At 46.5% G+C, this 141,211-nt stretch overlaps 4 protein-coding genes across 6 annotated transcripts in view; 2 read left to right on the top strand and 2 right to left on the bottom strand.

The window, feature by feature from the left end:
- LOC122114832 (CGRP receptor component) overlaps positions 1-32,728 on the bottom strand; it is a 34,164-nt gene extending 1,436 nt beyond the window's left edge. Inside the window, exons 1-6 of the mRNA XM_042688084.1 lie at positions 32,632-32,728; positions 21,783-21,819; positions 19,283-19,381; positions 17,356-17,450; positions 4,760-4,817; positions 1-125 (exon numbers count right to left, since the gene is read on the bottom strand). The exon at positions 1-125 is cut by the window's left edge and continues 1,436 nt beyond it. Of these exons, the coding sequence (XP_042544018.1) occupies positions 1-125; positions 4,760-4,817; positions 17,356-17,450; positions 19,283-19,381; positions 21,783-21,819; positions 32,632-32,639 (422 nt within the window). The 5' untranslated portion in view covers positions 32,640-32,728. The remainder of the gene's footprint in view (positions 126-4,759; positions 4,818-17,355; positions 17,451-19,282; positions 19,382-21,782; positions 21,820-32,631) is intronic.
- An 8,345-nt stretch (positions 32,729-41,073) lies between these two features.
- On the top strand, positions 41,074-51,453 carry Asl (argininosuccinate lyase). Its single transcript, XM_042688083.1, has 17 exons — positions 41,074-41,115; positions 41,762-41,814; positions 45,046-45,240; positions 45,579-45,662; positions 45,851-45,907; positions 46,029-46,126; positions 46,642-46,719; positions 46,801-46,878; positions 47,363-47,415; positions 47,632-47,694; positions 47,872-47,986; positions 48,140-48,224; positions 48,306-48,365; positions 48,669-48,752; positions 50,873-50,953; positions 51,079-51,185; positions 51,266-51,453. Exons 2-17 carry the CDS (start codon positions 41,803-41,805, stop codon positions 51,435-51,437), a joined length of 1,422 nt encoding a protein of 473 aa, XP_042544017.1. The 5' UTR covers positions 41,074-41,115; positions 41,762-41,802; the 3' UTR covers positions 51,438-51,453.
- A 22,275-nt stretch (positions 51,454-73,728) lies between these two features.
- Gusb (glucuronidase beta) lies at positions 73,729-86,435 on the top strand. Of its 2 annotated transcripts, none has more exons than XM_042688140.1 (12): positions 73,729-73,968; positions 74,611-74,796; positions 75,044-75,225; positions 75,323-75,465; positions 75,824-76,011; positions 76,977-77,129; positions 77,317-77,495; positions 77,582-77,728; positions 78,622-78,706; positions 80,226-80,398; positions 82,023-82,162; positions 85,551-86,435. In XM_042688140.1, exons 1-12 carry the CDS (start codon positions 73,759-73,761, stop codon positions 85,718-85,720), a joined length of 1,956 nt encoding a protein of 651 aa, XP_042544074.1. In that variant the 5' UTR covers positions 73,729-73,758; the 3' UTR covers positions 85,721-86,435. The 2 variants fall into 2 exon arrangements, with proteins under 2 accessions (XP_042544074.1, XP_042544073.1); XM_042688139.1 differs by having other exon boundaries at positions 73,730-73,968; positions 80,226-80,402; positions 82,027-82,162.
- Positions 86,436-89,021: 2,586 nt separating this feature from the next.
- Vkorc1l1 (vitamin K epoxide reductase complex subunit 1 like 1) lies at positions 89,022-139,555 on the bottom strand. 2 transcript variants are annotated; one of them, XM_042688093.1, is made up of 3 exons: positions 139,321-139,555; positions 97,900-98,009; positions 89,022-92,802 (listed from the first exon to the last, which is right to left on the bottom strand). In XM_042688093.1, the coding sequence occupies exons 1-3, from the start codon at positions 139,512-139,514 to the stop codon at positions 92,576-92,578; spliced, it is 531 nt and encodes a 176-aa protein (XP_042544027.1). In that variant the 5' UTR covers positions 139,515-139,555; the 3' UTR covers positions 89,022-92,575. The 2 variants fall into 2 exon arrangements, with proteins under 2 accessions (XP_042544027.1, XP_042544028.1); XM_042688094.1 differs by lacking the exon at positions 97,900-98,009 and having other exon boundaries at positions 139,321-139,539.
- Between the last annotated feature and the right edge of the window lie 1,656 nt (positions 139,556-141,211).

Raw genomic sequence — 141,211 nt, 5'->3', positions numbered from 1 at the left:
GCCACCTCGTTACTGGGGGCTTTCTTCTCCTCAGTCTCAGGCCCTGCAGGCAGGATGCTGGTGACTGTGAGGAGAAGGGCCTCCACCTGCTCTTCTGTGAGCCGCTCTTCACTCTCTTCCACCATCTGCACAAGAACAAGACTCTCAGGGATCAGTGAGCTTCCAGCTCCAGCCTACCCTGCCCTCCCTTGCCCATACATCCCATCCCACAACTCCTGCTTTGTGGCATAGAGCACCACCCGATCCTGAGCTACCTCTGCACCCATGTCCTCCTCATCTAGGCTCCACACAGCAGGATGAAGCCAGCTCAAACCCCAGGCTAAGCCAAAGTGAATGCTCAAAGCAGGTCAGTAAAAAAAATTAAGCTGCAGGACAGTATTTCTCTTGAAAGAAAAGGATGTGCCTCATATCCCAGCTGCGTGATAGGCTGAAATTGGGTGGATTAATATTTGTGTTTAGGCAGGCACTGGTGGCTCTGGCCTATAATCCTAGTTACTCAGGAGGCTGAGATCTGAGGATCGTGGTTCAAAGCCAGCTCAGGCAGGAAAGTCCATGAAACTCCAATAAACCACCAGAAAACCGGAAGTGGTGTAGCTCAAGTGGTAGAACGCTCGCCTTGAGCTGAAGAGCTGAGGGACAGTGCCCACGTCCAGAGTTCAAGCCCCACGACCAAAAAAAAAAAAAAAAAAATTGTGTTTTGGGGCTGGAGAGGTGGCTCTAGTGGTAGAGCACTAGCTAGCCTTGAGCTGAAGAGCTCAGGGACAGCTCCCAGGCCTCACAACTGACAAAAAAAAAAAGATTTGTATTTAACCCAGTCAGGAAAACTTTGAAAGATTCTATCAACAGAAAGACATTGGACACAGTGGCAAACAGCTGCCATCTGACTACAAAAGGAAGCCTAAAATAAGCAAATCTCTGTCCAGGTTCCCCCTGAGCAAGAATTGAGACCTTACCTCAGAAATAACCAGTGTAAAGCCACATACTAGTGGCTCACATCTATAATCTTAGCTACCCAGGAAGCTGAGATCTGAGGATTAAGGCTCAAAGTCAGTCAAGGCAAGAAAGTCTGTGAGACTCTTATCTCAAATTAATCATAGAAAATGCTGGGGGTTGGGGGGAGGGTGCGGGGAAATAGTGCTGTAGCTCAAGTGGTAGAGCACTAACTTAAGGAGCTTAGGGACAGGGCTGGGAAACAGTCACCCCAAGCATAGAGAATAAAGGAACGGGGGCTGGGAAGGTGGCTCAGTTGTAGAGCGCTTGCTTTGCATGCATGAGGCCCTGGGTTTGATTCCCCAGCACCACATAAGCAAAAAGAAAAAAAGCCAAAAGTGGCGCTGTGGCTCAAGTGGTAGAGCATTAGCCTTGAGCTGAAGAGCTGAGGGACAGCGCCCAGGCCCAGAGTTCAGGCCCCACAACTGGACCCAAAAAACAAAAAGGAGCTTAGGGACAGCGCCCAGGCCCAAATTCAAGGCCCAGAAAAAAATAACCAGTTTAAAAAAAGAGCTGGAGCAGTAGAGTAGTTGCTCAGCAAGCCTGAGGCTGAGTTCAAACCCTAGTACTGCTCCACTCCAAAGTGTTAGGTACTTATGAAACCTCTATAAATTATTAATTCTGTGTTGAGTCTCGACTCCTATTCCCCAGGTACCTCACTAAGTAGACTGCAAATAGTACACTTACTTACACACACACTTTTACACACACACACACTTTTATACACAATCTTGAAAAACCAAGTATTTCTGTTCCCAAGCATCTTGGATACTGGATACTTGACCTGGATAGAGCAAGAGCAGTAACTTTCAGCTATTCGTCCTAGAACAGTCCACAAAACCTCTTTAAATGTGAACTTCCACTGGGCACCAGGCTCAAAGCCAGCCTGGGCAGGAAAGTCCGTGAGACTTTTATCTCCAATAACCCCCCCCCCCCCACCCAGAAAACCGGAAGTGGTGCTGTGGCTCAAGCGGTAGAGTGCTAACCTTGAGCAAACAAAGCTCAGGAACAGTGCCCTGGCCTTGAATTCAAGCCCTAGGAGACTGGCAAAAAAAAAAAAAAAAAGGCCCAAGGCCAGACACCAGTAGCACATGCCTATAATCAGTGGATTGCAGTTCAAAGCAAGCCTAAGCAGGAAAGTTCATGAGACTTATCTCCAATTAATGACCAAAAAGCCAACTGAGCTGTGGCTCAAGAGGTAGGGAACTACTAACCTTGAGCAAAAAAAGCTCAGGGACAGCAGCACCCAGACCCTGAGTTCAAGCCCCAGGACCAACACACACAAAATTTTCTATTATGTAGTCTGTAGAAGAAAGAACCACTGAGGAAGGCCACACAGACTTGGTTCTCAGTAGGTATCATGGTAGAGTTCAGGTGTTGAACAAACTAAAGAACACCTAGAATATTAGTAAATCACAGCTTTTAGGTGAGTCTAATCTAGAAAAGCCTGGTGTGTGAGTTGGTTTGGTTACTAGCCTGAAGGGGAAAATCTGCAGCCATGTCAGTAGCATCCAACTGGCAGGGACCAAGATGGAATTTTCTCACCCTCTGCTCTTGTCCCAGAACTAGGGCACTCTGGTCAGGGCCTTCGTCATCAGAACTCCAGGTTCTCTGGTCTCTGGACTCCAGAATGCACACAAGCAGGCCTCTGGCCACAGTATGAATCAAACCACCAGCTTTTCTGGTTCTGAGAATTTTGCTCTTGAGTTGAGCCATGCTACTGGTATCCAAGGGTATTCAGCCTACTGTGGATCCCTCTACTTCCACAAGCCTATTCTAACAAATCCCTGCTGACATACTCTGGTAGTCTTTCTGGGACCTTGGATTAACATACCATGCCAAGTTCATGGCTTAAAAGAAGTAAAGGTTCTAAATGAGACCCTAGGCAGCCACCCCATAGTCCTCTGGCTAAAATGGACAGAGTACCTGTCCTCTTCCAAATACTCTGGTGAGGGTATTTAAAGTGACACAGACAAGGCTCCTTGAACATACTGACACATACTACACACTCTTAATAGCAGGTATCAAGACACATACTACACACGCTTAATAGCAACCAAACGATGGGAGAGCTTTCTACAGGCTTGGGGATGAATTCATCTAATCCTCCCCATGCCTCCTCTGCCTGTGGCTCAGCCACAAGTAACACATGTTGCCGATTAAAGCTGGAGGAGACATGACATGTGATCTTTCACCCAAAGGGCCAGAGATTAACTTCTTGCTGTTTTGTTTGTCTTTTCTCTCCTGTAAGCCGGTCTCTAAATCTAAAGCACTACGGTAATGAGGATATACAAAAGGAAGCTCTATTTAGCCCAAAGGCCAGTTCTCCCAGAAAGATACACTGTATGGAAAGAATTTTCTAATTTAATTTGGGGAGAATTTGAAGGACAAACAATTCTGGAAGAACAATGAAGGTTTGAGTCAAAAATTAAATACAACTCTTTTCTACGTTTTTTTTTTTTAGAATATTTTCTTCTATACTTTTCTGAAGGAAATTTAATAAAGAACTGAATATTGCTTAACTCTTTTTTCTTTTCCTCTCCTTCCCCCCTCCTGCCATACTAGGGTTTAAACTCAGGACCTTGTGCTTGGTAGAGTGCTTCTAAAGTGTAGGCACTCTACAGCTGAGCCATGCCTCTGGCCCTTCTTCCCTCCTCCTTCTCCCCCTCTCCTTTCCTCTCCCTTGTACTCATGATTATATAATCTGCTTCAATAGCTGCTGATGCCCCCTGCCCAACTGAAGGAAACTGCCAGTGGCCATCATGGCAGCCTCTCATTCTGTACCACTGGCCCTCATCTTCACTCTCCTTAATCCTTCTCAGGCCTCCAGCAGGCCTTCCTGCTGCTTGCTTTCCCCAGTTCTGAAACATATGTTTGCAATATGTTTTACAAATGCTGATGCTCCACTGAAAGCCTTTAACACAGAAACACAAGAATACACTGTGGTTTAGAAAGTGATCTTCAATAGTGGTGGCCATGCTGGAGTCAGGAAGACCAGAGAGACAAATTCAAGGGATGGATTGGGAAATGGCAGAAATTAATGCCTTGCAATAGGGAAAAGGCAGGGCGCTGGTGGCTCACACCTGTAATCCTCACTAATCAGGAGGCTGAGATCTGAGGACCATGGTTCAAAGCCATCCAGGCAGGAACATCCCTGAGCCTCTTATCTCCAGTTAACCACCAGAAAACTGGAAATGGCACTATAGCTCAAGTAGCAGAGCACTAGCCTTGTGCTGAAGAACTCAGGGATAGCTCCCAGGCCCAGAGTTCAAGCCTCATGACTGAGAAAAGAAAAATAACAAAAAGTAAGAGGAGTCAGAACCAACAGGACTTAGGGATGAACTGATGTGAGATAAAAGGGGTAAAATGACTCCTGGGTCAGGCTTGGAAGACTAGGCCAGGGTAAAAGTGCACATGTGCACCATTAGCTGAGAAGGGAAGAGTAGGGCTGAAGGGTGGGAGCAGAGGACATAAATCCCACTGAAGACATGCTGAGCTGGATGTTTTCAGAACATCTGGTTGGCAACAACCTCTATGGATGCCAGGGCCAGAACAGCCGAGGACATCAGAGGAGATAAGGCCACTTTTAAAGTCCATGGGAAAAGTCCTATTCCCTCCAGTCATCTGCTTCTGCTAAGGCTACACTAAGTAGGACCACAGCAGTGATGAGGGCTCCTGGCACTTGTAAAGTGGGGAGGCTGGGCAACCTCAGCCTTTCCACATGTCAGGTCCTAAACACAGCCCCTCACGCAAAGGCTCCCCCACTCACCAGCTGGATCTCAACAGCAGTCACAGGCCTGTGATTCACCAGCTGAAGCTTTTCTGCTCTGTCAAAAGAAAAGTACAAAACATGTAAAACCCCTCCAAGACCTTGGGTCTTGACCAAGCTGTTAGGAAAATACTGTTAAAGAGTAGAACTGTTGGGGCTGGGAATGTTGCTTAGTGGTAGAGTGCGTGCCTAGGATAAATGAAGCCCTGGGTTTGATTCCTCAGTCCCACATACACAGATAAGGCTGGAAGTGACACTGTGGCTTAAGTGGTAGAATGCTGGCCTTAAGCCAAAGAAGCTCAGGGACAGTGCCCAGGCCCTGAGATCATGCTGCAGGACTAGCAAAAAAAAAAAAAAGAGTGGGAGAGCTACCACAGCACAGCCTTCAATCCTCCAACTTAAAGCAGAATAAGAATGAGATTCACCTAATGGCACAGATACACAGCAGAGTCCCAAGGGTTGTAAGGTATGATGCTCAGTAAGTCATTACTTACTAATGGGTGTGGTGGCAATGCCTATAATCTTAGAACTTAGGAGGCTAAGATAGGAAAATCACAAGTTTGATACCAGCCTGGGCTACATCAAAGCTACATAGTGAAACCGTTTCTCAAAAAAATTGAAAAAAAGGGGCTTGGGTCAGTGGTAGAGTGCTTGCCTTGCATTCATAAGGCTCTGGGTTCGATTCCTCAACACCACATAAACAAAAAAGCCAGAAGTGGTACTATGGCTCAAAATGGTAGAGCACTAGCTTTGAGAGTAAAAGCTCAGGGTCAGTGCCCAGACCCTGAGTTCAAGCCCCACCCACAACTGACAAAAAAATAAATTAAATAAATGCCTTGTAATAGGGAAAAAAGAGTAAGTCCATGAGACTCTTAACGCCAATAAACTACTCAGAAAAAGCCAGAAGTGGCACTATGGCCCGAATGGTAGAGCACTAGCACTAGCCTTAAGCCAAAGCAGCTAGGGACAGCACCCAGGCCCAGGGTTCAAGCCCCAGGAATGGCAGAAAATAAAAAAATAAAAGAAGAACGACTCCCAGGTTCTGGCTTGGAAGACTAGGCCAGGAGGGTAAGAGGAAGAGACCAGTCAGGCGCCAGTGGCTTGTGTAATCCTAACTACTAAGGAAGCTGAGATCTGAGTGAGGATCATGGTTCAAAACCAAACTAGACAGGAAAGTCCATGAGACTCTTATCTCCAATACGCCACCAGAAAACCAGAAGTGGCACTGTGGCTCAAGTGGTAGAGTGCTAGCCTTGAGCTGAAGAGCTCAAGGACAGCACCCAGGCCCAGAGTTCAAGCCCCATGACAAACCCCTCCCCCCCCCCAAAAAAGGAAGAGACCATATGAGAAAGTGCACATGTTCTCCATTAATTAAGAAAAGAAGTATATTACAGAGTAAAGTCCTTGAGAACAAATTGAGACGTGAGACTTTTATCTGCAATTAATGGCCAAAAGACCACAGACCACAAGTAGGACTGTGGTTTAAGCAGCAGAGTGCTAGCCTTGAGCAAAAAAGCTCAAGTACAGCATCCAGGCCTTGAATTCAAGCACCAGGACTCGCAAAAAAAAAACAACAAACAAACAACAACAAAACCCAGAGCTGTCATATTAATTTTTACTTGGTAATGTAAGAGCATTTTCTTGGTCTAATTCAAAGAAGATAGAGCCAGGCACTAGTGGCTCACATCTGTAATCCTATCTAAAGGAGGCTAAGATCTGAGGATTGAAGTTCAAAGTTAGGCAAAGCAGTAAAGTCCACGAGGCTCTTATCTCCAATTAACTACCGAAAAGATGGAAGTAAAGCTGTGGCTCAAGTGGCAGAGTACTAGCGTTAAACAAAAGAAGCTCAGGGACAGTGCCCAGGCCCTGAGTTCAAGCCCCAGGCATGGCAGAAAAAAAAAAAAGAAAGAAAGAAAAAAAAGAAAGATAAAAGAGCACAAATCCTTAAGAGGAAGAAGAAAACACATGCCAATTTTCCTAATAAAAGACTGAAGAAGCAATTAAAGGTGCCAATTATCACTTGTCACAAGGGAATACACAGTTCACTGTTGAAAGGGTGATTGAAAAGATGACAGGATGTCAAAGAGTGAAAATGACTTTAATTACCTCCTTGTGCAGGTGACAATTTCTAATTTCTTTCTCAATCTGACTCGATCTTCAGGTCCATCTTGTAATCCAATTTAATAGTCAAAAGGTATTTAGGAATACAAATGAATATCACAAGCCCTATAGTGATGTGTTTGAAGAACCACAAGGGCTGGGAAGGTGGCAAAATGGTAGAGTGCTTGCCTTGCATGCATGAGGCCCTGGGTTCGATTCCTCAGCACCACACAAGAAAAAAAAAAGCAGAAAGTGGCGCAGTGGCTCAAGTGGTAGAGTGCTAGCCTTGAGCTGAAATGCTGAGGGACAGCACCCAGGCCCAGAGTTCAGGCCCCACGACTGAAACCTCCCCCACCTTCCCCCCAAAAAAAGAAAGAAAAGAAAAAAGAACCACAAGCCACCCAGCCTCCCGAAGCCTAGCACCCAGAGTGCTGATTATACCTCAGGGAGTCTTTGGAGAATAATAATCATATTTTTATTTTTTGCCAGTCCTGGGACTTGAACTCAGGGCCTGGGCATTGTCCCTGAGCTTCTTTTACTCAAGGCTCTACCACCTGAGCCACAGCCCCACTTCCAGCTTTTTCTGTTTATGAGGTATTGAAGAATTGAACCTAGGCTTCATGCATGCTGGGCACTCTACAATAAGCCACATTCCCAGCCCCTAATCTTATATGTAAAGTGACCTCTGCCAGACGTAGTGGCTCAAATCTATAGCCTAACTACTTCGGAGGCAGAGATCAGATATTATGATTCAAGATCAGCCTTGGCAAAAAAAAGTTTGTGAAACTCCATCTCAACTAACTCTGGGCCCAGTGGTATACACTTGTTATTTGAGCTACAAATAAAACAAGGCATAAAACAAGACACTACCTTAAAAATAATCAGTACGGCTAGACATTGGGCTCACATCTGTAAACCTAGCTACTTAGGAGGCTGAGATCTGAATATCAGCTGTTTGAAGCCAGCTCAGGCAGGAAAGTTCATGAGACTTCTCTCAAATTAAGCAACAAAAAAGCAGAAGTGGAGCTGTGGCTTAAGTGGCAAAGCACTAGCCTTGAGCAAAAAAAAAACTCAGACAATGCCCAGGCCCTCTATTCAATCCCCAGGACTGGCACAGAAAGGTTAGGGCAAGGGCGAGGGCAGGGGAATAGAGGGGAGAAAGGAAGAAAGCAAGCAAGCAAAAAAAGGTTGGAGGTCTGGCTCTAGTGGTAAGATTACTTGTCCAACAAGTATGAGGTAACCCTAAGGTCAATCCCTAGCTCTGAAGGAAAAAAAAAAAAGACAGCTGCTAATATTTACTGCACGCTTTCTGTACAATAAACTTACTAACACTTAAGATTAATCATCACTGAGACAGAAAAGAACCTGTCCAAAGTTACAAACCTACATACTCCGCCTTCCAAGTTCCTATCTTCCCTCCCTCCCTCTCTTTGTTTTTTGGTCTATGTGGCCAAGGCTGACCTTAACTTGTGTCTCAGCTTGGAATGCTAGGATTACAAGGCATGCACCACAAATGTCACGTTTTTCTATCCTATGATCCAATGATACCACTCTTGGGTATCTATCCAGAATATTAGTAAAGGCACTTGCACATCCATGTTCATTGCTTTCACAAGAGTCAAGATAAAAGAAATAGTTCAGATGCCCTACAATGGACAAATGGAGAAAATGTGGTACATATATACAATGGAATTGTACTCAGTCATCTCATTTGCAGAGAAATGGACGGACTTGGAAAATATTATGGTAAGTGAAGTAAGTCAGGTTCAAGGAGACAAAGGATGCATGTTTTCTCTCAAATGTGGGAGTCAGACCTAAGTTATAAACATATGAAAATACATTTAAGGTTATAAGCATGTATGTGAAGAACATGAGCCTAAGCTGCAGAGAAACTGCTAAGGCAGGGAATATTTTAGCAGGGATTTTGCAGACCTAAATGCAATGGAAAATCAGAGCCCTCACTATAAATAAAATTGTTACTTTTGGGTTTTGCTTTGCTTTTTAACCACCATCACTACCACTAATATGAATGAGGAATGAGAAAAGAACAAAGATACAGTGGAATAAATGAGTAACTCCACCCCAAGTCAAGCAAAATAATGGAATTCAGTTAATCAAACTGTGATCCTTCTACCAAAGGAAATGCTCTTTTGATCACAGAAAGTCTCCTAGCAACAGACACATTTCACAAGCACTCTCTGGAAAGCCTGACTCCAAGTCAAACCAACAGTTCCCTGCTCTACATACAGAAGCTGAACAATGCTGAGCAAATCACTCACAGGAATTTCAGCCCCCAACTGGGGACTGGACACATACTCCTAGCTTCAGAACTACATTCTCTCCTTGCTTCTCAATCCATACTGCACTTTAGCTCTTGCCCTAGCTGATCACCAACACTGTCCTTGCTGAAAAGCCTATGAATGCATCTCCATCACCTCACCTAGCTGATCCATCACTCCATCCGTGATAGCCTCACCTAACTGATCATTCCATCTCTGTGGATCATCACCTCATCCAGTTAATCACCTCACTGATCACTCTATCAGTGATCGTCTCTCCCTGCCTGTGATCACCTCACCAGGAGACTTTCTGCCCCCCACCTCATGACTTCCACTGCGCTTTCCCAACTGACTCCTGTCTTCCCAACTACTGTTCCTTCACCTCTGCCCATGTTTTCTTCTTTTGCCTCCTCTAGCATTCCCATTGTGTCCTTCCCTGTTTCTGAGCCTCTTTTGGACTTCTTTATCCAAACTCACAATCTCAACAGCTACTATACGCTTTGCCCCTGAAATCTATGTTTTTAAGAAACGTAAGTTGACCTCTAGACCTGTATAGCCAAGTGCCTACTAGATATCTCAGGTAACAACAGAAGAGATGCTCTGACAAGTGATCTGACTCTCCCTTCCAACAATGTAGCTCCTCTCTGCACATCTGTATATTCTGTCTTGAAGAACCCAAGGCCGGAAATCTGAGGTCCTGCCTGACTCCCCGTCACCCACTGTTATCTTTTAAAAATATCACTGCCCTCCTCCACATTTCCATAAGCAATTCTGGCCTCTTCATTACAAGACAATGGCCTCTATCTTCAGGTCTGCTACTTTCCAATCTACCTTCACTCTTTTTATTTTTCCCCCCAATTTTTTTTCTTTTTCTTTTTCTTTTTTTTTTTTGGTCCGGTGGTGGGGCCTGAACTCTGGGCCTGGGCGCTGTCCCTCAGCTCTTCAGCTCAAGGCTAGCGCTCTACCGCTTGAGTCACAGCGCCACTTCCGGCTTTTTTCTTTTTGCTTATGTGGTGCTGAGGAATCGAACCCAGGGCCTTGAGCATGCAAGGCAAGCGCTCTACCACTGAGCCACCTTCCCAGCCCTTTTTTCTTTTTTGTCAGTCATAGGGCTTCAACTCAGGGCCTCAGCACTATCCCTGAGCTCTTCTGCTCAATGTTAGTGCTCTACCACTTTGAGCCACAGCTCCATTTCTGGTTTTTTGGGTGGTTAGTTGGAGATAAGAGTCTTTCATAAGGACTTTCCTCAGATCTCAGCCTCCTGAGTAGCTAGGATTACAGGCATGAGCCACTGGCACCCTACTATTTTTCTCTTTATTTTTTTTTTTTTTGGGGGGGGGGGGGGTTGGTCGTGGGACCTGAACTCTGGGCCTGGGTCCTGTCCCTCAGCTTTTCAGCTCATGGGTAGCACTCTACCACTTGAGCCACAACACTACTTCCAGCCTTTTCTGCTTATGTGGTGCTGAGGGATCAAACCCAGGACCTCATGCATGTAAGGCAAGCACTCTACCACTGAGCCACCTTCCTAGCCCTTTTCCAAGATTTTGTTTTTTGTTTTTTTTTTTTTTTGGGACCGGTTGTAGGGCCTGAACTCTGGGACTGGACGCTGTCTCTCAGCTCAGCTCTTCAGCTCAAGGCTAGCGTTCTACCACTTGAGCCACAGCGCCACTTCCGGCTTTTTGCTTTTGTGGTGCTGAGGAATTGAACCCAGAGCCTCATGCATGCAAGCAAGCGCTCTACCACTGAGCCACCTTCCCAGCCCCTCCAAGATTTTTTTGTTTTGTTTTGGGGTCCGGTCGTAGGGCCTGAACTCTGGGCCTGGGTGCTCTCCCTCAGCTCTTCAGCTCAAGGCTAGCACTCTACCACTTGAGCCACAGCGCCACTTCCGGCTTTTTCCTTTTTGCTTATGTGGTACTGAGGAATTGAACCCAGGGTCTCAGGCATGCAAGGCAAGCGCTCTACCACTGAGCCATCTTCCCAGCCCCCCTCCAAGATTTTTTAATGCTAGTTCTGAGACTTGAACTCAGGGCCTGGGTGCTAAGGCTGGCACTCTACCACTTGAGACACACTTCCATTTCTGGCTTTTTGGTGTTAAATGGAGGTTAAGTCTCACAGACTTTCCTATCCAGGTTGGCTTTGAATTGTGATCCTCAGGTTATCAGCTTTCTGAGTAGCTAGAATTACAGGCAAGAGCCAACTTCTGTCTTTACTCTTAAAGTACCTTTCTTTTATTTCTTTTGCCTCTAGAGGGTGTTTGAACTCTGAGCCCAGGCGCTGTCCCTGAGCTTTTGGGCTCAACTACTTGAGCCAGAGCACTACTTCCAGCTTTACTGATATGTTTATTTGATTTTCCTGCCTGAGCTGGCTTTGAACCATGATCCTCAGATCTAAGCCTCCTGAGTAGCTAGGATTACAGACATGAGCCACTAGCACCAGCTTAAAATAACTTTTAAAAGAAAGAGGGCTGGGAAGGTGGCTCAGTGGTAGAACACTTGCCTTGCATGCATGAGGCCCTGGGTTCAATTCCTCAGCACCACATAAGAAAAAAGAAAAAAAGCCGGAAGTGGCGCTGTGGCTCAAGTGGTAGAGCGCTAGCTAGCCTTGAGCTGAAGAGCTGAGGGACAGCGCCCAAGCTCAGAGTTCAGGCCCCACGACCGGACCCAAAAAAAAAAAAGGTAGAAAGAAATCTTACTATCTCTTTATAGGTCCACTCACCTCATAGGTTTGGGTATAGATTAGAATTTTGTCAGTCTACTCACCAAGACCCTTTGAGATCTGGTCTGTGTTAGTCCCTCTAGATTTATATAGCTCTACTTTCCCTAGGTGCTACTCTTCACAGGAAAGTTCTGGGAAGCTTCTTGATTCTATGCCTTACTTATGCCATGGTGCTCCCTCTGTTCAGAAAACACTTTCTTACCAGCATCTGGCTAACTGTTCCTTTACATTAAAACCACCATCTCCTATAAACAAACTCCTAGCCTCAAATCCTGACACTTCAGTATCTCTCCACTATCAAGAGCACTTATACTGTATTCTATTTTGTATCCTCAACACCTGAGACAAAACTGGCATGAAGGCCAAGTATGGTAACTCATGCCTATAATCCCAGCTCCTCCCAGAGACTGAGAGGATCAAAACTGGAGGTAATCCAGGTAAAAGTTAGTGAGACTCCATCTCAAGTAACATAAGGGCAGAGCAGAATGTCTATAATCCTAGCTACTAAGATGAAGACAGAAGGTACAAGTAGTAAAGTACCAGCCTAGAAAGGTGTAAGGCTTTGAGTTCAAATCCCAGATGACAAAAAAATCAATGTAATCTGAACTCAGAATTAAGGAAGCTCTGACTTCCAAGAGAAGGGCACAGGAGAAACAAGTTGGAGAACTGTGAGGAGACGTGAGGCAGGATTCTATGCTCTGAAAGCAGATGGGATAAGCAGGACTGTATACACTAGGGAAATCTGGTCCCAGAGGCATAAGTCTATAGTATGGCGAGAGGCCTATAATCCTAGCAACTCAGGAGGTTGAGATGTGAAGACTGCAGTTCAAAACCAGCTTAGGCAGGAAAGTCTATGAGACATAACAAAAAAAAAAAAAAAGCAAGCAAACAAGCAAGCAAGCTGTGGCTCAAATGGTAGAGTACTAGCCTTAAGCAAAATAAAAGTTCAGGAAGAGTCCAGGCCCCAAGTTAAGCCCAAGGACCACCACAAATAAATTAATTAAAATAAACAGGGCTGGGAATATGGCTTAGTGTTAAGAGTGTTTGCCTAGCATGCATGAAACCCTGGATTTGATTCCTCAGTACCACATAAACAAAAATTAAAAAGTTAAAAGTAGAGCAGGGAAGGTGGCTCAGTGGGAGAGTGCTTGCCTTGCATACATGAGGCCCTGGGTTCAATTCCTCACCACCACATAAGCAGAAAAAGCCGGAAGTGGTGCTATGGCTCAAGTGGTAGAGCGCTAGCCTTGACCTGAAGAGCTGAGGGACAACGACCAGGCCCAGAGTTCAGGCCCTACAACTGACCATATTAATTAATTAATTAAAATAAAATATAGTACCAAATCCTAGGAGTAACTTGTGCACAGGAGAGTTCTTTTAGGGACTCAAAGTCATTTACAAACCTAAGCTGGCCTATAGGGCAAGACTTCTCTTGATTCCTGGAAGACATGATATGTGTCATGATGATACCAGGCCCTCAGAACTTAAAGCCTCAAACAACAACTAAAATTATTAAAGGGAAAAAAGAAAAAAAAAAACTTTGGGTGGCAGGAGAATAATATACTAAATAAGAAGTTATATAGGCCAGTGCCAGAGTTAAGCTACAACCTGATATTTTGATGAGTAAGGCCAGTAAGTCAAACAAAATGTGGTTCCTAGTCTACACTAAAGAGAGGGGCTGGGAAGGTGGCTCAGTGGTAGAGCGCTTGCCTTGCATGCCTGAGGCCCTGGGTTCGATTCCTCCACACCACATAAGCAAAAAGAAAAAAGCCAGAAGTGGTGCTGTGGCTCAAGTGGTAGAGTGCTAGCCTTGAGCTGAAGAGCTGAGGGACAGCGCCCAGACCCAGAGTTCAGGCCCCACAACCAGATCCCTCCCCAAAAAAAGACTGAGAGAGCCAGAGAAGGTGTGACACTGTCTAAGAAAAAAAAAAGTACTCCTTATCTGACTTATGTAACTGTACCCCCACTGTGTACCACCTTTGTAATAACATTAAAAAAAAAACAAAAAACCACTCTGGTAGTATACACAATTAAGCAAATGAACAGAGCCCCAGAATTTGCCTAACAGAACTAGACCAGTTATACTATTATCTTGTCTTAGGGCTTGAATTCAGGGCCTGGGCTTTGTCCTTTAGCTTCTTTTGCTCAAGACTAGTACTCTACCTCTTGAGCCACAGCAACACTTCGGGCTTTTCTGTTTATGTGGTACTGAGGAATCGAACCCAGGGCTTCATTCATGCTAGGCAAGCACTCTACCACTGAGCCACATTCCCAGCCCTATACTATGATCTTGGATCATCTCCCTGACAGCATGATAGTAAAAGCTACTGAGGATAATCAGATAAAGCAGTTTCCTGTGTTAAACTGCTCTAGCCAGCACAAGCAGGGCCTTGGTGACTGTAGCTGGCAAGTAGCCAAGGGGTCCACTCAGCAGGCCAGGCAACAGGACATAGCCCTTATGAAAGAAGCCTACCAGCGCCCTCTACTGGCTGCTGTTTTGAAGCCTGTGGCTTCTTGAACAGTCATAGAACCAACTACTTAAAGCTATACTTTTTTTTTGAACTCTGGGCCTGGGCACTGTCCCTCAGCTCTTCAGCTCAAGGAGAGCACTCTACCACTTGAGCTACAACGCCACTTCCGGTTTTCTGGTGGTTTATTGGAGATAGGAGTCTCATGGTCTCTCCTGCTCGGTCTCTCCTGCCCGGGCTGGCTTTGAACCGCAATCCTCAGCCTCCTGAGTAGCTAGGATTACAGGCATGAGCCACCAGCGCCCGGCTTAAAGGTATACTTTAAAAGGTCACAAAGGGCTAGGTACCAGTGACTCATACCTGTAATCCTAGCTACCCAGGAGGCTGAAATCTGAGGATTGTGGTCAAAGACAAGCCCTGGCAGGAAAGTCCATGAGACTCTCATCTCCAATTAATCACTAAAAAGCCAGAAGTGGAGCTGTGGTTCAAGGGGTAGAGTACTACCCTTAAGCAAAAGAAGCTCAGGGACAGTGCCCAGGTCCTGAGTTCAAGCCCCAAAACCAATACACACATATAGGTCACAAAGGACTTCATGAATCCTCAGCTGTGGAATCACATATTTAAAAAAGGAACTTAAAAATTAATCCTTGAGGGCGGAGTGTTTGGTGGTTCACTCTTGTAATCCTAGCTACTCAGGAGGTTGAGATCTGGGGATCATAGTTCAAAACTAGCCCAGGCAGAAAAGTCCCAATTAACCACCAAAAAAGCCAGAAGTGGAGTTGTAACTCAAAGTGGTAGAACACTATAGTGCCTTCAGCAAAAGAATCTCAGACAGCACCAAGGCCCTGAATTCGAACCACAGGCATCAAATTAACTATCATCAATCATCATCATCCTTGAACACCACAGTCTGCTTTAAATTTATGTAGATTACAACCAATTATGAATCAGCTTGCAAGGCATTTCTATTTGTGGGTTTCTTGGATGGTAGCCATGTCCCTATTTGTAATAGAAAAGATGTAGAAATTAGGAAGTAAAACACCAGTCCAGACAATTCAATGAGAAGAAAGTTAAACATCAATTACTGCAACTTCTGATGCAGACAAGATGAAGCACGTCCACTAAAGTTTATCTCCACAACAAAAATCTCAAAAAATTACAAAAGCAATAATCAAAGGATTCTGAAAAGAAAAAACAGGTAGATTGGAGGAAGTGTTCCCAGCCAGAGAGATACGAATTCTTGCTGCTGTTTCCCTTGCTGAGAAAGGGGGAGCCCTTAGAATCTGGAATCCAAGTGAAGCTCACAATGCAAGGCCTGCTCACAGATGAAACAACAGTAGCAGGTGAGGTCAGCAAGGGAACCCACTCTGCCCTGCATCCAGCACAGTAAATACCCTGTGAGTGAGCCTGTTAAACCAACCCTCCAGTCTCATACTAAAAAAAAAAGACCCAACGTGCAAGGCAAAGGTTCTAAAGTCTAAAATAACAGTCAAATGCTTCCTATGGAAAGGAGGACCTGAGTTCTGAACATAACTAGGCTGATCATATGATTATATTCTACATGAAAAAAAAACCCGAAACCAACTCAGCGTTGCCCAGACTTTCACCAAAACACAAGTATTTAAACTATTTGAGTATAATACTCAAAATGCTCAGGATACAATTTAAAGCTACTTCAATCTGGAAAACACAACTCAATTCTCAAGGGAAAAGGAAAATCACATCCAGATCTTGGAATTATCAAAGGTATTATTAGCTATAATAACAGTATGGGGTAAAAGTAAACATTCTTGAAATGAACAGAACAACAGCAGTTCTAGGAAAGAGACAAAGTTATGAACATATTTAAACTTTAGAACTGAAAAGTATATGTGGGCTTAATAGAAAACCAAGATGTGACCCAACAGAGACAGAGATTACCTCAATGGTGAGGGTAAGTGAGGGTGAATGTAGTCTTAAGTACTACATATGCATGTGTGAAAATAGGACAAACCTGTTCAGATTGTTTTAATGAAGAGCAGAGGATGAGGGAAAAAAATAAATGGGGCAAGTTTCATCAGGGTATATTGTATATATGTTTAGAAATATCAAAATGAAATACACTTGTACAACTAATATATGCTAATTTTTTTATAAACATATTTTTATTGTGAAAATACTGTACAAAGGAGTTACAATTACATGGGCAAAGTAATGAGTACATTTCTTTCAAGCATTGTTGCTTCCTCCTTTGTTTCCCCTTCCCATCTCTTCGTATCCTCCCCCCCACCCCCGCCCTCGTCCCCCCCACCAAAGTTGTAAAGTTTGTTTTTCGACATAACGACTTGTACATCTCATTGTTGCAATGGGTCCTCCTGTATCCCTGTTTTAACGATTTGTTTTTTCTCTTCCCCTCCACATATACCAACATCAATATATGTTAATTTTAAAAAAGAAAGAAAAATTATCCCAAAGTCTATAATCCTAGCTACTAAAAAGTTGAGATCTGGAGGATTATAAAGTACTTTAACTTATGAACACTACTCTTTATCCAAATTAGCCTAATGCTGGGAGGAGGTGAAGGGGTCATATGAACTGGGACCTAGAGATAAAATCATTAAGTTCTGCTCCTGGCTCTGGATGGGACTATATGTCTAACTTGCAGCTGTCAAAATATCATAATTCTAGGGCTAGAAGGTAGCTCTGTGGTAGAGTGCTTGCCTTGCATTCATGAGGCCCTGGATTCCATTCTTCAACACATAAAAAAAAGCCAGAAGTGGTGCTATGGCTCAAGTGGTAGAGTGCTAGCCTTGAGGTGAAGAGCTGAGGGACAGTGCCCAGGCCCAGAGTTCAGGCCCCACAACTGACCAAAAAAAAAAAAAAAAATCATGATCCTATCTTTAAAACAGCATTTACTGTATGCTAGTTAAAAACCCAAAGCTCAAAAAAAAAAAAAAAAAAAAAAAACCCAAAGTTCAACTAAATATAAATACAGTGGCTAAGGATGGCTTTTCATTATGTGTTAATCTTCCCATTTATGATAATATTTACTTACTTGGTCAATTTGTGGCTTTTCATGGCTGTGAGAAATTCTCTGACAATCTCAGGACTCTGGTGTCTGCATGGTGTTTTTGATATGTATTTTAATGTCTACAAAAAAAATGAAAAAAAGAAGCATAAGATGAAGAAATCTAAATAAAAATGGAAAACAGTGGTTACACTTTAGTTTTAGGAAATTTCAAGTATCTTCCAAGCCACTGGCACATGCCTATATTCCTAGCTACTTAGGAGGCTGAGACCTGGAGGACTGTTGTGTTTAAAGCCAGCATTGCCAGAAAATTCCACAAGACTCATTCCTTTCCTACTAACCAACAAAAACCCAACCTGAAGAGATTAATTTAAGAGTTAATGCCAGCTGTGGCTCAAGTGGTAGAGTGCTAGGCTTGAGCTGAAGAGCTGAGGACAGCGCCCAGGCCCAGAGTTCTGGCCCCACAACTAGGCCCAAAAACAAAAAGAGTTAATGTCAGCTATGAGCAAAAAAGCTGAATCAGAGCTTTAGGTCATAAATTCAAGCTCTGGTACCAGCACTAAAGAGGAAAGTGGGGAGAAGCCAGATACAAATAGTTCATCCCTATAATCCTACTCAGGAAGCTGAGATCTAAAGATCACAGTACAAAGGAAGACTCAGCAAGTCAGAAGCAGAAGCGTAACTTTAGTGGTAGAGCACTGTGAACAAAAAATAAAAAGCAAACAAACAAAAAGCCAAATGAGAGCTCCAGGCCCTGAGTTCAAGCCCTAGCAAAAAGGAATTAAATTAAGTTTCCTTTGCTTGGCACCAATGGCTCACACCTGTAATCCTAGGTACTTGGAAGGCTAAGATCTGAGGACCGTGGTTCAAAGAGAGCCCAGGCAGGAAAATCTATGAGACTCTTATCTCCAATTAACCACTACAAAACTGAAAGTGGAATTGTGGCTCAAAGTGGTACAGCAAAAAAGCTCAGGGAAGTACCTAGGCCCTGAATTCAAGGCCCAAGACTGGCACCAAAAAAAAAACAAAAAAAAAAAACAACTGGGCTGGTAAGGTAACTCAGTGGTACAGTGCTTGCCTGGGTTTGATTCCTCAGCACCACATAAGCAGAAAAGGCCCGAAGTGGTTCTGTGGCTCAAGAGGTAGAGTGCTAGCCTTGAACTGAAGAGCTGAGAAACAGAGCTCAGGCCCAGAGTTCAGGCCCCATGACCGACAAAAAAAAAAAAAGAACCTGGCTTTGCCCTAGGCTTCTAGGGATGATCTCTGGGCCCTTGGAATGCTTTCTCTAATCAGGCATATAGTTGCTTGGGCCCCCATTACACTAGACAGGTTTACTATCTGACATACATTCGAGGCTGGTCTTATCTGTAGTTTTAGAGCAGGAAGTCTAAACACAGAGCCCAGCTGAGCTTCCCTGATTGACAACTCTGTGGATGGACACACACTTATATCCTGACTGGGAGGGAGGAGGATGATCCTGCAATGTTCCCTGGACTATTTCTACTTCTCTTGGCCATTTCCCTGTAATAAACTATAGCTGTCAACATAACAGGTTTGGTGAGTTCTGTGATCCTTCTTGGGAATTACAAAAGCTGATCATGGTTCTAAGTAGGAATTCCCAAACCTGACGTGTTCACAGTGAGGGAAGTTTTACAAGCTACTCCTAGCTTTGAAGCTTACTGATCCTGGTGGCCGGTCAAACACCTTTCTTTCTTTTTTTAAAAAAAATTTTGTTTATTTTTTTGGTACTAGGGTTTGAACCCTGGACCTCATGCTTACTCAGCTGGTACTCTACCACTTGAGCTATACCAATAGCCCCACCTTTCATTTTTATAAACAGAATAAAACCTGGATCTAGGTAAAACTACTTCAATCAGGTGAGAGGTAGCTAGTTATCAGCAGAACAAACCAATGTCCCTTAGGATAGGGCAGGCCTCCAGCAGCCCAGGCTTACTTCATAGGTGATGGTATTCAAGTTCTGTTGCCCAGAACTGTGCTTATTCTTTCCACTCTCTTTACGCTGCTCTTTCAGATCCGTTAGTAACTGGAACACCTGAGAAGAGATATACAAGACTTCTGTGAGTAAGTTTGAGAAATGTATTCCAAGATCTATGATTTCGAAGAAAAATCAGAAAATACCTCTTTCTTCTAACACACCCACCTCCCAACTTTTGGTTTAGAGCAAATAAGAGCTTTTAAATAAGTCAAATATCCAAAATTCACAAGTTTCCTTAAAATACTTAAAATGTAGGCTGGGAATGTGGCTTAGTGATAGACTGCTTGCCTAGCATGCATGAAAGCGCTGGGGTTCAATTCCTCACTACGACATAAATACAAAAAGCCAGAAGTAGTGCTATGACTCAAGTAGTAGAGTGCTAACCTTGAACAAAAGAAGCTCAGGGACAGTTCCCAGGTCCTGAGTTCAAGCCCTAAGACTAGCAAAAATAAATAGATGTTTCATATCAATACAAAATTACTAATCTCCTCTGATCTGAAAGGCACATTAGTATATGAAAGTTAATTTTCCTCAAACATAAAGGAGTTCTAGCCAGGTGCTAGTGGCTAATGCCTATAATCCTAGCTACCACTCAGAGGCTGAGATCTGAGGATAGCAGTTGGAAGCCAGGCTTAGCAGGAAAGTCTGTGAGAGTCTTTTTTTTTTTTTTGGTCATGAGGCCTGAACTCTAGGCCTGGATGCTGTCCCTGAGCTCTTCAGCTCAAGGCTAGCACTCTACCACTTGAGCCACAGTGCCACTGGGGCTTTTTCTGCTTATGTGGTGCTGAGGAATCAAACCTAGGGCCTCATGAATGCAAGGCAAACACTCTACCACTGAGCCACCTTCCCAGCCCCTGTGAGAGTCTTATCTCCAATTAATCACCAGAAAACCAGAACTAGTGCTATGGCTCAAAACGGTAGAGCACTAGCCTAAAGCAAAAAAATGCCCAGGGACAGTGCCCAAACCCTGAGTTCAAGTCCCAGGACTGACAAAAAATAAAAATTTAAAATTAGCTGGACACCAGCTCACGCCTGTAATCCTGGCTAATCAGGAGGCTGAGATCTGAGGATCGTGGTTCAAAGCCAGCCCGGGGAAGGAAAGTCCGTGAGACTCTTATCTCCAATAAAAAAAAAAAAAAAAAACCACTAGAAAACCAGAAGTGGCGCTGTGGCTCAAGCCATAGAGGGCTCGCCTTGAACTGAAGAGCACAGGGATAGCACCCAAGCCCAGAGCTCAAGCCCCACGACCAACCCCCCCCAAAAAAAATTAAAAATAAAAATAACTTAAGGGCTGGGACGGTAGCTCAGTGGTAGAGCGCTTGCCTTGCATGCATGAGGCCCTGGGTTCGATTCCTCAGCACCACATAAGCAGAAAAGGCCGGAAGTGGCACTGTGGTTCAAGTGGTAGAACACTAACCTTGAGCTGAAGAGCTGAGGGATGGCACCCAGGCCCAGAGTTCAAGCCCCATGACTGACCAAAAAAAAATTAAAAAAAAAAAAAAAAGAACCTGGCCATCTGTTACTCTATACACACAATTCACACAATAGAGATCCAGACTGCCTCTCTTTCTGAGTTTATACTTAAGACATGGGGAATACTGACAGTGAATATATGAGAGGTTGCAAAATGGTTTAGTAAAACCAAAGTGGACCCAGGCAAAATAAGATAGGTAAAAAGACTTGTATTTTCCTCTCACCAACCTACTTCTTTCCTTCTTTTCACCAGCAAAAATTCAAGCCTTTAAGTCAGCAAAAATTATAAACGTGTTATTCTTACTATAACAGTGTTAAGTCAACTATATTTGTTTCTTTTTCCTTTGATGCCAATACTGAGGCTTAAACTCAGGATCCAAGGTCTGGCTTGGCGTTCTTTCTTCTTGCTCATGACTGGGGCTCTACCACTTGAACCTGCTGTCTAGCAGTTTTTTGCTGGTTAACTGGAGTCAAGAATCTGGCAGAGGGGCTGGGAAGGTAGCTCAGTGGTAGAGCACTTGCCTTGCATGCATGAGGCCCTGGGTTAGCTTCCTCAGCAACACATAAGCAAAAAGAAAAAAGCCAGAAGTGGCACTGTGGCTCAAGTGGTAGAGCGCTAGCCTTGAGCTGAAGAGCTGAGGGACAGCGCCCAGGCCCAGAGTTCAGACCCCACGACCGGACCCAAAAATAAATAAATAAATAAATAAAATGGCTCTAATTACTCCATTACATGATACTCCATTACATGAAGGCATCGCAAATGATGATCTAGAGCCTTTGGGACTTAGGGAAGGATACCTTCTGAAAATGAAAGTCTTCCAGCTTCCTAAAGTATCATAATTTACTTGGAATATTATTCCAAGTTCCTTCAGATAACAAAATTTGTCCAAATTGAGTTTAGTAATTTCTAACCAAAATAATTCTATAATCATCACAAAAGACAAACTGAGAGGAAAATACAACAGTACACTTCAAAGCTATTTACCTCATAGTTACAGAGCAGCGCAGAATTTGCATCTTTCCTGCAAAAGAAAAGCAAGTGAATATCAGTCTTGGCTCACACCCTTTTTTTGAGTATTAAATGTCTATAAAATAATTCCTTTACCAAGATCAAGTAGTCTAGTTCAGGAGTGTGGGAATACAACCTAATACTGAGAAATGGCCTAAGGTCTTCACGGAGTTAGCTAGCTGTGGACAACTTCAGGGCAAACTTTATTTATTTATTTATTTATTTTTGTCGGTCGTGGGGCTTGAACTCTGGGCCTGGGTGCTGTCCCTCAGTTCTTCAGCTCAAGGCCAGCGCTCTACCACTTGAGCTACAGCACCACTTCCGGTTTTCTGGTGGTTTATTGGAGATAGGAGTCTCACGGTCTCTCCTGCCCGGGCTGGCTTTGAACCGCGATCCTCAGATCTCAGCCTCCTGAGTAGCTAGGATTACAGGCATGAGCCACCAGCGCCTGGCTCAAACTTTATTTTTTATGAGCATAACACACATCTATCACCAGGTAGGTGACATTCATTCCAATTTATGTAGGCAAAAATAAGAGATATCAGACACCTGGCAGGAGTTGGTTTCGGGCGGAGGGGGAAGGACAAAAGCCAAAGAGGAGAAAGGGACTCAAAAAGAAGTTTGCGTATTTCTCCATCTTGAGCCTATGTTTCTCCTCAATATTACCACCTATCTCCAATCAGCCACCAACATCTTGGGCAGCCAAGTCCTCCTGCATAATCAGCAGAAATGGTCTATGTTATAGTAACATTACCACTGGGAAATTCAATGATCAAGGATTCTGTTAACCCCAGGACCCCTCCCTCCTCCCATACACAAAGAACCCTGTTAAAAAGCAACAAAAGCTGGGCACCATGGGTTCAAGCCTGTAATCCTAGCTACTCAGGAACCTGAAATCTGAGGATCGTGGTTCAAAGACAGTCTGGGCGGGAAAGCCAGTGAGACTCTTTTTTTTTTTTTTTTTTTTTTGGGGGGGGGGGGGGGGAGGGTCCGGTCATGGGCCTGAACTCTGGGCCTGTGTGCTGTCCCTCAGCTCTTCACCTCAAGGCTAGCACTCGACCACTTGAGCCACAAGGCTACTTCTGGCTTTTTTTTTTCTGCTTATGTGGTGCTGAGGAATAGAACCCAGGGCCTCATGCATGCAAGGCAAGCACTCTACCGCTGAGCCACCTTCCCAGCACAGCCTGTGAGATTCTTTTTTTTTTGGGTCCGGTCGTGGGGCCTGAACTCTGGGCCTGGGCGCTGTCCCTCAGCTCTTCAGCTCAAGGCTAGCACTCTACCACTTGAGCCACAGCGCCACTTCCAGCTTTCTTCTTTTTGCTTATGTGGTGGTGCTCAGGAATCGAACCCAGGGCCTCATGCATGCAAGGCAAGCACTCTACCACTGAGCCACCTTCCCAACTCCCAGCCTGTGAGATTCTATCCCCAATAAACCACTCAGAAAACTGGTAGTGGCAGTGTGGCTCAAGTGGTAGAGTGTTCACCTTGAGCTAAAGAACTTAGGGACAGCACCCAGGCCCAGAGTTCAAGCCTCACAAATGACCAAAAAAATAAATAAAAATTAATAAAAAGCTACAAAACCTCAAAGGTGTTCATCTTCTTTTGCTTTTTTGTCAGTCATGGGGCTTGAACTCAGGGTCTGGGTACTGTCTCTAAGCTTCTGCACTCAAGGCTTACACTCTACCAGTTTGAGCCTAGGCCACTTCTGGTTTTCTGGTGGTTAAAGATAAGAATCTCATGGGTGGGCGGGGCACTGGGAAGGTGGATTAGGGGTGGAGCACTTGCCTTGCATGCTTGAGGCCATGGGTTCAATTCCATAGCACCACATAAGCAAAAAAAGCTACAAGTGGCACTGTGGCTCAAGTGGTAGAATGCTAGCCTTGAGCTGAAGAGCTGAGGGACAACACCCAAGCCCAGAGTTCAGGCCCCACAACTGACCAAAGAAAGAAAGAAAGAAAAAAAAGAATATGAACAACCTTATTAAAAAATAGAGGGCTGGGAAGGTGGCTCAGTGGTGTAGAGTGCTTGCCTTGCATGCATGAGGCCTTGAGTTCAATTCCTCAGCACCACATAAGCAGAAAAAGCTGGAAATTGAGCTGTGGCTAAAGTGGTAGACTGCTAGCCAGGAGTGAAAAAAATGAATGAGTTCGGGTCCCAGTACTGGCACAAAAATAAAACAAAACAAGCTGGGTGCTAGTGGCTCATGCCTATAAATCTAGCTGTAAATCTCAGGAGGCTGAGATCTGAGGATTGTAGTTCAAAACTAACCCAGGCAGGAAACTCTGTGAGCCTCATCTCCAATTAACTACCAAAAAAGCCAAAAGTAGAGCTATGGCTCAAGTGATAGCGCTCTTAAGCAAAACAGTTCAAGGATAGCACCCATACCCTGAATAAATGAATAATAATAAATGAATAGGAAAAAATAAAATTCATAAATGGAGGCTATTATTTTAAGAGATTCTCACTGCTTTTTTTTTTTTTTTTTTTTGAACTCTGGGCCTGGGCGCTGTCCCTGCACTCTTCAGCTCAAGGCGAGCGCTCTAGCGCCACTTCCAGGTTCTTTTTTCTAGTGGTTTATTGGAGGTAAGAGTCTCAGAGACTTTCCTGCTCCGCTGGCTTTGAAACGCGATTCTCAGATCTCAGCCTCCCGAGCAGCTAGGATCACAGGCGTGAGCCACTGGTGCCTGGTTCACCTAATTCTTACTGAATAAAATATGTGATGCAGAAGTTATCAGTGATATGAATCCTGCTTTATAAATAATGAAACTAAAGCTCAGAGACTAAGTAACTTGCTCCAGATCAACATAGCAAGAAGCCCAAGAGAAAAGGAATATAAACATCAAATTGTGAAAAAAGAGACTAAATGAAAATCAGTAATCAAAATCCTAAAAATTCACGTGGAGCTGACATAACATATAACAGGAACTACCACATGTTATTACACTAGAGGTGGAGTTTGATAAAGAAAACTATTAACATAAAATTTGAAAACCATGGACCAAACTATGGGCAATTTCCCCAATCAACAAATACAGTAGAACTAGGTTAACCTAGGGACTCAATCTAGACCTTAGGTAATATCAGCACCATGATCAAGCCAGCGTATAAGGCTGGACCAAACACTAAGAGTAACTCAACAAACAGCTACAATTTCATAAGTACTGCTTTGCCTAACTGAGCACACTGTACTTTGGTCACAAAGTAGTTTTAAAAAACAAAAACAAAGAAAACTAACACACGGACTGGGAAGGTGGCTCAGTGGTAGAGTACTTGCCTTGCATGCATGAGGCCCTGAGTTCAAATTCCTCAGCATCACATAAGCAGAAAAAGCAGAAGTGGTGCTGTGGCTCAAGTGGTAGAGTGCTAGCCTTGAGCTGAAGAGCTGAGGAGCAGTGCCCAGGACAAGAGTTCAGGCCCCACAATCGACATACACACACACACACACACACACACACACACACACACAAACATATAACACAGGAAGACAATGCAAAATTAGTGTTATCTGGTATACTTCAGTTAATATTAAAAATGACAAATCACATCACTTGTCCTCTGAATCAGGAAATTAGCTTACAAGGCTTCCTCCTTTTGTTGCTTGAAATTGAGTTACAATTCTCTGTACATTCAAAGCAGCTCTGTGCCTATGATATCAAGACACAAAAGCATGATCCAGGAGAAAAGACAAATGCTAATTCTCCTCAGGGCCAGCAGATAAATGTCATCCATACAACTTCATTTCCAAATCATACCCACCCTGAACATTTCATGCCCTGAGAAATCAGTCCTTGTCCCTTCAAATTACTGACCTACTACTGAAGTTAGTATTGATAATGCAAGAATCCAAAGAACCTGTATACATCCTTTCCTATAGAACACAAGAGGTGGGAAGTTCTCTTTCACACATTCTTTTTTTTTGGCGCTTGAGCCACAGTGCCACTTCCTGTTTTCTGTTGGTTAATTGGAGATAAGAGTCTCACAGTTTCCTGCCGGGCTGGCTTTAACTGTGATCCTCAGATCTCAGCCTCCTGAGCAGCTAGGATTACAGGCATGAGCTACCAGGGCCGGGCTTCACACATTCTATTTGCTTATTTACACTGTGGATCAAGCAAGTATAAGCAAGGGTTCTAAAACCAGGCTACAGGGGCTGAGAAGGTGGCTCAGTGGTAGAGCATGCCTTGCATGCATGAGGCCCTGAGTTCGATTCCTCAGCACCACATAAACAAAAATAAAAAAAGCCAGAAGTGGCACTGTGGCTCAAGTGGTAGAGCGCTAGCCTTGAGCTGAAGAGCTGAGGGACAGCGCCCAGGCCCAGAGTTCAGGCCCCACGATCGGACTCAAAAAACAAAAAAGCTACAGCTGGGCGCCAGTGGCTCACGCCTACAATCCTAGCTACTCAAGAGGCTGAGATCTGAGAATCGTGGTTCAAAGCCAGCCTGGGCAGGAAAGTCCGTAAGACTCTTATCTCCAATAAACCACTCGAAAACCAGAAGTGGCACTGTAGCTCAAGTGGTAGAGCGCTCCCCTTGAGCTAAAGAGCACAGGGACAACGCCCAAGCCCAGAGTTCAAGCCCCACAGCCGACAAAAAAATCAAAAAAAAATAAAACCAGGCTACATCCTTGCTCCTCATATACTTCTTTTTTTGTAGGTCATGGGGCTTGAACTCTGGGCCTGTGCGTTGTCCCTCAGCTCTTCAGCTCAAGGCAAGCACTCTACCACCTGAACCACAGCACCACTTATAGTTTTCTAGTGGCTAACTAGAAATAAGAGTCTCATGGACTCAGCCTCCTGAGTAGCTAAGGTTACAGGCATGAGCCACTGGCACTCGGCCTTATGTATCTATTTGGGAGCCAGTATAATAACGGATCTGAGGATCAGAGTTCAAAGCCAACCCTGTCCTTAAGACTCATCTCCAATTAGCCACCAAAAAGTCAGAGTGGTAGAGCTCCAGTGGCAGAGCACTAGACTTGAGTAAAAAAGCTGAGGGACAGTGCCCACACTCTTGAATTCAAGCCCTAATATTAGCATGCACGTGTATGCACACACAAAGTTAACAAATGGTAGATAACTCTGTGTAAAGAATATACAGGTGCTTACATTGCTATTTTTGTAAGTATTCCGTAAGTATGAAATGTTTCAAGCTAAAAAGTTAAGGAAAATGGAAATATAAAACTAAAAGAGGGCTGCTGGGAAGGTGGCTCAGTGGTAGAGTGCCTGCTTCCCATCCATGAGCCCCTGAGTTCGATTCCTCAGCACCACATAAACAGAAAAAAGCCAGAAGTGGCACTGTGGCTCAAGTGATAGAGTGCTATCCTTGAGCTGAAGAGCTGAGGGACAACTCACAGACCCAGAGTTCAAGCCCCATGACCGACAAAAAAAAAAAAAAAGCTAAAAGAGGGCTGAGAATGTGACTTACTGGTAGAGTATCAGACTAGTATTCATGAAGCCCTGGGTACAATTCCTCAGTACCACTGAAACAATGCCAGAGTGGCACTGTGGCTCAAGTTGTAGAGTACTAGCCTTGAGCAAAAGAAGTTCAGGGACAGTGTCCAGGCCCTGAGTTCAAGACCCAAGACTGGCCAAAAAAAAAAAAGTGTACCTGGGCTGGGAAGGTGGCTCAGTGGTAGAGTGCTGGCCTTGCATGCATGAGGCCATGGGTTCAATTGCTCAGCATCACATAAACAGAAAAACCTAGAAGTGGCTCTGTGACTCAAAGTGGAAGAGCGCTAGCCTTGAGCTGAAGAGCTGAGGGACAGTGCCTAGGCCCAGAGTTCAGGCCCCACAAATGACCAAAAACAAAAAAAAGTGTACCTATGATTTATAATTGAGGGGTAATATGCATTCTCCCAATGCATTTTAGAGCTACTAGAATCAGTCCCTGACACACCTGTCAATTATGCACTCAGGAACTGCTGATCTATATTGCTAACTAAGTATTATGTAATATAGTCATATGCAATCAGACTGCAAGAAACTGCCTACCTCCACAAAACTTGATATTCTCATGCAGGACTTAGAATAAATAGCATTGCTGTTACCTATAGGTGTTTATGTATTGCCTTTCAATCATAAAATCATGCTACTACAAGCTCACCTCATTCATTAATTTATTTTATGCCAGTACTGGGACTTGAACAAACTCTTGGGTTTGCTTTCTCCTGTCTTTTTTGCTCAAGACTAGTATTCTATCACTGAAGCCACACTTCCACTTCCTACAGGGGTTTAAAGCAAATATTCCAAGTAAATTTCAAAGACTGAATCTATGTCACAGGGAAATAGCTACTGATTTTCCTTAAGTAATGAGTTAGTTGACTGAAACAATTTGAAATTTAACCTACAAAATCTGCTAAATTTGCTGAGCCAATTTATTTTCCACTTTGAAAAACCAAATTCTGAATGAACAGAACAAAATGAACTAATGACACGTTCCTTAAAGCACACACAGACACAAAAACCCAGACAAACACTATTACTTGCCTCACAGTTATCTTACGAATACAATGACGAACAGTATTGCTCAATTTCCCTATCTCCAACCTATGCTATCAATTCATGTTCTGAAAGACTAAACTTTGGTTCTACAAGAAATTGCAAGCTTTGAAGTCAATGAGCAATTTAACCTGTAGCATCCTTTCAGAGCTAGCAAACAAATATCATCTTCAGTCCTGTTACTAAATTGCTGTTACTATTCACTTTTTCTAAATCTCAATCAGTATTTTCTAGCTATAAACATGGAAGAAATTCTGAAATAACTTCTACAAAACAGTGTGTATAATTTCCCTGACATGTTGAAATTCAAGAACTGTGAGTAGGTATTGACACAGAGGTAGATGTATGTAATCCTAGAACTAGGGAGGCTGAGGTAGGAGAGTGAGTTTGAGGCCAGCCTGGGTGATGGAGGCATAGCTCAAGGAATAAAGCAGTAGGTTCTTGGGAGAGGAGAAGACATAAGCTCTCCAGGCATTAAATAATCTTGAAGCCCAGGGCTGGGAAGGTGGCTCAATGGTAGAGTGCTTGCCTTGCATGCATGAGGCCCTGGGTTCGATTCCTCAGCACCACATAAAGAGAAAAAGATGGAAGTGGAACTGTGGTTCAAGTGGTAGAGAGCTCACCTTGAGCTGAAAAGCTCAGGGACAGTGCACAGGTCCAGAGTTCATGCCCCATGACCAACAAAAAAATAATTAAATAAAATAATAATCCTGAAGCACTATATAACATTCAGAAGACATGTCCAGAATAATTTAATTTTGCTGTTTTATGTCCTTTTACTTCAAAAAAAAAAAAATTTCCAAATGATGCTCAAGAAGTTTTTCTGAGGGCTGGGAACATGGTTCAAGTGGTAGAATACCAGCCTAGCTAACACCAGAGTTCAAACTCAGTTACACCTCACCTCCTCCCCACCCCCCACTCCCACCCTATCCCCCCACCTCAGCACCAAAAACACACAAAGTTTTTCTGGGTCAAGCTCCCATGTCTGCAATCTCAGTACTCATATCTCTCAGGCCAGCTTGGGCTACATAATGAGTTCAAAGTCAGTCTAGGATACACAGTAAAACCCTGTCCCTCTCCCCCGACATGCACACACCAAGTTTTTTTGGTTTCTTTTGCAAAAGTAGGCTTTGAATCCAGTGCCTCACACATACTCAATAAATATTTCCTGGATGCTCTGTGCGTGAGCTAAGCACTAGGTAAACAGACACTGCCCCTTGTTCTCATGGCCCTGAACAAGTAAGCATATCTATAACGATTTGTACTTTTTTTTTGGCTGGTACTGGGGCGTGAACTCCGGGTCTTGCACTTTTGCTCACCTTTCTGGCTTATGGATAGTGTTCTATTACTTGAGCCATGCCTCCACTTCTAGCTTTCTGATAATTAACTGGAGATTAGTCCAGGCTAGCTCCAAACTTAGACCTTAGTCTCCTGAGTAGCTAGGATTATAGGTGTAAGGCACCAGCATTTGATTCAACTTGTAATTATTTAAAGGAAAGATTTCATTAAATCAAAGTGTACAAGAAACAAAAATAGGGGCTAGGAATGTGGTCAGTTGCAGGTGGCTCATGCTTGAAATCCTATTAAATCAGGAGGCTGAGATCTGAGAATCCCATTTCCCAACTGGCCTTAAGCAAGAGAAAGCCAAGACTCTACCTACAATTAACCACAAAAGCCAGAAGTGGAGCTGTGGTTCAAGTGGTAGAGCGCCAGCCCTGAGCAAAAGAGCTTAGGAGCCGGGCACCGGTGGCTCACACCTGTAATCCTAGCTACTCAGGAGGCTGAGATCTGAGGATCACAGTTCAAAGCCAACTGGGCATGAAAGCCTGTGAGACTCTTATCTCCAATAAACCACTAGAAAACCAGAAGTGGCACTGTGGCTCAAGTGGTAGAGCACTCGCCTTGAGCTGAAGAGCTGAGGGATAGGGCCCAAGCCCAGAGTTCAGGCATCACGACCAACAACAACAAAAAAGAGCTTAGGAGTGGCACCCCAAGCCCTGAGTTCAAGCCCCAGTATTGGCACACATAAAAAACGAACTTCACTGTACAAAAAGGGTAACCTGGTCCAACCAATATTTAGGACAATTCTGGGGCTGAGAATGTGGCTTAGTGGTAGAGTGCTTGCCTTGCATGCATGAAGCCCTGGGTTCAATTCCTTAGCATTACATAAGCAGAAAAAGCCAGAAGTGGCGCTGTGGCTCAAGAGGTAGAGTGAAAGCCTTGAGCAAAAGAAGTTCAGAGACAGTGCCCAGGCCCTGAATTCAAGCTCTGGAACTGGCAAAAAAAAAAAAAAAAAAGTCAGACAACTCTGAGTCCAGCAGGATGGTGAGTGCTTGGGATTACAGCACTCTAGAGGCAGGAGGATCATAGGTTTAAGTTTAAGCCCAACCTGTACTACACAGAAAAACCTTGTCTTAAAAAATAATAATAGTGGGGTTGGGAAGGTGGCTCAGTGGCAGAGCGCTTGCCTTGCATGCCTGAGGCCCTGGGTTCGATTCCTCAGCACCACATAAGCAAAAAGAAAAAAGCCAGAAGTGGTGTTATGGCTCAAGTGGTAGAGCACTAGCCTTGAGCTGAAGAGCTGAGGGACAGCGCCCAGGCCCAGAGTTCAGGCCCCACGAAAAAAAAAAAATAATAATAATAATAATAATAGTAAAATTGCTGGTTGCTGTGGAGAATAAAATGAGGGTAGGAGTGAACAGAATCCAAAAATATATTGCTTAATTTAGACCAGAGATAACAGAGTGCATAATCAGCAGCAGAGATTGTGGGAAATAATTACATCAAAATATATTCTAGCAGGGCGCTGGTGGTTCACGCCTGTAATCCTAGCTACCCAGGAGGCTACCCAGGAGGCTGAGATCTGAGGATTAAAGTTCAAAGCCAGCCCAGGCAGGAAAGTCCCTGAGACTCTTGTCTCCAATTAACCACCATAAAATAGGAAGTGGTGCTGTGGCTCAAGTGGTAGAGTGCTAGCCTTGAGCTGAAGAGTTCAGGGACAGCACCCAGGCCCAGAGTTCAAGATCCAGGACCGACAAAAAAAAAAAAAAATTAATGATGAGGGCTGGGAATGTGGCTTAGTGGTAGAGTGCTTGCCTAGCATACATGAAACCCTGGGTTCGAATTCTCAGTACCACATAAACAGAAAAAGCTGGAAGTGACACGATAGCTCAAGTGTTAAGAGTGCCAGCCTTTAGCAAAAGCAGCTCAAGGACAGTGCCCAGGCCCTGAGTTCAAGCCCCAGGACTAGCTAAATAAATAAAAATTAATAATGATGGTTCAGATTGAGTAACACAATAAGTTGACCCTTAACTGCAAAGTTCAGCATTCTTGGGATCAATTAAGTGCTATTCAAAAATATGAGGAAAAATATGTATTTGTACTGCGCATGTAGTGGGGCCTGAACTCTGGGCCTGGGCGCTGTCCCTCAGCTCTTCAGCTCAATGCTAGCGCTCTACCACTTGAGCCACAGCACCACTTCGGCTTTTTTCTTTTTGCTTATGTGGTGCTGAGGAATCGAACCCAGGGCCTCAGGCATGCAAGGCAAGCGCTCTACCACCGAGCCAACTTCCCAGCCTTCTTTTTTTTTTTTTTAATTTTTATTTTTTTTATTGTGAAAATACTGTACAGAGGGGTTACAATTACATGGGCAAGATAATGAGTCCATTTCTTATCAAGCATTGCTGCCTCCTCCTTTGTTTCCCCTTCCCATAGACTCTTGTTCTTATTCCCATGCAGCACAGCATAGAAGCTGTACACACAACTTGATACATTAGGTATTACAAGAAATCTACAGGAGGTAGATTTGGTTATTACATACAAATGTTAAGCTATTTTATTTGAGAGATTTGGATTTTGCTATCTGTAAGGTCTTGGAACCTTAGAGGGATGACTATGAGTGTTTGTCAAGTTGTGGATTAAAACTCCACCGACAGGTTTGCAAAATTAATTTAGTGGATCATCATTCTGTTCGTTTATATACATATATATATTTTTTTTTTTTTTTTTTTTTTTTGTCGGTCGTGGGGCTTGAACTCTGGGCCTGGGCGCTGTCCCTCAGCTCTTCAGCTCCAGGCGAGCGCTCTACCACTGGAGCCACAGCGCCACTTCCTCATTCTGTTCATTAAAAAGGATGTCAGAACACACTGCTTATTTCGAGAACTTTTCATCTGTTACACGTGTGCATTTGGTCAACGCGCCCTCTGACCGTCCCACGACCGCTCCTTGGGCCCCTCACCCGGGCCGCGCCGGCTCCCCGGCCCCCTCAGACTCGGCCCGCGGTCTAAGCCCCGCAGGCGGGCCCCGCGGCACTGGGGAACGCTCGGGGGAGCTTACACTTCCATGTCGTCCGCGTCTGGTCGCCAGGAGACAACACCCCTCACCCCACGCGCAGCACGCCACCACCGCGGCCTCCGCCGCTCCGCTGCAGCACTTCCGGGTCACGGTTCCGCGCCCCGCGCGCGGGGCACGCCGGGAGCTCGGTGGGCCAGGCACTTCCGCCCCCGGCTTCAGGGCCTCATCCTCGCGGGCTGGGCTTCTGTTGTCTGCGTCTGGTTTTCCTCTAATGGTTTGGGTTTCGCCACGTATCAGTAATGCTCTGCTTCATCATCGCGTGCTGCTGCGGCCGGCAGGCTTTGGAAGAGTCGAGGAAGTGTACCCTTGGGTGAATTTTGCTGTGCGAATGCGTTGACAAACACAACAAAGCAAACACCACGTTACTACTCAGGAGACTGAGACCTGAGGATCACGGTTCGAAGCCAGGGGAGAGAGACTTATGTCCAATAGCAAGCAAAACAAAAAAAGGGGTAGTGGAGCCGTTGCTAGAGCACCAGCCTAGAGTGAAAAAGCTCAGACACAGTGCCCAAACCCTGGACCGGCGAAAGAAAGAGAAGCGGGGGGGAGAGAGAGATTTTGGTACGTATACCTATAGTCCTACCTACTACTTACTCAGGGAGACATAGTGGGCAAAAGTGGAAGGCCTATCTGCTGTAAGGTCTGCCCCTGGTCCTGTGCAGACACCTCCCTACCTCTCCGCTAAGTTTCTGCCCAGTATCTGTTACCTAGGTAACTGGCATACCTAAAAGCCGTCACCTCCTCCTCCTGCTAGGCTGCCCCTGATCACACCTCCCATCTGACCCTAAGAGGGTCTCAGGCCCTGAGGTCACATCCAGATCCAGTGTGGCCATACCTTTCTCCCACCTTGCCACACTTCTTCCCATCCTTGGGCCTAGATAAGTCCTGGCTCGGAAGTGGGTTCCCCCTTTCGACCATCTCTCTCCACCATGCACTTAGGGGCAGTTCGGTAAATAAACTTTTCCTGCCTGAATATCGCATGTTGTTCTCTTCATTGGCTACCTAATGACACCTACCTACTTAATATATCTTACATCTGCAAAGTAACAAAAAAAAAGGGATGGAGATGTGGCTCAAGTGGTAGAGAACCTGCCTGCCTAACAAGCTTGAGACCCTGAGTTCAAACCCCAATAAGTTCCTGAAGTAAGCATGGCAGCACACACCTGTGACTGAAGCACAGGAAGATTAGAGAAAACTATGGTGAGTTCTAGGGCAGAATAGGCCATAGGTTGAGACCCTGTCAAAAACACTATAGAGATTGGGAATTTAGTTCAGTGGAAGAGCATTTGCCTAGTAAGTATTCCAACTTCCTTAGGCCTGTGGGACTCTAACCAACAATCAGCTAAAGGAGTCACCAATGCTCAGTCAATAAGGCTAAGAACCTTTATTTATTTTTTTTTGGGGGGGGTCCAGTCATGGGGCCTGAACTCTGGGCCTGGGCGCTGTCCCTCAGCTCTTCAGCTCAAGGTTAGCGCTCTACCACTTGAGCCACAACACCACTTCTGGCTTTTATTCTTTTTGCTTATGTGGTGCTGAGGAATCGAACCCAGGGCCTCATGCATGCAAGGCAAGCGCTCTACCACTGAGCCACCTTCCCAGCCCAAGGCTAAGAACCTTTACTAGCTGCAGCATCTGACCTTCACTACACTAAGACAGTGAAGACCAGCAACCAAGCTCCCTCTTGTGGCAGGGTTTTAAAGGGGCAGGAAGGTCACTCACAGGTGGTGGGGTGTGTGATAAAAAGCAGACTTACAGAAGCAGAGCTAGGGGGCTGGGAAGGTGGCTCAGTGGTAAGGTGCTTGCCTTGCATATATGAGTCCCTGGGTTCGATTCCTCAGCACCACATAAGCAGAAAAAGCCGGAAGTGATGCTGTGGCTCAAGTTGTAAGGGACAGCACCCAGGCCCAGAGTTCAGGCCTCACCACTGACAAAAAAAAAGTAGAGATAGCAGTTAGAAATTATAAATAACAATTTCAATAACAAGGCAATAAGTCATTTCTAGACTTCCCCTTTGTTTCCTTCCTGATAAGGGTCTAGCTGACCTTTATCACAATACATTCCAAACTTCTTATCATCTTCTAGATCACACTACCCTCCAGGTTTCCTGGCTCTTTCTGAGTTTCACTGTTATTTACCACACTTAACCAGTCTAATGCCTTAATTTTCTCTGAGTCCTTACTTTTGAGAAGTTTCTTTAATAATTAACCTGGGGTTTCTATCTACAAGTCTATTTTTAATGCTTGCCTAATCCATTCAGTAAGTGTTGGCAGTTCAAAGGGGAAATGATGGATACATTATTTGGGGTATGCTTGGGAGCTCCTCTCCCAAGGGAGGAGGGCTCAGGGAAGACAATAAGTTCTCTGCAGCAAGAGGGAGTGTGGCTAGACAGCAGGAGGAAGGACTTTCTGCAGCTGAACAGTAGCTTGAATGCCCTACTTCTGATGGGGGTAGGGGGGATCACCTTAGTTCCATCCTCAGCTCTGGGGGGAAAAAATAAAATAAAACTATAACTGGGTGCCATGGCTTACACCTGTAGTCCTGGCTGCTCAGAAGTTTGAGATCTGAGGATTGCAGTTAAAAGCCTGGGCCTGGGTGCTGTCCCTCAGCTCTTCAGCTCAAGACAAGAGCTCTACCACTTGAGCCACAGCGCCACTTCCGGTTTTCTGGCGGTTAATTGGAGATAAAGGTTTCATGGACTTTCCTGCCCGAGTTGGCTTTGAACCATGATCCTCAAATCTCAGCCTTCTGAGTAGCTAGGATTACAGGAGTGAGCCACCCTGGTGCCCTGCTCATGAAACTCTTATTACATACTTTTTTTGGGGGGGTCGATTGTGGGGCTTGAACTGTGGGGCTGGGTGCTGTCCCTCAGCTCTTTAGCTCAAGGCTAGTGCTCTACCACTTGAGCCACAGTGCCAGTTCCAGCTTTTTGTGCTTATTTGGTGCTGAGGAATCGAACCCAGGGCCTCATGTATGCAAGGCAAGCACTCTACTACTGAACCACCTTCTCAGCCCCCTCATGAAACTTTTTGAATTCTGGGCTTGAATTCTGGGCTTGGGCGATATCCTTGCGCTCTTCAGCTCAAGGCGAGAGTTCTACTGCTTGAGGTTTTCTAGTGGGTTTTTTTGTTTTTGTTTTTTTTTTTAATTGGAGATAAGAGTCTCACGGACTTTCCTGCCCAGGCTGGCTTTGAACTGCCATCCTCAGCTCTCAGCCTCCTGAGTAGCTAGGATTACAGGCGTGAGCCACTGGCACCTGGCTTCATGAAACTGTTATTGCCAATGCATTTCTAAAAAGTTGGAAGTTGTATCTCAAAGATGGAGTGCTAGCCATGAGCAAATAAGCTCAGCGCCCATGCCCTCAGTTCAAACTCCAGGACTGGCACAAAAACAAGGAACAAAAAAAAATAAACAAACAGCTTTCTGTCTCTCTCTGTCTCTTTCTCTCCATATGTATGTATGTATATGTGTACATATATTTCAATCAAGTAAATGAAATGTTACCGCAGGTGCACCTGGTTTGATCCTGTGTGTGAAGGGTCCATCTGTTCAGGAGCAAGGGCCCTACAAAAACCCTAAAGATGTTCATTGTGTTATTGTTTCAAGAAACAGGTAGAAATGACCTGTGGGATACTGATGATACAAACCCATGCTCTGCCCTTGCTGGCAGACAGCCTGGCTGGGAACCAGCTCTGGGTAGAAATAACTACAGTGTATTCACTGCTTGCAGGAGTAGAGGAGGGAATGACTAATGGGGTGGAGAGGCGTCCCAAAGCTGGAGGGTGTTTGCGGTGAGGAGGGGAGGAGTACAAGGCTAAAAGTTCTGGGAGTGACTTCTGAGGAAGAGAAGGAAATGCTTCTGAGACCCCACCATAAAACAGCTCAGGTGAGACTTTCGGTAGGGAATTCCTAGGGCCCCACCCACAAACAGCAGCCTGGCCACCTGCTGATAGGTCTTTTCTCTTCAATGAACTAATGTAAAATGGCTCCTTGACCTTGATGTAGATGCTTCTCCATTAAACAGGAAGCTCTCAGAACCAAGTTTCTAAAGACCTGGGAATGTAGCAGTGAGCAAATCCATTTAAAGTAAGCAATCTGGGACTGGGAAGGTGGCTCAAGTGGTAGAGTGCTAGCCTTGAGCTGAAGAGCTGAGGGACAGCACCCAGGCCTAGAGTTCAGGCCCCACTACGGACAAAAATAAAATAAGCAATAAATAAAATAGCTCAGTGTTACAATGAGATGTGTTCTCAAATGATACCAGATAGATGGGAAATGTGAGGTAAGAGAAGGAAGAGAGAAAACGTGGACAGTTTCAGGGGACAAAGACTTCCACCTGGGAAGCTGAAGCAGTCAGAGGTATTTGTTCTGCGGGTCCTGGGTCTTGAACTTAGGGTTTGGGCACTGTTCTTTTTTTGGGGGGGGTCTGGTTGTGGGGCCTGAACTCTGGGCCTGGGCACTGTCCCCCAGCTCTTCAGCTCAAGGCTAGCGCTCTACCACTTGAGCCACATGGCCACTTCCAGTTTTTTTCTTTTTTGCTTATGTGGTGCTGAGGAATCAAACCCAGGGCCTCATGCATGCAAAGCAAGCGCTCTACCACTGAGCCACCTTCCCAGCCCCATGGACACTGTTCTTGAACTTCTCTGTGCTCAAGGCAAGTGTTCTACCACTTGAGCCACAGCACCCCTTCTGGCTTTTTCTGTTTATATACTGAAGAATCAAACCCAGGGTTTTCATGCATGCTAGGCAAGCACTCTACCACTAAGCTACAGTCTCAGCCCCAAGGAGTCAGAGCTGTTGTCTGGGCTGAACTTGAAGCATGGTTAGATTCTGCCTGTGGAGGGGAAGAGCACAAGGACCTGGTAAAGAAAACAGGGAGGCACAGAACATGGTGAACTTGAACTATGCTGTTCTTGGTGATGCTGAGAGCCCCTGCCAGATGAACAACCTTGAGAATCAAATGCAGAATCTCATAGTTGTCCACAGAAGGAAACCAGCTGGTTGTTAAAAAAATCACTGGGCACTGGTGGCTCACACCTGTCATCCTAACTACTCAGGAGACTGAGATCTGAGAACTGCAGTTTGAAGCCAGCCCAGGCAGGAAAGTCCATGAGCCTCTCATCTTCAGTTAACCACCAAAAAAAGCCAAAAGTGGAGCTATGGCTCCAGTGGTATAGCACTAGCTTTAAGCAAAAAAGCTAGGGATAGTGCCCAGGCCCCGAGTTTAAGCCACAGGACTGGTACCAAAAACAAAAAAATCCAGAAATAAGCAATCATACGTTTTTAACTAATTTGGAGGGCTTTGGAGTGTTCTGCTGAGCTAAGCCCCACTCCCTTCGGTCAAGGGCCTGTGTTTTCACAAAGACCAGAAAGGCAGTGGTCACATGAGATTCAGAAATGATTCTTTTAGCCAGCTGTTCATTAATTTGATCCCTTAGGGAATTAACTTAGGACAAACCAACTCCTGGTTCACTTCAGGAGCAATCCCCCCCCACGCAGCTCTGGCTAACTTCTGGGCTTGGATTTCAGCTCAGCCACTTCCTGCCCAGGGATCTTTGGGCAGATGATTTAGTTGTTCCAGGTCGTTTCTCATCAGTAGAATGGGAGTGATTATTAGTGGTGACATGGAGAAATGGTTATGTGTTTTAAGTTAAGGAGATAGTATAAGAAGTTAAACACAGAGCCAATATGGTTAGAAGTCCAGAAATATTAGCAATTATTCTTTTGTTTATGGATTCATTCATATATGATGATACCTCGCTGCAGATTCACCCACCTCAGCTTCCAGTGCTGGGAGTAAGGCATGTGTTTAAGAGAAATGAGAGGGAGATTTGGATATAGAGACAAAGGAAGCAGGGAAGGAAGCCAAGTGAAGGAAACAGGCCTGGGGTACAGCAACATGACCAAGGATGGCAAAGACAGCTAGTTGTACTAGGAGCTTTGGGAGAGGCAGGAAGCCATGCTTTCCTATAGGCTTCAGAAAGAATAAGGACACCTTGACTTTACCATCTGTTAACTATGACAGAATACATTTCTGTTGCCTTAACACATCAACATAAATCTGTGTTTGCAGAAGTTTATTAAAGCAACCCTTGGAAACTGATAGAGATATGAACGATCTGTACTTTTAATTCAAAAAAAATTGCTTGGAGAAATTGAAGATCTCAATAAAAGAGTATTACAATGTAGCTTTCATGCAGAGTCCTCCTGCCTTAGCCTCCCCAGTTCTGGGATTACAGGTACATGCCAACTATGCCCTGCTTCAATAGTCTTAAAATGTCAGTTCTCGGGGCTGGGAAGGTGGCTCAGTGGTAGAGCGCTTGCCTTGCATGCCTGAGGCCCTGGGTTCGATTCCTCAGCACCACATAAGCGAAAAGAAAAAAAAAAAAAGCCGGAAGTGGCGCTGTGGCTCAAGTGGTTGAGCACTAGCCTTGAGCTGAGGAGCTGAGGGACAGTGCCCAGGCCCAGAATTCAGGCCCCATGATCGGACCCAAAAAAAAAAAAAAAAATGTCAGTTCTCTCTTACTTGAGCTATAAATGTAATGCAAACCTAGTTAATTCCTTGCAGAGGGGCTGGAAAGGTGGCTCAGTGGTACAGTGCTTGCCTTGCATACATGAAGCCCTGGGTTTGATTCCTCAGCACCACATAAGCAGAAAAAAAGCTGGAAGTGGCCCTGTGGCTCAAGTGGCAGAGTGCTAACCTTGAGCTGAAGAGCTGAGAGACAGCGCCTAGGCCTAGAGTTCAGGCCCATGACTGACAAAAAAATTCTTAACAGATTTATTTTCATAGTATCTGACAGCTGATTCTAATATTCACATGTAAATACAAATAATGCTAAAACAACCCTGAAAAAGAAGTTGAAAAGATAACACAAGAATTATTATAGGGGCTGGGAAGGTGGCTCAGTGGTAGAGCACTTGCCTTGCATGCCTGAGGCCCTGGGTTCGATTCCTCAGCACCACATAAGAAAAAAAGCCGGAAGTGGTAGAGCGCTAGCCTTGAGCTGAAGAGCTCAAGGGACAGCACCCAGGCCCAGAGTTCAGGCCCCACGACCAGACCCCCCCCAAAAAAATTATTATAAATGACAATATTCAAAACAGCATGAGATTGACATAAAATTAGATAATTGCTTTGATCATATAAAATGATATTTATGGAAATGAACTCCAGGAAATGAAGCAAGAGGGTTTTTCTTTGTTGTTGTCATTGCTTTATTCCACAATGTGCACTCCTGTTTGCAGACTGCTAACCTCATTCTCATTCAGTTTCTTAAGAAGGGTGTCGCACCTCAGACACCAGCTAAAGACTCCAGAGACTTACTTCTCATTCTTCAGGACCTCACAGCTTACATCTGCTCAAGTGGCCTACTGAAGCCCAGTTCTGAGGCTTCTTTGGAAGATAGGAGAGGAATGGAATCAGGTCACATAGCCAATGTGGGTGAGCTCATAGCAGCTGATGGAGAAGACTGGGAAGCACTTACCTTTACTACAGTGTTCCTTAATCCCAGGAAAGACTGTTAGAAGTTCCTGTTCCCAGGATCCCATGAGAACTGGGGATTCAGATACCTGAATCAGCCTGGAGTCAACCTGATGCTGAAGTTCAGCTAGACTCCTGAGGGCCAACTGGAAGGTTGAGAATGATATAGTGGAGAGGTGGGAGCTTCTCAGACCCACAGGGCATGTCCCTGGCCCCATCCCTCCAACATTGTTGCCAAATGTAACTTTTCACCCTCAAATCAGCTGGCGTTTTGTGACTTTAAGTTCAACAAATAATTGCTTGATATTTAGATCCTCTCGCCCTTTCCCTCTCCCTCCCCACCCTCCGTCTTTAGTCCCTCCCCCAGCTCAGGAGGCGAAGGGGGGAGCTGTGGGGAGGTGGACTTGGGCTGGAATTTGAACTCAACTCCTCCAACTTGCTCGGTTCTGCGCTGAGCTGTGCCCTCAGGAAGGTCTTTCACCTTATATTCAAGCCACAGTCTAGGCCCACCTCCGTGTGAGTGTGCATGTGTGTATGAGACGTGGATTTGCTATGTACCCCAGGCTGAGATCCTCACGCCTGAGCCTCCTGGGTACGCACCACCACGCCGGTGACATTTCTCACACTCATTTCTTTTTCCTAGATGTTTCTGTAAGCTACAGAGGTGCCTGGAATGAGTTTGTTGAATGAACAAAAGAGCGGGCGTACCATTTATTGCACCTTGTGGTTCGTGTGACTTCACCCATGGCCTAGGTCTTCGGTGCCACCAGAGCTGACTTAGCGCCTCAGGCTGGTAGCCTGGGCCTGGGGCTCGGCCAGAGGCGGCCCCGCCCACGGCCGGGGTTGGAGGTCTGGGGAAACACCCACCTTCCTTGCCGCTTGGATTGGTTCAGGTGCCACAAGGAGGCGGATCTAGGACCACGTGGCAGTGACGTCACTCCGGCCAGAAAAGCCCGGCGCGCTCCGGGCTGGAAACTGCGTGCACCGCGAGCCTGGTGAGTGCGTGGTGTCCGCGCGGGCCGCACCGGGTGGAGCGCCAGGGACGCGGCGGGATAACTGGGATTACTGGGGGGGCTGGACGTGCACGGGCTGGGCGAGACCCTCAGGAGCGCCCGGGACAGATCCTGGCGGGACCGGAGGAACGGGGACGGGGCCGGGAGGACCGAGATTATCGGGAGGCTGGACGTGCACGGGCTGGACGGGACTGGGACAGGACCGGGGGACCGGGGGGAGCGCCAGGAACGGAGCTGGGCGGGACCGAGAGGACCGGGAGGAGGAACAGGGACACGGCCGAGAGGACCGGGAGGAGCGCCAGGAACGGAGCTGGGCGGGACCGAGAGGACCGGGAGGAGGAACAGGGACACGGCCGAGAGGACCGGGAGGAGGGGCAGGGACAGGACCGGGTGGGGGGACGAGGACAGGACCGGGGGAGGGACGGGAACAGGACCGGAAGGACGGGGAGGAGGAACAAGGGCAAGGCCGAGAGGACCGGGAGGAGGGACGGGGACAGGACTGGGAGAACCTGGAGGAGCGCCGGGGACCGGGCCCGTGGCGGCGCTCGGTCGGGCTCGGAGCTCCGAGCTGCCCCTCGAGCCCCGGGATCTCGCGGGCCGAGGTCATCATTCGGGCTTTGTCCTCCAGACCCGGCAGACCGAGGCTCCGGACGAGAAGAACCGCCCGACATGGCCTCGGAGGTGAGTGGGAGCGCCGGGGCTCCGTCCTGTCCTTGCCCGCCCCGGCGGCCGGGGCTCACGTGCGCCCGCGCTGCCGGCGCCCCTGGGAGGCCGGGGCTGAAAACGCACCCGCCACGGCGCGGCTGACCCGCGGGACCCGACAGGGCGCGGCGGGGAAAGATGCCGCCCCCTCCTCCAGACCCTCCAACAATTGCCCCCACGCAGAAAAAGTGACAGGAGTACCAGGCGCTGGGCCTCCGCGGGCCTCCGTGGATCTCGTTAGCAATGGGGCACTGCCTGCCTCTATCTGCAAGGCCCTAGGTCGTGAGCTCACCGCCCTTTGCTTGGTGCTGGCGAGGTGAACCAGGGGCCTGCGAGCGGTTTCCGCGTTCCAGGCCTTTCTGGCCCCTATTAGCTCTCCAGGCACTTGCTCTCCTTCCGTTCAGCAGAATAAATGAATTAAGAACGCATTTTCATGATGAAGAGCTTTGAGCCCAGTCTGGACTTTGGAGCCAAACAGACGAGCTCTTTGGACATCTTTTGCTCATTTGTAAATCAAGGAAGGGGTCGCAGCACCCAGCTCACAGGAGGGCGTATTTCATATGCTGAATCCTACAAGCCAAGCCACAGCAAGCCAGCTAAACTGTGCCTGCTAAACTAACTGTTCTGTTAACTCAGTGGGGTTTGCCTCCCTGTCCTGAAGCCATTCTGGATCAGACACCTCTTGTCTGAGAGATGCATTCACTCTCCCCAAGTAGGCTTTTTCCCTTCTTCAGTGCCCTGTTGGAGGTGCCTTTTAAATACTGGAGGGGTCAGAGGGAGCTTGGTCCTAGAGTATGGAGGAAGCACAGTGGTCTGGTTGCAGCAGTACTTGTTTATCAGTTGTTACTAACAAGCCAGGTCCAACAGCTTACTAAGAGAGACAGTGCCTAGCTCTTTCCTGGGCACCCCCTCCAGGCTGGCTTCCAATTCTGACTAGCTGGAGTTGGTCCCCAAGCTGGTATCAAACCCACAGCTCCACCTGGTGCTCTGTAGAGATGAATCTGGGTGAGGGAGCTGAGGGGTTGAGGCACCCCACCACTACACAGAGAGAGGTGGAGGCTTCCTCTGCTGGTTGGAGTCCTTTGGCAGCCAGAGCTGATGAGCACTGAGGAGTCAGAGGTCATCTCAGGCTGGTGCTTGAGCATGGTAGAGGTCTTTGGAGTCCCCATAGGGATCAGAAGAGGAAGTAAAGCCCACCTTAGCTTCTCCCTTCATTACAGCTGTATCTTCCAAGCCCTCACACCACGTGAAAGTACTGTGCATTCACTTTGCAAACACCATCTCACTGAGTACTCTATCAGGCCTGTCAGATGACATTTTCATTCCTGCTTTACACAAAGACAGAGACAGACTGCTGTTTGGAGAAGTCATATGATAACATGCTATATAATGCCAGACATCACCGTGTTTGTATCTATGATGGCGCAAGGCTCAGGTGTTCACAGATATCCAGGGCGTTGTAGGGCAGTGGAGGACATGCATACCATGTGGCCTTTCTAGAACTCCCTCTACATAAAGGAAGCCATGCTTTCCTCCCCTGGCTTACTATCCTGGCCCTTGGCACTCCATGCCTTCAGCCTGCTCCACACGTGCTGTACCCCACCCCCTTCTGCCCTATACCCTGGCCTATGCCCTCTTTCAAAACACAGCTGTCTCTGTCCTTTGTTCTGCCCCTTTCCTCTGCCCTTGCCTCTGTCCTATCCCTCTGTCCTCGGCTCCTGGGGGTGACTTCCTAGAAGGGCAGTGATTACTGGGGTGAGTGCTTTCCAGAGGCAGAGTGGTGGGAGGTGACATGTTAGCCTCCCCACCAAGCTGTGGGGAGAAATACAGCTACCTGAAGGTGACCCTCACCTGCCTCTTTATTCCCATGGTGGATGGTCAGGACACCAAAGGCAGGCAGAGAGGTCATGATAGAAAATAGGTTCTGATCTGGCTGTCAATCATTTGCTCCAGCTCAACCCATTGCTCCATCCCTGGTCACATGGAGATTACTCTGCACCAGAGGACTTTTGGCTGGGAGCTATGAGGCTAAGCTGCATAACTCTTTGTGCCTTGGGTCCCCTGACTCGGTAGCAGGATGGTATTGGCACCTACCTCAGAGGGTTGCTGCCAGTGCCTAGCACACAGTGAGAAAGGAATAGATGCTAACTAATACATTTATAGGTATTATTCTCATTGGACACGGGTTTTTCTTGTTTTTTTTTTTTTGGGGGGGGGGAGGGTCTGGTCATGGGGCCTGAATTCTGGGCCTGGGCACTGTCCCTCAGCTCTTCAATTCAAGGCTAGTGCTCTACCACTTGAGCCACAGCGCCACTTCCGGCTTTTTTCTTTTTGCTTATGTGGTGCTGAGGAATCGAACCCAGGGCCTCAGGCATGCAAGGCAAGCGCTCTACCACTGAGACACCTTCCCAGCCTGGACACGGGGTTTTCTTAAACCCCTGGTTGTGATGCCAGCTATTCAGGAGGACATGGTAAGATGAAGGTTGGAAGCCAGCCCAGCCAAGAAAAAGAAACCTGGTTCTCAACAAATAAGACAATTGTAGTAGTGCAAGCTTATAATCCTGGCTCTTCATGTGACTAAGGGAGAAGGATTGTGATCCAAGTCTAGCCATAGCAAAAAGTGAGAGTCCTATCTGAGAACAAATGAAAAAGGACTGGAAGTATGGCTCAAATGGCAGAGTTTGCTTAGCAAGCATGAGGCTCTGAGTTCAAACTCAGGAGCTTCAAAACAGAAACAAAACAAAACAAAACAAAAAAGCTCTCAGGGGGCTGGGAAGGTGGCTCAGTGGTAGAGGGCTTCCCTTGCATGCCTGAGGCCCTGGGTTCGATTCCTCAGCACCACATAAGCAAAAAGAAAAAAGCCGGAAGTGGTGCTGTGGCTCAAGTGGTAGAGTGCTAGCCTTGAGCTGAAGAGCTGAGGGACAGCGCCCAGGCTCAGAGTTCAGGCCCCACGATCGGACCCAAAAAATAAAAAATAAAAAAAGCTCTCAGGTTCCAGGATCACTTCTCCCTTTGGTCAGTGACAAGAAAGGTCCACAGATTTCTGTTATAGTCCCGGGCATGCCAGCATCTCCCCCAGGTCATGCTCTGCAGCGGGAAAGAATGCTGCCCAGAAACCTGCCCATGACCCCATCCACTGCTTCCTGGTGCCCTTTTTGAGAGGCTGTGTTCTGTAGGGTGTGGAGGTGACTGTGCCTGCTCTCTCTGCAGAGCGGGAAGCTGTGGGGTGGCCGGTTTGTGGGTGTAGTGGACCCCATCATGGAGAAATTCAACTCATCTATCACCTATGACCGGCACCTGTGGGAGGTGGATGTGCAAGGCAGCAAGGCCTACAGCAGGGGCCTGGAGAAGGCCGGGCTCCTCACCAAGGCAGAGATGGACCAGATCCTGAGTGGCCTGGACAAGGTATTTTCCAAGACCAGAGTCCCTCTCTAGAGCCCCTTCCTGTGGCGCCAGGCCCCCACCCAATCCCTGTGCACAGGACCCTGAGCTGGCATCTCACTGTATGGTAATTACACAGTCCGAGAGGAGAGGTTCTCTGTAGTCATTACACAGCCACGGGTGGTCTTACCATGTGATGTGGTATCATCTTTCCCCATCAGGTGGGCAAGGGACTGAGGGACAGGATTCAGCTCTGCACAAGGACCACTGGCCATCTAGAAGAGAGGAGGAAGCAAGCAGGGTCCTCTCAGTTTAATAATTCCTGTCCACTTGGCCCCCTGGGTTGTTGCTCCTTGCTATAGGTGGCTGAAGAGTGGGCCCAGGGCATCTTCAGACTGAACCCCAATGATGAGGACATCCACACGGCCAATGAGCGGCGCCTAAAGGTAGGGTGCCCCTTCTGCCCTCAGCCACCTTGGTTCCCTTCCTCATTGTCAGAGAGTGGGCAGAGCAGAAACAAGAGACCTTGGCAGGACCAGGGATTAAGCAGTGAGGGAGGGCAGCCAGCCTGGGACGATGCTCTGTGCTGTGAGCTCCAGCCACTCCCTAAGCCTTTGCCTCCCTTCACTCCCAGGAGCTCATTGGAGAAACCGCTGGGAAGTTGCACACAGGACGAAGCCGGAATGACCAGGTGCCACCAGCCCCTCTGAGCCCCACCAAGTGGCTTCCAGTCATGGAGCCGGATGGTGCAGGGCCCCCAGAGCCCAGGAAAGCAACTCTGCCTCCCTGAGTGCCATGCCTTTTCTCGACAGGTGGTCACGGACCTCAGGCTGTGGATGAGGCAGACCTGCTCCAAGCTCTCTGCTCTCCTCTGGGCACTCATCAGAACCATGGTGGATCGTGCAGAGGCGTGAGTCCTGAGATGGGCAGGTGGCAGGGAGGGCTGAACTGCTAGGACTTGTGAGTCTTGAACTTTTCTGCATGGGCTGGCCTCAAACTACAATCCTACTTTCAATCTCCCAAGCAGCTAGGGCTATAGGCATGAGCACCACACTTTATTCTATCTTGGGGTCCTGAGGAGCTCCATAAATACAGCCTTATTCACAAATATAGCCTTACTACCAGGTGGTGCCCACACAAGCCTCCTCCTCTGTTTGGGTCCCACTTAGAGCAACCAACAGGCTCTACCCAGGCTAAGGAAAACTTCCTCTCTCCACGGTCCATCCCCAGACCTCAATGTCCCACTGCTGGCCTCTTCCTGTTTGTCCACAGGAGAGCACTCAGTCCCTTGTGCAAGCAGTCTGACAGCACTGCCTTGCTGTTCCCTGGGAAGGCCCAGGCAAACACAGTTAGGACTCACCTAAGCCTCTACTTGAGGCCCAGCTGGACCCAGCCCCATGTGTCCTATTCCTTCTTGCCCTATAGAGAGCGTGACATCCTCTTTCCCGGCTACACACACCTGCAGAGGGCTCAGCCCATCCGCTGGAGCCATTGGATCCTGAGGTGAGCAGGTGTAGTTCAGGGCCACGGCAGCAGGAGGCCAGGCCCTGGGCAGCCCTCACCTTCAGCCCTGGCTTTTTCCAGCCATGCTGTGGCACTCACCCGAGACTCTGAGCGGCTGCTGGAGATGCAGAAGCGGATCAACGTCCTGCCCCTGGGAAGGTAAGCAGGGCCTCAAGGTGGGGGTGCACTCTCACGGTGCACATGGCCTTGAGAGAGGAGAGCAAGGGAGATGCTGAAAGAAGGAAAGCTAGTGATTAGCCAGGACACGCTGTATGGGCCTCTAGGTCTCATTAGCCAAGCTAATGAATGTGTCTGAGCAGAACAAAAGCTCATTGGAGACATGGCTCAAGTGGTAAAGCAGCAGACCTGAGTGGAAAAAGCTGAGCAAAAGCATGAGGCCCTGCACTCAATCCCCAGTACTATTTCAGAAAACAAAGGCTCTCCAAGGAGGCTCCCAGAGAGCCCAGCCAGGGCCCACAGCCACCCTGTTCTCTACATGTGGAAGGTTCTGGTGCCCAAGATGGTGGGGCCAGGGAGAGCACCATAGCCCTGGCAAGTAAGGCTGGGTTCTGGGTATGCACGTGAAGTATGCCAAGCCTGCCTGCCAAGACGTCTGGTCACCGTGAGTCTTCTGTCTTGACAGTGGGGCCATTGCTGGCAACCCCCTGGGTGTGGACCGGGAGCTGCTCCGAGCAGGTGAGGTAACCTTCCATCCTCCCTAAGGAGGACTTCCAGGTCCCACAGACTCACACAGCACAAGAAAGGGTGGGTCATTGGTTCACTAGCTGTGATCCCAGGCTTGTCCATGGCCAGGGAAACTGAGGGCTTATGTTACCCTCTTGGGACCTGTGCAGAGATTCCTTGCCCACCTCCTTGCCCTCCAAGCCAGACCTCTTCTCTCCTCACTTCCAGAACTAAACTTTGGGGCCATCACGCTCAACAGCATGGACGCCACCAGTGAGCGAGACTTTGTGGGTGAGTTTTGGAAGCCAGCTCACTGTCTCCAAGATGGCCTCTGCTTTGTCCCTGGCCCCAGCTTCTCTCCAGCCTCCTCCTGCCACCACAGGGTCTACCCTGTTTCTCCAGGCTGGTTGTAGAACCAGTGAAGACCTGATGGCCCCAGAGCTTTGTGTCTCTCCCCTTTCTTTCAAGCTGAGTTCCTGTTCTGGGCCTCCCTGTGCATGACGCACCTCAGCAGGGTGGCGGAGGACCTCATTCTCTATGGCACCAAGGAATTCAGCTTTGTGCAGCTTTCAGATGCCTACAGGTAAGGCCCGGGCTGCCACATGGCCTGCTCACCACCGCACCTGTTGTGTGACTCTTTTCCTCCCCACTCCACCCTTGCCCAGACCCGAACCTGCCCTTCCAGCGGACCAGCTGAGGGCCAGCAAGCCTTCATTCCCAGCCTCTCTGTCCCCAGCACAGGAAGCAGCCTGATGCCCCAGAAGAAAAACCCAGACAGCCTAGAGCTGATCAGGAGCAAGGCAGGGCGAGTGTTTGGGCGGGTAAGTGGGCTGACCCAGCAGGCCCTGAATGGACTAGAACAGCTCTTGGGTCCCAGCTCCTGAGCCTCATTCTTCCTGCAGTGTGCTGGGCTCCTGATGACCCTCAAGGGACTACCTAGTACCTACAACAAGGACCTACAGGTATAAGTCTGCGGGGCAGGGAAGGACCTCCTGTCTCCCTGCCAAACAGCACTCAGTGCTTAGGAGTCTAGCTCACCTTGGCAGGGACTCAGGCATTCTCCTATCTTTGTATCAAACCCTGGTCTCCCTAGGGGCTTGCTACTATTCCTTGATGTGGGTGTATGAGGCACTTAATGTACCCTGGGAGGCAGTGAGGCATCCCCACAGAGACGTGAGGAGGCAGTGGGGAGTCCCGGGAGGCAATGGGGCAGTCCCCACAGAGACAGGGTTACTGGGCCTCACTCTCTGACATGTGCCTCACAGGAGGACAAGGAAGCTGTGTTTGAAGTGTCAGATACCATGAGTGCAGTCCTGCAGGTGGCCACTGGCGTCATCTCTACACTGCAGGTATGATCCACCTCACCCGGCTCTTCTCCCCAGATCTCTAGATCCAGGACGGGTTTACTGGGAGAAGGTCCTGAGAGGAGGCCAGGGAGGCTGGAAAGCATTTGGTGCCAAAAGTTGCTGCAATAGAATAGATGTGTGGATGGACATCAATACAGTAGATGTGGATCGATGTCAATATGGTAGATGTAGATGGGCAGATTTAGAGCTCCAGGTCCATCAATCCATTGCAAAGTAGTTCAGGAGACATCTCTAAAGTACAAATTCTCCAAGTATGGTCTCCGACTCACAGCTTCAGCCTCACCTCAGAACTGACAGATACATAACCCCAAGTCCCACTCCAGGGCAGTGATCAGATACTGCAGGGCTGGGGCTCAGCAATGTTCTGTTTTGTTTGTGCCAGTACAGATGTTTGAACTCAGGGCCTTGCCTTCTCGCCAGCTTTTTTGCTCTCATCTGGTATTCTACCACTTGGCCTATGACTCCATTCCAGAATTTTGCTGGTTACATGGAGGTGAATCTTGAGGGCTTTCCTGCCTGGGTTGGCTTTGAACCTTTATCCTCCAAATCTCAGCCTCCTGAGTAGCTATGATTACAGACATGAGCCACAGACTTTGCTGCTGTGTTTTGAGATAGGGTCTCATTTCCTGCCCAAGTACTTGAACCACAGTCTGCCTAGGTTAGGCTTCCTGTCATAGCTTCATGACAGATGTATGCCACCATACCTCGCTCCTTTCTGTTGAAATGAGAGATCTCACAGACTTTCTGCCCAGGCTGGCCGGAACCTCTGTCCTCCTGATCTCACCCTGCCTTGCAGCTAGACACAAACCACTAGTGCCCAGCTACCAATCTGTTGTTGTTGCTCTTACCAGAAAATAAACACCAACTTTATGAAAACAATAGCAACAGAAAGGATTTCTTTTTTTTTTTTTTTTTCTTTTTTTTTTTTTTGGGTCCGGTCGTGGGGCCTGAACTCTGGGCCTGGGCGCTGTCCCTCAGCTCTTCAGCTCAAAGCTAGCGCTCTACCACTTGAGCCACAGCGCCACTTCCGGCTTTTTTATTTTTGTTTATGTGGTGCTGAGGAATCGAACCCAGGGCCTCAGGCATGCAAGGCAAGCGCTCTACCACTGAGCCACCTTCCCAGCCCCAACAGAAAGGATTTCTAATTACCCAGCAGAAAAAATTAACCTGAAACCAGCACCACCTGGTGAGCATTACAAGATCAAAAGCTCTGGGCTGGGAAAGTGGCTCAGTGGTAGAGTGCTTGCCTTGCATGTCTGAGGTCCTGGGTTCGATTCCTCAGCACCACATAAGCAGCAAAAGCCAGAAGTGGCGCTGTGGCTCAAGTGGTAGAGTGCTAACCTTGAGCTGAAGAGCTGAGGGACAGCGCCCAGGCCCAGAGTTCAGGCCTCATGACTGACAGAAAAAAAAAAAAAAAAAGATCAAAAGCACACCAAGGGCTGTCAGGAGAGTTGCACAGACGTGCTTTTCACATCATTCCTCAGAGAGAAGGCTGAAAGCGCCTGATTCATGCTTAGGTCTTGGGAGTACAGAGAATAAGAGACTATAACAGTGCAGAGAACAGAGCTTGGTTCTGGAATTCAAGAAAAGCCTATTGCTGGGCACCAGTGGCTCCTGCCTGCAATCCTAGGTACTCAGGGGACTGAGATCTGAGGATCACGGTTCAAAGCCAGCCTGAGCAGGAAAGTCTGTGAGAAGGCTGGGAATTTGGCTTAGTGTTAGAGTACTTGCCTTGCATATAGGAAGCCCTGGGTTTGATTCCTCAGTACCACATACAGAGAAAAAGCCAGAAGTGGCGCTGTGGCTCAAGTGGTAGAGTGCTAGCCTTGAGCATAAGAAGTTCAGGGACAGTGCTGAGGCCCTGAGTTCAAGCTTCAGGACTGGAAAAAAAAAAAAAAAATTGAAGACAAAGGCAATACCAGTAGCAAGCCTGAAAATTAGCAGTAATTATGACAAGTTTCAAGTAGGGAGGCCGGTGGTTAGGAGACCATCCACCCAGGTAAGGGACATACAGGCTAGGGGGGGGGAGCAGGCCCAGAACTTGGCAGCAGCTTCAGTGCTCAGGGTCCCCAGAGCTCATGATTTGCGGGTTGGATCCCCAGATTCATCGTGAGAACATGGCCCAGGCTCTTAGCCCTGACATGCTGGCAACGGACCTTGCCTACTACCTGGTGCGCAAAGGGGTGAGTTTGAGCCTTCCCCCCGGTGGAAGGGTGCCAAGGTGGGGGCATCCCCCTGCCATATGGGGGTTTCCAGGGCAGAACTGAGCAGAGGAAGCCCACGTCAGCCCCCACCCCTCGCTCCCCAGATGCCATTCCGCCAGGCTCATGAGGCCTCCGGGAGAGCTGTGTTCATGGCAGAGACCAAGGGAGTGGCCCTCAACCAGCTGTCACTGAAGGACCTACAGACTATCAGGTGCGGATGCTGCCTTCCCTCTGCCCAGCCTGGAAGGGTGTGGGGTCCGGGGCTAGCCTCATCTTCTTCTCTATTCCCAGTCCCCTCTTCTCAGGCGACGTGAGCCTTGTATGGGACTACGGGCACAGTGTGGAGCAGTACAGTGCTCTGGGCGGCACAGCACGCTCCAGTGTTGACTGGCAGATCGGCCAGGTGCGGGCGCTGTTGCAAGCACAGCAATCCTCCATAACCCACAAGCCCATTCCCAAATAAAATGGACCCTACAGGAGATGCGCATTCTTCGTGGTCCAGCCCATCTCCCCACTAGTGAGCTTGGGAGGGGTCTGGCAAGCCAGCCTGTGGAGCCACCACAGGTTGAAAGCGGGCACTCCTGGAAAGGGGGGGCTTCTATTAGAGCCTGCGTCTCCAGTCTCACCCATGTACCACGGGGCATCATAGGGACTCCCTGCCTGGGGTGTCCTTGGAGTCCTAGGGGAACCAGGCAGTCTTGGTTGACAAGTCAGTGACTAGCCATCCTTCCTTCCTGGCATTCTCTCACTGCTTAACGCAGCCTTCCCCTGACCACTCATGCACTAGTATCCCAGGGTATCCTATGGGCAAGGCCCATACTAGGGCTGTACACTCCAGAGACACATGGTGTATTTTGTTGTGGCATTAGTTATTCAGCCAGGATGCCATGCTCAGGTCACATAAGAAGACATAGAGCCTGGTGCTTGGGGCTCACACCTGTAATCCTAGCTACTCAGGAGGCTGAGATCTGAGGATCATGGTTTGAAGCCAGCAGGGGCAGGAAAGTTCATAAGACTAATCACCAGTTAAACTGGTTAACAGGAAAAGCTGGAAGTGGCACTGTGGCTCAAGTGGTGGAGCACTGACCTTGAGCATAAAGAAGTTCAGGGACAGTGCTCAGGCCCTGAGTTCAAGCTCCCTACACAAAAAAACTGCTTTTCCACCTAAAGAGTGCCATGCTGATCTCGCTTTATATCTACCCATGATATGAGAGACAGGTGTAATGTCTGAGTGCCCAGTCCCAGCAGCAACAAGGGAGGGATGGGGCTGGGAAGTTGGCTCAGTGGTAGAGTGCTTGCCTTGCATGCTTGAGGCCCTGGGTTCCATTCCTCAGCACCACATAAGCAAAAAAAAAAAAAAAAAAAGAAAAGAAAACAAGGGAGGGATGGTCACAACTCTGCAGTGGGCCAGAGTCCAGGCCCTTTGCATGGTAAGTGTTCTGAAGATGCCACAGAGATGCCAGATATCTATACAAGCTCACAGGCTTGCAGAGCAGCGAAGCTCACAGTGTGGTTCCTCCTGTCCTCAACAAGAAACTTCCTAGAAACACCCATTTCAAACCAGACCTCCCTGACCTGTGGGGCAGGGCCTGGGCCTCCTCTACAAGCCTGGCTGAGTCAGGCGAGCTCTTGATGTTGGGCCTTCTGGGCCTGTAGGGTCTTGTGCTTAGCTAAAGGAGGACCGCAACATTATCACCTCCCAAGGACACTGCAAACTACTTCATTTTAACTTGAATCCCCTGGTGCCTCCTGGGGGCACTAGGACAGAAATTCTGATCCTGAGACCATGCTGAAAATTGTGTCTCAGAAATGAAAGATGGCTGAGCGCTGGTGACTCACGACTGTAATCCTAGCTACTCAGGAGGCTGAGAGATCTGAAGATCATGGTTCAAAGCCAGCCGGGATAAGAAAGTCCATGAAGCTGGGCGCTGGTGGCTCACGCCTGTAATCCTAGCTACTCAGGAGGCTGAGATCTGAGGATCTCGGTTCAAAGCCAACCCGGGCAGGAGAGACCATGAGACTCCTATCTCCAATAAACCACCAGAAAACCGGAAGTGGCGCTGTAGCTCAAGTGATAACCGGAAGTGGCGCTGTAGCTCAAGTGATAGAGTGCTCGCCTTGAGCTGAAGAGCTGAGGGACAGCGCCCAGGCCCAGAGTTCAAGCCCCACGACCGGAAAAAAAAAAAAAAAAAAAAGTCCATGAGACTCTGATCTCCAATAAACCACTCAGAAAACTGGAAGTGGTACTGTGGCTCAAGTGAAGAAAAGAGGGGCTTTCCTCTGCCAACAGCAACGGTGTTATGATAATTGCATAGAATGGAGTGGGCAAGTGGCTGCCATTCCTGCTCTACCTCCACTGATGGGCACACTGCTGCAATGCCTGCCCTAGCTCCACAAATGGGCACACCAAGCTGTATGTGGGAAGTCATTTTCACTCCTGCTACAAGTTCCACCTTTGTCAAGCAGTGATGGCTTACATCCTTAACTCAGGCCATCACAACACCAAGTCCAAATCTCAGCTGTCCTCAGCTCCAAAGTGAACATCTAACTTAGGTGTTATCAGTGGAGGTGGATGGCAGGCTTTTGATCACAATGAGGAGGGAATTCTGAGTAGACACTGAGAGCAAGAGCTAGTAATGCAAAAAGTAGATTTATGGAAGGGGAAGTGAGAGTACATGGGGGTGCGGGATAGAGTCCTGCCCCGGGGTCTGTGGGTGCGAAGTCAAAAGCACACCTTGTGGGAGTGGAGAGGGCAGCCCGACTGAGCAGTTGAGTGATACAAGCTCTCCAATCTTAGATACTCTGTGGGTTTAATGAAGATGTGAACATAATTGCAATGTTTCTTATGTTTCCAAGAATTAAGAGATGGGGGCAGATGCAATGTCCAATGGAATAAGATGTATCCAACTGCAGCTGTGAGCCAGGTACCTGCAATCCTAGCTGCTCAGGGGGATGAGATCTGAGGATCACAGTTTGAAGCTAGCCTGGGCAGGAAAGTTTGTAAGACTCTTCTCGTCAATTATGCACATACATACGAAAAAAGCCGGAAGTGGAGCTGTGGCTCAAGTGGTAGAGCAATAGACTTGAGCAAAAAACCAGGGAGACAGCGCCCAGGCCCTGAGTTCAAGCCCCAGGACAGGCACAAAGAACAAAACAAAGCTGCAGCTGTGATGAGATGGAGACGAGGCCTGGTGCTAGGGCAGGGAAGGTCGCTGTCAGGGGACGGCTGGCCACTATCCCAGAAGCAGCCTTGACCATGATCACCTGTTACATCAGGACAACGGTGGATAGGGTACTGGACAAAATGTCTCGAGATGTGGTCTGTTTGCTTTCTAGCTTCTGCATTTATTACTGCCACCTTTCTGCCTACAGCCCCGTCAGTCCCAATAGCCTAGGCTCAGCCATCTATCCCAATATGCCAATTACCTAACAGCGCCGTCAGGAAGAACACAAAGGTGTTCAGTGACACCCCCCAACTTGTCCACCTTCATGGGTCTTACTAGAACTCAGGAGACTATAGAAAAAAACATAAGGGGACTAGGAAGGTGGCTTAGTGGTAGAGTGCTTGCCTCACATGCATGAGGCTCTGGGTTCGATTCCTCAGCACCACATAAGCAGAAAAAGCCGGAAGTGGTGCTGTGGCTAAAGTGGTAGAGCTGAAGGACAGCTCCCAGGCTCAGAGTTCAAGCCCCATGGCTGACCAATGAGGTTGAGCACCAGCGTCTCACCCTGTAATCCTACCTACTCAGGAGGCTGAGATCTGAGGATCATGGTTTGAAGCGAGCCCAGGCAGAAAACTCCCCATGAGACTCTTATCTCCAATCTCAAAAACTGGAAGTAGTGCTGGGGTTCAAGTGGTAGAGCACTCACTTTGAGCACAAAGGTGTGTCCTCACTGGTGAGGGGGTGAGAGAAAACTCTGACCCAGTTCCCAGCCCTCAAGAGACTGCTTCTCTCACACCTGTAATCCTACCTACTCAGGAGGCTGAGATCTGAGGATTGCGATTCAAAGCCAGCCTGGGCTAGGAAAGTCCGTGAAACTCTTTTTTTTTTCTTCACCATTTTTCTCCATTAAATCATCAGAAAATAGGAAGTGGCCTGTGGCTCAAGTGGTAGAGTGCTCACCTTGAACTGAAGACCTGAGGGACAGCTCCCAGGCCCAGAGTTCAAGGCCCACAACCAACAAAATAGAAAAAGAAAGAGAGAGAAATTGCTGCTCTGTGGTGGGCTCAAACCCAAGTAGGCAGGCCCTGGAGATCAGAGAACTTGACTATGAGAAATTAAATAAAAAATTAAAGCTTTGTATTTTTAGGGTGCTATATTTCCTCCTTTTCATTTCGTTTCCTTTGAAGGGACCTCAAAGAAAAGAGCCCCCGCCTTGTTTTCTTCAAGGAAAGGAACAGAAAAATGTAACTTTTAGATTTGATGTCATGTCCTGCTTGTTTTGGCCAAAATGTATTAGCTGCAAAAAGCTTTTTTTTTTTTTTGGGTCCGGTCATGGGGCCTGCACTCTGGGCCTGGGCGCTGTCCCTCAGCTCTTCAGCTCAAGGCTAGCACTCTACCACTTGAGCCACAGCGCTACTTCCAGCTTTTTTTTTTTTCTTTTTTGCTTATGTGGTGCTGAGGAATCGAACCCAGGGCCTCATGCATGCAAGGCAAGCGCTCTACCACTGAGCCACCTTCCCAGCCTGCAAAAAAGCTTTCTTTTGGGCCAGGTGCTGGCGGCTCAAGCCTGTAGTCCTAGCTACTCAGGAGGCTGAGATCTGAGGATCATGATTTAAAGCCAGCTAGGACAGGAAAGCCCTTGAGACTCATTTCCAGTTAAGTACCAAAAAAAGGTAGAGCTGCAACTCCAGTAGTAGAGCACTAATCCTGGACAAAAAAAAACAGCTCAGGGCCAGTGCCTAGGTTCTGAGTTCAAGCCCCAGGACCTACACAGAAAAACAAAAAATGGAGTGTGGTTCAGTGATGGCACACTGGTCTAGGATTTATGAGGACCTGGGTTCCATGCCTAGCATTACAAAATAATTATAACAAATACATCAATACTTAATTTCAAAACATTAAGAAGCAAACAGAGCCAGGCGCCAGTGGCTCACGCCTGTAATCCTAGGTACTCAGGAGGCTGAGATCTGAGGATCATGGTTCAAAGCCAGCCCCAGCAAGAAAGTCTGTGAGACTTTTTTTTTTTAGGGGGGGTCCGGTTGTGGGGCCTGAACTCTGGGCCTGGGCGCTGTCCCTCAGCTTTTCAGCTCAAGGCTAGCGCTCTACCACTTGAGCCACAGCACCACTTCTGGCTTTTTTCTTTTTGCTTATGTGGTGCTGAGGAATCGAACCCAGGGCCTCAGGCATGCAAGGCAAGTGCTCTACCATTGAGCCACCTTCCCAAACCCTGTGAGACTCTTATCTCCAATAAACCACTCAGAAAACCTGAGGTGGTGCTGTGGCTCAAGTGGTAGAGTTCTAGCTTTGAGCTGAAGAGCTGAGGAACAGCACCCAGGCCGAGTTCAAGCCCCACAACCAACAACAAAAAAAAAGAAGCAAATATCCGCATATAATATTTGTTCCATTTATTTGAGGATGCAATAATTAAAGTGGGGTAAATTAGGGACCGTGGACATTGGAACTGAAAGCCAGTGGCTGGGCATGGTAGCACATGTGTGTAATCCTAACTACTTGGGATGTGAGAGGTCAGGAGGATCATGGTATGAGGCCAGCCTAAACAAAAAGTCAAGATTTTATCTCAACCAACAAGCCTGACTAGGTAGTTCACGTCTATCCTCACAGTCACATGGTAGAAAGGCTATAGTCTGAGTCTAGCCTCAGGCAAAAATGCAAGACCCTATCCAGAAAGGCCTGAGTGTTTTAGCTCAAGTGGAAGAGCACTTGCTTAGCAGGTGTAGGATCCAGAGTCCATATTCCAGTACTGCCTGAAAATTCATAAAGGAAAAGAAACATCGTAAGAATAATTTGACATGGAGTGCGCATGTGGTTTGGTTTGGTTTTTTAGGTTCCCACCTCTCTGTTAGGCATTATCAGCAATGGCTTTAACCTTGCACAAATTATTTGTCTTAAGTTCTGGATAAGCACCCCCTGAACATGTATCTTAAAGAACACATCTGGTGGGAGGCATCCTTTGCTCAACAGGACTTCTTGTGAAAGGAGAGCAGATCTCTATCTCTGGGCCTAGCTGAGAACATGGAACATTGTAACAATAGGAAGGCTTGAGTAAGTCAGATGTTCAGAATGAAGGATAGCCTTCCCATAGGAACATTTAAATTCAGCCCCCATTCCTTCCCTACCTTACCTTATTGCAGGAGAACACACACACACACACACACACCCCTGATGTAAAAGTACACACACACACACACACACACACACACCCCTGATGTAAAAGTACACACACACACACACACACACCCCTGATGTAAAAGTTGTGTGCATTCATAACTCCTGCACTTGGCACACACACACACACACACCCCTGATGTAAAAGTTGTGTGCATTCATAACTCCTGCACTTGGCACACACACACACACACACCCCTGATGTAAAAGTTGTGTGCATTCATAACTCCTGCACTTGGCTTTCTGCTTTCTTTAATTCAGACCTAGTCTTGTGTCCCAGCCTGAGTTCTTTTCCATATCAGAAACTCAGGGACTTTAAAGGAGCAAATTCAGTTCTGGCTCTCAGGGAATGTGTTGGTGCCTCACAAATCCCTAGTCACTTAATAAAAGCAAAGTATTAGCTCTCTTCCCAGATTCTTTACACTCAGCCCCCAATCCCCTTGGAATCTCCATAGTGATGTGTTTGTTAGTATCCAGTGATACCTCTGAGCCTGGGGCTGCACAGCCTCCAGTGCGGGCCGCTGCGGGAGAAGGAGGGGAGTGGTGGGGGCAGACAGCTGTGATAAGTAGGTTTGAGAGGCTGGCACGTTCCACCTCCACCAGACTAAGGAGGAAGGATGAAATCAATCACCAGCACTAATGATTGAACCTGCACTGCCTAAGCAATGTAGCCTCTACACAAACCCAAAAGGGTACACTTGGAGAGCTTCCAGGTTAGTGATCATGCCAGGGCGCTAGAGGGGGCTGTGAGGAGGTGAGACAGTTCCTTCCCCGGTACTTTACCCTGAGCACTTTCCCCTGTAATTTGCCCTGAGCTCCTTCCTCTGTGCTTTGCCCTCAGCACTTTGTCCTGTGCACCTTCCCCTGAACATTGCCCAGACCTCCTTCCCCTATACTTGGCCCTCAGCACCTCTCCTACCAGGCCAATCCTGATCTGTATCCTAAAAGACAAATATAAAGGCTCTCACCTCTTACTTAAACAGCAAAAAACCAGAAATGGAGCTGTCACTCAATTGGTAGAGCACCAGCCTTGAGAAAAAAAACCTGAGATGGAGACCCTAAGTTCAAACCTCACTGCCTATATGAAAAGAAAGAAGAGAGATGGGCTAGGAATGTGGCTTTGTAAAAGAATCCACTACAGAGAACAAAATCAGGAGCAGGAAGCTTTATTAGAGTGTGTGAACTGACCAGCCAGGGACACAGCACAGACTCGGGAGCTGTAACTGTGACCCTGAACCAGCGATAAAGCTTAGCTTATAAAGGCACAAACTGCAAAGCAAGTGGGGGTTGTACATTCTGCAAACATGATAATATGTGCACCTGCATTTTGAAACAGTTGTTACAAAGACAGTTACACGATGTGCACATCAGGGTGTTGGCACCTTTGAAGCAGGGGGGCAGTTAATCACAGAAAGATGCACAACATCACACAGCAGGTCTGGGCACAAGTTTAATTTAGGCAGGATATGAGATAAGGCCAAAGTGTGTGTGAAATACGTTTTATGGTTTCCCGTTACTGCATCTCTTTGTTCTAAGGAAAGGGTCAATTTCCTGGCTCAGTTTTCTCGCACACCTCGGGCCTTGACAGTCTAGGAGACCCTTCCTCCCCATAGCTTATGGTAGAGTGCTTGCCTAGCATGCTTGAAGCCCTGGGGTGGATTCCTCAGGACCACATACACAAAAAAAGTGGCGCAGTGGCTCAAGTGGTAGAGTGCTAGCCTTGAGCAAAAGAAGCTCAGGGACACTGCCTAGGCCCAGAGTTCAAGCCCCAGGACTGGCAAAAGGCCAAAAAAAAAAAGGAGAAAGACACAGAGAGAGAGGCCTCTTGTTACATTAGGCCCCTGGACTTTGGACTTTCTGTTTTCCAGAACTATAAATATTATGGGCCAGGGGCTGGGAAGTTGGCTTAGAGATACAGTAATTGCCTCGCATGCATGAGGCCCTGTGTTCAATTCGTAAGCACCATAATAAAGAGAAAAAAGCCGGAAGTGAGCTGAAGGACAGCGCTCAGACCCAAAGTTTACCTCCCATGGCCGACCCAAAAAAAAAAAAAAATTACAGGCTGGGAAGGTGGCTCAATGATAGAGCGCTTGCCTTCATACATGAGACCCTGGGTTTGATTTCTCAGCACCACATAAACAGAAAAAGCTGAGGTAGCACTGTGGCTCAAGTGGTAAGGCGTGCTAGCCTTGAGCTGAAGATCTCAGGGATAGTGCCCAAGCCCTGACTTCAAGCCCTACGACCAGCAAAAAGAAAAAACCCAAACCCAAAATTACAACTATTCTTTCCCTATATGTTGTTGGGTTGTTTTTTTTGTTTGTTTGTTTTGTTTTATTTTGCTCATTTGATTGCTGTTGTTGTTTTGGTTGGTTGCGGGGCTTGAACTCTGGGCCTGGGTGCTGTCCCTCAGCTCTTCAGCTCAAGGCTAGGGCTCTACCACTTGAGCCACAGCGCCACTTCCAGTTTCCTGGTGGTTAATTGGAGATAAGAGTCTCACAAGACTTTCCTGCCAGGCTGTCTTTGAACCATGATCCTCAAATATCAGCCTCCTGTAGCTAGGACTACAGGCGGTAAGCCATCAGTGCCCGTTTTTCTTTCTTTCTTTCTTTTTTTAATATAGAGGTTTGAACACATCTGTTAAGCAGGTAATCTCCTTAAAGCACACTCGTTTTTAGAAAATGATAAGGATGGGCTGGGAAGGTAGCTCAGCGGTAGAGTGCATGCCTTGCAAGCATGAGGCCCTGGGTTCGATTCCTCAGTACCACATAAACAGAAAAAGCCGGAAGTGGCGCTGTGGATCCAGTGGTAGAGCGCTAGCCTTGAGCTGAAGAGCTGAGGGACAGCGCCCAGATCGAGAGTTCAGGCCCCATGACCGGCAAAAAAAAAAAAAAAAAAAAGAAAATGATAAGGATACGAAGTAATGGATATGTTTTTTACTAACACAATCATTTCACAATATATACATACTCAAACTTTTCACTATGTTCCATAAATATCTACAAGTATTACATGTCAATCAAAGATGAAAATTTAAATAATACCTTAGACAAAAAACATTAGTGGGACATCCTAGCTCTGATCAGCCAACTGGCCTGAGACTTGTTCTGTCAATGCTGATTCACCTCTTTGTGAGGAATTTTGTGTTGTACACCCCTACCCTGTTTTCTCAGGTGCATACAGATACCAGGCAACCCACCAAAGTACAGCCTGCCTGACATAATGGCTTTTTCATTAGCCTCTGCTTCCTTACTTAGACCTCATAAAATCCCAGCTCCTGTACCAGCTCTACACAGTCTCCAAGCCCCCAGGAAGGCTGTGTCCCTCGATGCTCTATCTCAATAAACAGTTCTTGCCTGTGGAAGATAAAAGTGGGGCCTGTTTCCTTCCTTTCTTCACCATTTTCCTAACACACCCTACCACCAGAGGGCCAGGGGGGCATTAGGTGCTGGTTTATTGTTTTCTGTCCCACACATCAGAAAGTGTGTACATAGATGGCAGTAACCTGGGGGGGGGGGGGTGGACCTTTCACAGGGGAAGGAGCTGAGCAAGTGTACAAACAACCATTGACCATTGATGGAATCTGCATTGCCCTCATAACCCAACACTGCCCTGAGATTCACAAACCCCCCTCCACAAAGCCATTCCTGGAAATCCCCACCCACGAGTGCTTCCTGGAAAAAAGCCTCCCCCTCCCCCTGGCCCTACCTAGTGTAAAGTAAATTAATTAGGTAGGTTTCATTAGGTAGCCGATGAAGAGAACACCCACAGTATTCAGGCAAGAACATAAGTTTACCAAACTGCCTCCCTGTGTGCATGGTAGAGAAGCCTATGGCTGAAGGGGCAACCTAGCAACCGCCCAACCCACCTCCCAACCCCCGGGGCCAGGACTTATCTAGGCAAGGCCCAGGAAGAGGTGGGGGACAGGTGTGGCCACACTAGAGCAGGACTTGACTTCAGAGTCTGAGACTCTCCTAAGATAAGATGGGAGACAGGACCAGGAGGGCCCCAGGTTGTGACCTAGCAGGAGGGGGAGGTGACTGCTTCCAGGTGTGCCAGGTACTGGGCAGAAAGCTAGCCAAAGGGTAGGAAAACTTAGCCAAGAAGTAGGGAAGAGTCTGCACAGGGCCTGCATGGTCTGGGGTGGACCTTACATTCTAGCCTTTTGATAATTATGAAAAAGGGTGCAGATCCTCTCTATTTCCTGCTGGCAAAGGGCATTGATATCAGGGGTAAAAGGCAGAGATGTGGTGCCTTCCTGGAGAAAGTAGCAGCTTCCCTTGGTAGATGCAAGTCTTTGAGTGAAGTCTGCAAGAAGTCTCCTGAGGCAGGGACTGGGCAAAAGAGATATTAGAGAGCACACAAATGGCAAAAGGAAGGGTTTGGGGCAGAAAAAAAAAAAAAAAAAGGATGATTTGGCTAGAACAGCTAGTTCTTATCTCCTGCATTCCAGGCTGTCTTGGAATTGGTGGAAAATGTCCCTAGCTACTTCTCCCCAGAGCACTCTAGAGAGAAAGGGCCTCGACACCAATGAAAGGTGGAGGAGGAGGAGGAGGAGAAGGAGGAGGAGGAGGGGGAGGAGGAGGAGGAGGAAGAAAAAGGGAAGGGGAGGGGAGAGAGGAGGGGGAAGAAAAGGAAGAAGGGAGGAGAAGGGGAAGGAGAGGAAGAGAAGGGGGAAGGGAGGGGGAAGAGGAAAAATTGGAGGAAGGGGAAGAGGATAAAAAGAGGAAGAAGAGAAGGGGAGGGCAGGGGGTGGAGGGGCTGACTCACAAGACTGCTGTCATTACTGTCCTGGAGCTGTTGTGTCTGGTGTGCTGTAGCTGTAGCCTGTAGCTACAAGTCATATTCGCTTGGTTTTACTCTATGCTCATGTCGCTTGGGTATGGGGTAGACAACTGAAGTGAGCAGGCTGAGTGTAAGTAACTTCTCACAGCCGTCCTGGTGGCTTTTTACCCAGTGTGGAAAAGCCTATAGGTAAGAGAGGCTATTCATTGAATACAGATGCCTAGTTCAAGGTAAACTAGGAGAATTCTGTTTCAGGGAAATGCTTTGCTTCGAAGAATGCTGGCCTTTAGTTTCCGAATGGCTTGATTCACTCCCCCCTGAGTAGCCTCTAAGATTTCCCTACATAAAAAAATCTGGCCGGGCGCTGGTGGCTCACGCCTGTAATCCTAGCTACTCAGGAGGCTGAGATCTGAGGATCGCGGTTCAAAGCCAGCCCGGGCAGGAGAGACCGTGAGACTCCTATCTCCAATAAACCACCAGAAAACCGGAAGTGGCGCTGTAGCTCAAGTGGTAGAGCGCTCGCCTTGAGCTGAAGAGCTGAGGGACAGCGCCCAGGCCCAGAGTTCAAGCCCCATGACCGACAAAAAAAAAAAAAAAAAAATCTGCCAGGCGGGGCTGGGAAGGTGGCTCAGTGGTAGAGCACTTGCCTTGCATGCATAAGGCTCTGGGTTCAATTCCTCAGCACCACATAAGCAAAAAGAAAAAAAGCCAGAAGTGGCGCTGTGGCTCAAGTGGTACAGCGCTAGCCTTAAGCTGAAGAGCTGAGGGACAGCGCCCAAGCCCAGAGTTCAGGCCCCATGACCGGACCCCACACCAAAAAAAAAAAAAAATCTGCCAGCCAGTGGCTCACACTTGTAATCCTAGCTACTCAGGAGTGGAGATCTGAGGATTGCAGTTCAAAGCCTGGAAAGTCCGTGAGACTCTTATCTCCAATAAACCACTAGCAAATCAGAAGTGGCGCTGTGACTAAGCAGTGTAGCACTGGCCTTGAGCTGAAGAGCACAGGGACAGCACCCAAGCCCAGAGTTCAAGCCCTAGGGCCGACATAAATAAATAAATAAATAAATAAATAAATAAATAAATAAAATAAAATCTGACCCATATTCCCTAGAGAGAGGGTTTAAGCTGGTCCTGATAAGGTCTGCTTTTGCTGATCTTGGAATCTCCGCCCAAGTATGTGGTTTTTGTCTTTAAGAGCTTTGTGCAAGCTCTGTTCTGGGCTGAAGGTCTTTGTGACAGTCCACTTGAAGACCCCAGCTTTCCAATAAAGACTCCCAATTTGACTCTCAAAATGAGGCTTCTAAGCTGGGTGCCGGTGGCTCACTCCTCTAATCACAGCTACTCAGGAGGCTGAGATCTGAGGATCACGTTTCAAAGCCAGCCTGGGCAGGAAAGTCTGTGAAACTCTTTATTTCCAATTAACCACCAGAAATCTGGAAGTGATGCTGTGGCTCAAGTGGTAGAGTGCTAGCCTTGAGCTGAATAGCTCAGGATCAGTGCCCAGGCCTAGAGTTCAAGCCCCACGACTGACAGAAAACAAAACAAAACAAAACAACAACAAAAAACCTTGTGCTGGTGGCTCACACCTACAATCCTAGCTACTCAGGAGGCTGAGATCTGAGGATCACGGTTCAAAGCCAGCCTGGGCAGGAAAGTCTGTGAGACTCTTATCTCCAAATAACCACTAGAAAACCGGAAGTGGCACTGTGGTAGGGCGCTCGCCTTGAACTGAAGAGCTGAGAGACATCGCTCAGGCCCAGAGTTCAAGCCCCACGACCACCACCACCACCAACAATAACAACAACAACAAAACAAAAAACAAAAAAAAACGTCGCTTCTCTGTTTTCTCACAACTGGATTTGCAACTGAGATTTACCTGACAATACAATCAGTTACCAGAATGTTGTGGTTTGCCTAAATCTAGCCAGGACTCTGCTTTTGGACCTCAACTGCCCTGGAGGAAGACAGACAGATCTGGCCTGCCCTTCCCTTTGATTCCTGGGCTGTGCAATCTGGCTACCGGCTTATCTGGAAGCAAGCCCAGTCTTCAAAAAGTGCCTGCAAGCCAGTGCTGACACTGAGACTCCTAAACCCATGCCGCCTTCCCATGAGACCATGTGGAGGCGGGGGACATGGACACATGGTCCTGTAGACATAGCTTGTCTCTGATTGCAAAGCATCCTTCAATCGGAGATGATGCAGTGCCAGATCTTTTTTTCAGTTCAGCAGGCTCAGCAAAACCTTGGTCATGCTGGCTGAAGCACTGAGGGTCTTCCTTAGTACAGGACATGCAAAGGTCAATGCCCTGTAGGCTACCAATGGCACAGCTAGGAGCTTGTCACAAACCCAGAGCTACAGGGGGAGCCACTGCTGTCTTGTTTACAGACAATGACTGAAATGAACACATTTGTTGTGTCAGTAGCTACCCATTGGGTATCAGTGGCTGAGTTGATCTTCCCTAGTGAAGATTCAGCTTCTAAGTAGAGCATGTTGGTACAAGCCTGTAATCCTAGTACTTGGGAGGCCAAGAGAAGAGGCAGTAAGTTGGAGTCTCCATTTCAAAGAAATCTAAAGCTTCTGTGCTTCTCCTCCCCGCTGGGAGTTTATGTTAGTGAATAGCATGAGTATGAAATATTCTGAGGTGGGCTGGGAAGGTGGCTCAGTGGTAGAGTGCTTGCCTTGCATGCATGAGGCCTTGGGTTCAATTCCTCAGCACCACATAAGCAGAAAAAGCCAGAAGTGGTGCTGTGGCTCAAGTGGTAGAGTGCTAGTCTTAAGCTGAAGAGTTGAAGGCCAGTGCCCAGGCCCAGAGTTCAGGTCCCATGATCAACAAAAAAAGAAAAGAAAAATATTCGGAGGTTCCAGAATCTTCAGAAGATGGGAAGAGGTAGGTCACTGGGGGTGTGTCCTTGGGGATACCTTTTCCCTGTTGTCTGTCTGACTTCCTGTCTACTGTGAGGTGAATAAGATCCCCTCCACACAGCTCTGATGCCATGATGTGCTACCCAAGTGAGCAAGCCAGGCACACGTGGACCAAATGTTCTGACACTGTGAGTGAGCACTTGCTGGCAGGCACAGTGAGGACAGCAGTAAGGAATCCAGCACACACCTTTATGGTCCAGTCAGTGTACTGAGGGAGCAGGGCTGGGTGGGGATGGGAGGGATGTGGTGGGAACCACCACCCTTGCCCACTGTGTCTCTGGGTAGGTCACCATCTCTACCCCATTGGCAGTTAGTTGCCATGGTGTCTAAGCACGAAGCACCTACCCAGAGGACATAATAAAGTTGATTCCACAAAGTCTGTCCCAAATCACAGGAAAAGGGCCCTCTCCCGGAAGCCCTCTCCTCCACACCTCTGTGTGTGAGACCTGGCCTGCAGGTTCAACCTTGGGCCATAGGTCATCCTTTCTTCTATTAGCCAGGCCCTTTAGTTCTGTTAGGAAGGAACAGTTTCTTGGAGAAGGACCTGCATTTCCTTGTTCATACCATGCTAGCCCGTCCTGCTTTGGCAGCAAGCTGGAGAGGAAGCCTTTGGCCTGGTAGAGGACACTATGAGGCATTGTTCTTTTCTGTCCCTTGGAGTCTGCTCCACAAGCAGGGAAGGCTTTTGTGACTGGCCCATAGCTCAGGGAGATCTCAGGCCCCGATGCACAAATGTCCAGACTCCAAAGTGGTAGGTTTGGGATGTCCCAGTGGCCTCTCTGGGCACTACTGAGGGAGGGTGGAACCTTTAGAGAAAAGTCTTCTGGTCACTGGGGGACACTGGAGCCCAGCCCCCTCCTCTTACCCACTTTTGTTCCCTGGCCATAAAGTTAGCCATCTTTCTCTGTCACAAGCTCTCGGCGTGTGGTGCTGCCTCTCCACAGGTTCAAATGCAACAGGGCCAACAGATGACAGACTGGAGCTTCCAAAACAGTTGGAAGAAACTCTTCCTCTGTGTAAATTGGTAATCTCCATGCTTTTCATGGTAGTGAAAAACTGAGGATCACACTGGGCCTCACCCCTTCCCTCAAGCAGCCCTGACACTTTATGATTAAGTATTGGGCTCAGATTTCAACACAGTCTTCCTTTCAGTTGCAGGAAGATGAAGATCTCTTTAATTAGTACCAAGGGAGTCTGCTAGATTTCCCCTCCATGCCCTATTGTGTTAGCTCATTCTCTTTCTTACAGACATCCTGGGAACCTTTGCAAAAGCACTGTATTCTCTAATTCTTGTAATTATCCTTGCTCACATTTCATTGCTGCTCATATTCCTCCAACATTGCCCCTCCTGCCTGTAGGTCCTCTCAGTTCACTCAAGGCACCAGTCACAGTGACTATACTGTATCCCAGGAGTTATCCCTCGGAGGACAGGAGCAATAGTGGGGTTTTGGTGGCTGCAGGTTCCATCCAGTTGGGTAGTAGCTAAGCTAGGCATGTCTGTAATCCTAGCACTCAGGAGGCTGAGGCAGAAGGGTAGCAAGTTTGAGACCAGCTTGTGCCCCACAGTACATTGCAAATTTGAGGTCAGTATGGGCTATACAATGAGATCTCTTTCAAAAAGAAAAGAGAGAAAGAAAAGAAAAAAAGAGGAAGTGGTGCTGTGGCTCAAGTGGTAGAGTGATCACCTGGGACAGCGCCCAGGCCCAGAGTTCAAGCCCCACAACTGACAAAAAAAAAAAAAAAAGTGGTATTTTGAGGCTGGGAATATGGCTCAATGGTAGAACGCTTGCCTAGCAAGCATGAAGCCCTGGGTTAGATTCCTCAGTACCACATACACAGAAAAAGCCGGAAGCAGTGTTGTGGCTCAAGTGTAGAGTGCTAGCCTTGAGCAAAAGAAGCTCAGGAACAGTGCCCCAGGACTGAAAAAAAAAAAAAAGAAAGAAAGAAAAGAAAAAAGAAAGGAGAAAAAGCCCAAAACGAAGATATACTAGTTAATAATACTGTGAATTTTGTGAAATTTATGTAATCACAATCTCAATTTAAAAAAAAGATCTACTAGTTACAGATGTTTATCTTGGAAGAAGTGATTCCAGAAATTAGGAAAATTGAAAAAGAGGCCATGTCTCATTCGTATTGAGGGGACATAGTGAAGAGTGGTCTGATTGTAACCTCCCGCCCCCATCACTACCAGAGTATCTAAGTGTGTCTTTTTCCTGTTTTCCTGCACCAGGCTATAAAGATATGTTACATGTACTACCCTCACTTTTTTTTCTCCAATGATGTAAGATACACTGAGAAAGTGTTCACAGTAAATGATGAAGTACACTAGTGGCTATAACAAAATGGTACAGTAAACAGCTTGCAACAAGGACTCCTAGCTCCACTAAGGAATGCAGGTATCCCTGGTACGTGCTCACTCTGAAGCATCGCTGCAACTTCCCCTCAATAAATACTGCCTCTCTCTCTCTCTCTCTGTCCATTCAGTTTCTTCCTTTCAGCTTCTGCAGAGGATTGGCAGGTGAATCCTTGGAGTGGGAAGGGCTGTGCACCTGCATGGGAGGCCTCTGTGAGTGAGGAAGAGGAAAGCAGGGACAAAGGTGGGAATGCTCCAGAAGGAAAGCTATGCACTGGTGGCCTCAGGGAGGGGAGAAGGCCAGGAGCAGGCGGCTAGAAGAAGTGGGCTGTTTATTTGGTACAGGAGCAAGTTTGGGATAATGGGACTGTGAAATTGAGAGGCAGTTATGGGCTAAGAGCGGAGAGGCCAGAAGGTGAAAAGACAGAATGACAGCCTGGGAAGGGTGTGGCCTGGCCACTTCAGAATTCCTGCAGCCCTCCCTTGCTTTCAGTTGACTTAAAAAATCACTAGTTTTGTAACAGGACTTAAGAAACAAAGAACTCTGGTTGAACCACTACTAAATATCCTCATGCTGCTGATCACAAATATGGTATATAACATGTGAACACTGTTATATATTACAGACTGTGGTAGACAATTTGCTCCAGGGAAGTTAGAATGAACTTGTGACTTTGAAATTATGTAATCATTTAATCACAATCAAAAAAAAAAAAAAAAGAACCTCGGGGAAGGGAGGGAGGGAGGGGATGGTAGGGGGAAAACAATGGAGGGGGTAACAATGTTCAAGAGGAAGTGTACTCATAACCTCACTCATGTAACTGTAACCCTATGTATAGTAGCTTTACAATAAAAAAAAAAAAATCACTAGTTTTGGAAGTCATGCCGCTGAACAAAGTACTATTAGTTTCCCATGGGTTTTGCTGTAGTGACACCTCTGGCACATAGGTTATGTGAGGAGGGGCTGCACCTGACCCACAGTGAGGGAAAGAATTCACCGAGAGTCAGAGCAAGCAAGGAGGCAAAGCTTCTCTATTTCCTGAGAGAGCGAAGGGGCCAGAAAGCACAGTGTTGACCATGAGTGGATTCAGCATGTTGGAGGTAGAAGAAATGCACTGTGGGGACTGGGAAGGTGGCTCAGTGGTAGAGTGCTTGCCTTGCATGCATGAGGTCCTGGGTTCAATTCCTCAGCACCACATAAGCAGAAAAAGCTGGAAGTGGTGCTGTGGCTCAAGTGGTAGAGCACTAGCCTTGAGCTGAAGAGCTGAGGGACAGCGCCCAGGCCCAGAGTTCAGGCACCATGACAGGCAAAAAAAAGAAAAAGAAAAGAGAAATGCACTGTGTGTGTGTGTGTGTGTGTGTGTGTGGTGTGTGTGTGTGTGTGTGTGTGTGGTGTGTGTGTGTGTGTGTGTGTGTGTGTGTGTGTGTGTGTGTGTGTGTGTGTGTGCGCGCACGCGCGCGCGCGCGTATGGCTGGTCCTGGGGTTTGGACTCAGGGCATGGTTGCTTATGCTTAGGGTGGGTGCTTTACCACCTCTTCTGGCTTTTTGGTGATTAACTGGAGATATGAGTCTCACACTTTCTTTCCTGGGCTGGCTTTGAACTGCAATCCTCAAATCTCAGCCTCCTGAATAGCTAGGATTACAGACATGAGTCACCAGCACCCAACTCACTACTTTTCCTTTTTTTTTTTTTTTGGGAGGGGGTCCAGTCGTGGGGCCTGAACTCTGGGCCTGGGCACTGTCCCTCAGCTCTTCAGCTCAAGGCTAGCACTCTACCACTTGAGCCACAGCGCCACTTCCAGCTTTTTTCTTTTTGCTTATGTGGTGCTGAGGAATCGAATCCAGGGCCTCAGGCATGCAAAGCAAATGCTCTATCACTGAGCCAACTTCCCAGCCCCTAATTTTCCTTTTTTTGTGTCAGTTGAGGGGCTTGAACTTCGTGCCTGGTCGCTGTCCCTGAGCTCTTAAGCTCAAGGCTAGTGCTCTACCACTTGAGCCACAGCACCACTTCCGGTTTTCTGGTGGTTAATTGGAGATAAGAGTCTCATGGACTTTCCTGCTCAGGCTTCTTTGAACCGTGATCCTCAAATCTCAACTTCCTGAGTAGCTAGGATTACAGGGGTGAACCACCAGCACTTGGCCAACTCACTACTTTTTTTTGGGGGGGGGGAGGGGTCCGGTTGTGGAGCCTGAACTCTGGGCCTGGGCGCTGTCCCTCAGCTCTTCAACTCAAGGCTAGCGCTCTACCACTTGAGCCACAGCACCACTTCCAGCTTTTTTTTCTTTTTGCTTATGTGGTGCTGAGGAATCGAACCCAGGGCCTCATGCATGCAAGGCAAGCGCTCTACCACTGAGCCACCTTCCCAGCCCCAACTCACTACTTTTTGTAGTCATAGTTCAACTAGTTGTGCCAGGAAAGTGCTGGGGGTGGTCAGTTTCTCAGTGTTTTTGCCCAGGTTGTTTGTGCACTTGTAGTCATTTCCAGTCCAAACAGGATGCAGGTGGGGCTGTGTCTGAATGCAGAAGTTTCTGTGGAGCAGAGTAAAACATCATTCTTCCCAGACCATGAGGAGCAGGTCAGGCCTTACAGGTCACACTGGTGTACATCACTCTTCAACTGGGCCATTGCCATGAGCTATGCTCTTTTTATAGCCACAATTTCTGAATTCATGTAGGAAAAATAAACTCACAGAAACGATGTCAGTTTTGTCAGCTTTAAGCCATCAAATATTCCTGATCATACCTGGCCTTCATGACCACTGGCAATTACAAGTTCTATCCTACCCTAATGTCAGTTTCTAAGGTTACTTTCAGCTCACAGGTAACACTTCACAAGATGAAAGGCAAAGAAAGGGCTAAAGTGATGCAGGCTTCAACGGTGCCTTACTGATGGCAGAAGCATCAAGCGATGTGGTTCAACGAGATGCTAACAAAGGAACCCAGGGATAGAGTTGTTCAGACAATGCGTCATAAGACTCAGAGCCAAGGCTCTAGCCAAGGCTGGGAGCTTAGACAGGGTATCGCCAAGATGCAGACATGGCTCAAAATGCAGAGATGGCTTCAGGCTACCCTTCTGGCCCAACAATTGGAAAGGACAAGCAACTGTATTGTTCTGAGCTGAAGCTCTGGGACTGAGTTAATTCTGGGACAGACACACTGAATGGCCTGATGACAAGTCTGTGGGTGCTGCTGCACCCTAGTATTAGGTGTCCTACTTTTTGTTAAGATCCAGGTGGAGGAGTTATAGTCATTCACTGATGGGCCTGGTAAGATGGATAAGCTTCATGACTGCTTTCTCTGACATATTTTTGATTTAATCTGATTAGTTCATAAGTGGTAATTTATTACTTGCTTTTGAAGGATATATTTTAATTTCTGGATCAAGTGATACAACATTTTAAGAATCTGGTTTGTGGGCTGGGAATGTGGCTTAGTGATAGAGTACTTGCCTAGCATGCATGAAGCCCTGGGTTCGATTCTTCAGTACCATATAAACAGAAAAAGCCAGAAGTGGTGTTGTGGCTCAAGTGGTAGAGAGATAGCCTTGAGCACAGAGAGGCTCAAGGACAGTGCCCAGGCTCTGAGTTCAAGCTCCAGGACCAGTCAAAAAAAAAAAAAAATCTGGTTTGTCCCAGGACAAAATTCAAGGCTTCCCCATTCAAGGCTGGTATGACTATACCCCAATTCAAAGTGTCAGCTGGAGACATGTCTCAGATCTGTTGACAATCACCTTCTGATTTTTTTTTTTTTTTTGGTCTGTCGTGGGGCTTGAACTCTGGGCCTGGGCATTGTCCTTGATCTCTTCATTCAAGGCAAGCACTCTACCACAGTGCCACTTCTGGTTTTCTAGTGGTTAATTAGAGATAAGAGTCTCAAAGACTTTACTGCCCAGGATGGCTTTAAACTGTGATCCTCAGAGCTCAGCCTCCTGGCTAGCTGAGATTATACGTGTGAGCCACTGGCACCCGGCTCTGTTGTGGTTTTAAGAACTCCAAACAAAGCCAGTGCTGGTGGCTCATGCTGTCTGAAGGCTGAGATCTGAAGTTCATGGTTAAAAGCCTGGGCAGAAAAGCCCATGAGATTTTTTTTTTTAATTTTAATTTTTTTATTGTGAAAATACTTGTACAGAGGGGTTACAATTACATGGGCAAGATAATGAGTACATTTCTTATCAAGCATTGTAGCCTCCTCCTTTGTTTCCCCTTCCCTTCCCTTCCCATCCAGCCCATGAGATTCTTACTTCAATTACCCACCAAAAAGCCAGAAGTAGAACTGTGGATCAAGTGGTGGAACACCAGCTTTGAACAAAGAAGTTCAGGAACAGTGGCCAGGCCCTGAGCTTAAGCCCAGAACTGGCATGAAACACAACGTTACTGTTGTAACCACCTGAGCCATGCCACCCAGACCCTTGTGTTTGGCTTTGCTGTGGAGTGTTATTGTTAGTGTTTCTCCTAAACATAAACCAGGGCACAAAGGCCTGTGCTGCACCTCATATTCAGGAATCTGGAATTGGGAAAGGATGGGAAGTGGTCATGAAATATGTTCAGGTGTTTGCAGTTACCTCAGTGAGCCTAGAACCTGCCTGCTCCTCAGGTTCATGTCCTGTTCTCAGCCTTCCGAGGCATTGCAGGGATTGGTTTTGTGTATTTCTCTGCCTCCATTCTCAGGGCTGGCAACACCCCAGTCTCCATGGTCAGATCCATGTATTTGTGTGAGGCTGGATGGGCTTCACTCTGCAGGCTTCATAAATTCAGAAGTGAAGTCTACTAGTTCTGTGGCACTCTCTCCTCCAGGAGGTAGAAGATGAATACTCTAATATATAAAGGCTGCCCAATAAGTGGGCAAAAAACCATATTAATTTATAGAGGCTGGTAGACCTTTATTCTTTGCTTTTTATAATTTGTTAATTTGATTCTGATTATGAAATAATGCATATTCTTATAATTTGGGAACTCAGAGAAGTATGATGAACAGAAAGGAACTCTACATTACCAAAGCCTACTTATTACAGATCCACTTGTGAGCACAATTTAGTATGGGGTCTTGCTGTGTACACTTTGGCATTCGTGTATTCTCTCTCTGTTGGTCATGGATGGGGCTTAACCTCTGGGCCTGGGCACTGTCCCCTCAGCTCTTCAGCTCAAGGCTAGCGCTCTACCAATTCAGCCACTTCTGGTTTTCTAAGTGGTTTATTGGTGATGAGTCTAAGGGACTTTACTACCCTGGCTGGCTTTGAACTGCAATCCTCGTATCTCAGCCTCCTGAGTAGCTAGGATTACAGGCGTGAGCCACCAGAGCCCGGCTTTTTCTTTTTTCTTTTTCCTCAAGGCAGCACTCTACCACTTGAGCCATAGTGCCACTTTTTCTGTTTATGTAGTACTGAGGAATTAAACCCAGGGCTTCATGCATGCTAGGCAAGCACTCTGCCACTAAGCCACATTCCCAGCCCTCTTGCATTCTCTTTTACTTTTATATAGAGAAGAGGAAAATGTGCTTTCTCAGTCCCTCTATCTCTTCCATCCTTGGGAACCTCATGTCCAGTACCCAGTCCATTATCAAAGGGATGCTTTGGTGAACATCAAACCTGCACAAGACAAAACATATGAAACCCTGCCAACGCTTGTGGCAGGCAAGGTTATTCCTACCCTGGGCGTCCTCTTCTCGCTTGGGCGCTGCACCATCTGAGCCATGCCACGCAGACCCTTGCGTTTGGCTTCGCTGTGGAGCCCGGGTCTTGCGCAGAGCGCGGGCTGGCTCTGCATCTCCACCGCCCGCCACAGCTTCCCAGAGCAGCGACCACAGGCCGGCGCGGCCGCGGTTGGCTTCCCGAGGCATCTTTAGCTTTAGGAGCGTGCAAGGCCGGGGCGTGGAGTGGGGGCTCCGCCCGGCCGGTAGCCCCGGCGGTTCCGGGGTGCAGAGGACCGGGCTTAACTCGACCCAGCGACCTCCTCCTCAGGACTCAGGGGCCGAGGCGAGGACACCCACTCCCCAACGACCAAGCCTCCGGCTGGGACGGTCCTGCACGGCCCATCCCCGCCCTCAACAAAAATGGCGCGAGCGGACTCCAGGGGGTCAGCAGGCAGGCCCCGCCCCTCTCCTTGGGTAGCTGAGAGGCCGCAGGTCGGGGGGTGGGCTCGAGCGCGATCAGCGGCCACGGGGTCACGTGACGAGAACAGCTCTCTCTCTCTCTCTCTCTCTCTCTCTCTCTCTCTCTCTCTCTCTCTCTCTCTCTCGCGCGCGCGCGCGCGCGCGCGCGCGCGCTCTCCCCCCCCACCGGTGGGCGGAGGCGACGAGGTCACGTGACACAGACAGGCCGCGCCCCTCCCGCGGGCAGCTGAAAGGCGGCGGCGGCCCGGAGCGGCGGGAGCGCGGGAACATGCGGCTGGCGTCTCTCGAGCTCTGGGCCGCGCTGGCGCCGCTGCTGTGTGGCTGCGCGCTGGCGCTGCCCGGGGGCCTGCTGTACCCCCGGGAGAGCCCCTCTCGGGAGCGCAAGGACCTCGGTGGCCTCTGGAGCTTCCGCGCCGACCTCTCCGACGGCCGGCGCCGGGGCTTCGAGGAGCAGTGGTACCGGCGGCCGCTGCGGGAGGTGCGGGGTCCGCGGGGAGGGCGAAGACCAGCGGTGCGGCGGGGGCGGCGCCGAGGTGTGCGCTGCCCGAGGCCGGCTGTGCGGGGAAGCCACTCGGCCACGGCCTCGGAGCCCGCTGCTCCCCCAGAAAGGAGCCGGGGAAGGGCTCCGGAGCCGCGCGCACCCGAGGGGCCCTGGGTCCCCACATGCGGGAGGACGGGGCTGGGCACCCAGGCGCGGACCCATTCCAAGCGTCCCCTCCTGGGAAAGGCTGGCCCTGGGCTGGGACGTGGGCATGGTGGACACGCGAGCCTGCCCACCCCAGGTCCTGCTGCGTGTGGGGAGTTTACTTAACTACCCAGTAGTCAGCAGAAGAGGAAGTGAGTGATCCGGTTTCACCAGAGGAACCTGCCCCTTTGGCCTTCCTCGTGGTGGCACTTGGGTCATCTGCCTCTTAGTCAGTGCCTAAGGCCTCTGGCTGCGAGGCCTTCCTGTGTGCATCCCTCTGCATGGAGGTCTTGTCCCCTGCTGGTTTGCTGCCCTCAGCGAGCTCTCCATTCACAACATGTGCCGAAGCCTCGGCTGGGCACTAGATGTAGCTTGAAGGACAGTGGCCCTGGATTCCTAGGACGTCTGGCTCTGACCTGGCTGTTCCCTCTGCAGTCAGGTCCCACCTTGGACATGCCAGTCCCCTCCAGCTTCAATGATGTGAGCCAGGATGGGCAGCTGCGCCACTTCATCGGCTGGGTATGGTACGAACGGGAGGTGACCCTACCCCAGCGGTGGACACAAGATCCAAGCACAAGAGTGGTGCTGAGGATTGGCAGCGCTCACTACTATGCCATCGTGGTCAGTATGGGAGCTGCAGCCCACGGGGTGGGCAAGCTTGGCTGTCCTTCATGCCCAGGCCGGCCTGGCAGTGGGGACCCTCAGGCACTGTCCGGGACTCCGTGCTCTGTGTGTTGTGAAGTGTTGTCTAGTTTGCTCCATTGGAGGTGCATCTTCCCCTGTGCTAGTGAGGCGGGTGGAAGCCGGCAGGGCCCCCTCTTACTGCCCTGTCCTGTTGCCTTCTCCCCACATCTCCATGTGTCTGCAGTGGGTGAATGGGGTCCACGTGGCAGAGCATGAAGGAGGCCACCTTCCCTTCGAGGCTGACATCAGCAAGCTGGTGCAGAGTGGGCCCCTGGACTCCTGTCGAATTACTATCGCCATCAACAACACACTCACCCCCCACACCCTGCCACCAGGGGCCATCCGCTACCAGAACGATGCCTCCAAGTGAGCAGCCAGCCCAGGGACAGGGTGCCTTCTAGGGACATGATGGCTTTAGTCCAGGCCCTGGACTGGGACAGCTCACCCTTGTCCTCCCCCCCAGGTATCCCAAGGGTTACTTTGTCCAGGACATAAACTTCGATTTCTTCAACTATGCGGGGCTGCACCGGCCAGTGCTCCTTTACACCACGCCCACCGCCTACATCGATGACATCACCGTCAACACCGATGTGGATCGGGATACTGGTGAGGGTTCTTGTTAGGGTCTGCGTTTGGCTGAGCCCCACTGAGTTCCCTGCTTGGAAAGAACCCTCTGGAAGAATGCCCTGCATCTCTCAGCCCACACAGCTCCCTGGAAGCTCAACTCCAGACCATCTGAGCTGGCAGTGGTTTTGGGGATCACTAGTGAAGAAATGAGGCCTAGGGAGAAACAGCCTTCTTCCCCGGTGACACAGCCCAAGGGGAGAGTCCAGTTTTCCCAGTGGCTTCTCCTTCCTCTCTTTGCTGGGTCTCATGGGGCTCTGGGAGCAGTAACCGCAGCTGGCGGCTATCCACATGACAGTCCACTTCCCTTCCTCAGTGCTGGTCCCCACCTTTCCCATAGGGCTGGTGAGTTACCAGATTTCTGTCCAGGGAAGCGAACACTTTGAGTTGGAAGTACGACTTATGGACGAAGACGGCAAAGTTGTGGTCCAGGGGTCAGGGGCCCAGGGCCTGCTGCTGGTGCCTGCTGCCCACCTCTGGTGGCCATACCTGATGCATGAGCACCCTGCCTACCTCTACTCACTAGAGGTAATGGTGGTTTGGAACTGGAGTTAAGGAGATCTTTGTATGCATGTGTGCCAGTCCTGGGGTTTGAACTCAGAGCCTGGTCACTACCCCTTGATCCACAGCTCCACTTCCAGCATTTTGGTGATTAATTGGACATAAGAATCACACAGCAGGGCTGGGAAGGTGGCTCAGTGGTAGAGCACTTGCCTTGCATGCTCGAGGCCCTGGGTTCGATTCCTCAGCACCACATAAGAAAAAAGCCGGAAGTGGCGCTGTGGCTCAAGTGGTAGAGCGCTAGCCTTGAGCTGAAGAGCTGAGGGACAGCGCCCAGGCCCAGAGTTCAGGCCCCACGACCGGACCAAAAAAAAAAAAAGAATCATACAGCGTTTACTGTCTGGGCTGGTTTTGAACTTCAGTCCTCAGATCTCAGCTTCTTGAATAGCTAGGATTGCAGGTGTGAGCTACCGGTGCCTGTCAAGTTTGTATATGTAGGGCATTGGCTTTTGGCAGGAGCTCAGGATGGGGTAGGCATAGTTTTCTGAGCTTTGTGACTTTTTTTTCAACCCCTGGGAGGTCTAGCTTTGAAGAGCAGGCCCCAGGGGAGGGCTGGGCGTGTTTTTCCTGGTTCAAGGCAGATCTTCTAATTTCTGCACCTCTGTTTGTAGGCACACAGCGTACTCTTGTAGATACACATGGCACTCTCTGCTTGTAGGCACATAGTATACTCTGCTTGTAGGCACACAGCATACTCTGCTTGTAGACATACGGCATACTCTGCTTGTAGGTGCACAGGCACACTCTGCTGGGAGGCAAGCAGGTGGGTTTGTGATACACAAGCCTTTCCTAGCTGGGCAGGGGAGGCTGGGGTCAGGAACACAAGGCCAGCCAAGCTAGCACATCAAGATCCTGCTTTGGTGGGTTCTGCTGAAGGGTGGCATGGGGCGGCTCGGCTCACGTCTGCAGCACTGGCTCTCTGGCCCTGGCAGGTGAGGATGACCACGCAGGCTGCAGGCAGGCCCGTGTCTGACTTCTACGTGCTCCCCGTGGGCATCCGCACCATCCGAGTCACACACAACCAGTTCCTCATCAACGAGCAGCCTTTCTACTTCCACGGGGTCAACAAACACGAGGATTCAGATGTGAGTGGTGGTTCCATGCCTATTTGTTGCTGTTTCTGGTCCTCTGTCCTTCCTGGTGTCCCGTGGCCCCGAGGGTGGCACATTTAAGCAAGCTGCTCAGCAGTGGTGGGACAGCATTGATGGGACTTGGCAGGGCCCCGGGCTGGAGGCAGCAAGGGGAGCAGGCTTACTCTGCTACTGTCCCTAGATCCGAGGGAAGGGCTTTGATTGGCCACTGCTGGTAAAAGACTTCAACCTGCTCCGCTGGCTGGGGGCCAACTCATTCCGAACCAGCCACTACCCGTATGCAGAGGAGGTGATGCAGCTGTGTGACCGCTACGGGATCGTGGTCATCGATGAGTGCCCTGGCGTGGGCATTGTGCTGTCGTAAGTGCCCACTTCCATGCCTACCTTGCTGCCAGTGTTCCTGCCCGGCTGGCAGGCAGTGACAGCACCTTCCCTCCGGGCTGCAGCCAGAGCTTCGGGAATGAGTCCCTGCAGCACCACCTGGAGGTGATGGAGGAGCTGGTGCGCCGGGACAAGAACCACCCGGCTGTGGTGATGTGGTCTGTGGCCAATGAGCCCGCTTCCAACCTGGAGCCCGCTGGCTACTACTTCAAGTGAGTTCCCTGCCCTACTGGCTCCCCAAATTTCCCCCAAGAGCCAGACTTGCCCTGAACACACAGCCCCGGAAGCAGACAGGCTGGGCACAAGTGCTGTTTCCTCAGCTGCTATCCAGTGTAGTGTGGTCATTGTCCCCAGGACTTGGCATGCCTTCTGGGCTCTTCCTACCACCTGCCATTTTGCTCTCTGCCCCTACTACTCTATGCAGCAATAACTTAGCTTTGAGCATCCAGCACCCCTACCACATGTTGCTAATTACTCATTAGACTAACATCATCCCACCCTGGCCCCCACATACTCCAAGTCCTGTATTCAAGAGCTTTGTCAGAGGTTCAGAACAGGCTCTGGGCAGTGTTCAGCTAGGACCTCAGCATCTTTCAGTCCCCCAATGAGGGAGGCCTTGCTCCTGGAGGCGTGGCAGTGGGGGTGCTAGGGAATACAACTCTGGAAGGACACCTTAGCTTCCCTGAGCACACCTGATGGCTTCGTGTGTAATCCCAGCTATTTGAGAGGCAGAGGTCAGAAGGATTGCTATTTGAGAACAGACTGGGCAAAAAAGCGAATTAAACCCGTTCAGTCAACAAGCCAGGCATGGTGGCATATGCCTGTCATCCCAGCTCCACAGGACTCAAATAGGATTGCAGTCTAGGCTGGCCTGGGAAAAATCTCTGGACTGTATCTCTAATATAACTAAAGTGGAAAAGGGCTGGGAGCATGGTGCAAGTGTTAGAAATGTAAGTACAGGCTCTTGAATTCAAACTTCAATGTTACCAATAAAACAACAACAAAAAAGCCACTGGGAGGGCAGTGACCTTGTTGAGGGAAAGGAAGAGAGATGCCAAGAGCACTTTCCAGACTGACGGCCATGTCTTCTGCCTTCTATGGACAGGACACTGATCACGCACACCAAAGCCTTGGATCCCTCTCGGCCAGTGACCTTCGTGACCAACTCCAACTATGCAACAGATCGTGGGGTGAGTCGGGTCTCCACACCACCTCTCCTCTCCCACATTGTCCTTCAGTGTTGTCCTGATACTTGTTGTTTACCTAAATCCAAGGAATCTGGGCAGAGGGAGGTGTACTTTCTGTGTTGTGCATCTCTAGTTTTTATCAATTTGATAAATTCATAAAATATGAAAGGTTGAAGAGAGCTGGGGTTTCTGCTGACAGTATTACTGAGGATGTGTTTGAAAGCCCAGGTCTCTGGGTTCTGATGTCCTAAGTCTAGGGCTGGAACCTGATGGGACTCTTGGTACCCATTGCCGGTGCTTGCAGTCCATGGGGTGGGAATAAAGGGAGGGCAGCCGCAGCCCACCTTCTTCTGAAGACCATGGACCACTCCTGGCCGGCCCAGAGCCTCCTGGGGACTGCAGTGGGCCTCACTGGCCAGAGCTATAAACACAGGAGGAAGAGTACGCTCAGCCTTGGGGAATGAGAAAAGAGAAATCTCAAGCAAACAGTGGAACAGCCATCAGTTAAGGAGCCATAGTTTTAGCATGGGTGGAGAAGCCTGGCCTCTGCTTAGTCTTTTCATGTCTATAGACCACTCCCCCTCCTAAGAAGCGAGGGCTGGGTAGCACAGGTGGGCTGGGACCTACTCGGTGTCCAGTGGCAATATGTCTCATTCTGGGCTCCTATGTGGCCTGGGACCCCGCTGGGCACCCAGGATGGGTCTCAGCGTTGCCACGACTAACCTGGTTGGGTTGGCCATCTGCAGTATGTCTGCCTGAGCCTCCTGCCAAAAAGAGGCTGGGATCAGCTGGGGAAGGCCAGTGCTGGGGCAGCTCTGGGACGAGTACTTTTACCAGAATAAGGTGCATCCACAGGATAGGTAGACTAGGTAGTTGGACACAAGTCCTTGCCATCTAGTCCTGACAGCTTTGCTGGGGCTTGAGATGTCTCTGCCCTGCCTCACCCCTCCTGCTGTCTCCTGGGAGAATCTTCAGCTGGTCTGTGCCCCCAGCACTGCTTCGTGTGCCATGGTCAATCAAGATTCCTCGTGAGCGGTAGAGGTGTGCTTATGGGCTGGGAATGTGGCTTAGTGGTAGAGTGCTTGCCTGGCCTGCCTGAAGCTCTGGGTTCGATTCCTCAGTAGACAAACAGAAAAGGCCAGAAGTGGCGCTGTGGCCCAAGTGGTAGAGTGCTAGCCTTGAGCACAGAGAGGCTCAGGGACAGTGTCCAGGCCCTGAGTTCAAGCCCAAGGACTGGCAAAAATAAGTAAATAGAGGTGTGCTTAAACTTGCAAAGCCTAGTTCTACCCCAGTGCTAAAAGGAAGACAGAAAACATTGTGAGGAGCGCTGCAGCCAGCCTTCTGGTGCCAGGAGACCAGAGACCAGGAGCTCCTGTTAGAGAGGAACAGGCTGCAGTTGCACTGGGGGCACGAGGTCCCACGTGCCTGCAGCCAGGGCCCTCCTGGCTCTGGGAGCGCCACCCGTTCCCTCTGGGGGACTGGTGGTTCTTCCTGAGAGCCCTGGGCTGTGTGCCGTCCCCAGGTTCTGTACGTGGATGTGATCTGTGTGAACAGCTACTTCTCGTGGTATCATGACTTCGGGCACCTGGAGGTCATCCAGCCACAGCTGCAGACCCAGTTTGAGAGCTGGTACAAGACCTACCAGAAGCCGATCATCCAGAGCGAGTATGGAGCGGAAACCATCCCAGGCTTCCATGAGGTACGCGCATAGCCTTCACTATTGGGACAATGAGGGACAGTGACGTCACCTCTTCAGGCCTTCCCCTTGTCTGCTTGGCCCTCTGGGGCCCTGCCTTAAATGCAGTTTTAGAACTGGAAGACAAGGCCTGATTGTACAATTCTATCATTGTCATGCACTTCGTGTACTGTTTAGACTTCCTCATGGGAGGTGGGGGTCAAAACTGGTAAGTTTTGTTGTCTCCTGATTGAAACACTAAGACCTGAGCTTCCAGAAAGTTCTCAGGTGGAAACTCAGACTGTGTCCCATGAACACCTTTTCCACCACCAGTCACATAGGTCCCCAGATATGGCCTCTGGCTGTCACCTGTCACTTGGGTGCCTGTGGCCCTGTCCCAGACCCCTGCTGGCCCTGGGCTCCTCCTCAAGCTCCTCCCTCATCTCACTTGCAGCTTGTACCATAGGGTGTAAGTCTTTGAGCCAGTGATGCCTTGCTTCCTTGCAACTTCATCGCCAGTGCTGCCACAAACAGGTATGAGGTTAGTTAGTTGGTGAGCAGCTAAGTAGCAGCCCCAGACCCACATTGGCTACATGCTACGTAGCTAGATGCACTAGCAGGTGAGTTAAGTCTGAATCACTCTAGCTCTCAAGTTATGCCCCAGCAGCTGCCTAAAACTTGAAGCCCAGTGTAGTTCAATGTAGAGCCCTGCCTCAAATGCCTGGGGTGCTGGGTTCAATCCTCTCCCCATGAAATAAGAAGGCAAGCTGGCACAGTAGCACATCCTTGTAATTAGGAGGTGGGACCAGGACTGAGCAGTTGAGCTGGGGGGAAAGGTTCATGAGGCCTCTGACAAACAATGACTGTGGTGCATGGCATACACCTGTTGTCGCGGCCGTGCTAGAGGTATAAATGCCAGGATTGTGATCCAGCTGGTGTAGGCATAAATGCAAGACATACCTGGAAAGAAACCAGGAAGGGTTAGGGGCATAGCTCAAGTGCTAGAATGCTTGCCTAGCAAGTAAAGAAAGGGCCAAGTTCAAATCCCAGTACTGCTCCCCAAAACAAAACCTTAAGGCAAAGCCTGCATCGTGGCTCATGCTTATAGTCCCAGCTAAGACAGGAGTTTGAAGTGACCTTGGGGTGATACACAGCTACATTCTCACTGGAAAACAACCTGGGTGCTGGTGGCTCCTATCTGTCACCAGCTGATCAGGAAGCCAGGATCTGAGGATCACCGTTTGAAGCCAGCTTGGACAAGAAAGTGTGAGACTCAGCCACCAAAAAGCTGGAAATGGAGCTGTGGCTTAAGTGGTAGGGCACTAGCTTTGATTGAAAAAGTTCAGTGATAGTGCCCAAGTCCAGAATTCAAGCTCTATTTGTGCTGACAAATAGAAAAAAAAATATCAAAAAACAAAAAAAGTATAATTTAAGACTAGCTAGGATTAGGAAAGATAAATACCAAGTTATAGTAAAAAATAAAGCAGGGCTGGGAAGGTGGCTCAGTGGTAGAGTACTCTGGGCCTGGGCGTTGTCCCTCAGCTCTTCAACTCAAGGCGAGCGCTCTACCACTTGAGCTACAGCGCCACTTCCTGGATCTTTATTTTTATCTAATGTTTACCATGATCCTCTCTGCCTTGGACCCCAGGACCCCCCTCTGATGTTCAGTGAGGAGTACCAGAAGGGCCTGCTGCAGCAGTACCATTTGGTTCTGGACCAGAAACGCAAAGAGTACGTGGTTGGAGAGCTCATCTGGAATTTCGCTGATTTCATGACTAACCAGTGTAAGTGGCTGCTTGGCTCAGGAATAAACTATTTCTGAGTTTTTTCAGTTCTGGGCACTTGGAGTACTGGAAACAAAAGGAGCACTGGGTTAATCATTGTAGGCTATAGAGTATTTCCTGGGAAAAGTAAGTTGTTTTTAGCAACAGGAAAGCCCTTTTGTGCTAGCCATTTTTTGGTTAAAAAACAATTGGAGGGCTGGGAATGTGGCTTAGTGGTAGAGTGCTTGCCTAGCATGCATGAAGCCCTGGGTTCAATAACTCAATACCACATAAGCAGAAAATGTCAGAAGTAGTGCTGTGGCTCAAGTGGTAGAGTCTTAGTCTTGAGCAAAAGGAGCTCAAGGATAGTGCCCAGGCCCTGAGTTCAAGCCCCAGAACTGGCAAAAAAAAAAAAGAAAAAAGCAATTGGAACTTGGTGCTGGTACCTCATGCCTGTAAACCTAGTTACTCAAGAGGCTGAGATCTTAGGTTTGTGGTTCAAAGCCAGCCAGTGCAGGAAAGTCCATGAGACTTTTGTTGTTGTTGTTGGTTGTGAGGATTGAACTCTGGGCCTGAGTACTGTCTCTGAGCTCTTCAGTTCAAGGTGAACACTCTACTATTTGAGCCACAGTGTCACTTCTGGTTTTCTGGTGGTTAATTGGAGAGAAGAATCTCAGACTTTCCTGCCCAGGCTGGCTTTGAACTGTGATCCTCAGATCTCAGCCTCCTCAGTAGCTAGGAGTACAGGCGTGAGCCACTGGTACCTGGCTCCATGAGACTTATCTCCAATAATTACCTAAAAGTCAGAAGTGGAGCTGTGGTTCAAGTGGTATAGCATTGAGCAAAAAATCTCAGGGACTGCACCAAAGCCATCCCAGGCAGAAAATCTTATCTCTGGTTAAAAAGCAAAAAGCTGGAAGTAGAGATGTGGCCCGAGTGGTAGAGCACCAGTTTCCAAGGAAAAAGCCAAATGACAGTGTGAGACCTGAGTTCCAGCCCCAGTACCAGCACAGACAAAAAAAGGCAGTTGGAGCTGGGTATTGTTGGGCATGCCTGTAATCCCAGCTGTTCAGGAGGTGGAGGTAGAAGATCACAAATTCAAAATTAACCTAGGCAAAACCCAAACTTGGGAGGTATAGTTCAAGAGGTAGAGCAATTGCCCAATAAGGCCCCTATTTAACCAGTGAACCAAACAAATCCAGAAAATCTTTTTGGTCTTTGAGGCAGGGTCTCGGTATGCAGCCTAGGCTAATCTAGAACTCCTCATGTATCTCAGCATGAGATATCCCAGCATGGGATACATGACTGTCAATTCTGCTTCTGCTTTCTGAGCGTCCAGCCTTCCATGCCAGGGAAGCGGTGAGCTGGCTTTGATGTTGCACAACAGCCAGGGAAACCTGGTTTTGTCACACAGCCATTATCTCAGAGAAGGGCCCTGGGCTTGGGAAGAGGGAGGGAATTACTGACTTATAAGCAGCGGGTAAGTTTTGAAGCCCTCTGGGGGTGAGTGTTGAAAAGGCTTCTGAGGACGCAGTAGTGGTGAAGCTGGGCCACCTCCTCCATGCGCCCATGTGTTTCCCGCTCTTCGCAGCTCTAGACAGCCTGGGGAAAGGACGGGAGCGGTGGAGACGGTGCTGCCTTGTTTGGGGACAGACGCTAACTAGAGAATAGAAAGGAGGGAGATAACTGAGCAGACGAGGCGGGCTGAGAAGAGCTGGGGAGTGGGCAGGGACACTGTGCTGTTCATGGCGGCTGTGACCTTGGCTTTTCACCTCTCCACTCTAAGGCTTGGCTTTCATTTCTGTTTGGTGAAGTACCTGGCAGTGTTAGGTATTCACTTGTTGTTTTTATTTGGGAGGGGGGGTGTAGCCCTGTTTTCTTTGTTTTTTTGTCTGTTGTGGGGCCTGAACTCTGGGCTTGGGCGTTGTCCCTCAGCTCTTCAGCCCAAGGCTAGTGCTCTACCATTTGAGCCACAGTGCCACTTCTGGCTTTTTCTGCTTATGTGGTGCTGAGGAATCGAACCCAGGGCCTCATGCATGCAAGACAAGCGCTCTACCACTGAGCCACCTTCCCAGCCCCAGTCCTGGAGTTTGAACTTTGGGCCAGATGCTGTCACTGAGCTCCTTTTGTTCAAGGCTAGTACTCTACCACTTGAGCCACAGTGCCACTTCCAGTTTTTCCTGAGTAGTTTACTGGAGATAAAAATCTCAGACTGGGGCTGGGAAGGTGGCTCAGTGGTAGAGTGCTTGCCTTGCATGCCTGAGGCCCTGGGTTCGATTCCTCAGCACCACATAAGCAAAAAGAAAAAAGCCAGAAGTGGCGCTGTGGCTCAAGTGGTAGAGCGCTAGCCTTGAGCTGAAGAGCTGAGGGACAGCGCCCAGGCCCAGAGTTTAGGCCCCACAACCGGAACCAAAAAAAAAAAAAAAATCTCACAGACTTCCCTGCCTGGGATGGCTCTGAACCTCGATCCTCAGATCTCAGCCTCCTGAGTGGCTAGGATTATTAGGTGTGAGCCACCAGTGCCTAGCTTTTTGTTTTTTGAAGTGGGGTCTTGCTATATTGCCAGGCCAGCTCAAACTCGGGCGCAAACAATCCTGCCTCTTTCTCCAAAGTAGCTGGGTCTACAGGCATGCACCACCATAGCTGTCCAAATATTATTGAAGCTTGGTGTCAGTGAATCATCCATGTAATCCTAGCTGAACTCAGGAGGTTGAGATTTGATGGTCGCGGTCCAAAGCCAGCTTGGACAAAAAAGTCTGTGAGACTTATCTCCAATTAACCACCAGGAAAAAAAGAAAAAAGTGGCGCTGTGGTTCAAAGTGGTAGAGCACTAGCCTTGAGCAGAAAAAGCTCAAGGACAGTGACTAGGCCCTGAGTTCAAGCTCCATGACTGAAAAAATAAAAATAAAAATTATTGTTGAACCTTCTGGTAAGAAAGTCTTCTTGCCCTCTCATCAGAGGGCAGAGAGAAATTCTGTCAGGAGTGCAGCTCTGATAGGCTGTTTGCCAGGCCTGCTGGCTTCCCAGCACTGGCTGGGCACACTGGCGAACTGCAGAGGCAGCCAAGTGGGAGGTCAGGTCTGAAGGGCATGAAGTCCTCCAGAGCCCACTCGGACACCTCTGATTGGCCGCACGCATGTGCTCACAGGAGCTCACAGCAGTTCCTGAGCCAATGGGAGATAATGCTGTGTTGTTACAGTATGAATTGTGCTTATTATAAATCTTTAAAGGAAAAAAAAAGAAACTATTTTGAATCCTTTTTGCTCCTAGGAGACTAGGAATGAGTGAGTACTCTGACTGGGAGGTTTCTCTGCACACACCTTAAATCCTGAGAGAGCCCTAGTAGCTCCATTGTGCTTCCAGGCTTGCCCATAGAAGCCATCTAAAATGCTTTTGTCCTGTTTTTCAGCACCCACAAGAGCAATAGGAAACAGAAAGGGGATCTTCACTCGCCAGAGGCAGCCCAAAAGCGCAGCCTTCCTTTTGCGAGACAGATACTGGAAACTCGCCAATGAAACTGGGTCCCACCACTCAGTGCCGGAGTTACAGTCTTTTGGAACCAGACCATTTACTTTTTAAAGCCAGAACTGCCTCTCTGCTGAGGACACCGCCCCCCACCCCTGAAGGGGAGAGGCAGCGTCCACGCGAAACCCAGCACTGCCTCTGAGACTGTTCTGGGATGTAGAAGCCCCCGATCCGGACTTGTGATACTAGAGGGACACAAGGCTTTTCTAGTATGGCAATAAAGAGTTCGTATGCCCTCAGCGGAGTGCCTTGCCCTGCTGAAAAGCTCATGAAATCCTTTTTTGCATGTCAGCTTCTTTTCAGGGCCTTGAGAAGCTGCTGCTCCCCGCCCACCCCCAGCCTAGAGCTGCCCAAGTCTTTAAACTGGGCCAGCCCCCACCCAGTGAGAAGACTCAGAGCCTCTAAGTGCCATAGAGCCAACGTTCCATATGCACGGAGAACTATAGAAACACTATTGCGATGCAAGGGTGGACACTAAAAAAGGTTTAGGCATGGATGAGTGTCTGAACTGGGAGCTCAGGCCTCGGGTTGTCCTGAAGGGTCGTCCTGAGATGGCAGTTGTAAGTAGTCCTAGCAGATGGATGAGGTGAGTTAAATCTCTTTTGCTGTGTCACAGCTGATGTCACCAGCTGAAATGCACCCTGTACCAGTGTCTGTCCTGTTCTTCCACAAGCTTCACTCAGGCAAGCACAGCATCTTTACAATTTGAGTGTTCACCAGGCTGTGTGTAAAGCAACATGCTATGAATAAACATTTTTTTGGTAGCTAACTACATGGAAGACATGGGCCGACTTATGGACACAGAACTTGATTCATTTCTCTTGTCGTTTATTCCTTGTACTCTCACTCAGCTTAAAGATCTCACAGCTCTACTACTTGAGCCATGCTGGTGTTTTGCTGAATAGATGAAGATGGAATCTTTAGGACTTTTCTCCCTGGGCTGGCTTCAGACCTTTTTTTTTTGTCGGTTGTGGGGGTTGAACTCGAGCCACAGCACCACTTCCAGTTTTCTAGTGGTTTATTGGAGATAAAAGTCTTAGGGACTATGCCGGGCGCTGGTGGCTCACGTCTGTAATCCTAGCTACTCAGGAGGCTGAGATCTGAGGATCGCGGTTCAAAGCCAGCCCGGGCAGGAGAGACTGTGAGACTCCTATCTCCAATAAACCACCAGAAAACCGGAAGTGGGGCTGTAGCTCAAGTGGTAGAGCGCTCGCCTTGAGCTGCAGAGCTGAAGGACAGCGCCCAGGCCCAGAGTTCAAGCCCCACGACCGACAAAAAAAAAGTCTCAGGGACTTTCCTGCCTGGGCTGGCTTTGAACCACGATCCTCAGATCTCAGCCTCCTGAGTAGCTAGGATTACAGGCTTGAGCCACCAGCACCCAGCTTTTTTTTTTTTTTTTTATAATTTTAAAAATTGAGATTGATTTTAAGTGATTACATAAATTTCACAGTATTGTGAGATAGTGATACTTAAAGTCACAAACACATTTTAACCACGAGGCAAATTGTCATTATCATGGTCGATAAAGTTTGTGAATTCTATGAGCTTTGACAATTATTTCTTCTACGTCGGGTGATATGTACTTCTTTCTTTTTGCTTAGTGTAAGCTGTTTTCTCTTTCCCTCTCATTCCCTTAGCTTCAAATCTTGATCTTCCAGTTTTCATGCTCCTGAGTAGCTATAATTACAGACATGAGCTACAGGTACATTATTTCTTCAAACCATTTTTTATTATTTATTGGTTGTGGGGCCTGAACTCTAGGACTGGGTGCTGTCCCTCATCTTTTCAGCTCAAGGCTAGCACTCTACCACTTGAGCACCTTCTGCTTATGTGGTATGGAGGAACTGAACCCAGGGCCTCATGCATGGGGGCAAGCTCTACCACTGAGCCACCTTCCCAGCCCCTCCTCAAACCATTTTTAAAAAAACAATGTATATGCCTGTAATCCTAGCTAATCAGGAGGCTGAGATCTGAGGATCGTGATTAAAAGTCAGCCCTGGCAGGAAAGACCATGAGACTCTTATCTCCAATAAACCACCAGAAAACAGGAAGTGATGTTGTAGCTCTTGTGGTAGAGTGCTCGCCTTAAGCTGAAGAGCATAGGGACAGGGCCCAGGCCTAGTTTCAAGCCCCACAACCAACAACAACTACAAAAATAACGTAGTCAGCAAATAGAACTTCCAGTGTTTTTGTTTTAGTTTTGGGTCCGGTCATGGAGCCTGAACTCTGGGCCTGGGCGCTGTCACTCAGTTCTTCAGCTCAAGGCTACTGCTTTACCACTTGAGCCACAGTGTTACTTCCGGCTTTTCATTTTTTGCTTATGCGGTGCTCAGGTATCAAGCTCAGGGCCTCATGCATGCAAGGCAAGTGCTCTACCACTGAGTTACCTTCCCAGCCATTTTTTTGTTTTTTTTTTTAAGCAAGCTTTCTGTTTTAGTTTAATGTCAAAAACTGCATAATGCTCTTGAGCAAAAAAACAAAATGAAATGTGGCAGACATTTATAAGTTGGCTACATCCTGGAGGCTCTGAAGTTCTTATGGGACACCATTGTTCTATCCAGCGAGGCATGGCAAAGCTATTTCAAATGGCTTTGTCATCTTTGTTCCTGTTCCCTTTTGGAAGACCCCCCCTAGGAATGGAGCATGGCTATGGAAAAACATCTACTGTTCTTTTTTTTGCCAGTCTTGGGCCTTGAACTCAGGTCCTGGGCACTGTCTCTGAGCTGCTTTTTGCTCAAGGCTAGCGTTTACCCCTTGAGCCTCAGTGCCACTTATGGCTTTTTGTGTCTGTGGTACTGAGCAATTGAACCCAGGGCTTCACGCATGCTAGGCAAGCACTCTACCACTGAGCCACATTCCCAGCCATGTCCTTAATTTTTTTTTTGGTTGGTCATGGGGCTTGAACTTTGGGCTTGAGTGCTGTCCCTGCGCTCTTCAGCTCAAGGTGTCCTTAATTCTTAATACTCTTATCTGCCACAAACCAACAGGGAGTCTAGGAACTAGAACCCTTAAAACAACAACATAAAACCCTATGCCAGGTGCCAGTAGCTCATGCCTGTAATCCTAGTTACTCAGGAGGATGAGATCTGAGTATGGTCAAGCAGGAGAGTGGACTCTTCAATTGACTATCAAGTCCAGGGATGGAGCTGTGGCTAAGGTGGCAGAACATTATCAGCCTTGAGAAAAAGAAGCCCCAGGACCAGCATACATACAAACTTCTCTGAAAGGCACATGATTTGTAAGAAAGAACAACTCAGAGATGAGGTTACAGCATTGACTCTATCTCCTGAAGCTTCCTAGGGGAGCTTCTTCTTAAAAAACTTTAACCCTTAGTGTAAGAAGGACAGCAGCAGACTTCCACAGGAAACGTCTACGTTTATTTTATAGCAAAAAAGTTATGTGCAACAAATAAACATTCTTACATATTTACAATGGTTTTTATTTACCAGTTAGCAAAATGGTATTCTAAATCTCTGATAAAGAAACTTTCTATCTCTATTAAAGGGGAAATCTTCCCAGTGAACTGGATTTTAAATGAATGTTTACTCAGGAGCTTAAATGCACTAGTAATAAATACTTTTGATGGAACATTACAGATTGTACACCTCATATTTAGGCCATGCTCAATAGTGTTTTGTGTGTGTGTGTTGTTTTGTTTTTTAAAAGAGCATTTCAAGTTTTCTGGGCTAATTTGTTGAAAAAAGTGTAGCCAAGTAGCTTGGACTCCCACCCTGCTGCCCCTTTCGTTTTATCCAAGGGGGGTTCTCACAAGCTAGGGCTCCTCGGTGCGCCTGAAGCGTGGATGTGGAAATGCTTTGTGGATGCTGTGTGCTGGAGGGAAACACAGAGGACGGAGTGGAGGACTCCGTGTGCCCTCACAGGTCACCGAAACGGCGTAGTGGGACTTTGTTGGCATTTGTCTCACCTGATTTTTAAGATGAGATCGCCTGTCAGTATTCACTGGCATCTTAAAGTGGTGCCAATCTAACTTAGAAAGTAATTCCTGGAGATTTCTTTGTACTTTTGTAAAAGATAAGATTTTGAAAAACAAGAAGCAAACAAAAGCCAACAAATAGTTTTTAATTTTATTGTAGTCTTGGTCCTATATCTTATCCAGTAAATCCAAAGATCCTTTGTACCAAATGAAAAATCTTCATCTCTTTGTATGAAAATAGTCAATGCTTTTTAACATTCTTTAAAAATAATGAATTTAGGAGAATCTATATATATATGTATATATATATATCAAGTAAAAGTAATTCCTGGCACACAGCTAATTAAACCTGAGTTATTCCAGAAGTTTACTCCCACTGACAGCAACTAGCTGCAAAAGACCTTATGGAACCCTCCAGACCACCGGACCCCCCTGGTCACAGCTTCTCCTGTTCTTCCAATATTTATGACTTAAAAATAGGAGGCTTTGTTATAGACCACTTGAAAGCCACAAAGCATGGAGTTACTGTAGAAACCAACCACTTGTTTTCTAATCTGTCCTTGACCATGGGTGGCTAGTAATGCCTCAGTGTTTTAAGTATCCAGTTTAAAAGTCCGTTTAACAGCCTTCAGATTTTACACGGGGAGTTCCCTGTCTCCTGGGTGGACAGAAGGTACAGAATGGAGCCTAAATTCTCCCAGGGCAGAAAGTACCAAATAACGTGCAACAGGGTTTTCTGTTGTTCATTGAGAAATGAGCTTTTCAGCAAATCACCTGCTCACCTCTCAGTAAGAAAAGGGATCAAAGGAATGTGGCAAAAACTTTATACACAACCCAAAACGCTGGCTTCTCCAAGGCTAAGGAAAGCAAAAGAAAAACTTGAAGAGACAGTCTGGTGCAACACTTTCACAGTTTCTAAGAGTTGAAGACATTTATGAGAATACAACATCATGACAAGCTTTAACAATCCTCTGCTGATCCATACAAAATGTGGTGGAAAGGGTCTGAATTCGGAACACAGAACCTGATCAGCACAACTGCCATGCATACCACACAAGTCTTTTGCCATAGAGCCATTTCCACATGAGCTTACGAAGAACCAGCCACCAACGTGGTGGACCTGGGCCCACTGTTCAAACCCTCAAACACAGGCACTTGTTCCTGTCATCACCAGTCATTCAACCAATGCTTTCTATGGTTCTTTGACTATTTCGGAATACAGGAACCACACATAAAAAAGACAGGACAGGCACTGGAATATTCACATTCATGGGGACAAGCCTTGAAGAAATCTGAATTAAGCTATCCTTTCTTTAAGCAACTGGTTAAAACCCACTAAAAGTTTATTATGATTCAGACTTTATATCTGCCTTCAGCCAGAAGACCTACGTTGCCAGTATGACCAGTGTTAACTGCTGAACCATTGTGGACTCCACATTTCAGCTTATGCTGCAAAGCCTGCCTGCCCTTTCCTTCAGAAAGAAAGCAATAAAGCTCTCAAAAGTTACCAATCTAATGGACTGTTTTTGTTGTTTTTAACATAATGATCTATCGAATTGAAAGCAAAACCATTGCCACCACTTCTCAGTCTAAGGAATGAATGGCCATACAGAACCTTTCTGCAAAATGCAAAGTTTCTACTTCATGGCAAGAAAGAAAAGACTTCTGCCCAAGTTCAATGCACAAAATATTTGGTTTGAGGTTTAAGACAGAAGGCACTTTTAACATTGAGATGCTAACTGTGGAAGCGTACAGCCACAATTTCATGTTTGTTCAAATCACCTCCAAATGTCTTCTTACTATATTTATGTAGTTATTAGAAACATTACTGTATTTCACCTCCAGATACATCTACCTATAGTACCTTCACGGATATGCAAACGGAGTGCTCAAGTCTATAGGTTCAGTATCTGATTGTGAAAGTTACCAGCAATCCTTAAGTGCAAAACGAAATAGGGAAAACACTATAGAAAGAGCAAGTCCACTCGGGTGAGTGGGCTCACCCTTGTCATCTCACAGTCAGAACACTGTTTGGTTGACTGGCACCAATATTAAGGAAAAATATCTGAACTGAAAACTCAGCTATTGTAAGAGGCTTTATATAAAAATGCCATATTGGTATTTCCAGTTTTTTTTTGTCAAAGAAAGTCCCATTTTCTCACCACGAGTGTCTGGAAGGCCTTGGACTGAAGATCTGATCACATCTTGTGAGGTTATAATCGATCCAGTTCTATGACTACACAAACGTTGCCTGAACCTTCAAATTTAGTTTCTTCCTTTCTGAGCAGGGATATGAGAAAGGGACCAACCACGCTACCATTTCTGCAGTCAGAGCTGCACCCATGCTGTCAGGACTCGTCACAGATGCTTTGCAGGGCCTATAGCTTCCCCTGTGTCGTCCGTCAATGCTGGGCTGCTACACTTTAACTGAACTGTACAGTGAGTTCTGCAGGGATGGATCCAATATTTCTACCTTTATTTACAAATATCACATGAATGGACTCTAGTTCAATCTACATGTTTAAATCCATCAGCTAAAAACATAGTACATATTGTAAACATAGCAATATTTAATACAGTATCTATTCTAAAATATTTTCATGTCATGATCACATTTGTTATACCTGAAATAGAATTTATACACATTAAAGAATTACTAGCAATGGTTGCTCACCTTACAATTGAGGAAAGGGGTATAGGGCTACATTTTATTATCTCAGAAACATCTTCAAAGTAAAGTTAAAGCTTGTCTTTGATTGGCTCGGTGTATCCTTTTTTGTATCCATATTTAAAATGAAGATTGACACAGAAAATAGCTAGGGCCCCTTCTAATTTACAGTATTTTAAAAAATCAGTTTGAGATTCTTAGGGAAAGTGTCTGTTGTGAATAATAATAATTAAAAAAAAAAACGGCTGTAAAATAAACTTAATGGAAAGGGACTTCAGACTGTCAGTCGGTGAGAGTTCTCAGGCCGTCAGTCCTGCTTGGGCTGCAGCTGCCGTTTCCAGGCCTCATTCAAGTAAACTAGTCGTTTGTAGTTGATGATAAGAAGGATGAAGTTCAGCACATATGTGGTGACGCAGATGATGCAAAACTCCTTCAGCACAAAGTACAGAATGTAGGCCAGGTACAAAGAACCCACGACAGACACAATGGAGGATGTCATGAGGATCAGAGCTGCAACGGCGCTGGCTGTCATTCCTGGGGGAAGAGAGACACGGCTTGTCAGGCTCTGCTCCGCAGGAAGCATCGGTTCGAAGGGGCAGTGGAGGAATACTAATCTCACTGCAAACTGACATTTGAGAAAAAAACTACCTATTTTGTTATTATTAATCAGGCTGACTTTGTAGATAGAATGCCCATTTCACAGTGGTTTTTGATTTATCAGTATTTCCACAGAAAATATTTCAGAAACTTAGCTAAATATATGCACACACAAGGAAACTTTATGTAATCTCACAGTCATATGAAGCAATGAAGCTGATCTGTAAAGTCAGTATTCATACACTGCTGGTGAGCGAGGTAACATGAGGACTGCACTCTTTCCTTCCAAAGGGTACATACACCCTGGCTTTTCACCAGGGGCTTCCCGTCTGAGGAAGGGACAATTTGGTTTTCATCTTTACATCAAACTGATAAAACAAAAAGCATACTGGGATGTGACTACAACTACACATTGCCAAAAAAAGGAAGGAAAAAAACAAACTTAGAAGCATTTCAAAGTGGTTGACTCAGTGAATATGGGAAACCACACCGGTCCAGTTGTCCACATTTGGGTTAAACTTAATCAAGAAAAAAGGCAATTAGAGTTCTCAAAGAGAAAAACATCCCTGAATTCTTGACTCAGCTTCACAAGTAGTTATTTGTTACTTTCTATACACCACAATATATAAAGAATATATGCACTAATTGTCAAGGACAGAGAAGGGAGAACGCTCAATGGCTAGTGAAGAGCAGTAAGAGGAAAAATAATAGGTGATGGCAGGCTTAAAGGCATCAACTAAGGAGTATCTTGATGCTTCCTGGCAAAAAGGCACAGAGAAGTACTGGGAAAGAGATGGTGTTTTGGCTTGCCTGAGATTCTAGTCAGAACCTCACAGCTATGCTCAGCAAGACTGAGGTGTACCAGACAACAGCAAATCTGCTTGTCAGTAAAGTTTTATTGAAACTCAGTCATTCTCACCTATTTACAACTCTGTGGCTATTTTCATACTACAAAAGCAGAGTTGAGCTGGTGTGGTGAGGCCTATAAAGCCTGAACTATTATTCTATTTTTGTGTGGATTGTGTAAGTTTGTGGGTGTCCACAGGTGCACATGTGTGCATGCCAGTACTAGGGCTTGAACTTAGCTTTTCCATTCAAGACTGGTGCTCTGCTACTTAAGCCACAGCTCTACTGCTGGATTTTTGTTGGCTAATTCGGAGATAAAAATCTCATAGAGCTGGGAAGGTGGCTCAGTGGTAGAGCGCTTGCCTTGCATGCCTGAGGCCCTGGGTTCGATTCCTCAGCAACACATAAGCAAAAAGAAAAAAGCTGGAAGTGGCGCTGTGGCTCAAGTGGTAGAGCGCTAGCCTTGAGCTGAAGAGCTGAGGGACAGCGCCCAGGCCTAGAGTTAGGCCCCACGACCAGACCCAAAAAAAAAAAAATCTCATAGACTTTCCTGCCAGAGCTGGCTTTGAACTGTGATCCTCAGATTTCAGCCTCCTGAGTAGCTAGGATTACAGGCGTGAGCCTCCAGTGCCTAACACTATTTTCTTTTTGGTCTTTTATTGAAAACATTTTTAGACTTCAGCTATGTTAAATATCTAAAACTTCAAAAAATTAATATTGCCATCTTTAGCCAAGATAGGGTTGTTTTGGAAGTGGTGGAGATTGAACTCAGGGCCCTACCACCTCAACCAACAGCAAGGAGAACTGGTGTGTCCCCGTTACCTGGCTCTGTCAGGAAACATAAAAGAGAGTCCAGGATGGCATGGGGGGGAGAGGGGGTTTGGCGGAGGAAAAAGGAGACTCTCAAAAATAATCAGGCTGGGTGCCGGTGGCTCACGCCTGTAATCCTAGCTACTCAGGAGGCTGAGATCTGAGGATTGCGGTTCAAAGCCAGCCCGGGCAGGAAAGTCCGTGAAACTCTTATCTCCAATAAACCACCAGAAAACCGGAAGTGGCGCTGTAGCTCAAGTGGTAAAGCACTTGCCTTGAACTGAAGAGCTGAGGGACAGCGCCCAGGCCCAGAGTTAAGCCCCACGACCGACAAAAAAAAAAAAAAGAAAGAAAGAAAGAAAAAAAAAAGCAGAAATGTAGGGACAAAGGGTGAACAAATGCAGCAGTGGTACTCAGTACACGTGATGTAGAAAATGTGGCGATGGGAGGGAAAAACTGGAAGAGGGTGAGGGAAGGGGTTTCATTGTCCAAAAAGAAATATACTCCTTAACTAATTAACTGTAACCCCCTCTGTATATTGCCTTTAGAAGAACAATAAATTTAAAAAAATCAATCAGAGCAAAGAAGCTAGAGGCACGGCTCCAGCTGTAGAGCCACTGCCTAGCAAGACAAAGCCCTTGAATCTTGATATCTCCAGAGGGGCTAGGGGGAAGTAATATGCTGATATAAAAAGAAAATCAAGATAGGATAAACAAAAAAAGGGGGAAAAAAACCTGGCAAGCTGTAGAACAGTGTGAACAGCACCTGCCCTTCATATTTAGAGGAAGAAATCAAGATAACTTATTGGAATTTCCTTTTATATTCATAAACTCCACAACCAGAAGGTAACAGTGGAGCCAGGGTGCAGGGGACTGGGCAACATGGAGCTGAGGTGGGGCAGAACTCTCACACAGCAGTTATGGAGCATGAATGTAAATGCTGTGTCAAGAATGGAAGGGAGTCGGGCTGGGAAGGTGGCTCAGTGGTAGAGCGCTTGCCTTGCATGCTCAAGGCCCTGGGTTCGATTCCTCAGCACCACATTAGCAAAAAGAAAAAAGCCGGAAGTGGCGCTGTGACTCAAGTGGTAGAGTGCTAGCCTTGAGCTGAAGAGCTGAGGGACAGCGCCCAGGCCCAGAGTTCAGGCCCCACGACCAGACCCCCCCAAAAAATAAAAAGAATGGAAGGGAGTGGACGCAGAGTCTCTGGATATGCTCAGATGCGCTTCCACTGACATCACATGAGCATGTGTGGAGTCTAAAATGTCCCAGGAAGCATGAATGGAAGGAATACGTATAACAAGTTAATCTTATTAAGAAAAACCTGACTGTTTCTATCTGCTAAATTAATCATCAGATTTTCCTTAGGCTTTTTCCTATGAAAATACTTTTAATGCATTTTTACTTTATGTTCATATTTTTATGTGGTTCTTTGGAATTCCAAGAGAACAAATGTACATAATTGAGAAGTGAATTTCTTCTCTCCACTAACCACCAGCTCCTGCTCTACGGTTACATGCATGCATGCAAGCATACATGTGCCTTATGCCTACTGAACTATCATTTGCTTTTCACTCAGTGCTGTTTCAATCCTCTGTTTTCACTCAATACCTAAGTAGTCCCTTCTAATATGGATGTGGCCCAATTCATTCAGTCATTACCTACTATGGACTACTTCTAATTTTTTGCTATTTTAAGTGCCACTGCTATGAGTACCCTTATGTACACATCTTTATATCTGCGATCAATAAACATATGCAGAACTGGGCAGACTTGATAGGATTATTCAGAAAAATCCACACAATTTGCCTCATGACAAATCCAACTTCAGACAGAAGAGTTAAGTGTATTATTATTATTATTTTATTTGTCAATTGTAAGTCTTGAACTCTGGGCCTGGGCATGACCCTGAGCTCTTTAGCTCAAGACTAGAGCTCTGCCACTTGAGCCACAGCACCATTTCCAGTTTTCTGGTGGTTAATTGTAGGTAAGAGTCTCAGGGAGGGCTGGGAAGGTGGCTCAGTGGTAGAGCGCTTGCCTTGCATGCATGAGGCCCTGGGTTCGATTCCTCAGCACCACATAAGCAAAAAGAAAAAAGCCGGAAGTGGCGCTGTGGCTCAAGTGGTAGAGCACTAGCCTTGAGCTGAAGAGCTGAGGGACAGCGCCCAGGCCCAGAGTTCAGGCCCCACGACCGGACCCCAGAAAAAAAAAAGAGTCTCAGGGACTTTCCTTGCCCGGGCTGGCTCTGAATTGTGATCCTCAAATCTTAGCCTCCTGAATAGCTAGGATTACAGGCATGAGCCACCAGCGCCCGGCGATAAATGTATTTTTAATGAAGCGAATCACAGAAACACTTGTAAACCATGGGATAAAATATTAACAGGTGCAATGCAAAGGGCAGAAGTGAAGGTGTTTAAATATAAAATACAAAAAAATTCACAAAACAGAAAGGATAAAGAATGGGTTAAAGTGTTTGTAAAAATATGAAAAAATAAACGATCTCAATAATCTGGCAAAAAAGGGAAATTAAAATATGGTAAAGTTAAAAAAACAGCTACTAATATCTTAGAAATTGGACAGACACTTGTAAAATATGAAGCCTGGACGAAGACAGACAACTATTAGAATCCACTAAAATTCCTATATGTTCTGATTCATTAATTCTACACCTAGAAATGAGTTTTGTGGGGATAGTTCAGAGGGTTGGGGAAGAGGGAACTTTAAACAAAGTTGATTACTGTAGCATTATTAAGAACAAAGAAAATGTGAAACTTGGAGGTCAACAAAAACAAAACAGAAAATAGGCAGCACTACATTGAAGGTAAGCAATCCCACAAAACCATTTTGAAGGTTTTGAAATGCAGAAGACAGAGCTGAGGATGTAGCTCAGTTGTAGAGTACTTTCCTAGCTTATGGGAGGCCTGGGTTTGATCCCTAGTACTGCAAAAGAAAAGAAAAACAAAACAAAACAAAAAACACCAGCAGGCAGTGGAAGCAGTAGTGGTGGATTAAGGAACATCATCTTCAGTTAATGTTTTCTCAATACATAATACTTTTAAATGGCTACACAGCCTGCAAGACAGTAGAAGCCAAGTGTACAATGAAGCCCGGAGCACAATCTCCACAATAGAACTGCAATGAAATGCTGCTGTTCATGATTTAACACCAACTGATACCAAGTTCAATGTTGACATCATTAAAACAAACAAAGTAAACAACCTTACTTGAACCATGTTTTCATAACACAGAAATAGGCTACAATCTTAGTGCTTCTATCATTGACATATGCTTTTATTTAATATAAAGACACTTCAGAGCAAAGACACAAAACACTAAATGGAATATAGCAAATTCATTTTTGTAATGCTGTATAGATACTTACCAAGTAATAACTGCAGTATATAAAATATAAGTCCAAAGACACTGTTTGGCTGGTTTAATACACCATCTTTTCCAAAAATGGAACCCAAAAGACCAAATCCTCGACCCCATCTGTAAAATAAGGAAAACCAGTAACCCTATATTTGACATTCCCTACGTTTAAAATGTAAAATTAGTTGAGAAAGCTATCCAGTTCTAAAATAAGCTAAGTTGCCAAACTTCTTAAGTATCTTTTGTTCAGTGTGATTACCCACACAGCGCTGCCAGTCACTGTATTTCTAATACAACGTACCTAAACATGTCAATGTGCCCATCAGAATCTCTAAGCAGCCTGATTCTCTATCCTCTCTTTTCCAAAAGGTAACACTATCGGTGTTGGCTGATGAGCCATTCTGAATTGAAGCCAGGGTCTCTTAGTAGTGGCACACTGGCCTTTTGGACTACATTATTCTTTTGTGGGGGGGTGGCTCTGTATGTTGCCAAGTGTTTAGCACTCTCCCTGGCCTCCACCTACTAGGTCCTTGCACTATTTCCCATCTCCAGCTGTGACTACCAGAATGTCTTCAGTCTTTGCCAAATATCCCTTGAGGTCAGTTGAAAGCTACATCAGTAGTTGATCCATTCCTTCATTCCAAGTACATAAACTGAAACCTTTCACTAAGCTATGTGTGAGAACACATGTCCTACATATGTCCTGATAACATAGGTTAAGACTTCCTCAGAACTTATCTCCAAAGAAAAAAATTTACACACTGGGTGCCGGTGGCTCACACCTATATTCCTAGCTACTCAGGAAGCTTGGACCTGAGTATCATGGTTCAAAGCCAGCCCAGGCAAGGAAGTCCGTGAGATTCTTATCTCCAATAAACTACCAGAAAACTGGAAGTAGCACTGTGAATTAAGCAGTAGAACACTCTCTAAGAGCTGAGGGACAGTGCCCAGGCAGAGTTCAAGCCCCACAACCTACCAAACAACAACAACAACAATAACAACCACCACCACCACCACCACACAACCCCCCTCCCCCAAAATTGACACTTTATATGACCCCAATAGTATTGAAAGTAGGTCTTCTAATTTTGCATTTAAGGTTTTTAGAATCTTATTTTGTTACTCTTAAGAAGGGATTATCGGGCTGGGAATGTGGCTTAGTGGTAGAATGCTTGCCCAGCATGCATGAAGCCCTGGGTTTGATTCCTTAGCGCCACATAAACACAAAAGCCAGAAGGGGCATTGAGGCTCAAGTGGTAGAGTGCTAGCCTTGAGCAAAAAGAGCTCAGGGACAGTGCCCAGGCCCTGAGATCAAGCCCCAGGACTGGCAAAAAAAAAAAAAGATTATTAAATTCTGATTTTAATAAAACTTGATACAAATATCAAAACAACATTTCCTTTGGATAAAAACTATTAAGAGTTTAACTCTGAATTAGAGTGCTTTTTAAATAACAAAAAACCAGAAGAAATGCACTCTAGAAAAATCTAGACTTTGGTTCTGAAGACAAATTGCCTAAATACAAGGAAAATAAATTATTTTTATTAGTTACACTGGTTTAATAATTCTCAGGTTCAGAGCTGGGAATGTGGCTCAGGGATAGAGTGCTTGCCTTGCATGCATGAGGCCCTGGGTTCGATTCCTCAGCACCACATAAGCAGAAAAGGCAGGAAGTGGCGCTGTGGCTCAAGTGGTAGAGCGCTAGCCTTGAGCTAAAGAGCTGAGGGACAGCACCCAGGCCCAGAGTTCAGGCCATATGACTGACAGGGAAAAAAAAAAAGAAAAAGAATACTTCTCAAGCTCATGAGAGAACAAAAGACTTTCTTGAGCCAGGTGCCACATACACCTACAATCCCAGCTACTCAGGAGACTGAAATCTGAGGATTACAGTTTGAAACTAACCCAGACAGGAAAGCCTGTAAGACTCTTATCTGCAATTAACCATCAAAAGCCTATGAAGGTGTGGTTCAAGTGGTAGAGCACCAGTCTTATGTGAAAAAGTTAAGCACAGCACCTAAGCCATGAGTTCAAGCCCTAGTACCAGCATACATACAAAAAGAAACCCCCTCACGATGATGATGTTGGAGTAAGAATAGCATATTACAACTAAGAAGAAGTATGAAGGTTTCCAGCTACATTTCGAAGTGTGCAGATACTAGTGCGGACACCTGAGGTCTGGTATGACCCAAATCAGAGGAGGCACTCCCTGCTCATGCGTCTAGTTAGGGAAGCAAAAAGCAGACAAACATAACCGAATTGCCTTTAGAGCTGAAGAAGCCTCATGGATACACAGGAAAAATGGGGTTCTGAAACCTTTAGTCTGCATTCCTCTACCAGCCCTTGCCCACAAAATCCTGGTGACGCTGGTACTTGTGGTCTTCAGGCCTCACCGTGAGGCCTGCTGACCCATGTAGAGCAGAGATGGGCAGAGCTCCTGTAACCAGGTGACCAGAGAAGGACTTTCTCAGGAATTAAACTATAAAACCAAATATTGAATGGTGAAGTGAAGTTGATCTCATGAGAAATGGCAAATACAAAGATCTTCAGTAGGAATGAGGCACAGTGAACAAGACAACACTGGGGCTGACACACCATGATCAGAATGACAGAAGAGGCACATGTCCAACCATCCAAACCACCTAGGGCCTGCTTGAATTTTAATTGAATAGCAATGAGTGATATTTAGGAGTGAGCTTATCTATGTCACCCTGGGTGCTGGTTTAAAGACAACCTACAGCAGAGCAAAGTGAAGAAGGGAGAGACTACAGGCAATCAAACTTCCTGACTTATTCAAATTTAGTCACTGCCTTTGCAATGGAAATAATTGGACATATTGCCAAAATTATCCTGGGTAAATAGCCTAGTTCATTCACATGGATATTTTCCTTAAAAACAATGTGATAATTCCCAAAATGAAGAATTATTTTATCAAGTACACATTTGCTTGGGCTGATGGCTCATGCTTGAAATCTTAGCTACATAGGAAACAGAGATTTGAGGATTCAGGTTCAAAGCCAGCCTAGGCAGCAAAGTCCACTCTTCTCTCCAATTAACCATCAAAAAGCCAGAAGGGGAAGTGGAGCTGTGGCTCAAGTGGCAGAGCACTAGCCTTGAGCAAAAGCTCATTGACAGACCCTGAGTTCAAGCACCACGCCAGGTGTGTGTATGGACACGCACAAGTGTGCATGGACACACACACATACCCTCCACACCTATACTCATTAAGTTTTTAAAATAACACCAAAGTTTTTGGAGCCAACCAGACTTCCCTATTCCGCCTTCCCTGTGATTGACTCTGACCCCTGGAGACCATCACTTTGCTATTTTTTCACAACTTTTCACTCCATTTACCTCCATGTTTGTAAGTAGTATGTTCCTATTGTCTATTTTTTGGATCAAAATGTTATATTCTGAATTTTTAATATGGTAGGCCAGTGCTACTTTAAAAAATTCCAGAAAGGGGGCTGGGAAGGTGGCTCAGTGTAGAGTGCTTGCCTTGCATGCATGAAGCCCTGGGTTCGATTCCTCAGCACCACATAAGCAAAAAGCTGGAAGTGGCGCTGTGGCTCAAGTGGTAGAGTGCTAGCCTTGAGCTGAAGAGCTGAGGGACAGTGCCCAGGCCCAAAGTTCAGGCCCCACGACCGGACCCCCCCAGAAAAAAAAAAATTCCAGAAAGCCTCCCATGCCTATGAACAGACCTCTGTAACGAATCTCCCATGCCATGGTCACCCAGTCCAGTAACCACGCTTGTCTGTTTCACTCACCATTACTTGTATGCCACTCAATGGTGACTTTTAGTTCCTTTTTTTTGCGGGGGAAGAAGATAGAGACAGTGCCATGAAGTACCCCAAGCTGGAACACACAATCTTTCTGCGTAGTCTCACAAGGAAACAACATATACCTGTTTTTATGTTTGTTTTTGCGGTATCAGGGTTTATTATTTTTTAGGTTTTAGTTTTTTTCTCAGTCGTGGGGCTTGAACTATGGGTTTGGGCGCTGTTCCTGAGCTCTTCAGCTATGAGTTGAGTGCTTTACTAGTTGAGCCACAACGCCACTTCTGGTTTTCTAGTGGTTTATTGGAGATAAGATTCTCATGGACTACCCTGCCCCAGCTGGCTTTTGAACTGCGATCCTCATATCTCAGCCTCCTGAGTAGCTAGGATTACAGGCGTGAGCCACCAGTGCCCGGCAGTATCAGAGTTTAAACTCTTGGTTTTGCACTTACTAGACAAGCTCTCTATTTCAATCTCTCTTTTTGTTGTTGTTGTTTTTAAGTGAAATTTACATACATTCAACACACAAATCTATTTTTTTTTTTTTTTTTGCCCATCCTGGGGCTTGAACTCAAGGCCTAGGCACTGTCTCCGAGCTTCTTTTGCTCAAGGCTAGCACTCTACCACTTGAGCCACAGCATCACTTCTGGCTTTTTTTGTTTATGTGATACTAAGGAATCAAACTCAGGCCTTCATTCATGCTAGGCATGCACTCCACCACCAAGGCACATAAATTTTTTTTCAATTTATGTCAAGAACTCAAAAGCATCACAACAAACAAAAGGAAAGAAGAACTCCTGGATGTGAAAAAAAGGTGCAGTAATCAAATACATTATCGTCTGGGTACTGGTGGCTCACTAGAATTCTAATTAGGAGACTGAGATCTTGAGGATCACAGTTCAAAGCCAGCCCAAGCAGAAAAGTCTATGAGGCTCTTATCACCAATAAGCTAAAGACTGGGAAGGTGGCTCAGTGGTAGAGTCCTTGCCTTCATGTAAGCATGAAGCCCTGGGTTCAATTCCTCAGCACCACATAAACGGTAAAAGCTGGAAGTGGCACTGTGGCTCAAGTGGTAGAGCGCTAGCCTTGATCTAAAGAGGTGAGGGACAGCGCAGCGCCTAGGCCCAGAGTTCAGGCCTGATGACTGACAAAAAAAAAAAAAAAAAGGCATACTAATAAGCTAGCAAAAAGCCAGAACCTGAGGTGTGGCTCAAGTGGCAGGATTTCTTGAACCCAAGAGTTTAAGTCCAGTCTGGGCAACACAGTGAGACCTTTTTGCTTTTGTTAGTGTTTTCTTTTAAAAAGGAAGATGGGAAAGGTAAAAACAAAAAGCTCATAATTCAATGATATAAACATACCAATCAGAAGCCAAAACAAGAGCTAGAGGTGAGGCTGGATGGTGGAACACTAGCAAGTGCAAGACCCTGACTTTCATTCCTAGAACCACCAAGAAAAACATTACTGTACCGTACACTGCTACGTATGATAATGGTTCTTTTTAAAAAATAAGTCTCAGCCAGGCACCCGTGGCTCACACCTGTGTAATCCTAGCTACCAGGAAGCTGAGATCTGAGGATCACAGTTCAAAGCCAGCCCAGGCAAGGAAAGTTCCTGAGACTCTTATCTTCAATAAGCCACTCAGAAAACTGGAAATGGCGCTGTGGCTCAAGTGGTAGAGTGCTAGCCTTGAGCTGAAGAGCTGAGGGACAGCGCCCAGGCCCAGAGTTCAAGCCCCACGACCAACAAAAAACAAAACAAAACAAAACAAAAAGTTCCTGGTTCATCCTAGCAGGTACTGGTAAACGACTCCCCTTGGTCAAAGCTAACCCACCGCCTCTTTTTTACGTAAAGTTTAATCGGCACGCAGCCACTCTCATTTATTTACTTAGTGGCTGCTTTTGCACTAACAGAATGGCAAGTAGAGGGGACACATATCATATGGTTCACAAAGTCTATCATATTTCCTATCTAGTCCTTTATTAAAAAACTGCCAGTCTTTTATTTGAGCAGTATGATGCCACTACTGATGACACAGTTACAGTATGCAAAGTTAGTGCCCAAATTAACAAAAAGCAGATGAATTGGCTACTAAGCGCCATTTTGCCACCAGAGGCTTCACAGTGGAATTTAACTTGGTGTATTCATCCTGATTCTATTTTGGGTTCTAGTTCTGGGTTCTAAAATCTCAAAACCCAGAAAAACTTTGAGCAATTGCTTATCTAGCCTTGGTGAAGCATGGATTAAGATGTTAGGTCAGACTGAACCCCCCCTGGCCAGGCGACCCTGGGTTGCAGGGCACAAGAACCAAACACACTACCCACTCTTGTACCCAAATGGAAGCCCCACCAATTGGAAGAGAATCAACCTGATTGCCCATCTTTACTACAGATAAAATCAGCCACCCATCATCTTGTAACTATCATACTGCCATATAGCACCCCAACCCTTCCTTTCCCAAAACTCTTAGCAATGTCTTCTGAAATTTAGTCACCTCTCAACTTAGAAAAAAGAAAAAATTTTCTGTCTGCTATAGGTAGATTCCAACAGGAATCCCATCAGATTATTCTCCCTCCTTTTTATTTTTGCTATCATAACTTTGCTTCTTTTGACGTCTTGCGAATCTCCTGCTTCTTGGAGTTGTGCTTCAGGGTCACGAGGCATGCCCTAGCATGACTCTTTTTATTGCTGCCTTCCAACTTATCATCACCTTTAAGTCCCACCCTCTCATCCAACTTCAGGCTTTCCTCTTCAAGTCCTGTCATCTTTTTGAGACCTTAACATTACAGAGATTAACAGCCACATGAAAAGCCTCACTAATAACAGCCCTCATGAGTAAATGTTCTAGTTGTTCAATTGAGGAGTTCAACTGAATGACGGTTAATATTTTCCAAAATTCAAGACACCAAGTCACTGACTAAGAAGGGTTGAACCCCAAAAAGCACCAGAATAAAGGAAACAGCAAGACAACAAACAGCCAGCCAACAACACTAGCAAGTCTACATGTTATGCCACAAAGTTTTCTTTTCCAGATGAATAAAAGCTGAATAGATCCACTAGCAGAGCCAAGCTAGAAGATGTTCTCCAGACAAAAGAAGGGAAGATTAGACAGCAGAACCACCAAGACAGAGGGAATGAAGAAAGCAGGCAGAGACATGAAGGCTAGATGAGTGTTAACTATGTTAAGACAGTATCATGTCTTGTGAGATAACAAGTATGTCATTAAAAATCAAAACAGGGGGGCTGGGAAGTTGGCTCAGTGGTAGAGTGCTTGCCTTGCATGCCTGAGGCCCTGGGTTCGATTCCTCAGCACCACATAAGCAAAAAGAAAAAAGCCGGAAGTGGCGCTGTGGCTCAAGTGGTAGAGCGCTAGCCTTGAGCTGAAGAGCTGAGGGTCAGCGCCCAGGCCCAGAGTTCAGACCCCACAACCGGACCAAAAAAAAAAAAAAAAAAATCAAAACAGGTGCTGGGCGCTGGTGGCTTATGCCTGTAATCCTATCTACTGGGGAGATTGAGATCTGAGGATCACAGTTCAAAGCCAAGTGGTAAAGCAGTCCAGCATCAACAGAAATGCTTAACAAGTGACCCGAACTCAATCCTTTATACCAGTACACACAGACCCACAAAAAAAAAAAAAATCAAAACAGAGTTGTAGGATATAGTTCTGTGGTAGAATGCTTGCTTGGTTCTTGCAAGATACACTGCTACCTATCTCCCAACACTTAAAAGAAAGAAGAAGTTACAGGGCTGGAAGGTGGCTCAGTGGTGGATTGCTTACCTTGCATGCATGAGGCCCTGGGTTCGATTCCTCAGCACCACATAAACTTTGAAAAAGCTGGAAGTGGAGCTGTGGTTCAAGTGGTAGAGCGCTAGTCTTTAGCTGAAGAACTGAGGGACAGCACCCAGGCCCAGAGTTCAGAGCCCACGACCTTCTCGCCCCCACCCCCAAAAGAAGTGACAAAATAACCTCAAAAGTATGAGAATAATAAGTAATACATAGATATTCCAGGGTCCATGTACTGGTGGAAAAGTAGTATTTATTAAAATCAGACTTCAATAAGCCAAGGATGCACAGTTTAATCTATAAAATGAATAAAAGAAAAGTAAATGTAAGTCTATACTTAAATAAGTAAATGGATATAGTAAATAGTGTGGGGAAAATAAGTAAAAGATGTTGAGTAATCCAAGAGAAGGTAAGGAGAGGAAAACAACACAGAGACATGTGGAGGAGTAATGGAAGGGATGTATGAATGAACAAGGGCACAGGAACAAATGCTGCCAGAACACTCTGTGCATGCATGTGACCAAGGAACTGGAAAATGAGCCTTGGGGAGGAAATGGATGGGATGGAGAAGAATGACAGAAGGGATGACTCTGATCACATTAATTTGTAACCCCTTGTACAACTTTTTGAAGTTCAGAAACTATATACATGGTATTACATTTGTTTGTTTTGGTTTTGAGACAATGTCTCACTATGTAGCCCAGGCTGGCTTTGAGCCTTCTGCCTCAGCTCCTGAGTGCTGGGATCACACATGTGTGCCATTGCAGTTGGCTAGATGTTAGGGGTTTTGTTTTATGGTATTGGGGTTTGAACTCAGGGCTTGCTACACAGGTACTCTACCATTTGAGCTGTGTCCTCAGTCAAGTCCACATATATCAGTCACTAAACTGACCACATATATAAAGGCTACAAAAAATATCTATGCCAACTATGTGACATGGCTCATACTGTAGTTAAGAGATTATATCCAAAGCCTATGCTGGTGGCTCATGCCAGTAATCCTAGCTAATACTGTATTTGAGATTATATCCAAAGCTCATGCCAGTAATTCTAGCTACTTAGGAGGCTGAGATCTGAAGATCATGGTTCAAATCTAGACTGGGCAGGAAAGTTTTTAAGACTGTTATCTCCATTAAAGTACCCCCAAACAGATGGAAGTGCAGCTGTGGCTCAAGTGGTAGAATGCTAGCCTTGAGCAAAAAAAGCTCTCAGGTAGTAGCACCCAGGCCATGAGTTCAAGCACCAGGCCTGGCACATCAAAATAACGAAAAGACAAGAAAAGAAAGGAAAGAATAAAAATAGACTTATATCCATAAATGCATGCACTAGTGATCCAAGTATCAATTTTTTTTTAAGTTAGAGGGAAAGACCCCTGTAAACTAAATCCTCCCAAAGCACAAAAAACTAGTAAGTATAAGAGAAATAGGGATGTGGGAAATATAAGTATGGCTGCATAAATAAAGGTTAATAATAGTGACTTCGTCTTTTACTGCCCAATGTCTCTCACAGGGTCTAGCATGGAAAAGGGACCCAGTCACAAACACTTTCCAAGTACCTACCATTCATGGTCTGGTACTGATACTGTGTTATGCTGAGAATACAATGATAGATAAAATTCTACAGCTTCATGCAGCTTATAGTCTCATGAGAGAAGGTCAAGAAATAAAGTGGGGAAAGGTAAATACAAGGTGAAAGAACTGCACTTTAAGTTTACATTTTGCTGGATGCTGGTGGCTAGGATCACATGCCTGTGATCCTAGCTTACTCAGGAGGCTGAGATCTGAGGATAGTGGCTTTCAGAAGCCAAGCTGGGGTAGGAAAGTCCATGAAACTTTTTTTTTTTTTGGGGTCCGGTCATAGGGCCTGAACTCTGGGCCTGGGCACTGTCCCTCAGCTCTTCAGCTCAAGGTTAGAGCTCTACCACTTGAGCCACAGCACCACTTCTGGCTTTTTTTCTTTTTGCTTAAGTAGTGTTGGGGAATCAAACCCAGGGCCTCATGCATGCAAGGCAAGCACTCTACCACTGAGCCACCTTCCCAGCCCCAAGTCCATGAAACTCTTATCTGCATTTAACCACTTGTGGCTCAAGTAATAGCCTTGAGCCAAAAGTTCAAGAACTGTACCTAGGTCCTGTGTTTAAGCCCCTGCGCGCGCGTGCGCGCGCGCGCACACACACACACACACACACACACACACACACGCACACACACTGAGTGGTCAAGGAAGGTCCCACTGAGGACAGGAAGCAAATAATGCATATGTGAACAACAGCCAGGAAGCCAGTTTGGAAGTGGCAAAAATCAAAGAGAAAAGTAATAGATTAACTAAACAACACTGGGTGAAGGGTAGTGATGGGTCACTTGGGTCTTTAGGCTATGATCTGACTTTCACTGTTATTCTGAAATGAGACAGCAATGGGAGATTCTGGCACGGTTTTTATATATGTGTGTGTACATAATTATACACACATGTATATATACATACATTTACATACATACATTCATATATACCTTGGGAATGGTGACACAAAAATTTGAAGAGTTATGGGCTTGCTAGTTACTTCCAGCCCTGGGCATGTTTTTTTTTTTTTTTGTCACTTGTGGGGCTTGGTGCCTGGGCGCTGTCCTTTAGCTCTTCAGCTCAAGGTTAGTGCTCTACCACTTGGACCCACAGTGCCACTTTCAGTTTTCTGGTGGTTAATTGGAGATAAGAGACTCATGGACTTTCCTGCCCAGGCTGGCTCTAAACCGAGTTCCTTAGATCTCAGCCTCCTGAATAGCTAGGATAACAGGCATGAGCCACCAGTACCCAGCTATGTTTGGGTTTTTTAAAGCTCATTCTGGCTGCAGTGCTGAAAATACACCATGAGAGAAAAGGATGGAAACAAAGGGTACTGTAACAATACTATGAAATAATCCTGGCAGAGACTATGGTGACTGGGATGGTGATGGTGAAGTGGTCAATGGTTAGGGCCCAGGATATATGAAGGTAGAGCCAGTCAGTCTTGCTCAGGAATTGAATGTACAGTATGAGATAAAAAAAAAAAAAGGTAAGTTTCTATTCATTATAAATCATTAATTCTGTCTGGGAATGTGGCTTAGTGGTAGAGTGCTTGCCTAGCGTACATGAAGCCCTGGTTTGATTCCTTAGTACCACATAAACAGAAAAAAAAAAAAAAAAAAGTCAGAACTGGTGCTGTGGCTCAAGTGGTAGTGTTAGCTTTGAGCAAAAGAAGCTCAGGGACAGTGCTTAGGCCCTAAGGTTCAAGCCCCAGGACTGGCACTAAAAACAACAACAAAAACAAAACATTAATTCTCAAAAAAATTTTAATAAACAAAAGATATTAAGACGATGTTTAAGTTGGAAGTAGAAATAAGCATCAGAGGGGCTGGGAAGGTGATTCAGTGGTAGAGTGCTTGCCTTGCATGCAAGAGGCCCTGGGTTCAATTCCTCAGCACCACATAAACTGAAAAAGCCGGAAGTGGCCCTGTGGCTCAAGTTGTAGAGCGCTAGACTTGAGCTGAAGAGCTGAGGGATAGTGCCCAGGCCCAGAGTTCAGGCCCCACAACTGCCAAAAAGAAAAAGAAAAAGAAAAAGAAATAAGTATCAGAGGGAACTTTCTGTATGATAGGAACTTTCTGTATGGTAGCAATGGGGAAGAAAGAGAATGGGAGTGGGAACCATCCTTTTGGATTGAGAGTAATCACATTTAAAGTCTGTATTTTAAGAGGTGGGTCTCACTGAAATAAGACTGAAAGGAGAAAGACAGAGAGTGAGAAATGCAGGACAGTTCATTTATAGTGAGAAATGCAGGACAGTTCATTTATAGTGGACATGGCAGGGTTAGGAGAGAGATCCGACAGGTACTTCAAAACTGCTTTTGCTAAAAAGCACCCAACTCCTAACTTGAGCCTGCAAATTAAAAGCAGGATAAAAGATTGTTTGTCATCCCTACCTCCATTTTGTTCATCTTTGTTATTTATTTGGATCATTCTATTTTCTTTAAAGTCATCTTGCAGCTCCCTTGGAATCTAGGAAGGATAGGGCTAACTGCTAACATCTTTATGACAAAGCAATAAGACTATCCCTAAGGAAAGGGTCAGCATCAGCAGAGCCTTGAAGAGGAGACCAGTCTGGAAATGAGGACCTTTAAGCATAATGTTGAGCCTGTACCCTAGAGTGATAGTAATCACCTCACAGGAACCAGCCCCCTCCCCCCCAACCAAGGTAGACCGCATTAACAGTATCTGTTGAACCCCTTGCAAAACCAGACCATAACCATCAGTCAGGCCACACCTTGCCAGTACTGTTAATAATTATGCACATCTCTGACCCCCTCCTACTAAAGTCTATACCCGGAAGATGGGCTGAAGTGCTTTCTTTGCTTCTTTCTGTGGCACATCCATGATTCTTAACACATCTCCTTCCTCTGACTTTCACCACCACTCATCTTTCTCTGTGGTGAAGGGCCAGACAAGACATGTGGAACCTCTGGAGTTATAAGCGCAGCAAGGAAGAAGTGTCTGAGGAAGAAACAGAAAAGCACACTCGAAGCTAGGTTTGCTGCTTATAATCTCTCTTCTTAACAGAGGCTACCTATTTATTTATTATTTGATTTTTTTGGTCGGTCATGGGCTTGAACTCTAGGCTTGGGCGCTGTCCCTGTGCTCTTCAGCTCAAGGTGGAGCGCTCTACCACTTGTGCCACAGTGCCACTTTCCGTTTTTTTTTTCTCTAGTGGTTTATTGGAGAAAAGGCTCACAGACTTTCCTGCCTGGGCTGGCTTTGAACTGCGATCCTCGGATCTCAGCCTCCTGAGTAGCTCAGATTATAGGCGTGAGCCACCAGCGCCCAGCTAGACACTACCTATTTTTAACTTTTCTTTTTTCTCTTTATTGTTAGTCCTGGGGCTTGAACTTAGGGCCTGGGAGCTTTTGTTGTACCCAAGACTAGAACTCTACCTCTTATGCCACAGTTCCGCTTATGGCTGCTTTGGTGCTTAACTGGAAATAAGTCTCAGGACTTTCCTGCCTAGGCTGTCTCTGAACTGTGATGTCAGTGATGTCTCTGAACTTCAGATGTCAGTCTCCTGAGTAGCGAGGATGCTGTACAGACACAAGCCACCAGTGCCCAGCTATTTTTAATTTTTTTTTTTCCGGTTGTGGGGCTTGAACTCTGGGCCTGGGTGCTGTCTCTGACCTCTTCAGCTCAAGGCAAGCGCTCTACCACTTAAGCTACAGCGCCACTCCAGTTTTCTGGTAGTTAAATGGAGATAAGAATCTCCCGGACTTTCCAGCCCGGGCTGGCTCTGAACCATGATCCTCAGACCTCAATCTACTGAGTTGCTAGGATTACAGGTGTAAGCCACCAGTGCCTGACTTATTTTTTTAAATAGGAAATAGTATATTTTGTAATTTATTTTATTACTTATTGTAAATTTGACGAACAGGGGGTTTACAGTTACATAAGTAAGGTAATGAATACATTTCTTCAGCTCAAGGCTAGTGCTCCACCACTTGAGCCACAGCGCCACTTCTGGCTTTTTCTGCTTATGTGGTGCTGAGGAATCGAACCCAGGGCTTCATGTATGCAAGGCAAGCACTCTACCAATGAGCTACCTTCCCAGCCCTGCCCGGCTTATTTTTAACTTTTTTTTTTAATGATAACTCTTAACTCAAAATATAAAGGACTAGGACCCAAGATGAATCAGGGACCTTTGAACTGCACTTGTACTCCCTCAAGCTCTGTGAGGTGGCAGCTGTAGAAACTTCCATACAGCCAGTTAGGGGGAAAGCCTTAAAAGTTTACTTTGGCACCAAAAGCCAATACAAAAAAGAACCATAGGGAAAATTCCCTTAAGATTTCATTCATGTCTCAACTAGATTTTTTTTTTTTTTTTGTCAGTCGTGGGGCTTGAACTCTGGGTTTGGGCGCTGTCCCTGTGCTCTTCAGCTCAAGGTGAGCGCTCTACTGCTTGAGCCACAGCACCACTTCCGGTTTTCTAGTGGTTTATTGGAGATAAGAATCTCACAGACTTTCCTGCCTAGGCTGGCTTTGAACCAAGATCTTCAGATCTCAGCCTCCTGAGTAGCTAGGATTACAGACCTGAGCCACTGGCTCCCAGCTTCAACTTCTTGTTTTTTTTGTTGTTTTTTTCCCCCATTAATTGTGTGGCAGCCTTATTTTGTTCTCTGATTATTTCTAGTAAGGTAAGTGCTTTTACTCTGGTATTACCTTATTACAAAATATGTCAATATTGGGGCTGGGAAAGTGGCTCAGTGGCAGAGTGCTTGCCTTGCACGCATAAGGCCCTGGGTTCAATTCCTCAGTACCACATAAGCAGAAAAAATCAGAAGTGGCGCTGTGGCTCAAGTGGTAGAGCACTAGCCTTGAGCTGAAGAGCTGAGGGACAGCGCCCAGGCCAGAGTTCAGGCCCATGACTGACCAAAAAAAAAGTCAATATTATGTAATGTACCTTGTATGATAGAATAGGTATCAATAAAGTCTCCGTGTGTGTGTGTGTGTGTGTGTGTGTGTGTGTGTGTGTGTGTGTGTGTGTGTGTGTGTATGCGTGAGTGCTCCTAAGGTGCAAACTCAGGGCCTTGTGATCTTGCTTGGCTTTTTTTGCTTAATGCTGGCACTTGAACCACATGTCCACTTCTTGCATTTTACTGTTTAACTGGAGATAAGAGTCTTTAACTAAGATTACAGGGTAAGCCATCAGTTCCCAGCTCAAATAAATTTTTTTTTCTTTTGCCAGTCCTGGGGCTTGAACTCAGGGCCTTGGCATGTCCCTGAGCTTCTTTTGCTCAAGGCTAGCACTCCACCACTTGAGCTACAGTACCACTTCCAGCTTTTTCTGTTTATGTGGTACTGAGGAATTGAACCCAGGGCTTCTTGCATGCTAGGTAAGCACTCTACCACTGATCCACATTCCCAGTCCCTCAAATAAATTTCAACAGATTCAGTGAAATGATTTTATATAGTCCTAAAGTATTAATGTATCCAGAGCCCCTAACTTTGCTGAGGATAATAGTTACTCCATTTCCATTCAAACCACAGACTACAAGCCAGTGCTGGTCTACATAGTGTGTGTTATGAATTCATGGTAAGAACTATCTGGAAAGCACAGGACGCTTTTACTCCAGTTTGACATGTCATGATGTCGAAGGATATGGTCAGTGGATATGTCCTGGGGCAAAAATGTCCTAACTGATTCAAGTCTTGTTAAACTCATGTGCTGAGCTGCATATATCATTACCTGTACTAGTCAGGCACAGGAGAATCAGGCTACTTATGGAATTTTATGTCAACTGTCATGTATGTAAGACCTGAGAAAATGTGTAGGGTTTTGTGTGTATGTATGTGTGAATGTGTGTGCCAGTCCTGGAGCTTGAACTCAGGGCATGGGCATTGCCCATAAGCCTTTGCTCAAAGTGTTCTATCATTTGAGCCACAGTTCCACTTCTGTCATACTGGAGATTAATTGGAGATAAACTCACAGACTCAGGTTGGCTTTGAATCACAATGTTCTGATCTCAGCCTCCTGAGTAGTCAGAATTATAAACTCGAGCCACCAGCAACCAGCAGTTTATTCACTACCACTCCCACACCTTCCTGGGGCTTGAACTTAGGGCCTTGGTGCTGTTCCTGAACTTAAGGTTAGCATTCTACCACTTGAGCCATAACACCACTTCTGGCTTTTTCTAAGTAGTTTATTGGAGATAAAAGTCTCACTGACTTTCCTGCCCGGTTAATTTCGAACCACCATCCTCAGATTCCAGCCTCCTGAGTAGCTAGGATTATAGGCATGAGTCACTGGTGCCCCGAAGTTTATTATTTTTTTATAATCATTTTACAAATAAACCTTAATCTATTTTTTAACTTTACAATTTAATACCAAACTGGAAACATCAAATTCACATATGGACAAACAAGTGTTAGATTTTCAGCATTGTTCTAGTGAAAAGGACAATTTCTTGATGCACAGCTATCAGTAACCATGTGCAGAGGGAAGATGTGACCCTAAGAGATGAAGATTAAAGGAGCAAGAGCCTCCCATAGGGCGTTGTTGAGCATGATAGCCTAGACTAATGATGGAGGAGCAAAATCATGCTGTGTTAACTACGGAGATATACTGGGTAACAGAGCACAAAAATCATCAAAATCTTAAGAGTATTTGCAGACAGATACAATCTAAAAAGAGATTTTTTTTTTGGGTTGGTTATAGTGCTTGGGCCTGGGCACTGTCCCTCAGCTCTTCAGCTCAAGGCTAGCACTCTACCACTTGAGCCACACAGCACCACTTCCGGTTTTCTAGTGTTGTTGTAGTTGTTTTTTTTTCTTGTTTTTTTTTATTTTTATTTTTTTTAGGGGGGGCCAGTCGTGGGGCCTGAACTCTGGGCCTGGGCACTATCCCTCAGCTCTTCAGCTCAAGGCTAGCGCTCTACCACTTGAGCCACAGCGCCACTTCCGGCTTTTTTCTTTTTTCTTGTGTGTGGTGCTGAGGAATTGAACCCAGGGCCTCAGGCATGCAAGGCAAGCGCTCTACCATTGAGCCACCTTCCCAGCCCTGTTGTTGTTTTTTTATTGAATAGTCTCACAGACTTTCCTGCCCACGCTGGCTTTGAACCCCGATCCTCATATCTCAGCCTCCTGTTTATGTGGTGCAGGGCCTCATGCATGCAAGGAAAGCACTCTACCACTGCGCCACCTTCCCAGCCCAGTTTCATGATTTTCACAATGACATTAAACACATTTGTTGAGTTCAACTGACTTTTTTTTTTCCCTGACCAGTCCTGGGGCTTGACTTTAGGGCCTGGGCACTTACCCTTAGCTTCTTTTACTCAAGGCTTGCATTCTACCTCTTGAGCCACAGGTGCCACTTCCGGCTTTTTCTGTTTATGTGGTACTGAGGACTAGAACCCAGGGCTTCATGCACGCAAGGCAAAAACTCTACCACCAAGCCACATTCCTAGCCTCAACTGACTTTTTTTGTATCAAAATCTTGTCAGTTAAAGAAGTAATGTGTGATTTTCTTTCTGGTACAGATTCCTTAGAGTGGGGAATAATAATAGTATTTTCTCATCATTGCAGCTAAATATCAGAACATTCTTTATTATAAAGCACTAGACTACTTTTGTTGCCAATGTAATTCTTTATAGTTTAGACGCTGTCTAATAAAAAAACTAAAGCAGCTGGGAGCCAGTGGCTCACGCCTGTAATCCTAGCTACTCAGGAGGCTGAGATCTGAGGATTGCGGTTCAAAGCCAGCCCAGGCAGGAAAGTCTGTGAGACTCTTATCTCCAATAAACCACTAGAAAACCAGAAGTGGCGCTGTGGCTCAAGCGGTAGAGCGCTCGCCTTGAGCTGAAGAGCACAGGGACAGCGCCCAAACCCAGAGTTCAAGCCCCACGACTGACAAAAAAAAAAAAACTAAAGCAAAGAAAGATTTAAAGAATACTGCTGAAAACAATGAGTTTCAATTCACAAGAAACATTATAGAGGGTTCTACAATGTTGACCTCAAAGCAGCAACAAAAAGTTAGAAGAATGAAAGCTACTTTTTTCTAAGTCAGAGATGCAAGAGATAACTGTGAAGTGGAAGCAATGCCTTTGGCATAGAACCAGATTGTGCATGGAGTTAAGGAGGTAGCTACTGAGGATAGGGATAAAGCTGGATAAGCCTAGGGGAAAAACTGCTGGGCAGGGTCAAAAGGCTAGGAACAGAAGCCTGCATATTTTAGCTAGTACCTCTTGACAACAAATGGAGAAACATAGAAAACTAGACTTCTGGGGCTGGGAAGGTGGCTCAGTGGTAGAGTGCTTGCCTTGCATGCATGAGGCCCTGGGTTCGATTCCTCAGCACCACATAAGCAAAAAGAAAAAAGCTGTAAGTGATGCTGTGGCTCAAGTGGTAGAGTGCTAGCCTTGAGCTGAAGAGCTGAGGGACAGCGCCCAGGCCCAGAATTCAGGCCCCACGACCGGACCCCCAGAAAAAAACAAAAACAAAAAAAAGTAGACTTCCAATGATACCTTGACATAAGTCGTTTTGCCATCTAAACTGCCATTCAATATTGGTTGAACTAGCTGGTCACCAGTGGCTCACGCCTGTAATCCTAGTGAGTCAGGAGGCTGAGATATGAGGATCTCAGTTCAAAGCCAGCCCAGGTAGGAAAGTCTGTGAGACTTTTTTTTTTGGTCAGCTGTGGGGCTTGAACTCTGGTCCTGAGCACTGTCTCTGAGGTCTTCGGCTCAAGGAGAGCACTCTACCATTTGAGCCACAGTGTCACTTCTGGTTTTCTGGTGGTTTATTGGAGATAAGAGTCTCACTGTCTTTCCTGCCCAGACTGGCTTTGAACCATGATCCTCAGATCTCAGCCTCCTGAGTAGCTAAGATTACAGGCATGAGCCACCATCGCCTGATTGAAAAATTGGTTGAACTAAACAATGCACATCAGCTATTGACTTTTTACCATGTAACTGACCACCTCTGAATACTCTAAGGTCTTGTCTTATTTTAATGTTATTTTAAAAGAGGCAATGTAATCAAAGAAATCAAAAGTATGGATAACCCTGAAGACCCTGTATGAAGGAAAATAAGCCATTCAGAAAGACAATTACTATGTAATTCTCCCTATGTGAAAGTTGTCAGAGTCACAGGCACAGAAGCAGAATGGAGACTGCTATTCAATGAATACAAACATATGATACAACCATAATATCACCATTTTAGTTAATATTACTCAACTGTACACTTATGCAGACAATAGTAAATTTTATACTATATGTACTTTACCAAAACTTAACTTTTTTTGCAAGTTTCAGTCATAAAATACTACACAGAAGCACAGTGAAGCCAAAGATACTCTTAAGGGAAGAACAAAAAGGCATAATGCCCATGTGCTTACAATCATATAAAATAGTATTTATTGAAATGGACTCCAGGAAATGGCAAAAAAATATTACACAAATTTTCTCCTAATTCTGCCTTTTGTCCACTTATTTCCACTTACAGAGTCAGTGTTAATATATTGTCCTATCCTTTTAGAGATATTATAATTATGTATGCTGTGCATTTATGTCTTTTAAATAAAAAAGTACACAAAGGTAGTAGCTTACTATTTATCCATAGCAGCACACTACTTTCATCTTTTCATTTAATGTACCATAGACTTTTTACATTATTTCATATAAAATTATCTTGCTGATTTTAAAAGCTGCTTATTTATGTTTGATTATTTTACTTGTTTTTACTGATGAGTAATTAAGGATTTAGCCAAACCAGTATGATTATTAACTTTTTTTTAGCCTTTTTATTTTTTTGAGATAAGATCACACTATGTAGCCTGGTTTGGTCACAGACACATCATTTTCCTGCTTTGGCCTCTCAAGTACTGAGATTACAGGCATGTACCATTTAGCCTGGCTCATCAAACTTTTTGACTTTGACCACTCTGATATATTGTAATTGCTTTCAGTTGGTTTCAATTTGCTTTCCTCATGACTGAAACTGAAGATCATTTTATGTTTAAGAGCTACATGAGAGGATGGGAAGAGTGCTTGCCTAGCATGCATGAAACCCTAGATTCAACTCCTCAGTAACACATAAACAGAAAAAGCCAGAAGTGGCACGGTCGCTCAAGTGGTAGAGTAATACCTTGAGCAAAAGCAGCTCAGAAAGGGCTGGGAATGTGTAGTGATAGAGTGCTTGCTTAGCATGCATGAAGTCCTGGGTTTGATTCCTCAGCACCACATAAACATAAAAAGCCAGAAGTGGGGCTGTGGCTCAAGTGGTAGAGTGCTAACCTTGAGCAAAAGGAGCTTAGGGACAATGCCTTGGCCCTGAATTCAAGGCCCAGGACTGGCAAAAAAAGAGAACCCCTGGTTTAGAACCACTGGTATCCTATAATCCTAGCTACTCCAGGAGGCTGAGATCTAAGAATCATGGTTCAAAGCCAGCCCAGAAAAGTCCCTGTGAGACTCTTACCTCCAATTAGCCACTCAAAACCCAGAAGTAGAGCTATGGCTCAAAGTGATAGAGTGCGAAGCCTTGAGCGGAAGAGCTCAGGGACAGCGCCCAGGCCTGAATTCAAGCCCCACAGCTGCAAAAAGAAAAAGAAAAGGAAAAGAACCCTTGGTTTATTTTTCTTTTAAGGCTATTACTCATTGAACATGGCATCATGGCAAATATTTTTCCCAGTTTATCATTACAGTTCTGACTTTGTTTATACTAGTTTTTGACATGTAAAGATTGTCTATTTTACGTAAATTAATCAACTCATTTATTTATGGTCTCTGAGATTTTGTGAAAAACTTAGGAGACCAAGGGGACCTCTGGAACTCACACATTGCTGGTAGGAGTGTAAGCTGATACAATCGCACTCAGGAAAAGTGTTTGGCAATAACAAAGTAAGGCTAAACCTGTGTGTAACCCATGATCCAGAAGTTATACTCAATGTCAACAACAATAAAATGATTGTTGCTGGGGACCTGTGGCTCTCACCTATAACCCTAGCTACTGAGGAGGCTGAGAGCTGAAGACTGTGGCTGGAATCAGCCCAGGCAGCAGAGTCTCTCAGGCTCTCATCTCCAATAACTACCAAAAAGTCAGATGTGGAGCTGTGGCTCAAGTGGTAGAGCACTCTCATTGAGCAAAAAAGCTCAGGGATAGTGGCCAAGCCCTGAGTTCAAGGCCCAGAACTGGCACCAAAAAAAAAAAAAAAAACGGCTGGAAATGTGTATCAGTGGTAGAGTGCTTGTCTAGCATGCATGAAGCCCTAGTTTCGACTGCTCAGTACCAGAAAAAGCAGTACAGAAAAAGCCAGTAAAGCTGTGGTTCAAGTGGTAGAGCACTAGCCTTGAGTAAAAGAAGCTTAGGGACAGTGCCCAGGCCCTGAGTTCAAGCCCCAGGACTGGCAAAAAAAGAAAAAAGAAAAAAACTGTTTATCTTCCCCAACAATGTACAAGAATGTTCTTAGCAGTTTTAATCATTTTAGCTAAAAATGGAAATAATCCATCAATACAGATAATCACAGCATATTAACAAGATATAAAACTCTAACATCAAATCATTTCATAGACATAGTGTTAAACATAAGGCATTACACATTAAGAAAGCCTTACTAGGGGCTGGGAAGGTGGCTCAGTGGTAGAGTGTTTGCCTTGCATGCATGAGGCCCTGGGTTCAATTCCTCAGTACCACATAAGCAAAAAGAAAAAAGCCAGAAGTGGCACTGTGGCTCAAGTGGTAGAGCACTAGCCTTGAGCTGAAGAGCTGAGGGACAGTGCCCAGGCCCAGAGTTCAGGCCCCACGACCAGATCCCCTCCGCCCCCCCCCCCAAAAAAAAGCCCTACTATATGATTCAATTTATCTGGAGATCAAAGCAGGCAAAGTAATGGGAGGGTCTAGGAAAGTGGCTCAGTGGTAGAGCGCTTCCCTTGCACACATGAGGCCCTGGGTTCGGTTCCTCAGCACCACATAAGCAGAAAAAGCTGGAAGTGGCACTGAGACTCAAGTGATAGAGCACTAGCCCTGAGCTGAAGAACTGAGGGAAACACCCAGGTCCAGAGTGCAGGCCCCAGGACTGCCAAATAAATAAATAAATAAAGTAATGGGAAACCAGGACTTCCAGGAGATAAGGCAAAGCATGTGGGACAGTCCCTGCCTTAAGCTTGTGGCTACTTTGTATAAAAACATACAGTGTTGCTGGTTGCCTGTAATCCTAGCTACTCAGGATGCTGAGATCTGAGGCTGAGATCTGAGGATCGTGGTTCAAAGCCAGCCCAGGCAGAAAAGTCTATGAAACCCTTATCTCCAATAAACCACTAGAAAATCGGAAGTAGCACTATGGCTCAAGCGGTAGAGCACTCGCCTTGAGCTGAAGAATGCAGGGACAGCACCTAAGCCCAGAGTTCAAGCCCCATGATTGACAAAATAAATTTTTTTTTTAAAAGCACAATTATTTTGTCAATTGAAATTCTATTAGACTTAAACGTCATTTTGTTTTCAGATCAAATATACTGATGCTTAAAATGACAAGAAAAGTAAGTAAAAGACATTGGTTAAGCCGGGTGCTAATGGCTCTTGCCTGTAATCCTAGCAACTCAGGAGGCTGAGATCTGAGGATCAAGGTTCAAAGCCAGCCCCAGCAGGAAATTTCATGAGACTCTTATCTCCAATTAACCACCAGTAAACCGGAAGTGGTGCTGTGGCTCAAGTAGTAGAGTGCTCGCCTTGAGCTGAAGAGCTGAGGGAACAGCGCCCAGAGTTCAAGCTCCACGACTGACAAAAAAAAAAAAAAAAAAGACATTGGCTAAGATGTTCCCAAAAAGCTAGGTGCCAGTGGCTCACGCCTGTAACCCTAGCTACTCAAGAGGCTGAGATGTGAGGATCGCAGTTCAAAGTGAGCCTGAGCAGGAAAGTCCATGAGACTCTTATCTCCAATTAACAACCAGAAAACCAGAAGTGGCACTGTGGTTCAAGTGGTAGAGCACTCGCCTTGAGCTGAAGATCTCAGGGACAGCGCCCAGGCCCAGAGTTCAAATCCCATGATGGACCAAAAAAAAAAAAAAGATCTTCCCAAAAATAAGGGCCTACAGTATGGCTTAGCAGTAAAATGCCTGCCTAGCAAATACCTGGATCTGAAATCAAAACCTAGTATTGCCAAAAAGAAAAATCAGGAATATAGTTTTTTGTTGTTGTTGTTGGTTGTGGGGCCTGAACTTTGGGCCTGAGCACTGTCCCTCAGCTGTTCAGCTCAAGGCTAGTGTTCTACCAGTTGAGCCACAGTGTCACTTCCGGCTTTTGATTCTTAGGTGATGCTGAGGAATCGAACTCAGGGCCTCATGCATGCAAGGCAAGCCCTCTACCACTGAGCTACCTTCCCAGCCCCAGGAAGACATTCTTAAAACATGTTCTTTTAGGAACACCTTCATCAGTACTGCATGGAAAACATCTAAGCACAGTAATAAATCACCTGTAATCACAACATTCAGGAGGCTAAGGCACGAGAACAGCAAAAAGTCAAAAACAGAAAGAAAAGCCAAAAGTGGAGGCACAGCACAAGTGGAGTGCCAGCCATGATGAAAATGCTGAGCAAGAGGCCCTGAGTTCAAGACTACCTATAAAAAAGAAGATACACAAAAATGTATATAGGAGCAGCATTCATTATTGCTGAATGCTCAGAACAACTTCAATGTCTATCAAAAAGAAAACTAAAAAAGAAAGAAAAAAAAGAAAATGAATACAAGGGCTGGGAAGGTGGCTCAGTGGTAGAGCACTTGCCTTGCATGCATGAGGCCCTGAGTTCGATTCCTCAGCACCACATAAGCAAAAAGAAAAAAGCCGGAAGTGGCGCTGTGGCTCAAGTGGTAGAGCGCTAGCCTTGAGCTGAAGAGCTGAGGGATAGTGCCCAGGCCCAGAGTTCAGGCCCCACGACCGGACCCAAAAAAAAAAACAAAACAAAAAGAAAATGAATACAACAATTATGGTATGTTTATGTAATACTATTCAGCAATGACTAATAATGCACAGCGCAGGGAAGAAAAAGTCCAAGAAATCTTACCTCCAATTAACTAACAAGAGCTGGATTAGAGGTGTGGCCTAAGTGCTAGAGCACTAGTCATGAGTGAGTGTGTGTGTGTGTGTGTGTGTGTGTGTGTGTGATTACTGGGGCTTGAGTGTGTGTGTGTGTGTGATTACTGGGGCTTGAGTGTGTGTGTGTGTGTGTGTGTGTGTGTGTGTGTGTGTAATTACTGGGGCTTGAGTTCAGAACCTCATCTTCTTGCTTTGCTTTTTCACTCAAGGCTGGCACTCAATCACTTAAGCCATACCTCTACTTCTGGCTTCTTGCTGGTTAATTGAAGGTAAGAGTCTCTCCAACTTTTCTGCCCAGGCTAACTTTAACTGGGATCTTCAGATCTCAACCTCCAGAGTAGCTAAGACCACCTGGCATGAGTTAGTTTTTTCAGAAGCTCAAGGCCCCAAATCCCTATACCAGTACAAAAACAAACAAATTGGTCTCACAAAATAAAACTGAGTGAAAGCAGCCAAATATTTTTTAAAAATAATAAAAACAAAAAACAAAAAAAAAAAAACCTAAACTAAAAAGGTTCCATTAACAAAAAAATTCAAATAGACAAAACCAAACTATCAAATTGGATATATTCCTGGCTAAAAAAGCAAGAAAATGATTACCTAAAAAGAATCTATTGAATCTGGAGACTGGGTTAGGGGGTAGTGGAGGGGAGGAAAGAACCTCAGACAAGCCACAGGTTCGTGTGTGTGTGTGTGTGTGTGTGTGTGTGTGTGTGTGTGTGTGTGTGTGTGTGTGTACATGTATGTAAGGCATGCATGCTCCTGTGTATTTATGTGCATGCCTTGAATCCAGGGCCTAGGATGCTGTTTCTTAGCTTTTTTGTTCAAGGTGGGTGCTTTATAACTTAAACCACAGCTCTACTTCGGCTTTCTGCTGGTTAACTGGAGACAGTCCCACAGACTTTGGCCTGAGTCTGACTTCAAACCACAATCATTATAACTCAACCTCTTAACTAACTAGGATTACAGGTGTAAGCCAACAGTGCTTGGCAAAAAAGCCATGTGATTTATTTTATTTTATTTATTTTTTTGTCGGTTATAGGGCTTGAACTTTGGGGCTTGGGTGCTGTCCCTGTACTCCTCAGCTCAAGGCGGTGCTCTACAGCTTGCGCCACAGTGCCACTTCCGATTTTCTAGTGGTTTACTGGAGATAAGAGTCTCATGGCCTTTCTTTTTTTTTGTTTTTGTTTTTGGGTCCAGTCCAGGGCCTGAACTCTGGGCCTGGGCGCTATTCCTCAGCTCTTCAGCTCAAGGCTAGTGCTCTACCACTTGAGCCACAGCACCACTTCCGGCTTTTTTCCTTTTTTGCTTATGTGGTGCTGGGGAATCGAACCCAGGGCCTCAGGCATGCAAAGCAAGAGCTCTACCACTGAGCCACCTTCCTAGCCCTCTCATGGCCTTTCTTGCACGGGCTGGCTTTGAATTGTGATCCTCAGATCTCAGCCTCCTGAGTAACTAGGATTACAGGTGTGAGCCACCCAGACCTGGTGATTTTTTTTTTTAATTTAAAGAAATTTTTAGCTGGACACTGGTGGCTTACACCTGTAATCCTAACTACTCAGGAGGCTAAAATCAGAGGACTGTGGTTCAAAGCCAGCACAGGGAAGGAAAGTTCATGAAACTTTTATCTTCAATTAACCACCCTCAAACCAGAAGTGGAATTGTGATTCAAAGTGGAAGAGCACTAGCCTTGAGCACAAAAGCTCAGTACCCAATCCCTGAGTTTAAGCCTTATGAGCAAAAAAATAAACATTTTAACTTGAAGAAATATTTTTGACTACAGTTTGAACTTGGGGCCTCATGTTTTCTAGGCAGGTACTCTACCACTGAGTTGTGTCCCCAGCCAAGCCACAGGTTTGGGTGGTGATGCTTTTCACTGGTAGTGAAAAACATTTTCAGAGGAATAATAGGAGCTAAATCTTGGACACGTTAAAGTTGAAATACCCAATTTGAGATAGTAGGCAATCAGATACGCATTTTTTGAGATGAAAGGATTAAAGAATTCTGAGGTTATCCCTAAGTGAAGTCATGGACCTAGCTCTGTTACAGCAGGAGTGACAGGAAAGCTCAGAGCTGATCCATGAACACCAACACTTCATAGCCAGGTACACACAAGGAAACTGTAGCAAGGAAAGTAGAGGAGGGACCAAGTGGGAGGGAGAAAACAAAGAGCCTGTCAAGAACCATTAAGCAAGAGAAGAGAATGTCTCATGAGCCACAGGGTGACACACTTAGGAAGGATGTGGAGTATGTGCAATACTGAACAAGCCCGTTTGTACTCTGCCGCTTTCTGGTTGACCCAAGATGAGCAGCAACATGAGAGAAAAGCAATGCTTCTGAGAATGGCTCCTTGTTTTTATGTGTTTTCATATAAAGAAGCAATCAGGCCCCTCTTGTTCTTCCCTCTCTGGGCTCTTAGAAGGGAGGTTTGAGAGCGCTGGCTGGGGTCTGTGTATCTGGAGAGTCTATGAAAAGGTCAATGCACAGGTGCAGGCCCACTTCTTCTTAGGGCCAAACCTACTCCTTGGGCAGAAAGGGCCTGGGGCAGATGGCCAAGGCCAGATCAGCAGCCAACCAAGGCAGATGGGCTCTCTCTAGTTCCATGCCCCAGGCAACTGACAGAAAGTAATTAGGCTTTGCTCAGATCACAAGAAGATCCGGTCTTGTTTGAAGTGGAGAGGGTCCAACCCTCATGGTAGGGCATGTCAGTTAGCAATCATTTAAACAGAACTATACCCTAAACAACAACAGTAACAACAAAAGAACATGTACCAGCTGGACTAATTCCAATCTTCTGGAGTTTGGTGCTGAAGTCCTAGTTAGGAATAAAACAGGCCTGGTGATGTGGCTTAGTGATGAAGTGTCTGCCTAGCATGCACAAGGTGTTCAATCACCAGCACTGATGAAGGAAAAAAGAAAAAAATGATAAAACGTCAGTATCATTTTCTACTTGTCAGGAGAAATATTTTATGTAAGGCTCTCCTTTAAGGACCCTGTGCACTTAAAAATGCCTAGAGGTGAAAAAAATTCTGTTAATCTTCGATTTTCTCACCTTCATACCATGATGAAATTATCCTGCTTTCCTAATTTTCTAGCCCCAAATGGATTTCACACCAAAAACAGACACACAGAGTATGCATTTACAGTTTCTATGCCTCTTAGAATACCATACACATTTACCAGGAAAAAATAAATTCTAACTAGTTTTCCTTAAAGGCTGGTGAGTAATAATGAAATGTTAACTAGAATAAAAACAGGAAATCATTTAAAAACCCATTCTTGGGGCAAGGAATGTGGCTCAGTAGTAGAGTGCTTGCCTAGCATGCATGAGGCCCTGAGTTCAAGTCCTTGGTACCACATAAACACAAAAAATAATTTAAAAATTAAAAACCCATCCTTGGGAGTAATGCTGTGGCAGAATGCCAACCTTGGGCAAAGAAGCTCAGGGACAGCTCCCAGGCCCAGAGTTCACGCCCCAGGATCACCAAGAAAAAAGTTAGCTGGACACTAGTATCTCACATTTGTAATCCTAGCTACTCAGAAGACCCAGATCTAAGAACTGCAGTTCAAAGCCAGCTCAGGAAGGAACATCTGTGAGACTCTTATCTCCAATTAACTACTGAAAAGCCAAAAGTGGAGCTGTGGCTCAAGTGTTACAGCACTAGTCTTGAGCACAAAAGCTCAGGACCCAGACCCTGAGTTCAAGCCCCAGGACTGACACCAAAATAGAAAGAAAAAAAAAAAATTTGAGTGAGCTGGGAATGTGGCTTAGTGGTTGAGTGTTTGCCTTATAGCATGTATGAAGCCCTGGATTATATTCCTCAGTACCACATAAACAGAAAAGGCCAGAAGTAGCACTGTGGCTCAAGTGGTAGAGGGCTACCATGAGCAAATAAAGCTCAGGGACAGTGCCCAGGCCCTGAGCTCAAGCCCCAAGTACTGGGTGGAAAAAAAAAAGAGTTACAGATGACAGAAAGGAGGGACATATGTGATAGCACCGATAGAACAATGCTCTCACCTACATACCCCATATTTGATTTCATATAATATGCATTTTTCACATACAGGCTTCCGCCCCCCCCCCCCCCCAACCCTCCGAAAACGTTAACTCCTTCTGGAACATTTTTAAACAACAGTAAAAGCACTATATTTATTTATATTACAAAAATAAAATTGAACCAAGTACCAATGGATCACATTTAAAATTCTAGCTACCTAGGAGGCTGAGATGTGAGAATCTTGGTTCAAAGTCAGCCAGCCCATGCAGAAAAAAATCTATGAGACTCTTAGCTCCAATTAACCAGTAAAAAGCTGGAACTAGAAGCATGGCTCAAGTGGTAGAACATCAGCCATGAGCAAACAAGTTGAGCAAGATTATGAGGGCCTGAGTTCAAGTTCCAGTACACACACACACACACACACACACACACACACACACACACACACACACACACACACACACACACACACACACACACACACACACTGTGAAACTAGGCATAGTAGCCTGCTATAATCCTAGAATTGGGAGATTGAAGCAGGAGGATCATGAGCTCAAGACTAGTCTGCACTAAAATGAGACCCTGTCACAAAAATACAAAAAACTGGAAACATCTTAATGTCCAAGAAAAAGATAAGGGTTCAGTTAACTTAATTAAACAGTCCTTACTTATTAATGTCATTAAGAAAAGATCATAGGGGGCTGGGAAGGTGGCTCAGTGGTAGAACGCTTGCCTTGCATGCATGAGGCCCTGGGTTCGATTCCCCAGCACCACATAAGCAAAAAGAAAAAAAGCCGGAAGTGGCGCTGTGGCTCAAGTGGTAGAGCGCTAGCCTTGAGCTGAAGAAATGAGGGACAACGCCCAGGCCCAGAGTTCAGGCCCCATGACCGGACCCCCCCTCCAAAAAAAAAAAAAAAGATCAAAAAGATCATAGGCTGGGAATGTGGCTTAGTGGTAGAGTGCTTGCCTAGTATGCATGAAGCCTTGGGTTCGATTCCTGAGTACTACATAAACAAAAAAGCCAGAAATGGTGCTGTGGCTCAAGTGGTACAGCATGAACCTTGAGCGCAAAGAGGCTCATTGACACAATGCCAATGATATAACTTGAGCCTGAGTATACATAGGTCATATGCCAAAGTAAAAGAGCATGCAGAAATGAAAATGAGGATAGCCAACATTGGTGGCTCACATCTGTAATCCTAGCTACTCAAGAGACCAAGATCTGAGGATCGCAATTTGAAGCCAGCCTAGGAAGGAAAGCCTGTGAGACTCTTAAATAAGCCACAAAATAATAATAATAATAATAATAATAAAAGCTGGGTGCTGGTGGCTCACACCTGCAATCCTAGCTACTCAGGAGACTGAGATCTAAGGATCACAGTTCAAAGCCAGACTGGAAAAGGAAAGTCTGTGATACTCTTATCTACAATTAACCACCAGAAAAACAGAAGTGGCACTGTGGCTCAACTAGTAGAGCACTCACCTTGAGTGGAAGAGCTCAGGGACAGCATCCAGGCCCAGAGTTCAAGCCCCACAACTGACAAAAAAAAAAAAAAAAAAAAGCCTGAAGTAGTGCTGTGGCTCAAGTGGTAGAGCACTAGCCTTTACTAAAATAAGCTCCAGGGGCTGGGAAGGTGGCTCAGTGGTAGAGTGCTTGCCTTGTATGCCTGAGGCCCTGGGTTCCATTCCTCAGCACCACATAAGCAAAAAGAAAAAAGCCGGAAGTGGTGCTGTGGCTCAAGTGGTAGAGCGCTAGCCTTGAGCTGAAGAGCTGAAGGACAGCACCCAGGCCCAGAGTTCAGGCCCCACAACCAGAACCAAAAAAAAAATAAAATAAAATAAGCTCAGGGACGGTGACCTGGCCCTTACCTCAAGCCCCAGGACTATCACAAAAGAAAAAAAAAAAATGAGTATAGATTAGATGAGGTTTTCCAACTGACTTACTCTAAAAATGTACATTAGGACAAAACAAAACTATAATAGAAATCTACATTAAAGTGATATCAGATAAAACAACTCAAGAACAACTATGTCCCTTGATGGGAAGATTTGCTGATAAAAGTTGACTCTGTCCCAAATTCATCTATAAATTTAGCACAAGTCTAATAAAAATCTCAATAGGAAGTTTTTAGAACTCATCTAAAATTTCCCTGAAACAGATAAATGCATGCAAATAGCTAAGAAAGACTTGGAAACAAGCATATTTGCACTATCGGATCTCAAGGCTACTGCATCAAGCCACAGGAGGAAACTGGTAAGGAGTAAATACAGACAGATACATCCCCAGGACCAAAGTGATCTTCCAGAAAGAAGCTTTACGCATACAAGAACACCTGTGGTAGTTCATTGTAGGCAAAAGCCCACCCACATAGAAAAAATTAAGGCTATAACTCACACTAGACACAAAGGTAAATTCCACACTAAGAAATTAAAATGTGAAAAAAAAATCAAGCAAAATACTAGAATTAAAACAACAACAACATGTAATGGTAGAGATTTTGCTAAACAATATTAAAGGAAAAAAATCCTGAAGCTGCAAACAGTAAAAGATAAAACCACATAAAGTGCTAATGCAACAACGTATTCTAGCCCCATGGCAGTGCTTGTGTCTGCAATCCCAGCTGCTCAGGGGATAGGTCTACCTGTGCCAGTTGAGAACTGCCTGACTTAGGCTTTCCATCCTTGCTAGGATCACAGGCACATAAACCTTGGACAGCTTCTTTTGGTGGAGAGAAGAACCTTGAGGACTTCTGCTCATGGTGTCAAGGAACCACAATGCTGCCAAATTAAACCTCCCACATGATTTGGTATTTTAGACATATATCATTATAGTCAGCTATAGCTTAAGAAGGGGTCTAGACCAGATAATGGTGGGCCATGCATGTAATCCTAGCTACTCAGGATACTGAGATCTGAGAACCAAGGTTCAAAGCCAGCCTGGGCAGACTTTTATCTTCAATTAACCACCAAAAAGCCATAAGTGCAGTTGTGGTTCCAGTAACAGAGTGACAGCTCTGAACAAAACAAACAACAACAACAACAACAAAAAAAAGGTCAGATGAACTGGGAATATGACTTAGTGGTAGAGTGCTTGCCTAATATGCATGAAGCCCTGGACTCGATTAATCAGTACTACATAAGCAGAAAAAGCTGGAAGTAAGGGTGTGGCTCAAGTGGTAGAGTACTAGCCTTGAGCAAGAGAAGCTCAGGGAAAGTGCCCAGGCCCTGAGTTCAAGCCTCAGAACTGGCAAAAATAAATAAATAAAGGTCAGAGACAGTGCCCAGGTCTTGAGAATTCAAGCCCCAGGATCAGCACAAAACAAAAAGGAGTTCTCAAAATCTTCTGGCTGGGCTGGCCTTAAACCACAATCCTTCCAACTTGAGCCTACAAGTAAGATTACAGGTATGAGACACTAGTGCCCTACTATCTATACCTCTTTTAGTCTGCAAATTTCTAGCACTTATAATAATAATAATAATAAAGCTCTACTGATGAACACAAACTTTAAATAATAGATAATTAGTATAGTTTTATATCAAATTTGTTTTGATTGCATAGCATCAAAACAAAACTCTAGGGGCTGGGAAGGTTGCTCAGCAGTAGAGTGCTTTCCTTGCAATAATGCATGATGCTCTCAGTTTGATTCCTCAGCACCACATAAATAGAAGAAGCCAGAAGTGGAGCTGTGGCTTGGGTGAAGAGACCTAGCCTTGAGATGAAGAGATCAGGGACAGTGCTCAGGCCCAGAGTTCAAGCCCCACAAGCAAAAAAAAAAAAAACCCAAAACAAAAAACTAGTTCACAGAGTTCAATAGCTTAGCTACAAATCTAAGTGTACTCTGTACTTTTTTTTTTTTTTCTTTTGGTCAGTTGTAGGACTTGAACTCAGGGCATGGGCACTGTCCCTAAGCTTTTGTGCTCAAGGCTAGAGCACAACTTTTTTACCACTTTGAGCCACAGCTCCATATCTGGTTTCGGGGTGATTTATTGATGATAAGAGTGACATAGACAGCAAGGCTCCAGTGTCTCATGCCTGTAATTCTAGCCACTGAGAAAGCTACAATCGGAGGATAGTGGTTCGAAGTCAGACCAGACAGGAAAGTCCCCATGAGACTCTTATCTCCAATAAACTGCTCAAGAAATCTGAAGTATTGCCTCCTGAGTAGCTAAAATTACAGATGTGAGCCACCAGCACCTGGCTACTTTGTGCTTTTTTTTGGTTTGTTCGTGGGGCTTGAACTCTGGGCCTGGGTGCTGTCCTCAGCTCTTCAGCTCAAGGCTAGCGCTGTACCACTTGAGCCAAAGCGCCACTTCCGGCTTTTTTCTTTTTGCTTATATGGTGCTGAGGAATCGAACCCAGGGCCTCTGGCATGCAAGGCAAGCACTCTACCACTGAGCCACCTTCCCAGCCCCTACTTATTCTTATTATACTGTCTTTCAAAAGCACAAAGTAGGGGCTGAGCCACCTTCCCAGCCCCTAGTTATTCTTATTATACTGTCTTTCAAAAGCACAAAGTAGGAACTGGGAAGGTGGCTCAGTGGTAGAGCGCATGCCTTGCATGCCAGAGGCCCTGGCTTCCATTCCTCAGCACCACATAAGCAAAAAGAAAAAAGCCGGAAGTGGCGCTGTGGCTCAAGTGGTAGAGCGCTAGCCTTGAGCTGAAGAGCTGAGGACAGCGCCCAGGCCCAGAGTTCAGGCCCCACGAACGAACTAAAAAAAAAAAAAAATTTATGTTTACACCTGTCTAAAAGACTAAACCCTAGACTGTTTCCAAGTTAAGTCTGTAGCATCAAGAAATGTGAATTCCTTGCAATTACAAATATTTTAGTAAAAATAAAAACTTTACACAGGCCAGGCACTGGCGGCTCAAGCCTATAATCCTAGCTACTCAGGAGGCTGAGATCTGAGGAACATGGTTCAAAGCCAGCCCTGACAGGAAATTCCATGAGACTCTTATTTCCAATAAAGCACCAGAAAATCGGAAGTGGGGCTGTGGCTCAAGTGGTAGAGAACTTGCCTTGAGCCGAAAAACTGAGGGACAGAGCCCAGGCCCAGAGTTCAAGCCCCACGACTGACCAAAAAAAAAAAAAAAAAAGGTTATTCAATATATGCTAGTCATGGTATCGCTTATCATTGCACAAAATTCAATGAGAGCTCTACAGTACTAAATTTACCTACATAATTTTAACATGAGCTACATAATTTTAGACAGAATCTCATCACTGTAGCCCAGGCTAACCTTGAATCTTATATCCTCCTGCCTCAACTACCCAAATGATGGGATTATAAGCTCATGCCACCATGCAGTAATACAAAGATTCTCAGAGTTGTTGCTATTATGGATATTTAAATTTTTCTTCCTTTTTAAATTTTTTCCCCAAATAATGTAAGTGCATTGCTTTTTATGTTAAAATTATCATAACAGGAATTTACCCCCCCCAAAAAAGGCACCCAAGGGCTGGGAAGGTGGCTGAGTGGTAGAGCGCTTGCCTTGCATGCACGAAGCCCTGGGTTCGATTCCTCAGCACCACATAAGCAGAAAAAAAAAAAAAAAAAGCTGGAAGTGGCACTGTGGGTCAAGTGGTAGAGCACTAGCCTTGAGCTGAAGAGCTGAAGGACAGCGCCCAGGCCCAGAGTTCAGGCCCCACGACCAGACCAAAAAAAAGGCACCCAAGCCTCTCCACAATTATATGACTTTCATAATCCTAGGAAACTTCCACAAACAGGAAATTTGACTTGGGTTTTATCTTGAAGTTTATTTGTATGTCACCAGTTTTATATGCAGTATGTGTGGCTCCATGCAACATGTCATTTTGGAGGCTTTGTATAGCCACAGTTGAGATGCACAACTGCTCCATCCAAACAAGACTCCCCTTAGAATCACACCACCTCTCCTTTGCCATTACTAACTTGCAGCATCTAGACTATTTTGTTATTTCAGTAGTTATATGATCATACAGCATGTACACTCTTAAGACTGGTACTTTTTTTCACTCAGTATAACCTTATTAAAGTAACCTGGCAGTACAAAAATCAGTGGTCCCTAGTATGTTAAACATTTAGGCCTGGAGCTGGTAGCTCACACTTGTAATCCTAGCTACTGAAGGGGCTGAGATCTAAAGATGGTGGTTCAAGGCCAGCCCAGGCAGTAAAGTCCATGGGACTCTTGCTCCAATAAACTACTCAGAAAAAACGGGATGTGGCGCTGTGGCTCAAGTGGTAGAGCACTAGCCTTGAGCTGAAGAGCTGAGGGACAGTGCCCAGGCCCAGATTCAATTCCCAGGACCCAGGGCTGGGAAAGTGGCTCAGTGGTAGAGTGCTTGCCTTGCATGCATGAAGCCCTGGGTTTGATTCATAAACACAAAAAGCCGGAAGTGGCTCTGTGGCTCAAGTGGTAGAGTGCTAGCCTTGAGCTGAAGAGCTGAGGTGAGGGACAGTGCCCAGGTGAGTTCAAGCCCCACGCCAGCAAAAAAAAAAAAAAAAAAATGCCCAGAATCCATGAAACAAAATACAAAAAGTCAAGGTTCATACTTTATCTGCATTTACAAGAATGTGATATAAAAGAATGCCTAGTTTCTGAGCAAGCTTTTTCTTCGGTAAGTCTATTTTACATACCTATATGACCAGAGGCCATTTACTCTTTCCTCTTTTCTACCCTTTCATGCCCTTTCTCCTGCTGTTTCCTGGAGTCCTTTCTATTCTCCAGGAGACAATCACTCCTACAACTTTAGCTCCATCCCACCACCACCCAGGCCTTATTCTCTCAGTGCCTCAGGTCCTAACATTCAGTGTTTCTTTCAGAAAGTTTTACAGTATCCAAGAACACAGTAAGACTTTCTTCTTCCCATTACTGACAGGTGCCCTGCCTGGCTTCACACCATCTTTCTTCCCTAGGTTACTCTACTAAACTCCCATGACACCCACTCTACTGCATAACTATTAACCAGCAGATTTGCCAAAACACAGATCTTACATTCTCAGCTCTGTATTGTTTTTGTTTTTTTTTTAAGATGTAAAGAGAGACCTGGTAACTGGTAGCTCATGCCTAGAATCCTAGCTACTCAGGAGGCTGAGATCTGAGAATCACAGTTCAAAGACAGCCTGAGGTGAAAGTACGTGAGATTCTTACTGCCAATAAACTACCGAAGAGCAAAAATGGAGCTGTGGCTCAAGTGGTAGAGTGTTAGCCTTAAGCAAAATAAGCTCAGAGAAGCACCCAGGCCCTGAGTTCAAGCCTCAGGACTAGTACACATTCCCAAAAAATAACATATGAAGAGAGGTAAGGCACCAGTGGCTCCTCACAGCTATAATCTTACCTAGCTACTCTGGAGGCTGAAATCTAAGAATGGAGGATCTGAGTCAGCCTCGGCAGACAGAGCCAAAAACTTATCTCCAGGGCTAGGAAGGTGGCTCAGTGGGTGCTTGCCTTGCATGCTTGAGGCCCTGGGTTCGATTCCTCAGCACCACATAAGCAGAAAAAAAAAAAAGCTGGAAGTGGCTCTATGGCTCAAGTGGTAGAGTGCTAGCCTTGAGCTGAAGAGCTGAGGAACAGCGCCCAGGCCCAGAGTTCAGGCCCCACGACCAGACACCCCCCCCCCAAAAAAAAAAACACAAACTTATTTACAATTAACCAGTAAAAAGCCAGAATTGAAGGCATGGTTCATTTGGTAGAGCACCAGTCATAAGTAGAAAAGACCAAGCAGAAAAAAGCCAGAACATGATCTACTTCCTGAATAGAAACCCCAATACTTCACAAAGGACAAAAAAAAAAAAAGGAAAGGCACAAGTCAAATATTTTTGTAAAATATGGAAACTTTGAGGACTTCAAGATTTTCAAATACTAGATTTTAAAAACTATTTGCACTATTGTACATAAAACCCCTTATAGATGGGGAGTTTTAATTTATAGGAAATACCTGAAAAAATTATTGAACACATTATTGTTTCTATTATAAAGCTTCTAAAATTTGAATGGATTGTAAGTCTTGACAGTATGCTATGGAGTTAGAAATAAAATATACTAAAACAATTAATGTTTAAATATATATGTGACAATCCCAGAAACTTACTCTACGTAAAGGCATGTATTACCACATGATGTGCCTGTGCAAAGTAATCTCTAATCAATAACAATGCTAAGTACATTTTATTTCAAGTGAATGTGGATATCTCACCTGGCAAAACAGTAACTACCCTATTTTTGTTTTGTTTTGTTTTTCTGACGGTTGTGGGGCTTGAACTCTGGGCTTGGGCACTGTCCTTGCACTCTTCAGCTCAAGGCAAGTGCTCTACCGCTTGAGCCACAGCGCCACTTCTGGTTTTCTGTTGGTTTATTGGAGATAAAAGTCTGACAAACTTTCCTGCCTGGGCTAGCTTTGAAGCAAGATCCTCCATCTCAGCCTCCTGAGTAGCTAGGATTACAGGCGTGAGTCACCCGGCAGTAACTATCCTACTAAACATAAGAAACTGAGGAGGAACTGTAAAGTTAAGGAACTCCTAAGAAGAGATAGAATGCCACACAGAACCCCAAAGATTTAAACTCAGGGGGCACAAAGTGCTTCTTTAATCCTGGTAGGCTGGTGTAGGTTTCCAGCAATTTTTATCAATTTATGTAAAATGAAGAAAAATTAGAAATTGAATTTTTCAATGATTTAAATTAAGGATCTTTCATTCTCATTCTGTTCTTTCAAACTGGGTGAAAATATCCTTTCTCTTTTTTATGGGGGGAGGGGGGGTCAGTAATGGACCTTGAACTCAGGGCCTGGGCACTGTCCCTGAGCTCTTTTGCTCAAGGTTAGTGCTCTACCACTTTGAGCCACAATTCCTCTTCTGGTTTTTAAGTGGCTAATCAGAGATAAAAGAGGCTTAAGAGGGGCTGGGAAGGTGGCTCAGTGGTAGAGTGCTTGCTTTGCATGCCTGAGGCCCTGGGTTCGATTTCCCAGCACCACATAAGCAAAAAGAAAAAAGCCGGAAGTGGTGCTATGGCTTAAGTGGTAGAGTGCTAGCCTTGAGCTGAAGAGCTGAGGGACAGCGCCCAGGCCCAGAGTTCAGGCCCCATGACCGGACCCAAAAAAAAAAAAAGAGGCTCACGAGGGCTAGGAATGTAGCTTAGTGGTACATTGCTTGCCTCACATACATGAAGCCCTGGGTTCGATTCCTTAGTACTACATACACAGAAGCCAGAATTGGCACTGTGGCTCAAGTGGCAGAGTACTAGCCTTGAGCAAAAGAAGTTCAAGGACAGAGCCCAGGCCCTGAGTTCAAGCCCCAGCACTGGCAAAAAAAAAAAAAAAAGTCCCACAGGGACTTTTCTGCCAGGGCTGGCTTTGAACCGTGATCCTCAGATCTCAGCCTCCTGAGGATTACAGGTATAAGCCACCAGCACCTGGCTAAAATATCCTTTATTTTATTTTGTTGTGTTTTGCCAGTTCTGGGGCCTGATCTCAAGGCTTGAGCACTGTCCTGAGCTACTTTTGCTCCAGGCAAGCACTCTACCACTTGAGCCACAGCACCACTTCTGGCATTTTCTGTGTACGTGGTACTAAGGAATCGAACCCAGGGCTTCAAGCATGCTAGGCAAGCACTCTACCACTAAGCCACATTCCCAGCCTAAAATATCCTTTCTTCAAATAAAATGATGCTGCCAATACAGAGGTATGAGTTTTTGATGCTGTTTTATGGGCTACATTTAACAGAATTTTAAAAATTGACAATTCTATTATAGTCTCCCAATTTGAGGGAAAATATTTATTTCAAAACCAAAAATCCAGAATTACTCTTTTATTTATACCTCCCAAACTACTAGAGGTTTGTCTTTTTTTTTTTTGTCAGTTGTGGGGCTTGAACTCTGGGCCTGGGCACTGTCCCTGTGCTCTTCAGCTCAAGGCAAGCGTTCTACCGCTTGAGTCACAGCGCCACTTCCAGTTTTCGAGTGGTTTATTGGAGATAAAAGTCTCATGGACTTTGCTTCCTGGGCTGGCTTCGAACCCTGATCCTCAGATCTCAGCCTCCTGAGTAGCTAGGATTACAGGCATGAGCCACTGGTGCCCAGCTACTATGGGCTTTTATACTCAGACATACCTCCTTTCAAAATTATCTCAGAATCTCTATCTTATTCTATTTGAATGAGGAAACGTAAGAATTGAGAAATGAGAATAAAGTGAGTTTAGCAATTCAACATCACAAGTTAACCTTGGATCCTAGATGATTTCTTGGGATCTTTCTCCTCTGTAAACTTTGTTCATTCTTTACGTTTATTTCTACTAACTCCTAGGCTCAATTTTTTCCCCCTAAAATAGTCACTTAACTTGAATACTATTGCCAATCAATTTGAAACTAATCAGACTTCTCCAATACCTGTTTTCACTTAAGGACTTTTTCATCTCATTAAAAACCTTTCATGGGGGCTGGGAAGGTGTCTCAGTGGTACAGTGCTTGCCTCGAATGCATGAGGCCCTGGGTTCGATTCCTCAGCACCACATAAGCAGAAAAAGCAGGAAGTGGTGCCATGGCTCAAATGATAGAGCACTAACCTTGAGCTGAAGAGCTGAGGGACAGTGCCCAGGCCCAGAGTTCAGGCTCCACAACCGACCAAAAAAAAACCCTTTTCATGGTGCCAGGAGCTGATGGCATATGTCTGTAATGCCAGCTTCTTAGGAGGTTGGTCACAGTTTGAAACTAGCCTGCCTGGGCAGAAAAAATTGTGAAACTTTTATTGAGCAAAAAGCTGGGAATGAGTTAAAAAGCTAGGAGGATAGTGCCCGGGCCCTGAGTTCAAGCCCCAATACAACACAGAAACTAAGTAATAAAAATAAAACCCTAATAGTTATTCTATCTACTTCCCAAAGAAAACCAATTAGGGGCTGGGAAGGTGGCTCAGTGGTAGAGCGCTTGCCTTGCATGCCTGAGGCCCTGGGTTCGATTCTTTAACGCCACATAAGCAAAAAGAAAAAAGCCAGAAGTAGCGCTGTGGCTCAAGTGGTAGAGCACTAGCCTTGAGCTGAAGAGCTGAGGGACAGCGCCCAGGCCCAGAGTTCAGGCCCCACAACCAGACCCAAAAAAAAAAAAAGGAAAGAAAAGAAAACCAATTAACAAATCAGACAGGCTGCATTAAGTGCACACCCGTGCACACACACACACATACACACACACACACAACTACAAACAGGCTAACCAACTGGATATATTTCTTGAAAACACTTTTATTATATACATGACAAAAAAACTATACTCACTCCTCTTATTAGAAAGTCTAATTTCTTACCCTTTGGCAAGTATCAAATTTAAAATACTTTAAGTACACTGCTATATAATTAAATAGGATTCTCAGTCACAACGTATAAAATTCACAAACTACAGACAGTTAATTTTTAGTCTAACAGGTTTGAACTCAGGGCCTCAAAATTGCTGGGTGTGCTTGCTCAGCTGGTGCCCTACTACTTGAGTCACACCTATAACCCTGCTTTTTGCTGGTTATTTTAGAGACAGTCTCTTGAGGACTTTACTTAGTCTACCCTCAAACCCCCATCCTCTGGATCTCTAGCCTCCTGAAATAGTTAGGATTACAGGCTGAGGACATCAAAGTTTTTACAGATGGAATGTTCCCTCAAAGTCTAAAACTGGAAATAATTCTGCCTAAAATTTATAACCTAACATACTGCTGCATATTCTTTTCATTACATACTTATTCAAGTAAATTTGGGGTATGAGGGTCGTTTCAGTTTAAAAATGTCTTCCAAAGAACAATGAAAGGGTGACATTGATCAAGATATATTTTACTTATAACCTGACTTCTGGAATTGAAACCCCTTTGTATAAACTACTTAATAAATACTATTCCTAATAATAAAAATGCCTTCCAAAAGTGCAAGAAAATACAGTGGCTTTTTTTTTTTTTGTGCCAATTTTGGGGCTTGAACCCTTCAGGACCTGGGCACTGTACCTGAGCTTCATTTGCTCTACCACTGTGGTACTGAGGAATTGAACCCAGGGCTCCATGCATACTAGGCAAGCACTCTACCACTAAGCCACATTCCCAGCCCAAATATAGTGGTTTGCAAAATACAGTGTAGTTTCAAATACAGAGGGTTTAATAAGCGGTATCTTGGCTAGAAATCACTAAAATGTGAGCTATTTGTCACAGTGACATATTTTGCAGTGTAAACTAATATGTACATTGTAAGTACATTTAAAAAAATCTTTAGCTACTCAAGAGGCTGAGATCACGGTTCAAAGCCAGCCCAGGCAGGAAAGTCCTTGAGACTCTTATCTCCAATAAACCACTAGAAAAACCGGTAGTGGCACTGTGGCTCAAGCGGCAGAGCGCTCACCTTGAGCTGAAGAGCTGAGGGACAGTGCCCAAGCCCAGAGTTCAAGCCCCACAACCAACCAAAAAAAAAAAATCTTTAATGCAGCCACAATAACTTTTCCTACTAACATGTTGCACGAATGAGTTTTAACAGTCAGTGAGGCCGGGCCCTGCTGCCTCACGCCTATAATCCTAGCTACTCAGGAGGCTGAGATCCGAGGATGGAGATTCAAAGCCAGCCCCAGCAGGAAAGTTCACGAGACTCTTATCTCCAATAAAACACCAGAAAACCAGAAGTGGTGATGTGGCTCAAATGGTAGAGCACTTGCCTTTGAGCTGAAGAGCTGAGGGACAGCGCCCAAGCCCAGAGTTCAAGCCCCACAAATGAGGTAGAGTGCCTGAACTGTGATGAAGGCTAATGTTTTAGCCTTTAATGATTTAGGCTAATCAACAGCCTAAAGCTTGCAAACATGACAAGCTCATCAATATGTGTGGGTCAGAGCAGCACCTGCCATGGAGGCCACCCGCGGAGACTCTTATCTCCCCCCAAAGAGGGAAAGAAATGGTCAAAATAAAAGAATGAACTGTACATTCCTAGCTAGCTAGCAATTTACCCTGATAACAGGAGGAGAAATTGCTCAAATGTGACTGTTAACAAATACCAAAATATTAGGGATAGTAAGTCTCTATTAGAATTACAAACTATCATTTTCTAAGTCATTCCTTTTACTTTTGCTGTTTTCAGGACCCCCCCCCCCATAAATAAAAACAGTCCCTTGAAAACGTAAATACCTTTTTTTCCCTAAAACAAACTTACCTAAAAAATTTGGAGGATTAAAATAAAGTGTGACAGAAAAAATCAAGCCATCAGTGGGACAAATCAGTTTATCAGTATGTATCTCTTGCTTAAAACACTCTAATACAGAAACCACCATCACTACACAAGAACATACTCATCTTCTACTCCAATTCAACTCTGGCCACCCCCACGCCTTGAGCACACACTGAAATACTCCAAGGAAAAGCAAGAAACCAGGTCGTGTCCAGGGCCTGGCCCCCTCCTTCAGGGGGTCAGTCCGTGTGTCCCCCGCCCGCGTGTGTGTGTGTATGTGTGAGAGGGTCAGTGTCAAGGGGGGAGCAGGGTCAGTCCGTGTGTCCCGGGCCTTCACAAGGGTGGGGGGGCAGGATTCGTGTTGCCCAGGTCATGGGGGGGGGGGGGGAAGAAGGGACAGTCCGTGTGTGTCCCAGGCGATGGGAGGGCAGAGTCAGTCCGTGTGTCCCAGGCCCGGGGAGGGGGGGTAGCCAGGGTCAGTCCGTGAGTCCAGGCCATGGGGGAAGAGGGTGGGCAGATTTAGTCCGAGTGTCCCCGGCCGTGACAAGGGGGGGGCAGGATCCGTGTGTCCCGGGCCATGGAGGGGGGGTAGACAGGGTCAGTCCGTGTGTCCCGGGCCATGGAGGGGGGGCAGGCAGGGTCAGTCCGTGTGTCCCGGGCGGTGTCGGGGAGGGGGGAGCGACAGGGTCAGTCCGTGTGTCCCGGGCCATGGAGGGGGGGCAGGCAGGGTCAGTCCGTGTGTCCCGGGCCGTATCCAGCACCGGTCCCCCTCCCGGAGGGGGTCGGCCGGTGTGCCCGCGGACCCATCTCCCAAGTCTGCAGGCTCTCTTCGAGTACAAAGGCCAGGCACGGAAACACCTGTCCACGCGCCCGAGGGCGGTGGGAAGGCGCGGGGGCCCCGGTCGTCCTCCGCACGCACCGGGGAGGGGGGACCGGCGCGGCCTCGGGCTCCCCCGGCCAGAACCCCGGGACCTGTCAGGCGGGTTGGGCCCCGCCCTCCGCGAGCCCCGCGCCCGCCGCGGCCGCCCGGGGCTGCGCCCTGCCACCTCAGCCCGCCGCCACCGGGCCCAGGCCCCCGCGGCCCGCTCCGCCGCCGGGCCGCTCCCGCCGCCTCCCGCCGCCCGCCTCCCGCCGCCGGGTACCTGGAGGCCAGCGCGGCCGAACACTTCACCCAGGGCCCTAGGTCGCAGAGGGCCCGGTGCTCTGGGTCCCGCTCCTTCTCCCGCTCCACGTGGTAGGCGTAGATGGAGAGCAGGATCCCGGCGGCGCACACTGCAGACCGGGCCACCCGCTCCCACCGCGGTACCGACACCCTCAGCAGGACGGGCGCCGCCATCTTCCCGCCGCCGCCGCCGCCGCCGCCGCCCTCCACCGCCGCCTCAGCCGCCGCCGCCCGTCGGGGCCCGACCCAGCCACCGCCGCCGCCGCCGCCGCCGCCTCCGCCGCCGCCGCCGCCGCCGCCGCGCCCCATTGGCTCGGTCTTCTCCTCCGGGCCCCGCCCCCACAGGCGCGCGGCCCAACCGCCCCGAAAGGAGTGAGCCGGGAAGGGCTGGGGGAGCGGGCGCGCTAGCACGCGCGCGCGTGGAAAAAGGGGGCGGAGCGCGCAACCGCCGGCGAGCCGGGCGGGGCCAGGGGCAGTGGGCGTGATGAGCGCCGGGGGGGGGGGGGGGGGGGGGGGAAGACCTCAGAGTGGGCGTGGTTATAGGGGGAGGAGCAGGCACGGCGGAGAGGGAGCCAAGAGTGGGTGGGGCTCTGAGCTGTGAGGGGCGGGGCTGGCTGCGGGGTGGGGCGGGACCGGCGGATGGGCCTTTCGAAGCTGCCACTGTGCGCGGCGGGGCCATCCTCGGCCGCTCGGTGACAGCCCTCGTCATCCTGTTCTCTTTTTTCGTCTTTATCACTTGATATTTTTTACCCAATCCGAATAAACCCTGGCCAATGCCCAGCGATCCAGAGCCACACTTCCATGACATGATCTTCCTGGCACCTCCTCCAGGCACCTGAATGCAACATGTGAAAAACTTTTTTCTTAAATGTACAAGACTATTTAGCAACAGAAAATTATTTTTTAAAGTGATTCACGGAACACTTACCTGCAAATTAAATTTGATGTAATCTAATTCATATGATTGTATGCAAGAGGCCTTGGGTTCGATGTCTCAGCACCACATAAGCAGAAATAAACAGAAGTGGCGCTGTGGCTCAAGAGGTAGAGCTCTAGCCTTGAGCTGAAAAGCTGAGGGACAGCGCCCAGACCCAGAGTTCAGGCCCCACGACCGACAACAACAACAACAAAAAAGAACACAGGTAAGTAGGCTATATGGGCTTGAACAATTACTAAAAGGAGCTGTGACTGGGTTTCTGAGCTTCCTGGTGGACAAAACTAAAGGAATCTACATGTAAGTGAATTTGTGTGTAGAAAGAAACGTGCTGTTTCTGAAGGTTGCAAGCTCTCCTCATTGCAGCCCTGAAGTTTTCAGTCTTGAGTAACTTTGAGAAACAAGTAATGTCCTCATATTAGTTATCAGTTGCTAGGTAACAAATTACTCCATACTGCACAGTGTAAAACACAATAAGCCCAGTGCCATTGGCTCAGGCCTGTAACCCTAACTATGCAGGAGGCTGAGAACTGAGGATTGTGGTTTGAAGCGAGTCCAGGCAGGAAAATCTGTGAGACATGCCAACAAATTACTAAATAAAAATCACAACACCGGGCTGGGAAGGTGGCTCAGTGGTAGAGTGCTTTCATTGCATGCATGAGGCCCTGAGTTCCATTCCTCAGCACCACATAAGAAAAAAAGCTGGAAGTGGCCCTGTGGCTCAAGTGGTAGAGTGCTTGCCTTGAGCTGAAGAGCTGAGGGATAGTGCCCAGACCCAGAGTTCAAGCCCCACGACCAACAAAAAAAAAAATAAGCCACAACACCTGGAAGTGGAGCTCTGGCTCAAGTGATAGAGTGCTAGCCTTAAGCAAAAGCAGCTTGACAGTATCTAGGACCTGAGAGACAGAGACAGAGAGGAGAGAAAGAAAGAAAAGAA

Source organism: Dipodomys spectabilis, unplaced genomic scaffold (genome assembly GCF_019054845.1).
Source record: "Dipodomys spectabilis isolate Male_0828 unplaced genomic scaffold, ASM1905484v1 ptg000112l, whole genome shotgun sequence".
Lineage (NCBI taxonomy): Eukaryota > Metazoa > Chordata > Mammalia > Rodentia > Heteromyidae > Dipodomys > Dipodomys spectabilis.
The sequence above is the reverse complement of the archived record's forward strand: the minus strand, read 5'-3'. Positions and strand labels throughout refer to the sequence as shown.

What these genes read in the sequence shown, in the direction of transcription:
- Vkorc1l1 (XM_042688093.1), bottom strand. Translation starts at nt 139,514, where the DNA reads ATGGCGGCGCCCGTCCTGCTGAGGGTGTCGGTACCGCGGTGGGAGCGG. An exon ending in TCGGCCGCGCTGGCCTCCAG is followed by an intron (nt 98,010 to 139,320) that starts GTACCCGGCGGC and finishes CTTATTTTACAG; the next exon opens with ATGGGGTCGAGGATTTGGTC. An exon ending in TATACTGCAGTTATTACTTG is followed by an intron (nt 92,803 to 97,899) that starts GTAAGTATCTAT and finishes CTCTTCCCCCAG; the next exon opens with GAATGACAGCCAGCGCCGTT.
- Gusb (XM_042688140.1), top strand. Translation starts at nt 73,759, where the DNA reads ATGCGGCTGGCGTCTCTCGAGCTCTGGGCCGCGCTGGCGCCGCTGCTG. An exon ending in CTCACTACTATGCCATCGTG is followed by an intron (nt 74,797 to 75,043) that starts GTCAGTATGGGA and finishes ATGTGTCTGCAG; the next exon opens with TGGGTGAATGGGGTCCACGT. An exon ending in CCCGCTGGCTACTACTTCAA is followed by an intron (nt 77,729 to 78,621) that starts GTGAGTTCCCTG and finishes TTCTATGGACAG; the next exon opens with GACACTGATCACGCACACCA.
- Asl (XM_042688083.1), top strand. An exon ending in GACGAAGCCGGAATGACCAG is followed by an intron (nt 45,908 to 46,028) that starts GTGCCACCAGCC and finishes TTTTCTCGACAG; the next exon opens with GTGGTCACGGACCTCAGGCT. An exon ending in AAGGACCTACAGACTATCAG is followed by an intron (nt 51,186 to 51,265) that starts GTGCGGATGCTG and finishes CTCTATTCCCAG; the next exon opens with TCCCCTCTTCTCAGGCGACG.